Source organism: Amborella trichopoda, chromosome 9 (genome assembly GCF_054954075.1).
Source record: "Amborella trichopoda isolate Santa Cruz 75 chromosome 9, AtrichopodaSantaCruz75HAP2 v2.0, whole genome shotgun sequence".
NCBI classification, from domain to species: Eukaryota; Viridiplantae; Streptophyta; class Magnoliopsida; order Amborellales; family Amborellaceae; genus Amborella; species Amborella trichopoda.
Window position 1 is genome coordinate 5,538,677 of NC_142344.1, and position 144,179 is coordinate 5,682,855.

At 34.7% G+C, this 144,179-nt stretch overlaps 6 protein-coding genes, 1 long non-coding RNA gene, 1 other non-coding gene and 1 pseudogene across 11 annotated transcripts in view; 6 read left to right on the forward strand and 3 right to left on the reverse strand.

The window, feature by feature from the left end:
- LOC18445470 (MLO-like protein 9) overlaps positions 1-5,637 on the forward strand; it is a 9,782-nt gene extending 4,145 nt beyond the window's left edge. Inside the window, exons 6-15 of the mRNA XM_006855608.4 lie at positions 70-158; positions 506-580; positions 687-775; positions 2,029-2,078; positions 2,204-2,244; positions 2,333-2,506; positions 3,689-3,724; positions 3,824-3,891; positions 4,283-4,343; positions 5,010-5,637. Coding sequence (XP_006855670.1) covers positions 70-158; positions 506-580; positions 687-775; positions 2,029-2,078; positions 2,204-2,244; positions 2,333-2,506; positions 3,689-3,724; positions 3,824-3,891; positions 4,283-4,343; positions 5,010-5,408 — 1,082 coding nt within the window. The 3' untranslated portion in view covers positions 5,409-5,637. The remainder of the gene's footprint in view (positions 1-69; positions 159-505; positions 581-686; positions 776-2,028; positions 2,079-2,203; positions 2,245-2,332; positions 2,507-3,688; positions 3,725-3,823; positions 3,892-4,282; positions 4,344-5,009) is intronic.
- A 4,821-nt stretch (positions 5,638-10,458) lies between these two features.
- On the forward strand, positions 10,459-10,543 carry TRNAS-UGA (transfer RNA serine (anticodon UGA)). Its single transcript has one exon. It is a non-coding gene; the product is annotated as a tRNA-Ser (tRNA).
- Positions 10,544-12,642: 2,099 nt separating this feature from the next.
- Positions 12,643-15,895, reverse strand: LOC148780324 (uncharacterized). 2 transcript variants are annotated; one of them, XR_016041114.1, is made up of 4 exons: positions 15,189-15,895; positions 14,987-15,088; positions 13,128-13,210; positions 12,643-13,024 (listed from the first exon to the last, which is right to left on the reverse strand). XR_016041114.1 is itself a non-coding variant. In XM_088847339.1 (2 exons), exons 1-2 carry the CDS (start codon positions 15,498-15,500, stop codon positions 15,041-15,043), a joined length of 360 nt encoding a protein of 119 aa, XP_088703465.1. In that variant the 5' UTR covers positions 15,501-15,895; the 3' UTR covers positions 14,837-15,040. The 2 variants fall into 2 exon arrangements, 1 of the variants encoding a protein (XP_088703465.1); XM_088847339.1 differs by lacking the exons at positions 12,643-13,024; positions 13,128-13,210 and having other exon boundaries at positions 14,837-15,088.
- Positions 15,896-30,260: 14,365 nt separating this feature from the next.
- On the reverse strand, positions 30,261-31,223 carry LOC148780325 (uncharacterized). The gene is made up of 2 exons (XR_016041115.1): positions 30,919-31,223; positions 30,261-30,696 (listed from the first exon to the last, which is right to left on the reverse strand). It is a non-coding gene; the product is annotated as an uncharacterized LOC148780325 (long non-coding RNA).
- A 12,026-nt stretch (positions 31,224-43,249) lies between these two features.
- LOC148780326 (subtilisin-like protease 4 pseudogene) lies at positions 43,250-45,392 on the forward strand (annotated as a pseudogene).
- Positions 45,393-58,548: 13,156 nt separating this feature from the next.
- LOC18445475 (protein PIN-LIKES 7) lies at positions 58,549-67,110 on the forward strand. 2 transcript variants are annotated; one of them, XR_016041116.1, is made up of 11 exons: positions 58,549-58,671; positions 61,037-61,309; positions 62,481-62,560; positions 63,801-63,925; positions 64,057-64,178; positions 64,599-64,847; positions 65,081-65,194; positions 65,378-65,598; positions 65,708-65,760; positions 65,997-66,182; positions 66,736-67,110. XR_016041116.1 is itself a non-coding variant. In XM_006855612.4 (11 exons), exons 2-11 carry the CDS (start codon positions 61,175-61,177, stop codon positions 66,858-66,860), a joined length of 1,290 nt encoding a protein of 429 aa, XP_006855674.1. In that variant the 5' UTR covers positions 58,549-58,671; positions 61,037-61,174; the 3' UTR covers positions 66,861-67,110. The 2 variants fall into 2 exon arrangements, 1 of the variants encoding a protein (XP_006855674.1); XM_006855612.4 differs by having other exon boundaries at positions 65,378-65,478.
- A 19,477-nt stretch (positions 67,111-86,587) lies between these two features.
- LOC18445477 (putative F-box protein At4g22030) lies at positions 86,588-88,142 on the forward strand. The gene has a single exon (XM_020674280.2). The coding sequence runs from the start codon at positions 86,684-86,686 to the stop codon at positions 87,884-87,886; it is 1,203 nt and encodes a 400-aa protein (XP_020529939.2). The 5' UTR covers positions 86,588-86,683; the 3' UTR covers positions 87,887-88,142.
- A 5,817-nt stretch (positions 88,143-93,959) lies between these two features.
- LOC18445479 (putative F-box protein At4g22030) lies at positions 93,960-95,622 on the forward strand. Its single transcript, XM_006855616.3, has one exon. It carries the CDS (start codon positions 94,218-94,220, stop codon positions 95,460-95,462), a length of 1,245 nt encoding a protein of 414 aa, XP_006855678.1. The 5' UTR covers positions 93,960-94,217; the 3' UTR covers positions 95,463-95,622.
- A 12,675-nt stretch (positions 95,623-108,297) lies between these two features.
- On the reverse strand, positions 108,298-132,330 carry EMB2763 (ribonuclease II family protein). 2 transcript variants are annotated; one of them, XR_016041117.1, is made up of 25 exons: positions 132,159-132,330; positions 131,801-131,938; positions 131,532-131,689; positions 130,930-130,985; positions 127,506-127,628; positions 127,143-127,273; positions 126,798-127,038; positions 126,548-126,704; positions 122,734-122,974; positions 122,313-122,469; positions 122,122-122,190; positions 118,382-118,507; positions 118,163-118,215; positions 116,123-116,229; positions 115,148-115,297; positions 114,072-114,126; positions 113,871-113,970; positions 113,673-113,784; positions 111,993-112,113; positions 110,633-110,692; positions 110,426-110,531; positions 109,595-109,690; positions 109,426-109,507; positions 108,788-108,853; positions 108,298-108,683 (listed from the first exon to the last, which is right to left on the reverse strand). XR_016041117.1 is itself a non-coding variant. In XM_006855619.4 (24 exons), the coding sequence occupies exons 1-24, from the start codon at positions 132,210-132,212 to the stop codon at positions 108,473-108,475; spliced, it is 2,820 nt and encodes a 939-aa protein (XP_006855681.2). In that variant the 5' UTR covers positions 132,213-132,330; the 3' UTR covers positions 108,298-108,472. The 2 variants fall into 2 exon arrangements, 1 of the variants encoding a protein (XP_006855681.2); XM_006855619.4 differs by lacking the exon at positions 115,148-115,297.
- Between the last annotated feature and the right edge of the window lie 11,849 nt (positions 132,331-144,179).

Here is a 144,179-nt window from a genome sequence, read left to right on the forward strand (position 1 = left end):
ATATCTCACATGTTCACAGACTTTTTTACAATGTCACTATTCTAAACTGGTTTTTTTGTCAACAAACAGATCCTACGAGATTCAGATTTGCTCACGATACATCCTTTGTGAGAGCACACTCAAGTTTCTGGAATAAGATACCTTTCATTTTCCACATTGTAAGATTTTTATATTCCTTAGATATTGTAGATGTGGAAATACTTCTCTAAATATGCTGCCCCCCCACCCCCACCCCCCACCCCCCCCCCCCCCCCCCCCCCGTCCACCCCCCCGTGGCTCTCTCTCTCTCACTGTGGGTCTCTCTCTCTTTCTCTCACTCTCTCTCTCTTTCTCTCACTCTCTCGCTTTTTATTCTAAACTTAGCTTTATTACTCATGCTCCTTGTAGTGCCAACATCCTGCAGATTCAGCATGGGGTTGCGTGTGTTTCTTTGTGATTTCTTAGATACCGTTGAGTTTTTTTTTTCTGATAATTTTTGTGTGGTTCTCGGATCTTTTACTTGTAGGTATGCTTCTTTCGACAATTCTTCCGGTCAGTGCGAAAGGCTGATTACTTGACCATGCGACATGGTTTCATTGCTGTGGGTTTCTTTTTAATTTTATTTTATTGGTATTGCTAGGTTATATTAAATCCTCTATGGTTCAGATATGGTGCCGTGCCTGATCAGCTTTATCTTTGTGTTCTAGGTTCATTTGGCTCCTGGCAGCAAGTTTGACTTTCAAAAATATATAAAAAGATCATTGGAGGATGACTTCAAGGAGGTCGTGGGGATCAGGTATGAAATAGTAATCCTTATGTATTTTGTGTAGCCTTAAATTAGCAAAATCACTGCAAACATTCCTATGGGGAATGGGTTCTTAATACTTTATATTGCCAAATATCACAGAAGGAACTCTCTGCTTGATGAATACAACTGAAAATATAATAGATGCATGTTCGACAGTTAATCTTGAAGAGTAGAAGATGCTATGATTAGAACATTACTGAATAGATAACTTAGGATTGAATACTCTTACACAATGTAAACTGAAATGTCAGAGAAATTGTTTGCTTAAACTTCAGCAGGGCTTCGTAAGGAATACTTGTGGTGTCCTGTACCAACCTAGTGAAATTGACCTCTCCAATATAGTTTTCATTATAAGGTTATTATGCACATTCTATTTCCTGGATTATTTTCTTGATGTGTGTTTAGAAACAAAACTTCTCTCCCACTGGGTTGCAACGACCGGTCTCTCTATATTCAACTGTCTCTCCCGCTTGGCTCTTTTCATAGCTCAGCTCCCTTTATCTCTCCCCCTCTCTCACATTTATACTAGCTCTCAAGCCTAGTACATTCCAGTTCAGTTTCTCTGGTGCCCATCTCTCTATTTACTTACACAACCACGATTTCTTTGCTATAAGCACGAAAATTATTTTTTAAATCTCATCTATACATGTAATTATCTCACAAAAGTTAAAGACAATATACCACCTTCCTAAAATTAAAGTCTCCATCTTCCCATTATACTCTTTATGGTACCCATGGAAAACAGTGGTTGTGTTGATGACTTGGGTATTTATGTAGTCAGCAGTTGCTGTCATTAAGATTCCCTTTTTAGTAAATGAATTAAAGGGGCAATGGAGTCAGTTTGTGAGAGAGACCAGAGGTCCATTGCGGAAGAGATAGTAGCAAGATAAAAACGTCAATGTCCAAAGTGGTAGTATGTGATGCGTCAGTATACAAAGAGGTAGTTTGAAGTTGCAATGGTAAAGATGATAGTTTGACAATTGGGAAAGACAGGATGGCAGGAGGGAGGGAGATGGCATCAATGTCCAAACAGGTAGTAGGGAGGGAGGGAGGGAGATTGCAAATGAGTGTTGTTTTGTGGGAAACAATCCTAGGTCTACTAGGAAGAGATCTTCCTTTTGTTTGTTATTATAAGATTTTTCAAGACACTGGCACTCTTGACACTATCACCCATGTTTTATTTTAATTTGCTACCATTTCTTGATGTGATCATCTAATTGTCTTTCTTTTTGTATGAGCAGTCCAGTTCTATGGGCTTCAGCTGTGATCTTTTTGCTTCTTAATGTGAATGGTGAGTTTCTCTTTGTACGTTCACATTCAGTTAAAAGTTATTGTAAATGTCGATGATTCAACATTCAGTTAAAAGTTACTTCAACATTTTGCGGTCAATTTACTGGATAACTTTTATTTGTGCAGGTTGGTATGCACTGTTCTGGGTAACCTTAATTCCCTTAGTAGTAAGTGTTTCTTGTCCTATTTGGCCATCAAATGCAATTGATGCTTGGGGCCTGAAGCATTTTATTGAGCTTAGTGCATTGATTGCAGATAATCTTGGCTGTGGGGACAAAGCTCCAAGCTATCATCACAAACATGGCCCTTGAAATCCAAGAAAGGCATGCTGTTGTCCAAGGAATGCCACTCGTGCAACTCAACGACAAGCACTTTTGGTTTGGTAGCCCTAAGTTGGTCCTCTTTCTCATTCATTTTACTCTTTTTCAGGTAGGAATGCACGTCTTCTTGTTTTTTTTCTTTTTTAAAATAAATAACACGTGTACCATTATAATATGTGAAGATTTTCCTACTGTAATTGTTGGAGTTCTCAAAACTCACTTGTCCTTTTGGATTGTAAGAAGTATAAAGTAAATTATTGAGGACTTTCTGCACTAACTTTTGATACTGTGTCTCTATATTTTTAACTACTACTATAGAATGATTAGAAACCAACCTTTTTAAGTTATAACTACTAACGCAAAAAAAAAAAAAAAAAAAATCTAACACCACCACAGTCCCAGGGTTATTGATCTTTTCTATCAAATGGTTGTTCTAAATTTGTACCAAAACACTACCAGCCATGAAAACATCAAGATAAAAGTGACAATATGTACTTTGATGTGTCTTAATAATTCCATTTGTTTCTTAACTTCCAGCCTCTGCTCCTGTTCTCCGTGCCAACTGCATGACAAATCACCTCCTTTTTCTCTCTTTCTCAGTGGTAGCTTATCTTTTCCCCCCTCTAAATCATGGTAGTTGGCACAATTTTTGGTTGCCACTCTCCCATGCTCTTAGTTTAGACTTTTTGACTACCACCTCGCTGCCTTATTCACAGTGGGTGTCGGGAATAAGAAATCTATATATTTTTTTTCCAGAATCTTTATTGCACAATTTGTGAACCTTCGGTAGTTCCCATGACTGTTTTATTCTTTTTTGGTAATCTTATAGCCATTTGGTCAATATGATTAATTCCTGTGACTCAACTTCTTATTGGAACTCCAGAGATCAATTGAAGAGAAAAGAGAAACAATTTTGCTCTGTTATATCTGATTTTCATTTAAATTTTAGGGCTTAAACTTTCTGATTTGAATTGAAGGCCATTTTGTTTTGCTATGTCCAAAAACCTGCCATTTCAAAACCAATTTTTGGCAACTCTTAATAATATTCTTGTCCGGCTTTTTCTTTTTGTTTAGAGATGAAAAACAAAATTTATACTCTTAACTAATTTTTTGGTATATTCGGCAGCTCTTCTTAACCTCTCTCTCTCTCTCTCTCTCTCTCTCTCTCTCTCACAATTTGCTTGGAAATTTCTTGAATTTCATTGCAAATGCAGCAGGGGAGTTTGAAAGTTCCCTTATCCAATGGACATTTCAGATGCTAACAAGTTTCTTGTATAACTTTTCAATGCAGAATGCATTTCAGATCGTTTATTTCTTGTGGATTTGGGTAAGGGAGTGGAAGTTTACTTTTTAACTATTCATCATAGTACTTGCTAATAAGTAACCTTTATGCTATTATTTTTTAATGTTTTGTTTCCTCTTGCAGTATGAGTTTGGGCTGAAATCTTGCTTCCATGAGAACTTCCGGCTTATCATTGCAAGAGTGGCTACTGGGTAAGCTTGAATCGTGTGGAGTGTGATTCTTTTTGTTGAAGTATTTACTATGTTATTAGGTACTCCACATACGCGATGAAATTTTAAATTTTCAGAAAAGCCTTTTAGAAAGTTGCAAGGATTTATGTAACTCTGCCACCTATATCGAGAAAATGGGTTCTTTTATCTGCATGAGAATCGAACGCCAAGGAAAAGTGTCTTGCTTTGGACCTTAGAATTTTTTTACTTTCTTTAGTTCTAGAGTAGTGGTGGGCACCTGACTGTCTCAATGCGAGGAATTTTGGCAAACCTATTTTCACTAATGAATATTCACAGTAAATATAGACTAAAAAGACTCTACAAGCAACAAATATTCATGAACTAAGTGAATATAACTGATTGGTTTTTGCAGGGTGGGCGTCCAGTTTTTGTGTAGCTATATCACGCTCCCCCTCTATGCACTTGTAACACAGGTTAGTACTGTCGTGTATTACTTGTTTTATTTTCTGTTGTTTGGGATAGTATCTCATAATCCAGTGGAGTGTGTTCTATATGGTTTTATGAGGGGGCATTCAGAATCCATATGAAATGGCATAATCTCAGTTTTGGATTCTTTCCAATATGTTTCCTTTATGTCTCTGCCTTCCCCGATACTTGACTCTCGCATTGTACTTTTGGACCATACAAAAGATCCCTTTGCCATGCTTCTGATCTCTTAAGTGACCTACCAGTCTTCATTGCTTTGGACTTGAATGGATTGCCATTTTTCACAGACCATTGGATTATAGTATATTCCTTAGTGTCTATGCTGCATTTGGGGTCATTCACTGTCCAATGAAATGATGGTTGGACGGTGATGGAGGTTCATGGCCTGTCAACTGTGTTCTGCTATCTCAAGAGGATTACGTTCTCCTTAGCCCATTGGATCATAGTATACTTTCTCCAAAAGTAGCAAATAGATGAACAAGGACAAATTATTACCTTCTGAGTTTTCTCAAAGTTCGTCCTCTTTTTGTCTGCAAACCTACTTGTCTCTTCCCCATGGAAGTATCCTTTCCATAAGGGCCCTTTTTTTGATTTGAATGATAAGTTCTCCTCGAGGCTGGGCGTTAGACTAAGGGTATCTCATTGTGCTCTAGATGGGTAGTCACATGAAGAGGTCGATCTTCGATGAGCAAACATCGAAGGCACTTAAGAAGTGGCACCAAGCAGCCAAGAAGAGGCAAGGGAGGTCGAGCTTGTCACGGTCCAATGGTGTGAGCCCAGCGGCTTCTCCTTTTCATCCATTGCACCGCTTCAAGACCGTTGGCCACTCAGCACGTTCAGCTCCCTCTGGGGCGGGATACTACTCAGATGGTGATCTCTCAGAAGTGGAGCCCGATGCATCGCCTCGAGAGTCCCTGGTCACTGTGCTCATCCCTAAAGATGAGCGCCATGATTCAGCAGAGGCTTCTTCTACAGAGGTTATAACCCACCATCAGGTCCACCCTGTGGACGAGCATGTCATTGAAGATGACTTCAGTTTCCCTAGACCATGAGAGAGAGAGACCCACCCTGAGATTGGTGTGGTACCTGTTTTGCAAGGCCAAACCCCTTTCGAAGTTGGCATGGATTTGGTGTAACATATGTTCAATTTATGATTTATTGCTTTCTTTGTAATATTTTGGAGATTTAAATACGCCTAGAGAAAGAAAATTAGAAAAATGCATGCAGAAATATTGTCTAGAGAAAGAAAATTAGAAAAATGCATGAAGAAATATTCTTTCATTGGGCTGAAGCCTGAAGGGAAGATTTTGAGGATGTTTGGTCATCTAGAAATTTGGCAGCAGTCTTGCTTTTAGTGGCCTCATTTGTTTTTTTTCCTGATGTTGTGGGCATGCCTCTTTACGAAAAGCTGGTTTTACTTTATTCTTAGTAACTCCCTGGAAATTACAATGCCGAAACAACCAAAACGAGCAGAAAATCATCAAGAAGTTAAATAATTGAACAAACTGATATTACCAAATAAAGATATGCAAAGTATATATTAATTTTAGGACATGGTTTCTATGCGGCCAGCTTGAACATGTGGGCATGACAATAAATATATTTATTAATATAATTTGATCTTAATTTTTAGAGAATATATAATTATGGAGATTATAAATATGAAAGCAAAAAAATTATGAAAATTAAAAATAATAATTATATTAAAAAAACATTTGGACAATCAGTTACAATTGTTTTTAGATGATCATATATTTGCATTCATTGTAGAAATGTGGTCGAGCCTGCATGAAACGATTTTCCTTAATTTTATACGTGATAATCTACAACCAGCCGGTATGATTTGCAGTCATCCAAACCAGCTTTATATTATGTATATTCTTAGACTTGCTGGCCACATTCTAACCATGAACATTGGCACATACACTCCGTGCATGAATATCTCAAAGAATTGAATTTCATGGGAGCTAGGCACCTCATCGGAGAATTCCTGTAAAACATCAAGGAATTGAATTTCATAGGAACTAGGCACCTCTTAGGAGAATGCCTGTGAAACATGGACAGAAGTATGAGGGTTTGACCATGTTTTGACACTTGGTGGATATGGACATGTGTTGACTGTTTATGATACAAACGTATGCCTTAGCTTTATATTTGTTGAATATGTAAATGTACACAAATTTCAATATATATATATATAGACAAGTGCATATACATAGGGAGCAATACATTATACGACGTATCAGGTCTAAATGTTATTTTTTAGGTTCACATTGTTGACATTCATATTTGTATCATAAATAGACTTATATATATATATATTTCTATGTAACATACAAAAACATTGATGCCCTTAACTATGGCTTCCATAAACTGGCAAAAAAAAAAAGAAACCCTTGACAAAGAGCCACATCGTTTGATATATACCTTAGATGAATGTCTTGAGCCGCTAAGGGAGCCATAGGGATGAAGTAAATTCCACCCAAATCTACCCATCCCACCAGGTACACGTCTGCTAAGCTTGTCTCAAGCTCAGGTTCCCTTTACCAAATGGCTTAAACATATTGTCTCATATGAGCGCATCCATGTCGTTCTATGCAAAAAGATATGGATTAACTTTTTTTATTTTTTGGGTAATTTAGTGAGATGACGAATCTGCACTTTTTTTTTTTTTTTTAAATCGGTAGTGGTTTTTAAATGCGTTAGATGAGAATGGAAGATTGGACCTCACATATAGAAATTTCCATAACTATCTCTTTTTGTGAAATTTGAAAATTATATATAGAGATTTTATATCTTGGGCTCATATTCCACTTTTTTGTAGCATATTTTTTATAAATTAGATTAAGCTCAAAATGTGGGTGTCTACTTCTCACCATGATGCATTGATAATAAGTACACAAATAACAAATTCAAATGAATAAAATAGCCAAAATGACAAAAATACACCTAAATTTTTACAGATATTTTGGTGATTTTATTCTTATTTTATTGCTTTTAGTTTTACAAATTATTTTTTATCTTTTTAACATATGCAAGATGATTTGAAGTATAAACAAACAAAACTTGAACTTAATCCGATGCATTGGAAAAAAACATAAAATTGAAATAATAGATGCACTCACAAAAAAAACACAAAAATAAAATATAAATATTGAGATCATATTAATTTTCAAAAATTATGCACGGGATATTTACTCAAATTTACCCCAACAGAAAAATAAAAAGAAAAGACCATCGCATGGATAGGCTTGCTGGCCTAAACTTGCTCATCTAGAACATTTCATTGCAGTATTGTCTTTACAATTTTCCATTTCATTGCAGAAGTAACGTTGAAACTGGTACGGGTTTGTTAGTTTCCAATGGTTTAAAACTAGGGGTTTGTTAGTTTTCAATGGTTTCAAACTTTATTAGTACCAACTTTAACAATTGGGAATTTGGGCCACCCCTACTTACTTGTTTGACTGTAGCTATAAATTGTGAATAATGAACTCTCTTTCCATAAAGGAAAAACTTTATAAATAACTCTATTTTCCAGTTAAGAACTTGATTTAAATTTGCTCAAAGAGGCAAAGCTTTCTCCCAGGAGTATTTCTCACGTTCTGAGAAACAGAGTTTTCTGTTTTCTCAACCAATTTCAATGAGATCTATTTCTCTGCCTCTGTTAAGACTGTGATCTAAATATTACGTATATCAGTGTTTGAAAAATAGGCCGATTCAGCTTGGACTCTGGTAGTGGTCGAGCCGAGCTGTCTCGAATAGGGGATCCAACTCGGGGATCTTAAAAAAGATTAAAAAAATTATAAAAAATTCAAAAAAAATAGGAAATCTATTTGTAACATATTTATTTATGTGTTGATCATTTTGGCATAGATTGGAAAATGTTTTGGCCATGAATACTTAGTTTTACATTTTCCCGTTTTTTGGGATTATTTTGGAAACACCCCCCCGTCACCAACTGATTTTTCGAAATCTAATTTTTTACAACTTTTTTAATGTTTTTGTTTTTAAACATATAATTCCTACTTTTTAAATTTTCTTGTATTTTTTTTAAAAAAATTTAGTATTTTTTCTGTTGTTGTAGTACTCGCCCCAACTCGAGCTGAGTTACTTGGACTCGAGCCAAGTACTCGGCTTCAAGTTGCTCAATTGACACACTCATTCTTAAACTATTAAGGATGGACTTAGGATGACTATGTTTGGGATGGTGGTGCTTGGAATGATTTTGAATTTCATCGTCATTTATAATTTCTTTAGATTGCATGATGTAACTCTGGTATTTGTATTTTTGAAAGTTTGGGTGCCCCTATGGATCTCATAATTGGCATAGATTTCATTTTGGACCTTTGAATGTCCGACGCTTTGGCAGATAGAACCCTAAGTATTTACGAGTCTCATCAATATACATATCCATCTTAATAAATTTCTTCTTGAAAGTATTATTTTTCCAAATTGTATTCATTGTTTTGTCATTTAAATTGGATTCAGTCAGACCGCCCGAGCTGACTTGAGTCTTGGTGAGCTAGTTTAGCTTTGTCGAGGACCGAATCTCAAGCCATTTATGGCTTTGACACACCAGGTTTTTGAGGAAAATGATCTTTTACATAGGTATCAAGCCTGGATGGTACAAGATTAGATCAGTTGGACTATCAATTACTTTAGTTGGTATGTCCAAAATAAAAACCATGTTTGGTTGAAAATTTGTCAAAATTAATGTTTGACTGGCTTTATTCCGTTGGATTAGTCAGTTTTAACTGGTTAGATTGGTTAAACAAATACCTTTGTTGTACTATATTTTATATTGTCAAAACATTGTACTTATTTTTTTATATTTTTTGACAATCTGGTTTAATTGGTTCATTCTATGGTCGAATCAATTTTGATCAAACCAAATCCCTCACTAATACCGATCCTAAGAAATTTATATGCATAGGTTTGGGTTTGGGTTCGTCTCCAAATTCATCTCTTTTTGTACTCTACCCCATTTCCTATGTTTCAAAAAGAGAAGGCACAGCCAAAAACCGAATAGCGAAGTACCGATTCGGATTCATCTAAGCACTGCCCCGATATTACACCAGGAAGCTCTAAAACTTCCCAACACCAAAATCACATGAAAATTCAGAATTTGGTGGTTTGATCAGAACTGTAATTGAGGGAAAATAGGGCTTCAGGCGATTTAGAACCGAAGGCTCACAACAAGGTCAGCAAAAGCTCTTTTAAAACAACCTCGTAATCATTGAACCATAGAATTACTATTGAACTTCAAATAAAAAGAGAAAAGCCCTTTCACATAAAACAACCATGGTATCACTAAGCCCAACCTTGCATTGTCTGTATCATCTCAGCCTTTGGGTGCACAAGACCCAAATTCATTGAATACTAGCATATATGATATAGGGAAACCTTTCTATGTGGCTCTACCTACATAAAATAAATATCCCTAGTACTTACACATAAAAATATATGTGACTGCATTTTTCAACCATGTGATCTAAATGGACATTTGAGAGAGCTTAAGTCAGTCTCCCAATTTATCATTTGACTATATGATCTTGATAGGAAAGCATAGAACATTCAAATTTTAACTTTTTGATAGATTATTTTGAGAAGAAATTTGGCACATTTCTGCTTCTCACTGAGGCACACCAAATAAAAAAAAAAAAAAATCCTGCAAGTGGTTAAATTTTGATAAATTTTGTCATTTTTTATGATAAAAAATCTCTTAATTATATTTATCAGGTGTGCCCCAATGAGAAACATGAACGCTCCAAATTTCATCTCAAAATGATTTATTGTGTTAGACATGACATTATGAGTAAAAGTATTCCTACCATCTGTTTAAATTGAATGACTGAGGATAGGAGTCACATGTGGATAGGCCACAGAGAAAGGTTTCCCATAAATCCTAAAAGGTTTGTTTAGCACATTTAATTGTCTTCTTGGTATTTCATAATTGGATCATCAAACCCTTTGATCTAAATAGTTTAAGAAGTACATTCATACAAAGTGGGGCATGAAAGGCATGAGGTTAGGAGTGTTAAACCTATTACTAATGGAGAAAGATTGTTAAAATAAAATGAGATTAGATGAGGTGCTTTCGTTGTCGATATGTCCGAGTGGTTAAGGAGACAGACTTGAAATCTGCTGGGCTTCGAGGCCCGCGCAGGTTCGAACCCTGCAGTCGACAAGTCGTATAAGAATCATTTTGAAGTTCGTCATTGTTTTTTTTTCCATGTAAACTTATGTTCCGTTACCTTTGTGTATCCACTGTATTGTAATGAGTTGGGTCCACCAGGGACAGTCGTTATTTTCCCGTTATGTGGCTGTTCTCCAAAATCTTATTCCAGGAGCTTTTGTTCCGTTACGTACTTTATTGGATTGGGTCCACTAGTGACAGCCGTTATTTTCATGAAACCATTTTTACATATTTTCTTTTGGCTATTTAATGTTTTTAAGTTCCCTCTAGATCCATAACCATAAAGCCCTATTTTAAATTTATTTTATTTTTAAATATTTTTTTGGATTATTGGTTAAGTCCAATCCAAACCCAACAACATGAATCACCAATCCAACGGGCCAATACAGATCTATCGGTGGACCATCTACCCTGCCGATCTGAAATTTAAAACACTCTCTTAACAAAATCCTTGTTGGAGCAAATTTTGCAGTTGCTCTTTCCCGAAAAATAGCCTCTTGGTAGGATTGATCTAATTTGAAACTTTGGGATCACTTAAGAATTTCAAGACAAAATGAATTATAAAGTTTTAGTTCCTATACACCCATATACGCCTGGATCTGGGCATATAAAAAATACGACAGTTTGTGTAGTCCTTGTGCGTGTCTTTTTTAAAGCAGTTTAGAGTGTTTATCCATTTGTTCTATGTTTCATTATTATAAGTTGCTAGCTTTGGAAGAGTATATTACATTCCAAATTTAAGATTGAAAAGTACTCCTAGAATGGGGCTTTTCCCAGGGTCCAAGTATACATTTTCTTGTCATGGGACTACAAAATCTTTTAGCATTTTTTTATAAAAAGTTTTCCGCATCTTTTTTCGGTGAATTTTGGGGATATCGGGATCCAACCCGATTATTAAGAACCCAAAAAACATGTTACATGAGCAGTTATACAACTTTTGGCAAGGGAACATCAGCAACATCAGATAAAATGAAAAGCTTTACAAAATCTAAAGGACGAGCACGCCACACGGTTGTTTCATTCATAGAAACCGCTTCTTTAATTAAAGGATTGGCTTCCATATTAACTTCTCTATAAACGTGTCGGATTATCCATTGATGGTCAGCAAAATATGCAAGCATAGATACACAGTTAGCTAAACTTAAGCTTAATGTCCAAAGGGGCCTGCAACAATGGCTTATAGAATCAACAAAATGCTCGGAGTCACTTTGAATGACTAGAGGTACAGAGGTTAACTCATTGGCTAGAAAAATATCTTTCTCAAGTGCGAGAAATTCAGCTATGTTATTTAAAATAAAACCCAATGGGTCAGCAAATGGCACAATAAATCCACCTGATCATTTCTAATAATGCCCCCACAGCTAGTGTTGCTCGGATTGTGCCTTGAGGCCCCAATCTATGTTGAGCTTTAAAAAGCCTAAAGAAAAATATTCCACATGTGTGTCACCATGTGTATGTATGTTGGAAAATGATACTTGAACCCAATATCCACCGTTCATATTTATCAATCGATAATGATTGATGAACTGTTACCCGCTTTTAAAGCGTAGTTTGTTGTTGTTGTGAACAATTATTCAGCTCGAGCACATGGATAGAGGCATGGAGAAACAGAAGTTAGGAAAGAGTATCCCAGTACTAGTACCAATTAGAGAATATTTTCTTTAATTTTGCGTGATGAACTAGTAGTGCACTGCACACATGAATTATCCTTTTGCATTCAGTACGTCTTTCGAGAAGTATTTTGGATATATTTTTGCAGGTTAATTATTCAGACCCCACCACCAAGAATTTGAGGGGAAAAAAAAGAAAGAACCTTTAGCTTTTTGGATGTTCATTATACTTGTTCAAAAATCAACCAATATAACAATTTAAATTATGTTTTGGGTTCTAAGATCTTTGTCTTTTGTAACAAGAGTATTTAAATCCATTCATCTCTCTTTCTTTCTTATTTATTTATTTCTGTTTTTTTTAATGTTCTAAATTTCAGTCCTCTTTGACCAAGTGAGTGTACACAAATTTCGTTCCTCTTGTTCTAAGAACCGAATCCTTTAGCAAAATAGCGTCACGGCTGATAGCTTCAATTAACGCTTTAAAAATGTTGACTCTACTATCTATTGAGAAAAATGAGTAGGGGATGTCTTTCTCACTGAATTATTCAAAAAAAAAAAAAAAAAAAAAAAAAATTAACAAAGGGTAAGTTTCATGAATTATGACCTTTGACCTTCCTCCTCCTCGCCGCCGTAGTGGAGGCCATTGACTTTGACTATTACTGCATAGCTCGCTAAGAAGTTCCTGACGTTGCTCTCAAGGAAATTATTGCCCAGCTCTGGCTAGGTGGAATGTGACCCCGTTAAGGCTGAAGGCCCATGCGGATCACTCGAGAACCTTTACCTCTATGCATCGTTCGTTCTGAACATTGTAGAGCTATGTAAACTACAACGGCACCTATGACGGCTTTGGGGCGATCACCAACTGTCACACCCCAAGAATTTACAATACTATTATTTCTGAGATGTGACGGACAAAACATATATACATCTATTGATAGGACAAATTTACAGTGGCGAGGTCTTACATAGTAAATAAAGAAAGCTAGCACAACAACAGTATCTTCCAAGGTTGATCTTGACTGGCACTCAAAATGAATCCGTAGTTATCCTGAAAAAAATGTTTACCATAGTTTGATGAGTTTGGCTACTCAGTAAGTGATCATCATAATCCTAAAAATAATCATGATTGAAAGCTATCAATATTTTCCAAAATGAGATCTATTAACAGAAATGCATCAACAGTTTCACTTTCAATAAATGCATAATTTAAGTATAATCAGAGTAATTGAAATGCTTATAACACTTTTAACGGTAGTACATAATTCAAAGGATTTCACAAAATACCCTACTGGCGTCCCAAGTAGGTCACCTATATACCCCATCAGCGTCCTGATGGGTCCACTTAATCTCTATCGGCGTCCCAAATAGGTCCACTTAATCCCGACAGGTCCACTTATACCTCACCGGCGTACCAGATGAGTCCACTTAATCCCTTCCGGCGTCCCAGATAGGTCCACTTATAGCTCACCGGCGAACCGGATGAGTCCACTTGCATACTTAAATTATTTCTAAATCTCTTTAAACATTCGAAAGCAGCAATATCATGTACTCAACATATCACTGAAACCATTAATATGAATTTCACTTAAACCATTAATAACAGTCACTCTCTATAATATTTCAAAAATAACCAATCAAATATTTTAGGCTCAATTTAGAAAGGTAGCCGTTTGTAAAGGCATTCTAGTATAATTGCCAATTTAATATGTATAGAAAAACTCTTATAAAAATTCAAGAATACGGAATTATCACAATTTATGGAATATCAATTCACAAATAAATATTTCACAACAATACTATAATCAATTGCAAAAATGTCAATTTTTAAATAATAAGGCAGTCATTTGCACATGAATTTTACAATGTCTAAATATTCAAAACAGTAGAAAGAAATATCACAATTTTACTAAAAGCAGAAATATCACATTTATTTCTACTAATAGACAAGAAAAATAAATAAATTTATTTTTCTAATTTACAGCATTCAAAATTTCTAACATAGATAAAATATCACAATTTTTATTAAAAGATTATTTTTTAAGATAATGGGGTTACGTGCGCATAAAATTTATCGCGCCTAAAATTCATGATAATAAGCAGAAATAATTATTTCATTTCATTTTTAAAAAGAATGGATTATTTTTTGAGACAATGGGGTCACTTACACATAAAACTTATAAAATAAAGATCCTGGACGGAAATATCATTATTTATTAAAAACAGACTATTTTTCAGGAAGACGATGTCACTTACCCACAATTATTTGAGAGGGAGCTTCCGATAAAAAAATTCGGTTCGAGAGAGAAATTCACTGTGTTTCGACCAAAGAGAGAGATCTCAAAATTTTGTTTTAAGGTGGGAGTGCTCACATCCCCTATTTAAATTCTTATAACGTATTATTATATTATTTTATTACGCTCTACCTCATACCTGAGGTGTCGCGTTAAAAGTCTGCTTTTATCGTACAAAAACCACGTCTGCTAAAGGACCTTGCCAGCTGCAAGCAGCAGGAGGCAAAAGCAGGGCAACGCAAAAGTTAAACCAAAGTGAAAGTTTTGAAAATAGTGATGGTCCCCAAGGACCATCATACTCAATCAGACTATTACCTATTAAAAGCATCATTTCCCCCTTTTTTTTTTTTTTTTTGAAATTTTAGGATTGTTACACCAACGTCAACCCAACGCCATTATATTTGTAGTTGAGATCTGCCATCTTTAATTCACGCAACAGAGTAGAAATTATTAAAGCATCAGAAATAACACAACAAAACACGCGACAGAAACAGAGAGACAACACAGCAAAACACGAAACAGAAAAGAAATACAGGCACGATAGCAGAGCAGAGCAGGGACTTTATGGTTGGTGGATGTGGGACCCCTCAGTGTTCGCTATCTAGAAATCGGAGTAAAAATGCAAGCGTCGCCACCTGCAGAACAAAATAATACCTCGAAAAGTTCAGAACAGACAATAATTGTTCGTTAAAAGAGTGGATTAGTATAAGAAAGAGAGAAGTTGAAGGTCCTTACCGCTCCAAGGCCATTATGTTTGTAGTTATGGCTTGCATAGGTTATGAAATGTTCGGAACTATGCAGAGAGGTAGAGGTTCTCGAGTAATCGCATGGGCCTTCAGCCTTAACGAGGTCACATTTCAGGCCAACAGCACAGAGCTCCTCAATGGTTTCCTTGAGAACAATGTCGGATGCTCCCATTTTAGCAATGCAGTATTCACTCAGGCCTCCACTGCAGAAGCTACGAGGAGGAGGAAGGTCAAAGCCATAATTCCTTAAACTTCTTCCTTCCACTGCAGAAGCTACAAGGACGAGGAAGGTCAAGGTCATATTTCCTTAAACTTTCGCCATTCCAGTCTCTCTGTTCCTCCCTCTCCCTTGCTCTCTCTTTAAAGAAGCTCTTTCTCTCTCTCTCTCAAGTTTCGAGCATCTTCCATTTTAGGTAGAATTAATGTGGAGTTGGTAGACGAATAGCAAGGGGAAAGTTTCAGGAATTATGACCTTGACCTTCCTCTTCCTCGCCGTAGTGGAGGCCACTGACCATTACTGCATAGCTCGCTATGGAGTACCCGACGTTGCTCTCAAGGAAATTATTGCCCAGCTCTGTGCTGCTGGCCAGGTGGAATGTGACCCCGACGTTGCTCTCAAGGAAACTATTGCCCAGCTCTGTGCTACTGGCCAGGTGGAATGTCACCCCGTTAAGGCTGAAGGCCCATGCGGATCACTCGAAAACCTTTACCTCTTTGCATCCTTCATCCTGAACGAACATTTTATAACCTATGCAAACTACAACGACACTTATAATGGCATTGGGCTGATCACCAACGTCAACCCAACGCCATATTATTAATTCTATAAATAATTGTCATCCATCTCTTAAAAAAAAATATAATATATAATCCATCAAAACATCTATATATCTCAAAATAATAATTAGAGTTAGAGAAAGAGTAATACAATGAAGAATATATATATTTCCCCTATAAACACAACATCATTATAAAGAACAAGATACATATTTAGTGACAGCCAAAAATTTAAGCAGCTAGAAATTTTGGGTGAGCTTCCAATATTTGGATTTGCTTAAGCATTCCATATGCCAAAGTTTGATTAATTTTTTCTTTTTCTTTTTAATTTTATTTTAGTTGTGTATCTGACATACATTTCAATTGGATCACTATATTGCATTTTTGGATTTTTGTGCTTTAGTCAACTGCACTCTTGTAACGAGGGTCTTTTGTGCTTTTCTTTTTTTTTACAAACAATAATGTCATACTTTGGGTTATCGTTCTTGTTGTTTGCTAATGCAGTTTCTGTGTTTAGGTATTTATTGAAATTTAGACAAAAATTTGTCAAATATGACTCTAATGCTACTATGTAAGGATATGAAGTTATTCTTCAATAGTTTTAGTGTATTCATACAATAAAAGTAAGAAATAATTTTATACATTTTTATCTTTATATACCCTTTTTTTCACTCTTTTTTTTTAGCCAAATTCGAAATATTCATGATTATTTAATTTTCTAAATTTTTCCGAACCATTTTTTTCACTTTAGTTTTTACCTCATCTTTTTTAGCAAAAACTGATTTATCACCGATATTTTAATTTGCTGATAAAAATGTTAGTCCCCGACTTGCAAACCACGTTTATAATATATGCATAAAAAACACGGACCGAGATGTTATATTTTCCTATGGGGTTCGTACACAATGCTCCCATAGAAGCGTACTATCCACTTCCTTGGGTAGAAAAGTTACTTGATTGTTTGGAATTGAAATTTAAGGATTCACTTACGAATTGAATTTTTTTTTTTTTTTTGAAAGTTCTATTTTAAAAATTAAATTTCGAATATTTTGGCACCATCCTTTTTAAAATTACATTCTCTATCTATTTTTGAGTTTTAAAAATAAATTCAAATAGGTTGTCCATTTAGTTGTGAATATTTTGGCACTATTCTTTTTTAAAATAAATTTTGATAAATTCAAGCAGAAATTCTCTACGTATTTTTTAAATATTTTGTATCATTAAATTTTTTTTAAAAAAATTATAGTACCGAAAATAGAATAGAGAATTTTTAAAAAGGAAGTAGAATATAAATAGAAAATATAATTTATTAAACTAAATAATAGATAGCACAAAAAGGGTAAAATTCACACCTATCCGATGTTGGAGAAGTATGTTAGGTGGGCAAAATTAAAAAAAGGGGGCCACTAGTCGGCGGTGGTGTTCTATGTTCAAATTTTAGAAAATATGCATTCAACTGTAATTATGAGTGCGGTTTGTTGGACTCTTGATTCATGCATCTCTTTCCATTTTGGGTAGAATTATTTTGGAGTAGGTAGACGAAATCATTTCATGTTAGAGGAGAGAGAAGAGATTGAACATCTTTACCCATGTCAAGAAAAACTGTGCTTAATTTGCTACAGTAATAGTTTTACCCTCAAGTCATTACTCATTAGGGACTGATTATTGAGGAATCAAAAGTACTGGAATACAACATATAATTTCCACAAGGAGGCGTTTAATGAAATACCATATGTAGTTAAGTTATCCTTACTACTAAGCATAACAAAACTAAAAAATCAACCTTTTTTTCTTTGAAAATAATCATCTATTTCTGTTGTAGTTCTCAAAATTTTACACTAAAAACAATTCATAAATAGGTGTTTTGGACGAGGGAATATATACACAGTGTACTCCTGTGGGATCATAGTATAGGTCCCACTTTTAAAACCTTGCGGAGCATGTATACGTGTCGAGGTATTTTTATTCATTCCCAGTCAATAAACAATAAAAGTGAACAAAAGAAGATAGAGCAATGATTTCATGGAGTAACTTCTCGAAAGTTTAACTCTTTTATACTCCTCAAAAATTTAGGTCAGACTCTTATCCGAAAGTCTTTTGAGGGACCGAATTTTTTTTTTATATTTTGGATCCCAAATATCCGAAATATGACCTATTTTGAAGGTTCAAATTTTTTTTGGACCTCAGATATCCAAAACTTTTTTCGGACCTCGGATCTTGGAGGTCCCAAGATTCCTTTTTATTTCAGATATTAAAGATACGAAAATAGATATGAAAATAGGGCAATTTCGGAAATAAGTTATAGGGCCCCTAAGAATGGGTATACATGTAATATACACAATTTTGAATGTAATAAGTGAAAATTTTAGATAAAATTGTAATAATGCTTAAAATAATGGATATATAACTATTTTTTTATATTATATATTATATATTTATATTTATATTATTACTATATATATTTATATTATGTTATATTGTGCTGTATATTTATATATATCATACCTCTATTTGGGGAATGATTTTATGCAATGGTTGTATAGTAGTATAATGCAACCACATCTCTAGAAAATTGTGTTATTGGCTTTTGTGTGACCTCAAATTTTGCATACACATTCTCTTCATCCTCATAATCAATCCTACAAAAGAAAATTTCAATTTACACCTAGATATGGTCAAAATTAGTACCCTCCAACAATGAATCTCAACCGTCCATTTGGAGAATTTCAAGATCTAGGCCTTAACAAATTCAAAATCAATTTTTTCTTTTTTAGCATATTTAATCTAATGATGATAACACTATTTAAAAATTTTGAGAATAAAAAGTTTCTTCTAAGGCCTATATCTAACCACCTCACTAAAATGGATGGCTTATATTAATTGGGCTAGAAAAACTCTTTCTATGACGTTTTTTCAAAATTTTATTTTTTGTGATTATTCTTAAGAATGAAAAGAGTATACATTTAAAAATTCGTGCCAAACAAACATCTCTAACATGGTTTTTGAAGATGGTTGCATTATACTACTACACAACTGTTGCATGAAATCATTCCTCATTATATTTATATATATAATATAAGATAATTTATTATATTATATATTATATTGTATTGCATATTTTATATAATATATAATATATATTTATATTAAGAAAACACTACGCAATGCCTATAGGCGAAAATGAACAGTGATTTCGCTTATGCTTATCACCTTCCAAAGTTCATCGCAGCGTGACAGTTGTCTAGTAGGCTTTCAATTTTCATTTTTTTTCTACAAATCGAAATGATCTAAAATCTGAAACATGTATTCATTAAAAATAGGAAAATCTAATAAAAATATTAAAAAAATAATTCACTAAATATAAATTGATCAAAATACCCTTGAAAATTTGTAGGGTTGTTTTGGCCAATTTATATTTATGAAATATTTTTTTTTCATATTTTTATTAGGTACGCCTCACTAAGATATACACACATTTTAAATTTCAGATAATTTTGATTTATAAAAAAATAAAATAAAAATTGAAATACTAACAGACAATCATGGCCGTACAATGAACTTTGGACGGTGATGAGTATAGACGAAATCACTGTTCATTTTCGCCTATAGGCATTAGGAAAACGTTTCCTTTATATTAGGAAAACACTGCGCAACGCCTATAGAAAAAAATGAACAGTCATTTCGCCTATGCCAATCACCGTCCAAAGTTCATCACACGGTCACAGTTGTCTGATAGTGTATCTTATATTTTTTATATGATATGTAACATATTTTTGGGGTGGTTTCTCTAAGGTTGTCCAATTAAGCCGTACCTCTAAATTTTATTATAACATGTAATTTTAGTGTAAAACATTATTAGAATTGTCTCAAAATATATTTTCAAAGCGAATTATAAAATTTTATACTCCAAAAATGGTTAAAATCAATTATATCTATAAACATATGAAAATCTTGAAAATGGACGGTCTAGATAATGAATGCGTTGCAAGATACACTATTTCTGGGGCTCAATTATTATTATTATTATTATTATTTCAAATTCATACATCTCGATGTTGAGATGATCAATTAGAGGGTTTTTCAACATTAGAACAATTTTTCCGATGGATTTTTAAAGTGCATCTTTAATTCTACATTTTAAGGTTGAAACCTTATATAAATTTTTTTCATAAATTTTATTTATGTCATAGGTATTTATAATACACTATACATATTATATAATAGGATATATATATAAATATAAATACTATTTAATATATAATATTTAAATATTATTTAAATAATATATAAATAAATATGACATTAGGCAAAAGTTTCAAACATTTGATATTTAAACTGTTATATATTTCTCTATTTCCTTTTTTTTCGTCCTTTCTTTCTAAAATTTGGTCCAATTGGTTTGATTGGTTGGACCTATTTTGGCCAACCAAACCCCTCATTGGTTCGGTGGGTGGTCCAATCTTGAAAACACTGTATGAATCTGTCTCTCTATGTCATTTTGTATATATTTTCCTCACACTTTCTCTTTCTCATCAAGAATTTTCTCACCGCATTCTATCACTGACGGCTACTTCACTTAGATTGGAGCCAATGTTTATTAATGACAATTATAGAACAAGTTTAAATCTAGGAATTGTATCTGGTGAACTTACTAACTCATGGATTCACCCTAATTTTTAAGGTCTTTAGACCCAAGTTGGTTTTGGAGTCCGATTGATGAATCTGGAGCTCTAGAAATAATATAGATCTGTGATCCTTAAATAATTAAAATCAATGGTGAAAACAAATAATCAAATAAACGATCATTTTTTTTTGGGTAGGATTCACTATACATGGTCTGAATCAACTAAACTTCCCCTAAAATCAATCGACCAGGCTGTAGGAGAATCATTGTTTACGCGTGAAACAAATCGTATCGGTTGGTTTCTTTTTTAGAATTGTGATCGTATTCATTAATTTCATTAACCAAGTTAAAATGTACCAAATGAGAAAACCAGAGAGATCATTGCATCTTGGTTGTACATTGTCTAACAGGAAAGCTAACCATAAAAAAGAAAAGAGAAGACAGGCAAATATGACTACAGAATTTATCAAGACTTACCCCTCCATGTGGTCATAAATAATGTCAACTAACTGATCTAATTGATTCGTTCTTAACTATTTGTTCTAGTTCTTAATTAGTATTGAATGTGAAATTGGATGGCTGCATTTATTTCATTGACCAAGCTTAAAGTTCAAATTTTTTTTTTTTAACTTTATGACACATCCAAGCAAATCAAATATCACATCGGATAGTAGTAAGTAATTGTGAGATTGTGAACTCCATGTACAAGAAAAATGGTCTCATTGTATACCCTCCCTATACATTAATATGAAAATAAGTCCAATTTAATAAAATATAAAGTCATATTTCTTCAAAATATTTGCTCATTATGTTCTCTATTTTTGTCATATTTTGTTCCACTATTTTCTTATTTTCTCTCCTCATCTTTTTACCCATTTGTCCCGTCAACGCTTGTTCTTTTCATTTATAACACCATCCGGAATTATAACAGGAGCGGTTTAGCTTAATTCCATTATGTTATATACGTTGTCCTATGACTGCTATTTTACAGCAGTAAGATCTAAAAGAAGGGCTGGGATAATACCAACTGAAATATCATGCATTTGAAAAAAAACTTGGGAACCGGCTCTCATCTGTTGCCCTTGCCTTTCCCTTGCCACTTTTACACATGTTCCATGTCGGTGGGAATGGAAGAGAGAGAATATCAGAGGTATCCTTGTATTTTTTTTAAATTACCTAATGTATCCTTATTCTCATAATCTGCTCTCCCTTCATATCCTTATCCTCATGAGCCTTAAGCATGGACTGTTATTACGCATTAGGATGTCGTATTATTGCTCGTGGTATAGAGGTGGTGTACCCACCCTTCTTGTCATCAGGGTCTAAGGATTCGCCTGAATCCTATACACGCCAATAAGGCGCTAGAAAAAATTTAAATAGGCTATAAAAGTAGGAAAAATTACAAATATATCAATTATATTTTATGTTATTACGGATGTACTGAATGGTTTTCGTTATGACATGTCTGTCCGTTTTTTATCATTCATAATACAAATTAAAAAAAAAACGATTTTACCTTTTTTCGGGTGTTGAACAAATAAATTGAAGGGTTTTTTGGATGTTCAACACTCGAAAATCGCCCGAAAATTTAATGTTCATATTCCCATTTTCAGTTGTCCGAAAATAGCCCGAAACCTTATGGCATTTCAAATGTTGAACATCCGAAAATGTCACACATCTGAAAATGGTTTCGGATGTTGGACATCCGAAAATGTGACATAATGTGACATTTTCGGAAGTTGAACATCCGAAAATGAGAATGTAAACGTTAAATTTTTGGGTTTTTTTTGGATGTTGAACATCTTAAATACCCTTCAATTCAGTTGTTTAACACCCAAAAAAAGGTAAAGTAGTATTTTTTTAAAAATTGTGTTGTAAAAGGTAAAAAACGGACGGACATATAACAACGAAAACTATTTAGTACAACCGTAATAACGTAAAGTATAACATATATGTATATAATTTTCCCATAAAAGTAAAATAAATCTCAAAGCAACATTACAAAATCCACGCAAGCTTAAAAACATATAGAAAAATGGATCTAAAGAAAAACTAATTTATACATGGGAAGATTTTAAAAGAAAAAGAAAGTATAAATGGCAAAAACGCTCACCAGTTTTTTTAAAAACATCCAAACTACATATAAAACAAATTTATGTACTATTCCTATATTTTTTACAATTCTTTTAAATTTTAAATTTTAAATTTTTTTAAAGTATACCCCCAAATTATACATACTACTTGGCGCGACTCGACCGAGTCCCATAATACCGCTCATCCAATGGTTTAAAAAGCGGATCGGTGATCGGGCACCTCAAAAACCGATCCGGATCGGGATTCGGGTGAATCGGACAAAATAAAGCTTCAAAAAATCCAAAAAAGTTATTAAAATTTATTATAAATATGTCTTTTAAGAATTCAATAAGAAATGAGGGTACTCCATTAAGAATTTTCATGTTTTTGCATGAATATGCGAATATTGATATGTTCTTTCCTGCATGAACTACTATTCAACATTTAATTTACATCATACAAAAGGATAAACATAGAATTATCATGGAATAAGTATATCAACATACATGGACTACAATAAAGCATACAATTAGTAACATACGATCTAAAAATAAAATGACAGATGACGTTGTTGTTCTACTTGGTCAAATTGGTGCCATTGATTGAATTCGTTTGACAATTCATTGATTCGATCTAAAAACGAATCATCGATATTAGCAGGCGTCTGACTATACCCAAATCCTTTAGTGTTAGTGTTTTGTTGTGTTCCCAATCCAAAATCCCCGAAGCTTGTCCATCCTTCATGCTCACCTACACTGTCGTGCTCATCCCTACACTGTTGTTGTTGGGACTCGATATGTGAATAATATGGCTGGGATAGGGTGGCCTCAGAACCATCGTCTCTCTCATTTTCTCTTAGACCCCCTTTTCATTCTCCCTCATTAGGTGCAATATCACCGTCATCTCCGACGAATTGTGGATACGTTGGTTGGCTGCTTCCTCTTTCATGCTGCTCATCACCTTCTTCAAGATCTTCCTAACAGATAGCCTCAAGGAACGCTCTGTTGTGCAATACTGACTCCTCCTCTTCTACTACCCATTGGTCTGTTGAGTCTGTGACAAATATTGTGTCTAAGTCTATCGGCCCATAGTCTTCAAGCTTCCTTCTTATTTGTTGCTCTCGGAGCTTTAAATTATAATGAACATACAATAGTTTTATGAAGCTTCTCAGAAGCAAGTCGATTCCTCCTAGTAGTGTGCCACTATTGGAACGTACTCCAGTTGCGCTCACAGCCAGTAGTAGAACATGTCTGGGAGAGCACTTTGATTGCTATTCTCTTTAGGTGAGGTGCATCAGTACCATATATCTCCCACTATTCAGCTGGATTAAAATGTAAAAAGCATTGTAAGGGCAAGAACAATTCATAAGATTACATATATGAATGAACAAAATATTAACGAGGGGATAACCTGGATCCATCATAGTTTGAGAATTCCTGGCAAGTCTAGTTCCGAAGGATCCTATAGCATCCCTATACATAGCAAGCTAAAACAAATATATTACGTTTTAGTGCATTATTCCTCACAAATACAGTAACTCAATGAAGTTCTTACCCAAACATTAAATAATACCTCTTGTATTGCTGCTACTTGGTTTCGATGACTTCTCTCCAACCTTGCAATAATGTATCTGACTCCTTCCATAATCTTGTGGGGATGTTCAAGTGTCAAATAGAAAAATTTTGGGTTGAAGTAGTAACCTACAAAATATATAGATAGAAAAATGTCATTTACAATTTCATAAAAAAATGATTAAAAATGAAACATTGTAATGATATAAATATATATTTGCCAACATAATGAATTGGACGTCCAAATTTGGTGTTCCACCTCCTTTCTATAATCTTGATCACTTTGCTAGCAAAACTACACTTCTCCCCAATAGCTGATTTCGCCCTCTCAATACCTTCATAAAGAATACCCAGAGTAGCTTTTTTGTTAGCATCCACCATTTTTAACACCGTGACCAAAGGGACAATGGCCTCTACAACACTGGAACATCGAGACCAGAACCGCCTATTTGAGACTATGTTGTCAACTTTTATACCGGTACTGAACTTTGAGAGCGGTCATTTAACTACTCTTCACAGGTAAACAATCTCTTTAATGCACCTTTAGATTCTCGAATGGAGTCCACAGCTAAGTAATCGATTGCAAAGCGGGTTATGGCAGGCCTGATTATCTCTTTTTTCTTAGAGTGTTATCTAAACATAAATAAAACTTTAGAGTGGTTGTATATAAATCTCAACACCAACCTTGCTTCCTCTAGAGTTTCCTTCACAAATTTGATCTCACCGATCTCCTCTAACATAAGATCGATGTTGTGTGCAGCACACGGGGTCCATACTAAATGCTTCCTCTTAGCCATCAACTTGCTGCCCGTAGAAACACATGCACGCGCATTGTCCGTAATAAACTGGACTACATGCTTATCTCCCACCTCCTCCACTATCTGATCATATAGTCGTACGTAGAAGTTTGCATCCTTCTTCGTCCCTGATACTTTTTTGCTAGATAAAAAAGCTGTACCTTTTGGGGAATAGGCCAAGAAGTTTAAAAACTCCTTTTTGCTAACTTTATTCAACCAATCATCACTCATTAGGGTAATGCCTGTCTTTGGCCAACTCTGTTTATATTCTTCAATCCACTTTGTAACTTACTCCACTTCTTCATCTAATATTGGCCTTCTGAGCTCATATGCTGTCGAGGGTTTTACCCCGGGCCCGACTCTCTGGATTGTACTGACCATAGGTAGAAAATATGGGTTATTGGCTGCATCAAAGGGAATCCCTTTATCGTAGAACCATTTACCAACATATCTCCCCAACATGTTCCTTGTACCTTTAACCATACCTTTTAGGGTCATCTGTTGTGACTTAGGCTTTGAGAGAAATGGGTCTTTACGACCATGACCTGCAATACTGGCACTCCTAGGTAACCTAAAAACAATTTCTTCAACATCTAATTCTCCTTGATACATATTGCCACCAACCCCTTCATACATATTTGAGCTGGGCTCGCCATACATGCTCAAGTTGGGCCCGCCATGCATGTCTGAGCTAGGCCCACCATGCATGTCTGAGCTAGACCCACCGGGCATTCTAAACCCACGTTCCCTTTGATATTGTTCATGTAAACTTAATCTTGTGGCCATGTCCAGGTCATTATTATATTGCTCTTCTAGGTCATTATTATATTGCTTTTCTGTATCGTTCCTGCTTGATAGCGTATATAAACTAGCTATCTCCTCATTCATCCTATGTTTGGCAATTTTTTTCTTTTGTTAGCATTAAGAATTGTCATCATCTGTTTTTTTACATTGCTAGGGACACTAGTGCATGCAGAAACATCTTCCTTAACCCTTGCCAAGTGTTGCTTGAACCTATGTACCCCACTACTTATCACTCTTTGACAGTAATTACAAATAATTTTATCTTTTTTTTTTGGATCAAGTCTGACCCTATGTTGCCATGCAGGGTCTTCTGCAGATCTTGACATGATTCAACTGTTTTAAGATGTAAAAAGTTAAAATTAATCTGACAGTTCAGCAAGAAAAATAATCACCATGTGTAGTGATAATATGTTGGGGTTGTTCATGTAGTCATATTTGTTGTTATTTGTTATTGCAAAATACCACTATTGACAATAATATTTTCGTACATATCAATTACAAACATCCAGGATAATATAATACAAAATGCAAGCTCCAAACATGGCTACAACTCAATTATCAAGAACATACATTTTTTGCATTAAAAAATTAATAATAAAAACAATTCTTCACAGAGCCACCTAACATCAGTCATTCCAACTAAAAAATGCATTAGCAGTTTTGCATTAAAATATAATAACATGCATTTTTTTTCCATAAATAATCTATCAACATACAATTTTTTCAACAAAAACTTTAACAATAAAAATTTTAAATATGATTTAATACCTCATGATAATTAAAACCTGGTCACGATTTTCACATCTTTTCGAAAAATCATCATTTTTCAAAAAATTCGATCATGGAAAAAAAAAAAAAAAGTACAGCAAACTCAAACAATAAAAATTAAAAATTGGGTTTAATACATCATGATAATCAAAACCTTATCACGATTTTCACATCTTTTCGGAATATCATCATTTTTCAAAAAATTCGATCATGGATAAAAAAAAAAAAAAAAAAAAGTACAGCAAATTTTCAAAAAATTCGATCATGAATTACAAAAAAAATTCGATCATGGATTAAAAAAAAAAAAAATACAAATTTTCAAAAAATTCGATCATTGATTACAAAAAAAAATTCGATCATGGATTAAAAATAAAAAATCACAAATTTTCAAAAAATTTGATCATGAATTAAAAAAAAAAAATCACAAATTTTAAAAAAATTCGATCATTGATTACAAAAAAAAATTCGATCATGGACTAAAAAAAAAAATTACAAATTTTCAAAAAAAATCGATCATGGATTAAAAAGAAAAAAAAACAAATTTTCAAAAAATTCAATCATGGATTAAAAATTTTTTTTCAAAAAATTCGATCATGGATTACAAAAAAAAATTTGATCATGGATTAAAATAAAAAAATCACAAATTTTCAAAAAATTCAATCATGGATTACAAAAAATTCGATCATGGATTACAAAAAAAAAAAAAAAAAAAAAAAAAATTTGAGCGTGGATTACAAAAAAAGAAAAAAACAATTCGATCATGGATTACGAAAAATTTGATCATGGATTACAAAAAACTCTATCATGGGTTACAAAAAAAACAAAATACAAAAAATTCAATCATGGATTACAAAAAAAAAAAAACAACATTTCGATCATGGATTACAAAAAATTCTATCATGGGTTACAAAAAAAAAAAAAAAATTCTATCATGGATTACAAAAAAAAAAAAAAAACTATTCGATCATGGATTACAAAAAATTCGATCATGAATTACCAAAAAAAAAAAAAAAAAAAAAAAAAAAAAAAAAAAAAATTCTGTTCTTCACAGAGCCATCTTATATAAGCCATTTTAACTAAAAAATCCACCTCTAAGTGAATAAATTATATCCAATTGAGTATATTTTCTGATAAACAACAATATAAGGAATCAAAACCTTAAATCTTGAACACATTATCATCAATAAATCAAATCAAATCGATTAAATTGAGCAAAAAAAAAAATGCAGTTCTTTTCTTCACAAACAGTCATTGAATCTAAAACATGAAGCTCAATTTGAATAAATCAGATCAAATTGAATACATCTAATTATAAAAAACACTATAACGATTAAGAACGCTAGAAATCTAACACATTATTTCTAATATATCATGAACAAAAAATCGAAAGGAGGAAAAAAAAAAAAAAAAAAAAAAAAACAGCACAAATTGTTTTTCCACAGACATCTCTGTGTTCATCAAAAAATTCATGCTGTAATTGACCAAATTACATAAAATTAAATATGTTAAATCATAATAGACACAATAAAGATTAAAAACCCTACAAATTGAATTCATTATCTTCAAAATATGCAGTGAAATTAATTATATGGCGGAAAAAAAAAAAAACCCAAACTTCTTACCTAGTTTTGTGAACCGGAGCCTTCAATCTCCAAATAACTCTGTTTTTCTCAACGATTATCACAAATTCGTAACAGAAGGTTTTGATAAACAACTTTACGATCAAAATGCCTACAAATTTTGACAGATTCATGCCCTATTTGGCATGAAACACAAGGAAAGGCGGAAACCCTAAAAATGCAACTTTCGTAATCCAAAAACACAAAATTTCTCAACCATTTAATCCTTGAAAAAGCTGTTTAAAGCTTGAATATTAGATCACATGCTAAAAAAAACAAGAAAAATGATAAAAAAATGACAAATTTTGAGGAATCCCTTGAAGAACACTGTGCAACCCGTATTCTTCACGGGACTCGCCAAATCCGTACAGTGACTCTGTACAGAATCGCTCTGTTCTCTCTAGAACCGGGCGATTCCTCGTTTTTTGAGCGATTTGAAACGCCTACTGTCGATGCCCGAGTCAAACCGGACGAGTCCGATTCGACTCGACGTTTTTTTAAACACTGCACTCATCATATTAGACAGAAAGAGGGAGGCGGCAAGCTAGCGTTATTATAACTTTTTTTAGAAGTATACCCCCAAATTGTACATACAACTTGGTCCGATTCAACTGATTCCCGTAACAGGGCTTGTCATATTAGAAAGAAAGAGGGAGGAGGCAAGCTAGCGTACTTAGATAATAACAATTTATTAGGAAAGAGTTGTCCTGTTTTACACAATGTTTTAAGAATGGGGTTGGGGTCGTGGTGGTAGCACCACTTGTGCCCCAACTAAGACCTAGGTTTTCATTCTCACCTAACGTCTTTGAAAACTACTAATAAATTTTTTTTTTTTTAAAAAAGTACGAGCTCGTCATCCCCACTAAATTACCCAAAAAACATTTATTAGACTGCTATGTGGTCTTTACAACTTAACATCTTAAAGCCAACGTTTTCATGCAAAATTCGCAATGGACGTAAAGATCGTCCTAGTGAACAAGGGGGGGAGGTGGGATTTACATAATAACATTAGCAATGGCCATTATGAATTTTTTTTTTATTTTTTTTGAGGTAATTCAGTGGGATGACGGGTCTCTACCTGTTTTCTAAATTGATAGTGGTTTTTGAATGCGTTATGTGAGAATAAAAGCCAAAACGTCAACTGGGGGCACAGGTTGTGCTACTACCACAACCCCAACTAATGTTTTAAAAAACCTTTGATGGGATTAGAATCCACCACTAATGTTTTAAAAAACCTTGGATGGGATTAGAAATGTCTGATTTGACTTGGGAAAATTGGTGAGACCATCTTAGTTCTGTATGTATTGGGGGAAGTGGGTTGTTTCCACTAAGAACCAACCGGTTCTTCCAACAATTTTTTATTTATATTTCATTATATATTTTTTATTTGCCGATTCTTGACGTGATAATTGAGATGGATCGGAGATTCGCCATCTTGGACGGAGTTTTTAAAAATTGAAGACTTTCTTGACAAATTTCCAGCTCCCACGGTAAAAGTATCAAAAGAATGGGTTACGGATGAAAGAATTTTGTGGCCATAAATATGAGCTCACCAAATCATCCTAACAAACACTGAAAGTTGAAAAGGAAGAAATCTAAGCCACGCTTGAAATTTTATGTTGCGCAATATGATTAACCACTGGTTTGAGCACCAAATTTTCACCTATCAAAATAGTCTCCTCCAATTTTGTGAAATTGTATATACATTAGAAAAATGGAAACAGTAAAATGTTAATTATTCCTCTCCTCTTATGAGTTTGATTACATCATACTTGGGTCTTGTACATCCTTTAAGAAAATTTACGCGCCCCCACAAAATAAGAAACCAAATTTCCAAAACTTTGCCAGCTTTGATTTCACATTACTCAAGTTTTGCTCATCTCCCGAGCTCTGTAAGTTCAAGCTAAGACTTAAATATCGATGTCACCATTCACATTTTTCACTGGGGAGTTGGGTGTTCACCAGAATGTGAGAAATTAGACATAAACCTTCTTTAAATGTAGGTGAATTTGAGGTGATGCTGCTCTGTTTGATTGAAACAATTAGTCATATAATTGAAAGACAGACGTACACAAGGGGAACTCAATATTAAAGACTAAAGCATGGCAGGGAAGTACTAATATTAAGGACTAAAACACGGATCTCGTGAGGAAAGAAATGAGAAAAAAACAAAGAAACGGCATGTCAAATTTTTCATAACGAACCGATTGCAGTTCTTTAATTAGCATTTTGGAGATGGAGAGACGAACATTCTTTTGTGTGAACGAGAAAGAAAAACTATATTTGGACAAATCATCATCTCAATTTTTTCTTAAGCATACTACTAAACCTTATATATGTAATATAGTGTGAAAGAAAGAAATGCAAAACGATAACAGTTCATATGGCCTTCATATCAGCAGAAACCACTGTCTATGCGGTACTTCTTAATGCCCCATTGGCTTGATAACGCAGTCATGAGTACCTGCAAGCATAAGAAAATGAAAGTTGATTAGTATTCTAAAGAAAAAAAAGCAGTAAAAGAGGAAAACAAAACCAAGAGTTAAGAGAGAGAACAAAGAATAAAAATACTTGAATCATTGGTGGTGATGGTGGCTGTGCCATTGAAATCACAACCGCGAGTGAAACCCATATTGATAAAAGAGTTGTGATTTCAATGGCACAGCCACCATCACCACCATATTACATGGGTCGTCTGCCTTGGCAGTGCAACTTTCCATGGGTGTTACCCGGCAGAAACCCATGGTGGTAATGGCCGTTGTTGTGCTCTCAGGCTAAAGCCATTGTTGTGCTCTCAAGCTAAACCAGAACAACAGTACGTGGGACGCACCAACGTCACACATGTTGTTCTGCTTTAGCTGAGAACACCACATGTACATGAGTGCAACAATAACCCTATTACCACCATGGGCTTCGCAGAGTAACGATCATTTCCTCTCTCTCTCTTTTTATAGCAGCAAGCTTTTTTATCTCACTTTTCTCTCAATGACCTTTTTGCCTTGGCCGCTGGATTTTTATAGTGCATTGGGTTGGTCTACTTCACTTATTGGGTCCTAGAGGGTTTTGTGGGGTTGGAGGCTTGGTGCGCAAGTACATTGGTACCTATGAATTTTTTTTTTTTTTAAAAGTATATATTAATATGGGTGTGGTTTGTATAGAGCCTACCTACAAATAGTATCGAAAAATGTGGTTTTAATATTGAAAATCTTTGTTATAACCTTAAAACATACTTTCATATATACTTATAAAGTTTCAATCTTAAAAAATAATGTAGATCGACATATTTATAAAAATTTTGAAAATTAACGGTCCAAAAATACGTTACAAAAATATACTATTTTCAAAACTTGCAATCCATTTTTTTCACATATCCATACATCTTGATGTCAATATGATCAATTTGAAGATATTTGAACATCAAAATAACCTCCTCTAATGAAAGTTTAGAGGTAGGTTAAAATTTGGTTGTTTATAGCCTCGTCTCTATATAAACTTTTCCCTATTAGTATTGGGATGTTTTAAAAGACTAATGATATAATGGTAAGAAAGCGGTTTTCTTTTTTCCTCATATATTTATTGTTTTGGTTCGCAGAAAAAATAAGGAAAATTACAATAACCCCCATTGACTCAACTTTCTTTACAACCTTGCCCGGCCATTTTTTTTATCGTAACTTTTACCCAGAACTAATATAATGGTTGGGAGAAGTTTGTCGATAAAATTGAGTCAATGAGGTTGCTTATAATTTTCCCAAAAAAGGAAAAAAGAAATAGTTGCAATTTGATCGTGATTAACTTATACTACCACATAAAGCCTAATATTGAAGAAAAATCAGCCTTGCGTCTATCGTTTTGGAAGATTAGAAAAGGCGATAATTTTATGGTTGTACTTTGGGAAATGAGGCATGTAGTGTGTGCACTTAGTTTATTGGGAAAGGAATAGAAAAGAGGAGGAAAAGGGGACGTAATTGTGAATTAGCAGATTTAGGTGTGATATGTATTTTTAGTCCAACATTTGGAAATAAGTTAGTTTCACAAAAGAAGGCATTTCACAGACCAAACCATGAACCTACTCTTTCATCCTCTCCAATCTCACTGTCACAGAGGCCATTGAATGCAGAGAGAACGTATATTACCAAAACGCCTATATATTTTCACGTTTCTCTAAAGTATCCTCAGTTCCTACTAGGAAAGGTTTGGCACTAAAATTACATTATTCATACAAGAGGGCAACTTAGAATGGTTAAGAGAGAATAATTGTGTGGTGCTTTTTGACTAGAATGCCCCTCAGTTTATCCCCATTTCCACTTTTCAATTGCTTCCAGTTTATGTAAAGCTTGGGCTTTATAAAAACAAACTAAAGCCTCACATCAAAGAAGGCATTTTTGATAACAAAAATCTCCACTAAAATCAATTTTCAACACCGATAATAAAAGTTGAAAGGAAAAAAATACACATATCTTACTGATCATGAACACTTATTTTTAGGGCGAAATGGACGGTCAAGATAACTTGATACAGTATACACTATGTTTACAGTTTGAAATCTTAATTTTTCTTCACAACCATAATGTTCAAGTCCAGATGATCCACGTAAAGGTTTTCCAATGCTTAAATTACAAATTTTTGATGAGTTATGAAGTAAGGCTGTACTTATTTTGATACGGCTGCAAACCATTCTCCTTATTTATTTTTGCTAGTAGGGGTTGTTTGCCTTTATTATTCACTAAAAAAATTAATTATAACCATGATTATATATTTTCATAGCCCAGTGTTATTTTCTTTTTTTCTTTACATAGTTATCAAGTCTCAAATTGGAAGATTTTTTTTCAAAAAATTCTACAACTATTTGAAATCCGTTAATTACACCAATATAAATGCATATTTCATATTTTTCAAAAAACATTTTCAAATTTTTTTCGTTATAACTTTATCTCTTCATTTATTGAATATCTTTGAATTTTGGTTTTGAGATAGGAACACTAAAAGTGGGACTAAATGAAGAATCTTGATTTTAAAAAAAATCCACAAATATTATCATCAATCCCTTAAAAAAAATATATAATCCATCAAAACAATCATATACCTCCAAATAATAGCTAGGGTTAGAGGAAGAGTAATACAATGAAGAATATATATTACCCCTAGAAACACAACATCGTTGTAAAAAACAGGAGACATATAGTGACAACCAAAGATTTAGGTAGCTAGAAATTTTGGGTGAGCTTCGAATATTTGGACTTGCTTAAGCATTACATTGCTTTCTTTATGCAAACAAAAGTTCAATTAGTTTTTTCTTTTTATTTTTAATTTTATTTTAGTTGTGTATCTGACATACAATTCACTTGGATCACTATATTGCATTTTTGGATTTTTGTGTTTTAATTAACCGCACTCTTGTAATGTCATACCTTGGGTTATCGTTTTCTTCTTTTTTTACGAACAATAATGTCATACCTTGGGTTATCGTTTTGTTGTTTGCCAATGCAATTTTTGTGTTTAGGTATTTATTGAAAGTTAGACAAAAAATTGTCAAATATAACTCTAATGCTACTAGGTAAGCATATAAAAGTTATTCTTCACTTGTTTTAGTGTATTCATACAATAAAAGTAACTAATAATTTCATACATTTTTATTTTTTTATGTCTGTTTTTCATTTTTTTTTAGCCAAATCCGAAATATTAATGATTATCTAATTTTCTAAATTTTTTCGATCTATTTTTTTCACTTTATTTTTTACCTCTAGTTTTTTAGCAAAACTGATTTATTACCAATATTTTAATTTGCTGATAACTCCCCGACTTGCTAACTACGTATATAATATATGCATGAAAAACACAGAACGAGAAGTTATAATTTCTTATGGTGTTTGTACACAATGCTCCCATAGAAGCGTACTACTCTTTAGGATAAATTTCAAGTAAATTTGGCAAACCCAAATTTTGAGGCATATAATCAACCTAGGGACCAACATCAAGAAAATGAAAATTTCCAACAACCCCCGCCTAAATGATAGTGACATCATATAATTGAACAAGCCATCCAATTTTAGATCTAAAGGCATATTTGGTTCGTGTGAAAATAATTTCTGAAAAATATTTTCACATGAAAATTTTTTTTTCGTATGGTTTGAGGTGGGAGTATTTTTATAACAATTGATCTCAATGCATATTTTCACACCAATTGACAAGTAATTAGTGTGAAAATATTTCCACACCTAACCACATAAAATCAATTTTTTACTTAAAATACATTTTCTAGAAAATATTTTCATATGAACTACGTGTACCCTAAGTGTTAAAAGAAATTAAATATTATATATAATTTTTAAAAATAATCATCCTGAAATTCTTAAATGATTCCCTAAACGTCAAATCCAAACAATCCTCTTGAATAGCTTTCTCATTTTAACAAGTGGACAGTCTGCTTCCAAGCACTCTTTAGAAAAATATAACCTTTCGCTCAATGTTTCATATGCATATATATCAGAAAAAATAAAATAGAAATAAAATAAAAACAGTAGCGCAGGCCAAAAGACTATTGTCATTATAATAGACTAAATCTAACACTGGGCTATGAAAATCTATCTATCATGGTTGGTTAATTTTCTTAATGAAGGAAAAAATACCAACAAGTGAAAATAAGTAAAGATTAGGGGTGGCATTGGACCTGCGACCTGACACATAGACCTAACATGGGTAGGGGTATGTGTCCAAAAATTGGACGCAACGGGTCAAGTAAGGGTCCAAGTCCATGTAGACTCAATACGGACAGACCCGAATAGTGTTGTTATTACAATAATATTTGATGTATGATATTTAAATGGTATTTAAATAAGGGTGTGGTTTCTATATGGTTGCAACTTTAAACAATACAATTAAGGCGGACCTCCAAATTTTATCATAATATGTAATTTTGGTGTAAAAAATTCTTAACATCATCTAAAATTCTATTTTTATATCTAATGATAAAATTTAAACTCCAGAAATGGTTAAAATCAAGTAGATCTATAAACATATGAAAATATTGAAAATGGATGGTTTAGATAATGTGTTGCAAGATGAACTATTTCTAGTACTCAATATATATATATATATATATATATATATATATATTTCATATTGATACATGCCAATGTCGAGATGATCAATTAGAGGGTTTTTCAGCATTAAAACAACTTTTTTCTATGGATTTTTGAAGTGCATCTTTAATTCTACATTTTAAAGTTATATAAACTTTTTCCTTTAAATAAATACAAGTATATATTTTAGTTATAATATTAAATTATGCATATATAAGAAATTTGTGAAATATATTTAGATATTTTGATTTTTAGGTCGAGCCCAATCGGGTCCGGTCAGGTCTGGGCCCGTGTCCCTTGTTATATATTTGTGGCTAGGGCTGGGTTAGAATCCCGATCCCATAATATTTTTTCGAGTATGGGATCGTGTCCCATAATATTTTTTCAGATCCATATCGAGTTCTGAAAAAAAAACCCGACCAGTTGCTGCCTCTAGTAAAGATAACCTATTGAAATGCAGAAATAGGGATAAAATGACCCACAATCCTCGGGCATCCTCGGACCGAATTTTAATTATTTGTTTTTAGTTTTTCATTAATAGGGCACTACTCTAAAGCTTGGGGCATTACCCTACTAAAGAAAAAACTAGAAATAAATAATAATAATAATTCAGACCGAGGATTCCATCATCTGAACATTTTGAAAACAATAAAAAAAGGCAGTTTGATCGGCCTTCTGTGTAATATCTGCCCATAATCAGAGCATTTCGTATTTTAAAAAACTTTTATGATCTGCATGTCAATCATTCTTGGTATAATAAAAATCGTTAGATGGCTAAAGAAGATGAAGTAGAAATGAAAAATGGAATATTAAAAATTTTGATTTACAAAATGTGAAAGATCCGAAACCATCCTAAAAGCTATGAAAAACATCTAAAAAGTCGTTTCTAAGCAATGTGTTAGTAATTTCCCTTTTTTAAGATTTTTCAGCGATTGTTTTAGGGGTTCTACGTGGGGGCAAGTTGGGCACCTAACTCGCCTAGAACTTGCCTCGCCACTAGGGTAAGGCCTAGTTACTCAACCGAGTCCAAGTAGACTTGGCCGAGTCACATAAGACTTATATAGAATACGAGTTAGTAGAACTATATGAAATTGAATTTAGCGAATTTCACCAGAAGTATGGATTCTTGGACTTCAGTTTAGTAAAGGTTTTAATCTCATGATGATGTTAAAATTGTTAAAATGTATTTTCTAGAAATCATATTATTTTTTATTTTATTTTGTTTTGAGTGATGTAGTGAGGTTGTAGTTGTAATTTGTGTAATACTAAGTTATAGAATTACTAGATGGTTAGCAGTTATTATTGTAAGCAGGTAGTTATTCTACTAAGGGAAAGGTTTTTATACTTCCCCTACAACATAGAAGATTTATGCTTCCCCTACCATCCAGCCGTCCAATTTTGATAAAGAGAGTCACTCACTGTTTGATCTTAGATCCAACGTCTCAAAGTATTTTATTTTAATTTTTTTTATAAAAAATGTATAAAGATAAAAATTGGTATGTACCATCTTCTCATTGGGGCGCACCTATAAAAAATATTAAAAATAAATTTTCAATAAAATATAAGGACCAAAATACCCCTTAAAGCTTTCAAGGGTATTTTGATCATTTTATTTTATCAGAAATATTTTTTTTATTTATTTTTCGATAGTATGAGTTTAATAGAGTATTGAACGTCCAAAATTTGGTATCAAAATAGTTTATAGAAAAAAATTAAAAATAAAATAGCATAGCGACGTGACATTGTGATTGGCACAATCTTAGTCCTCCATTTAGAATAAACGGTTGGATAAGGGGAAGTATATAAATTTTATGCTGTAGGGGAAGCATAAAAAGCTTGTCTTTGTAGTAATATGATTGTAAGAACCTCTAGTTAAAGAGAGGTGTGTGGTGAGAAAATTGGGTCATATGTGCTAAACTTTTAATGTTTATGTGTAAATTTCTAGTACTTTTGTGTAAATTGGGTAAATATGATTGTAAGAACCTCTATTATTCTCCCTTCCCTTCTCATCTTGAATGTTCTTTTTCTATCTCTTTGTTGGTGAGGCTTAGATTAGTGTGATATTGTTATTGTTTCAGTATTGTGGTATTCGTCTTTTGCCATATGTTATCAAAGCCACAAGGTTGGTGGGAGGGAGAGAGGGAGGTCTTTTATGCAGGGAAGAGTGATTTTGAGAAACTTTGCATGTATAAGAGCCTGATAGAATTTTATATGGAAGTCTCTGTGGATTTGTTGTTCCTATATGCATAACAGGAGCCAAATGTTAAAAAGAAAAATGCAAAACAACATGAAAAGAGTATTAAACTGAATTACCAGCTGACAACAAAACTTTGCAATTCCTATCTTATGTTGAAATTGAATATATAGTTTATTTCAAAATCCCTGAAGTAAATAGAATATTTAACTCAAAAGATTTGTATCACTATGGTTCAATTTAAGTCTAACCTATACTATGATAGTTTCAAATGAAAACATTCCTTCTATTATTGGAAATGAATACCTTTAAGAGATTTGAACATACTAGACATTAAAACATATTTCATTTATAAACATTATTACTTACAAGTATAATTTTCAAAACATGCACCACACATTCTCAGTGTTAGTCCGCCTTTCAAGGCTCTAAACAATCAAATTGGAGCCGACAACAAAAATTTTACTAAAAAATGTTGTTTTGATGCCCAAATATCCTCAAATTGATCATCTCGGCATCAAGATGTATGTACAGAGAAAGAAAAATAGATTTCAAGTTTTGAAAATAGTGTATTTTGTAACGTATTTTTGGACCGTCAATTTCCAAGAATTTCAAGTTTTTATAGATCTGTTGATCTACAATATTTTTGAAGCATTAAACTTTATAAATAAAGATGAAAATATATTTTAAGGCCATCACAAAGATTTCTAATATTAAAACTACATTTCTCGACACTATTTGAAGGTAGGCTCTAATTTGATTGTTTAGAGCCTAGGCTCTATACAAACCGCACCCTTACATAAAAGGCATTTGTCTTTTTCTACTCTCTGTATTTCCTGCAAAGGGTGAAAATGGGTCAGAAGATTCAAAAATTATTTTTGTATAAGAAGGGTATTTAATTTCATGCAATTTTTTTTCCTTCTTTGTATAAACAATGGTACGAAGAATAAAGAAGTTGAGGTAGGGGATACAACAAGAGGGGAGCACAAAGCTCATCCAAAAATAGATGAAAATGGAAGATCAAAATATGCCATATTTCTAGGATGTTACAAAATTATTGGAGGATTCCTTATGGGGAAACATTTCTATTTGCTCCCTGAGGAGCCAAGGGTAAAAAATCCCTATTAAATAGATCATAGCAGTGCTTAAAAAATCACCTATCTTGATTGAAACTTGCCGATCCAAAATCGAGAACCAACACTAATCCGATTTTGGTTTGGACTGATGTTTCAAAAGGGGCTAGTGGTTAGACCCGCTGCCTTTATGAGGTTTAAGGGTCGATCCTCACACCACAGACTTTTCAAAACAAAATAGTTAAAAAAATGAATAAAACTATGGCTCAACCATAAGACTCAGATGCTGGCGGTACTGAGTAACATGGACTTGGCCCGAATTACTCGTCCTGCTAAGCCAAATACAGTTAAAAAACATAAAAAAAAAAAAAAAAAAAAAAAAGATCCCGTAAAATATGCTTAAAGTAAAATCAAACAAACACATTTAAATGAGGTTAAAAAAAAGCCAAATAGAGTTAAAAAATATAAAAAATACAAAAAAAAAAAACATCCCGTAAAATATGCTTAATGTAAAATCAAACAAACACATTTAAATGAGGTTAAAAAAGTAGCCAAAATCAATTTGTGAGTCCGAGTTGGCTAACCACTTAAGTCACTTTGTAAAACAAAATCCTTAAAATTTCAATTCACCTCGTAAAACAAATTTATAAACGACTTTTTCACGTGCTAAGGAAATGGGAGGAAACGTGAACTTTCGGAAGTGTGTTAAGGAAATGGGAACGTTCGGACGTGTGTTATATCGAAAGCATAGGATGCAACAAACTTTTAATTTTTTTGGTTCGTGTTGAATTCAATTCAGTGTATTGGCTCATGCAGCACAACCTCTAACAACTGAGCTAATAGGCCAAATATATATGGATGCATTATTATTTATCAAAGACAGAGATACTAAAAGGAGCGGAATAAGTTATAAAAAGCATCTAAATAGGGTATTTTCGAATAAATTTGGCAAACCCAATTTTGAGACATATAATCAAACCTAGGGACCAACATCAAGAAAATGAAAAATTCCAAATGCCCCAGCCTAAATGATAGTGACATCATATATTGAACATGCCATCCAATTTTAGATCTAAGGGCACATTTGGTTAGTGTGAAAATAATTTCTAAAAAATATTTTCACATGAAATTTTTTTTTTTTGTATGGTTTGGAGTGGAAGTATTTTCACAACAATTGGTCTCAATGCATATTTCCACACCAATCAGCAAGTAATTAGGTGAAAATATTCCTGCACCTAACTATATGAGATCAATTTTTCACTTGAGATACATTTTTTAGAAAATATTTTCACATGAACCAAGTGTGCTCTATCTGTTAAAGAAATTAAAAATTATATATTTTTATAAAAAATAATCATCCTGAAATTCTTAAATGATTCCCTAAGCTTCAAATCCAAACAATCCTCTTGAATAGCTTTTTCATTTTAAGAAGTGGACAGTCTGCTTCCAGGAGCAGCATGTGCAGGCACTCTTTAGAAAAATATAACTTTTCGCTCAATGTTTCATATGCATATATATCAGAAAAAATGAAATAGAAATAAAAATAAAAACAGTAGCCCTGGCCAAAAGACTATTGTCATTAGAATAGACCAAATCAAACAATGGGCTATGAAAATCTCTCTATCATGGTTGGTTAATTTTCTTAATGAAGGAAAAAATACCAACAAGTGAAAATAAGTAAATGTTAGGGGTCGCAATGGATCTGGGACCCCACACGTAGACATGACCTGGGTACTGGTATGTGTCCAAAAATTGGACCCAACGGGTAAGGGTCCGAGTCCATGTAGACTCAACCCGGAAAGACCCGAATGGTGTTGATATTAAAATAATATTTGATATATGATAATTAAATAGTTTTTAAATAAATACAAGTATATATTTTAGTTATAATATTTAAATAATACATATATAAGAAATTTATGAAATATATTTAGATATTTTGATTTTTAGGTCAGGTCCGGTCAGGTCTGTGTCTGTGTTCCTTGTTATATATTAGTGGCTAGAACTAGGTCAGAGTCCTTATCCCATAATATTTTTTCATGTCTGGGATCATGTCCCAAAATATTTTTTCAGATCCATATCCAGTTATGGCCAAAAACCCGACCCGTAGTGTACACCATTGGGGTGACGTGATCTTTTAATGGCGTACTGCTACAGTAAATGCCAACGGCTCAGATTGAATCTGAACAGATCTGACGTTCCCGAATGTCCGATAGTGTTCGATTTTAATTTTTTTTCTACAAATTGGATTTAGTTGAAATTTGGAACGTGTGTACTTAAAAAATAGATGAATCTTTGAAAAATATAAAAAAAATATTTTACATGAAAAAATTGATCAAAATACCCCTGTAAAATTTTGGGGGTATTTTGGTCAATTTTATTTTATAGATTATTTTTTTTATATTTTTATTAGGTACACCTTGATAAGAAGAACATTCACCTAAAATTCTAAGTGATTTAGATTTATAAAAAAAAAAAAAAAAATTCAAACACGAAAAGAGGTTGTGACCATTTGATCAGTTCAAATTCAATCTGGACCATTGGTGTTTACTGCAGCGGTCAGCTAGTGGGCGTACTGAATCCACTCCCATATATATATATATAATTTTTTCAAATGCTTAATGTTTCTTTTTTAATTTCATTTAAATATTTCAAATATTTAATATTTAAACAATATTGACAGTTTAAAATTAATATCCATGAGGTAGTACCATGAATGAGTCGAGTCCAGGTACCTTTCGTAATGGAAATGAAAGCGAAGAGAAGCGTGGTGATGCCGCTTCGGCCAGATTCGAGTCTCTTAGGGTTGCTTCGGTCTGCTTCAGGTTTGATTTGGCCAAAGCTTCGGACTACTTCGGTCAGAAGATAAGTAACTATATAAAAATATATTTTTTTGTTTTAATTTTTTCCATTATTTTTATATATTATATATAAGAGTAATGACACTATGAGACCCTCCCACACCCATGTGAGTAGAACCCCAAATGATCACCATTAAATTTTGACACTGATATCTAGAAAAATTATCACATGGGTGTCGGACTTGGATGAATGGGTTTATTGATAACTTTTCTAGTGATCTATATCAAAATTTAATGGTGATCATCTGGGGTCCTACTCACATGGGTGTAGGAGGGTCTTATAGTATCATTACTATATATATAAATATATAATTTATTTATATTAAATTAAAGAAAAAGTCTGAAGTCTTCCCTCGAATCGGCCAAAGCACCAAATTGCTTTATTTTTTTCACCAAACCGAATAAGACTCTAAAGCGATTCTGACAACATTGATCAAGATGCATGGACATGCGAAAGAAATAAAAAAAAAAAAAAAAAAAAAAAGGATCTCAAGTTTTAGAAATAATGTATATTGTAACTAATTTTTGGACTATCAATTTTCAAGATTTTTAAGTTTTTATAGATCTGCTCGATCTACACTATTTTTTAAGCTTTAAATTTTATAACTAAAAATGAAAATATAATTTAAGACTATTACAAAACTTTCTAATCTTGAAACCATATTTCTCGACACTATTTGAAGGTGGGCTCTAATTTGATTATTTAGAGCCTCGGTTCTATATATACCACACCCTTATAAAATTAATATACTTTCCCTTATCCAACCGTCTATTCTGAATAAACGGCTAAGATTACCCCAATTCCAATGTCACATCTCTACACTATTTTATTTTTAAATTTTTTTATATAAAATATTTTGACACCACATTTTGGGTGTCCAATCCTCTATTAAACTCGCAGCTGTAAAAAATATGAAAGATAAATATTCCCAAAAAATAAAATGACTAAAATACCCTTGAAATTTTCAAGGGGTATTTTGATCATCATATTTTATCAAAAAATTATTTTTAAAATAAGAAGATGGCATGTACCAAAGTTCATTTTCATACAATTTGCGTAAAAAAATTTAAAATAAAATATTCTGAGGTGTCGGATCTAAGATCAATGATGAGTGGTTCGTTTGATAAAACTTGGACGGCTGGATGGTAGGGGAAGCAGAAAAACCTTTCCCATTAATATATACCGGGTAGGGTCAATTGGGTTGATCCAAGCCATAACCGATCCGACCCGATAGGATTAAAGATGGACCCCAACCTAGACCTAAAGTGGATCAGACCCGACCTGTTGCATCCAGACCGAGACCTGGTCTAGTTGACCCGACCAATGTCCCAACCATAATCAATGCACAAGGGCATTGTGCAAGTCGCTATAATGGTAGGAAGAATGAAGTAGGATTCCTAAAAGAGAAAATCTAGAACACGAAATGTACTGCTAAAATAGGAAGTCTAATAATATTCAAGCAATTTAAAATTAATCTAATGAGACTTTCAAAGAAAGAATTCCCAGTTTACTTTTTGGCAGGGCTCAATATGGTATAACCACAAAATCCGGCTTCAATTGCAAATTTTACAAAATCTAATACAATCTAGCATTAACCCATTTTCCATATTCATTCTAGATACGTATTTCTTTCCATTTTAGATATCCATAAACGATCCCATGATCAAAGTCAATTCTTCGTAGGTCAGACGAGGAATAATAATAAGAAGCAGAAGAGTAGAATAAGAGGAGGAGGAGGATGATGATGCTGGGCCAAGGTGCAAGAATGCTCTGCACCAGCACCAGAATGTTCTCTGTTACCCTGTGCGTTCTGGCTTCTGCACTTATGGCCTCGGCATCTGCTGCCGTGATCCAGAAATCATTGGTACAAGGCAATGAAAACCAGATAAGGACTTACGTGGTTCATGTAAGTCAGCCAGAGATGGGCTTCACTAGGTCGTGGTCGGACAGAGACAGATGGTACCAGACACCATCACTGCAAGTGAATCTGATTCCAGAATGGTGTACGCATACAGCGCGGTGATCGATGGCTTTGCCGCAAAACTCATCCCTGCTAAAATAGAATCCATGATGACTAAAGAAGGCTTCCTGCACATCTACCCAGATAAGCCTCTTCGCTTACAAACCACACACTCCCCTCAATTCCTAGGGCTTAGCCCCAAGCATGGAATTTGGTCTAATGCTGAGTTCGGCAAAGGAATCATCATTGGCATTTTAGACACTGGTTTGTGGCCGGAGCACCCATCTCTGAATGACACAGGGATGCCACAATCCCCCAAGAAGTGGAAGGGGTAGATGCTGGCCTTGACTTCAACTCATCTCACTGCAACAAGAAGCTAATAGGTGCCCAAGCCTTCAACGAGGGCGCCCTTGCTTTAAAACTTAATGTCTCTGATTCACCCCGTGATGATGATGGACACGGCGCACACACTGCCACAACTGCTGCGGGACGATTTGTCGCTGGGGTGGAGCTGCTCGGCAGCATCAGTGGTACAGCGGAAGGCACAGCCCCCCTTTCGCACCTCGCAATGTACAAGGTGTGCTACGCTCAGGAGTGCGTCCCATCGGATATCTTGGCTGGTCTAAAAAAGGCAATTTTGGATGGGGTAGATGTCTTGTCCATCTCTGTAGGTTTTGAATATTTCGCCATTGGGGCATTTGAAGCTATGCGGAAGGGAAGGGCATCTTTGTAAGCTGTGCGGCAGGGAATTATGGACCTGATGAGGGTTCGGTAATGGGTGGGACACCTGGGGCGCCTTGGGTCCTAACAGTTGGTGCAAGCACCATGGACCGCGAACTCCAGGCTGACACAAAGCTTGGTAATGGGCAAACAATTGCCGTCCAATCTCTCTTTCAATCTAAAGATTTCAAGCCCACATTATTCTCCTTGGTGCATCTCGTCTCCAATCCAAACTGCAATGGCAGCCTAAGCACAAAAGTCATATTTGGTAAGGTGCTGTTGTGTGAGTTGGATATTGTAATTACAATGGAAACCTACCTCTCATTTCTAAAAGGCGGGGGTGTGGCCATGATTGTTTGCAATCCAGAGAATGTTCCATTTCAAAATGCCCTCATTGCCGATATATTGCCTGTATCTAATGTGAACTTCTATGATGGCAATAAGATAAGGACCTACATAAACTCCACCAGGAATCCAAAGGCAGGGGTTGTGTTCAAGGGATCAGTCTTTGGGAAAGCAGTAGCTCCTATGGTTGGCTTTGTTCTCCTCCAGAGGGCCAAACGAAGTAAGCCCGGGCATTCTAAAGCCGGACATTATAGGTCCGGGTGTGAACATTGTAGCAGGCTGGCCATCAAACATTAGCCCAATAAGAGACCCATTAGATCCCAGGAGAGTTGCTTTAACTTGGAAGTTTGGAACTTCAATGTCGATCCCCCATCTCAGTGGCATGCGGCTCCACTAAAGTCTGCTCACCCGGATTGAACCCCAGCAGCCATAATGACCACAGCTGACATTGTAGACGATAAGGCGAAGCCCATAAAAGATCATGACTATAATCTAGCCAGTGTCTTTAAAAGGACAGTGACAAACGTTGGAGACGAAGAGTCTTCTTACGAGGTGGAGGTGGTCCAACCGGTTGGTGTAAGTGTGGAGGTAAATCCTACTAAACTTTCCTTTATTAAGGCTAATGAGAAGCAGGAATATAGAGCGACTTTCTTGCGGAAAGCAAATAGGCTTTCATCCCACTCTCAAGGTCATGTAATGTGGCGTTCAGGCTCCAAGTACCAACTGAGGAGCCCCATCGCTGTTGTCCTTTCCGAAAATTTAAATTTTTTAGACAAAAGCCGCAATGTGACCTGGTCCAAAGCTTCTGTCTACTTTCTCTTATTGTGTGTCCTTTATATTTTTTATTAATAATATGTTTTTCTCTTTAGTTTAGAGGAGAAAGATGCCGGACTATAGTAAAAATAAAACTTAAGATGTCACGTTGTGGCATGCATATCTAGTTTTGAGCCCGTTCCTAATTTTTATTAACAATCTCAATGGTATATTATTCATCCCATACATGGCGGTTATTCTTTTTTAAGATATTTTTCATTTAAGGAAAAAGTTTATATAAGGATGCTACCTTAAAAGCTCGGTTGAGGTAATCTCCGGCACTTTTCATTTTATTTCTTACAATTTAATCTGTATATTCTCAAGCATAAGAAGTGACATCAAGGTTTTTAAGATATTGGATTTGTTAGTTTTATTTTATGTGAAGCAAGAGTTATTGTAGTAAGACTATTTGTTGTGATCTTTGTCAAAAGAAAAAGAAAAGAAAGGAAAATGGGAGAAAAGAAGAAAATAAAAAATATATATTTTCCGGCAATATCTCATTAGTCTTTCTTTCATGCTCTACAAAAAGAGCATTTATCTTTTATATATAAAGGTCCCAACTATTTTCATTCTTTAAATGTCAAATTAGATGGCTTATGGTGAGTCACAAAGTTCTGAGAATTTTCTTTAAAACTTTGTGTCTAATTAATAATACACTTACAACCACTCATTTTGAAATTAAAAGGACAAGAATGATTTATGATATCCATGTACAAAAGATAAATAGTATCTTTGTAGGTAAATAGTGGATGGGTTGAGCTGTGAAATAGTGGCTATTGGGTTGTATTAAAGTAAGTTATAGACACATCATTATGTGTCTTTCTGGACTAGCATTTAGCATAAATCATAAAGTTGTAGTCGCATATTGTCATCTTTTCATTATTTCGGCTTATTTGGGTGTTTTAAAATTAATTTCCAATATATATTTCTCTTGAAATTGTTGTCGTGAGTTGTTTTTCTCGATGTTTTCAATTTTTCTATATACATATTTTTAATAAACAAAATACCCCAAGGCTTATTATACTATTTTTGCATCTACCCCTTTTTATTGAGTGTCAAAAAAGAAAAAGAATAACCTACTCCCAAACATTCACCCATTGGAACATTGTAACTTTAAAAGGCAGGGGTTGGGAGAGAGTTATGATGTTCTAGTATCTCTCTTTCGCTACCCATAATTTTTCTTTTCGTAAAATTCAAAAGTGTCTTGGTTGTAGGGGATAACCCAAATAACCTTGCCAAGTCACTCTGAGACAAGCCACTGATAAGCGTAATTACATACTCCATTTACCCATTTGATCCTCTCACCCAATAAATTATTGAAATTACTTTCTATGTAGGGTTTTTACCTAAGATTAATTGATTTCCAGCAAGATTTTCTTGTAGTTATGCATTCGCTTCCATGCTCTTTTGGTGGCTAATATATTGGTGAGAGAGTTCCTTTTCTTTTCCCTTCTACATTACATGTTAGAAATATAAGTTTAAGGGAAAACAAGCAAGGAAAAGGAAATATACATTTGGGAAAATTGTTCTAGTTTTTGAGAGCCTATTTATATGTTATTTGCATCCTACATTAGTTATTATTAAATGTAAGAATAAATGCATGCCACATGTTTGTTGGAATTACTTAGTGATTCTAATTAGATAGAACTTAAAGCACATACTTACCCCAAAAAGAAAAAGCACATTTTTAATGCTGACTTTTCTGTTATTACTTTTCTGTTATTAGCCTTTCCATATCGATCATTACAGAAATAGGGTATTGATAACTTTCAAAACTCACTTTGAAGTGCCATTTGAGATTTGATCAAAGATTAAAACAAAATTATGGATAAGATGTTAAATAGTTCCAATATTAAGTATAGTTTGATACGTTTTGCTAAACTCGAAATGAAACATTAACTTACCTTCCAAATGTTTCATTTCGTCTAGAGAGTGAGAGAGACATTAACTTACCTTCCAAATGTTTCATTTCGTCTAGAGAGAGAGAGAGAGAGAGAGAGTAGGAGGGGGCAAGAACAACCCCAAAAAGTATCAACTTTGTACTAGTAAAGTGCACCTCAAAAACCCACTAGTGAAGGTTGTTTTTATGCTGGAAAACCCTCAGATCGATCGTCTTGATGTCGAGATTCATAAACATGAAAAAAATGGGATTTCTAGTCCTAAAAATAGTTCATCTTCTAACACATTATCTAGACCATCCATTTTAAAGTATTTACATATCTACTTGATCGACACCATTTATAAAATTTTAAATTTCATAATTGGGTGCAACAATAGATTTTCATATCATCCCAAGGCTTTGCGGCACCGAAACTACATTTTCAGCATAGTTTTGAGGTGCACCTTATTTCAATAGTATAAGGTTGACACCTTATACAAACCTCATCCTTATATGAAAAGTATATTTATGCAATAGGGTAAGCTCGTAATTGTGAAAACAAAATAAAACATAGAGAACTATTAATAAAAGTGAGCATTATGGATAAGCTAAAAGAGCGGTGGGAATTCCTTGATGAAATCTTCATTTAGAATATAATATGGGTTAGCAATCAACAAATGAGGCTTTTTACAAAGAAAAATATATGCAAAAGATAGGATAGTTTAACATTAAAAAAAAAGAAACAAAAAGAAAACGATAAATATAGAATGGCTTTGTCAAGGTAAACATGCAAAGGGTGAGAAATGAAGTATATACGCATGTAAAAAGGTGTTTTAAAATGACACTTTAAAATTTGTTGTTTAAATGGTTTATGTACACTTTATAGCACTTATCAAAAGTCATCAACCATAGTTTAAACTTGTTTTAATTTTGTTCAAGTTTTGGAGATAGTAGCAATAGTATGCGTAATTTATAATCAGGGAGACATGTCTAGAAGTAAATCCGGCAATTGGTCTAAATAAGGTCCAAATGCCTACTTGCTTAATTTAATAACAAGGAAAAATAATTGATTGATTCAAAACAACCTTTTGACAAGCAATTTAAAATCAAGGTTGCATGGGGCCCAATCCCCCCTCCAATTGGGAAACCAGCATGCCTTAATTCAAAACAACCTTCGCATTTATAGTTTATCTTCGATGATCTCAAATGTTCGGTTTATAAACCTTGTTCCATCCATTTACTAAATTAGTGAAGCCAATTTCATAGGAGCTGTATGGGCGTACATTATGCTTGATGAATGGTTAACTAGAGTTCAACATAATGAAGGATAAGATGTGACTATATATATATATATATAGAGAGATACTGTTTGATTTTAAACTTTCATTCAAAATAGTAAAGATGAAGGGTTGACTCCTTTTGGATCGGCCAAAAGTGCAGCCATCCTAGAGCTTCCATTCACTCATTCCCCAATAGAAAGCCCACTCAGTATCAGAGCCGTCCGTAAATACCAAAAACAGGTTTTGGTGTATGCCACTTTTAATAACGTCAGACATGTGTATAAGAGACACCGACTTGTCTGTCAGGGCTCGTTCATTCGTTGTTTTCTCATTACATGTCTCGCTCCTGCCTTCACCAATTGCATATAATTTTTTGGAAAGACATTACCATTGCATCAGGAATATAGCAAAGGGTTTTATGGTGTAATTTTTGGAAAAGACATTACCATTGCATCAGGAATATGGCAAAGGGTTTTATGGTGAGGTCTCCCGCATTTAGCGGGGAGGTCTTGAAAGGGCATTAATGGGTGGCTGATCGTAGATCTTAGAGATATAGCAGTGGCATAGGAAGTATTACCGTGAGAAACATCCTTTAGATTAACAGAATAATTGTTATCGTTGAAGTATTCTCTGATCGTGGTATCAAGTAAAATGCTTTTTTTAAAAAGCCCTGAGAGTTCTTGGTAGAAAAGAAAAACAAAAAACAAAAAGAAGAAAAAAAATCTCCTACCCATAAAAGATAAAAAAAAAAGAATTCCTACCCATAAAAGATAAAAAAAAAGAATTCCTGCCCATAAAAGAAGAAAAAATAAGAAAAAGAAAAGGGAAATCAATAACCCATAAAGGAAAAAAGAATTCCTATCATAGCCAAATCATGGCCAAATCATGAAGTAATAGGGCAATTGTGCCAAATCATGAAGTAAGGGGAGAAACAAAATCTGGTAATCTAGAACGCCGAGGCTTTCTTGACAAGTGTATCAACCACCATGTTGGCTTCTCGATATATGTACGAAATGGACCACAAACAAACTGCAAGTCTATGTCTACAATTGACTGTTAATGTGTGAAGGGCCCAAGGGGCTCTACAACGACCTCATATAATAGTGACTAGCAAAGAAGAGTCCCGACTGCTAATGTGTGAAGGGCTCAAGTGGCTTTACAACGACCTCAGATAATATTGATTAGCAAAGAAGAGTCCCTTTCAATCTGCAAAAGGGAAACAGTCGGGCTGAATGGCCTCGTCAATACCTTCATTAAGAGTGAAATTTTTTGCATAGTTGTCCGATGCAATCTTAAAATGTGTGGAATGAATGAAAGGTCAATGCCATCTTTAAGAGCGAAAATTTATGCATAGTTGTTGGATGCAATGCCAAAGGGGCTGTAAAAGCAGCAATAAAATGACCATCCCCATTTCTAATGACACCACCATCGCCTGTTAGCCTTGGGTTTTGGAAAGAGGCTCCATCGACATTCAACTTAAAATGGTTTGGACGAAGAAAATATCATGCAATCAGGATGAGAGACTTAGATTTATGTGGGCGCTAGGAGATCGGTAAATTGCCAATTATTGTTTTTTCCAATCTATAGAAGGCCCATGCGTTGACATTTGCTAACTCAAAAATATGAGAGGTGATCATTTTTATCGATTGTTCTCTGCTTGATACCTTCATCTGAAAAAATCTACAGTTGTGCTCCTCTTATAAAAACCACTGTAGTGAAAATTTTGGGAAGGTTGCAAATTGAAACCCCATTGCAAAAATCAAATCACACACGAGAAAATCTTCTGATGGCTTGCAAATCTGTTTTTGACTCTGTCTATAGAATTCGAAACTTCAAATTCATGCAAACGTAATGGATTTGCAATTGATGTTGTAGAAAATTATTGCATGATGGACTATTTTTAAGCCGTTCGATCTTAGATTCATGGTATCTTTTTGCAAGTTTTCCAAGGCAAAAACTGCGCTTTCCATTGAAATTTTGGATGCGGCCATTTAACGCCACTGTTCTACCTAATGCTTTTCCATTGTTCTATTAAGTGTTTTTCCATACATAGGTTAATTTCTTTTTTCTGGTTAGTTCACTAACGAAGGGGTCTTTTATCTATGATGGAAATAAAGCTAAAAATATCATTAGTGTGGCGCCTTTCCACCCGGACCACCTCAATTTGGGCCCTCCTATTAAAGAGAAAGCAACCATACAATTCAATGATTCCTATGAATTAATGGGGAAAGCAAATACGATTCAATGGTTCGCTAATATTATCCTTGATATAGGAAGGGCAAATGCTTGTAAGAAAACGCTAAAGAAGTAAAAAATAGGTACATCTAGCTAAAGAAAACCTTGAGTCTAGAATTATCATCATTATTTCTAGAGCTCTACAAATTGTTAAATTAGCTATGTGAGGGGAGCATGAAACCAGATTCATCACGATCCGACCGAATTGGACCGGCTGATCGTATTGGTCAGACCACTGATCATTGTTTTGGCTGGTGTTGTTCCAATTTAATAAAATCAGGATTGGTTAAAAACTATTCAAAGTCAGCAGCAAACAAATGTGGGCAATTCTTTAATATATTTATACTTCAAGTTTTTTTGTTGACACCATACGAGAAAGTGACCAATTGCACATGAGCGGGCCAAAATAGTAGATTGCAAAGTCTCCCATGATTGTTTCATCTAAATGCATTGAGAGACACATGAGAGCTGGACATTTGCATATTGTAATCAGGTGTGATAGACCTTTCTCGAAATAATGCCATGTTGCAATGTAGTTTATAATTATCATTTTTTAAGATGTTGCTAGGAAATGAGAGTCATAGGGGTGGGAATGGGTTGGGTCGATTCCGGGTTGAAGCGAGTTATAAGTTGGACCCAAAGCCTAGTCGGCTCCAATCAGTTGGACCCAAATACGACCCACCACGTTCGATGGGGTCCAAGTCTATTAATAAAAAGTAAAAAAAGGTATATTATATACTTTTTTCTATAAAATGTATACTATCTACTTTTTTTTTTTTTTAACTTTTTTTTTTAAAAGAAATATATATATATATATATATATATATATATATATATATATATATATATATATATATATATATATATATATATATATATATATATATATATATATATATACATATATATATATATATATATATATATATATATATAGTATACATTGTATAGGAAATTTTTTTGATAAGATTGTAGCCATGTCAAAATAAAAAAGATCACTTCGAAATTCACTAAAAATTTATAGTTCTAGTACCTTAAACCCTTCTAATCAATCACATCGGTCCTTACCATTATAGTCATGAAAAAAAATAGGATTTCAAACTCCAAAAATAATGTGCATTGTAACATATTATTTAGACCATTCATTTTACTATAAAAATAAGTGTTCATGAATCCTCAAGACATGTACCATTAATTGAGCTTCAAATTTTGCAGTTGATATTAGAAATTAATTTTAAAGCCGTCATAAAAAAAAAAATTTATGCCCAAAATACTTTCTAGATGAGGATTCAAGGTGACGCTTTACTTGATTTTCATAAAGCTTATCCTTGATACTTTAATATGTATTTATATCAACATATGCTTGGTCAGTTGATTTCAAACTGGCTCAACAAGATCTAAGTTGGACAAAGAACTAGAATGATACTTGACTCGGGTCCAAGTCAAGTCAGGGTCAAATGGATCCAAACCCAACCCATTTGCTTCAAAATCTGAGTCCAGACCTTAACCCGACAGATCAACCCGACCCAATTCCCGCCCCTCTAGACAGAGGCAATTGCATTATGGCTAGGGAGGCATCAAGCAATGGTCCAAGCCATAAAGGTGATACATAATTAGTACGCGACTATTGTAACATGTGGTCGGTATTATTTCACGAGAAAGAGGTGGCTAAAAAGGGAAAATATAAAATGGGATTATTTATCTTTAATACAAAATGATCACATTAATCTTGTCAATTGAAATTGAATGTAAAATTAAATGGCTGCAATTAGTATAGTCCAAACAAAAAAAATCTTCTGCTACTACTTTGTGACACATACAAACGTTCAAATTTCACATCAAATAGTTTAAAGGCACTGTAGCCAACTTGTGTGAAAAGTAAATGATGATTATATATGTGGTTTGGTGGTCACGCATTGCAATCAAGAATCTCACTCATGTGGGGCTACATAAGGCATGGGCATTATAGAATGTCCCCTCAGTCTAACCTAAAGGTTGATGTTGACATGTATCTGATTTTTACCGTGTGCAAATGTTAAGTTTTGAAATGTTTTTAGGGAAAAGTTCTTATACTGGCCGTTTAATTTCGATCAAATGAATCACTCACTATTTGATCTTAGATATGATGCTTCATAGTATTTTATTTTTAATTTTTTTTATACAAATTATATGAATATGAAATTTGGTAGGTGTCATCTTCTCATTAGAATACACTTAAAAAAAACATTAAAAATAATTTTTTGATAAAATATAATGATCAAAATACCCTTTGAATATTTTAAAGGTATTTTCATCATTGTATTTTATTGGGAATATTTTTTTATATTTTTTAAATATTCAAGTTTAAAAGAGGATTGGAGACCTAAAATTTGGTGTCTAAATAGTTTATATAAAAAATAAAAATAAAATAGTATAGAGCCGTGACTTCGTGCTTGAGACAATCTTAACCCTACGTTCAAAATGGATGGTTGCATAAGGGGAAGTATATAACTTTTATGTTGTAGAGGAAACATAGAAAGTTTGCCTATGTTTTGATACCATTGTATGATATATGAATTTTGGAAGGGCTTACTATAGCGGTTGAATGAAAGCCATTTTAGTTTATGATGTCCAAAATAAACTATTAATCCAAAATTAATATACTTTGGGTACTATTATTTTTCTAGTTATTCGGTGCGCATATTGTATTATATATAATGCTATTTGGTTAATTTTTTTTTTGCAATTTTTACCCTTTTTTTTACGAAAAATTCAGAGAGAGAGAAAGAGAGAGAAAGAGGGAGGATTCTGTATGCCTACTAGCTGACCGCTACAAGAAACACCAATAGCCCCGATTGAATATGGGCCGATCTGACGGTTACGACATCTTTTCGTATTTGAATTTTAATATTTTTTCTATAAATCCAAATTGCTTGAAATTTTAGGTTTATATTTTTATCATCAAGGTGCACTTAATAAAAATATAAAAACAATAATCCATAAATAATTGACCAAAATACCCCTAAAGATTTACAGGGGTATTTTGGTCAATATTTTCATGTAAAATATTGTTTTTTTATTTTTCAAAGATTCATCTATCTTTTATGTACACACATGCAAAATTTCAGATCAATCCGATTTGTAGAAAAAAAAAATTAAAATTCGAACACTACCGAACATTCGGGATTGTCAGATCGACCCAGATTCAATCTGAACCGTTGGCGTTTACTGTAGCAATATGCTCTTGGGCTGACAGGATTTTTCGCGTATATATATATATATATATATATATATATATATAAAACACTGTATGTAAGTTTATCTCAGTTAACTTTATAAATGATATTTTCAAACTACAAATAATTTGTTATCAATATTAATTTTATAAAACTAATGAACTAGCAATGATAACAATACATTGGACAAGCCCCTTACATAATCTGCTTCTTACGTGGCATAAAAGAGGTAATTATAGTACACATATCAAAACTTATAGGCTTTATGAAGACAAAATAAAGCCTCACCTCCCATCCTCATTTGGAAAATACTTTAAGCAATGAAAATCTTCATGATGAATCTAAAATCAATTTCTACTGCCTGAAATAATATTTGAAACTCAAAAATTCTTATGGATCTTGCGAACGTATAAATACTTATTTTTAGGGTGAAATAGATTGTCCAAATAATTTGTTATAATATATATTATTTTTAGAGTTTAAAATCCTAATTTTTTTTCACAAGCATAATGTTCAAGCCAAAATGATTGATGTAAAGGTTTTTTTAATACTTTTAACTATAATTTTTTATTTTAAAAGAGTTGCAGTCTTATAAAACTATTTTCCCAACTTGTTATGGTTTATTTGTATATAAAGGTCATGCAGACATGCCCGATTTATCGACCTTTTTAACAAAATACGAGTCAGTTCTGACACTTGTGGGCAGCGATACCATGACTTATCACCATGGGGTGATATGAAAAGTAGACCCTACCAAGCGCGTTACGGGCTCATAATGTATATGTGGGTCCCTGTCTTTCAGAATTCACACTCGCCGTCCAACAAAGAGCAATCTCGTGACTAAAATATTCCCAAGGAATGTGACCTTTAGACTATAATGTAAGTGTAAATAAAGGCATATCAGCACTGCCGTCCATTAATGTATGGGAAAGCAACCATGGAGCACGTGTGTGTAAGTACTTATTTCCTAAAAACAAAAGCATGCGTATATTTTTTTCCCTAAAAACAAAAGCATGCGTATATTTTTTTCCCTAAAACTAAAACGTGTTTATTTAGTAAACATGTTTATTAGGGTTGAAAAGCTAGGGATTGATACTCTGATCCCAACCAACGGAGCAAGATGCTTAGCCCTAAAATCAACTTAGTAGGGCTGGCAACAGGCTGGGCCAAGGCTAGCCGAAGCCCGATCCGGACTGGGCCAAAGAGTTCTTGGCCTAGCCCCAGCCCTAATCCTATTAGGGCTGGGCTGGGGTAAATAATTTTTTTTAAAAGCACAAGAAAACTTAAAGAAAAAGTGGAGTAGGTTGGCGTTGTCACAGCCCAAGGCCGGCTTGGTTCGGCCCTCTGGCCATGGCGGCCTGCCCCAACCCTCGGGCCACATATTGTGGGCTTGCCCTTATTTTTTTTTATGGCTGGGCCAGGCCGAGCTGAGCAGAGCCAATTGCTACCCTTGCAACTTAGGGACTTTTTTTTATTTTATTTTATTTTATTAATTTATTGGGACAAACCATTCTTATTGACTTTATATGGTTGAAAATGCAGATTGACACTTATAAGCTTTAATAATTGTTTTTTGGCTGGTCTGCTAACGTTTTGTGGACTAAAATAAGTCATTTCATGTCGTGAATGTTTTGAGAACCCTATTGATGGGCCTGAAATATAAGATAATAATTTGGACGGTCGTATTTGGGTTACTTGTCTGCTAACGTTTTGTGGACTAAAATAAGTCATTTCATGTTGTGAATGTTTTGAGAACCCTATTGATTGGCCTGAAATATAGGATAATAATTTGGACGGACCTTCGATTGTATTTGGGTTACTTGTTTGGCTTTTTCTTGTGCTGAGATAGTAAGAAGTAAAGGAAAGCTCAAAAAGAAAGTAATAATTAAATGGTTAGTATTTTTATCATATTGACAATTATTAATAAGGCTTTTTCTTTGATTTTTTTTTGTTTTTTTTTTGCAAGTTTAGTAGAGATGGGGTCCCCTGTGGCCCTATCCGTGATAGAAATGGAAACAAATATGCATATACTCGGTCTCTCTTTTAGCAAAAACACTTTCAAACTTTTTAAATATTAGGTTCGAGATGAATTTTTTAACTAAAATATGCTGCTATTTTAACTAAGGGAAAAGCAACCTTAAAATATAGAATTAAGATGCACTTAAAAAATCCATTGGAAAATGTTGTTTTGATCTTGAAAAACCCTCTAATCAATTATCTCGACATCAAGATATATGAATATAGATATATATATTTATTGAGTCTCAAAAATAGTATATCTTGCAATACATTATCTTGACTATCCATTTTCAATTTTTCATTTATTTATAAATCTACTTGATTTTAACTATTTTTTTATTTTAAATTTTATAATTAGATATAAAAATTGAATTTCAAATAATCCTTAGAATTTTTTACACCAAGATTACATGTTATGATAAAATTTGAAGATGCGCTTTAATTGGATTGTTTAAGGTAAACTTTAGCAAGTATCGTAGAGCCATGGCCCTACAAAAACTGCACCCGTGCTTATAAAGTGTCATTCATCAATACTTGTTTATAAATTAATCTTTTCAATGCACCTTAGAGAATAATAAATAATGACAACTTTATACTAGAAAAAGAATGGCTTTATTCTTTGAAATATTGGAACCCGACATATTACCCTATAAATATCGTTATTCAAAAATTCCTCCAAAATTATCCATCATTCGTATCCATGTTTTCACATTTTTTGAAATTTTAATTTCTGAATAATAGTTACAAACAAATTTTGAACCTTCAGAGGGTCCAAAATTTAATTTTTCCAAAGTGTTTCTTTTGAAATAGTATAGAAAAAGTTGCGAAAGTTTAACTTTTTCAAAGGGCTCTTTTTTAATTAATAAAAAAAATCAAATGTTGAAGATCCAAAAGGTGTTTTTCAACTTCATACTTTAAAGGTATAAAGTTTATTTTTAACTAAGATACCAAAGACCTCAAAGGTCCTAAATAGGAGCAATTTGATCCAAAAAATTTAATTAATAAAAATTTAAGGGGATATGCATGTAAATTTCTTCGTATTTAATTAATATTGTGCCATATTGCTTGATCTTGAGTGAAATTCCTACAACAAGCATTACGATTTTACATAACGCCAAGGAGTGATTATAACCTCCTTGGAACAATGGTAAATAGTCCAACTCCATCATTTTTCCAAATCCCTACATTAAGCCAACCCTCCTTGAAAAATCGAAAAAAGCAAAGATTGTGGAGAAGTAGTACGCCACAATGTCATCACCATTCAATTAAGGGTGCAGTTGGCATACAGATGCATCCGTAGCTGTAGAGTTAAAGTGCACTTTCAAATTTTATCATGGTATATAATTTTGATGTAAAATTTTATTAGGATTATCTCAAAATCTATTTTTATATCTAATTATAAAATTTTAAATTTCAAAAATAGTTACAATCAAGTAAATCTATAAATATATGAACATCTTGAAAATGGACGGTGTATAATATATTGTAAAATGCGCTATTTCTGAGACTTAAAATCTTTTTATTTTTCATGGTCATGCATTTCGATGTCAAGATGATCAATCAAAGGGTTTTTCAACATTAAAAGTACCTTTTTCGATAGATTTTTGAGATGCATCCGTAGTTCTACTTTATAGGATTGCATACTTATATAAACTTTTTCCTACAATGATGAAGAGGAGACGCGAGCAACTGCCATAACACTCTAAGGTTGCATCCTTATATAAACGCTTTCCAAATGAGCGTCTTTTCATTAATGGAAGGTAGCCGCATGAGCTTGGTCCATTAAATAATTGCAACCACCCATTTTCACAATCTAATGGTCAAGATTAAAATGACCACCTTGTATCAATACAAAGGTCAATGGTCTCATTCTATATATTTCGCATGATAAGTAATACAATACATAACATTTTCCATAAAGTTAGCGAAAGAATGAAGATAAGCACGACATTCTCCCAGAAGTTAATCTCCTAATCAAAAGATTGTATAGTCCTGCCGTAGTATATACTCCCTTGGATAAAACCGATGATCTTCATGACTCAAATTGTGGGGATGTAACCTCTTCAACGGATAAACCCAAAAAGGAAAAAAAACAGTTCCCTCATTGTGCTCTCTACAAATTAAAAAATAATAATATTTTAAGAGTGAACACGGACACATTAGTGTTAGAAAAATAAAAATTTAAAATTTTTATTTTAAAAATTAATTATCTAATAATTGTTTAGTGAATACCAGAATTTCAGATCGAGAAAAAAAAAAATCCAAGTGGGAATACCGACCGAGGAACTACATATATACTATGCTCCAGAGGCAGCATAATATATACGTTTGGAAAAGAATTTAAAATGAAATGCTTAGACTGCCATTTCGCCGCGTAATTCGTACTGCCACGATGCGCCCGAGACCGCGGAGGATGCAATGAGTCCATTCATTCCATCAATGGCGGGTTAATTAATAAAAAGTGGACAGAGAAAATGGAGAGAGAGAGAGAGAGAGAGAGAGCAAAATGACAGACAGTTACGTATGTTAGCACGCAAGTCATGGCTGCCAAAGCAGCCGTGTCTATGTCAGCAATGCCTGGTAATCAATAACTCCAGGTCGAACATTCTCCTATTTATAATGTTCCTTGTTGGCCCTTTTTCAGTTGAGGTAGAATCGGGCCGTCTCTGTTTTAATGGCGGCGATGTAATGATGCATTTCCCATATTGCCCCTCACCAAGTTCCATGCTGCTAGTACAGGCTCTGGATTCCAAGCTACGTTGCAGGTTTGTGAATTTTCCATGGATTCAGGCTTCCGCTTCCTTTTTTTTTCGTTCGTTTTTTACGAGAAACTGCGGTTCTGTATATCTGTTATTCTCACTTGCATGTGTCATTTTGTTTTTATTTTCATTTATGGATTTTTTTTGTTCTTTTCTCTGAATTTTGGCTGAAATTTAGGACCTTAATTTCTTTTTAATCAATTTTATTGTAGTTTTACCTTTATTTTATATTCTTGTAATTGTTTCCTTTGTGCTTTATGCATGCCTTGATTGCATATATTTGAGATAAGCCGCATGTTTCATATGTATTTTCTCTTTTGGTTTAATTTTTCTTCAGAAGATCTCCATTTTCCAAAATAGCTGTTCTGTAATTATTGTTCTTGGATGTGGAATGGTAAGTAGCAGTCTCTGTTCTTTGAAGCCATAAAATAGTTTCCTTTCTGTTTTTCTTAGTAGTATGAAATAGCTTCGTTTCTGTTAAATTGTTCTTCAAGGATTTTTCGTTTTTCTCTTGAGGTTTTTTATACTGCTTTGTAATGCGTTTTAGCTTGGTTCTGATTTAAAATAGATGTTCTCAAGTTATTGATAAACTGAAATTGGTCGTAGATGTTTCTCAAGCTAATTTATGCTCACTTAGTGCTATAACTTCTCTAATTTTAAAAAATAATTTCAAATCTTTATTTAGACTCTGCGGTTTGAGTGAATTCTGTTGTGATTGCATGCTTTAGAACTTTTTGTTTGTATTCTTCTCGGCAGCTTTGATCTGGTCCTGAGCTTGTTTTTCCTAATTCTTTGACTTATAATCTTATTCTTTCTTAAAATTTTATGGTGTATTGTTATTTATGGTGGTTTTAGTCGTTTCTTTTCTTTCTCACTGTAGACATTGCTACATCCATGGCATAATTGAGAGGATTTTTTAATTGAAGATTACTTCCCTTTCGTTTTTTAGAGTTACTTTTCCATTTTATATTTTTTGGTTATCTTGGGTAAAGGATGATATCACCCTCTCTTGTGAAAATTGGGAATATTTGTTCTTGGATTCAGAATAGTGATTACAGGCTATTTTTGATGTTTTGAAGTTATTTTATTTGTAAGATCAAAAGAATAATAGCGTCTTGTTAAACTCTAATGCAAAAGGTTTATAAAAGGTTGACACCTTAAAATGTAGAGTTAAGGTGTACCTCTAAAATCCTTCAAAAAAAATTGTTTCAATGTTGAAAAACATTCAATTGATCATCTCAACATCGAGATATAGGAGAGAGAAAGATATTTCTAGTGCTAAAAGTAGTATATCTTGCAACATATTATCTGAACCATCCGTTTTCAAGATTTTCATGCGTCTATAGATCTGTGTGATTTGAACCTTTTTTGGAGCTTAAAAGTTTATAATTAAAGATAAAAGTAGATTCACGCACCATCCTAAGAATTTTGGACACCAAAATTGCATCTCATGACAAAGTTTGAAGATGCACTTTACTTTGATTGTTTAAGGTTGCAACCTAATGCAAACCACACCCTATACTAATTTTTTTTATTTTTATGTTGGTTTTCAATGCTTCCTTACCTAGTTCTGGTTTAATTTTTCTTGGATTTGAAACAGAATAGCTAACGTTTCATTTGACGTTCTATTTTTATTGATAAACTAGTCTGAGCTTTAGATGTTTTGATGTTCTCTTATGGTAGCTCTCTTAGTGCTATCAGACATGATTAGTTCTAATTATATTTTTTAAAAAATAATTTCAGATCAGTGTTTGGACTCTCAGGTTTTCGATTGCCTTCTCAGTAATTAATGCTTTTAGCCCTCTATTTGTATTCCTTTCAGCAGTATATGTTTGATCAGGGGTCTCTTCAACGCTTCAAAGTTTTGAACCATTTTCCTGTTTTTGTTTTTTCTGGTGTCTTTTCATCGTTTTAGTTAGTTTATATATCAATGCAGATTGCTTCTTTTAGGCACATGTCTGAGGCTCCATATTCACCGTCTGCATAAGAATTTTGTTTTTGTTGCTTTCTTTCTTTCTTTCTGTCTTTCTTTTTTATACTTTTTCCAATTCCTCTCTTTTTCTGGGTCAAATGCATCCTCAAAGTAAAATAAAGGAGTAATTGTGACTATTAACTGAAAATTCTCAATATTTATGCATCTTTTAGTTTTTCTTTCTTGTCATTTTGTTGTGTATGAGATTGAGAGTGTAATGCCTCAAAAGATAGTTATGTTTGGATTGAACTGGTTCCATTATTCAAAGCCATATAAATAATGAAACTCAACCCCTAACCAAATTATTCATTTCACTTCATTCTTCTTCCATGTGCATTTCAATTATTTGTGATTTTATTGCAGATACAGCACCGGCTAACCTGGGTGCTGGTTTTTCAGGTTCTTCCTACTCTTATATTAGGGTTTCGGGTCAAGCAGAACAAAGCCGGTTTATTTGGCCCAGACATTTTTCAAAACCAATACCATATTGAATATTGTTGGAGTTCAGATTCAAAATCTTACATTGGAGGGGAAAATATGGGTTTCTCGTCACTCTTTGTTGTGGCAAGTATGCCAATACTCGAAGTCCTTCTTATCAGTTGCTTGGGAGCCTTTTTGGCAACTGGCTACTGCAACGTACTTACACCTGATGCTCGGAGATATATCAACAAGGTGTGTTTTCTTTTACTTAAAAATACTCCATCACATTCAGATTAAGCATCCAGGAAATCCAAATACCAAATGAATGACCGTAAAATACTTAAGAGCAGCAAGTAATAGGTGTGGCCCCATATTCACCCTCCAAGTTGAATCCCAATACTGTGTGGATTTTGCTCTTTCAAAGTATAGGACAATCAATTATTGAAAGAACAAATAAAGACATGAGAATCATGGAGGAAAGCATCTGAGTTTGTCACCAGTTGTCTACTATCCATTCAAGTTAGTGTATTTATACTAACATAAGTTTGTGGAAGATAATAATGAAATTCCATTTAAGGACTACAAGGAAATCTGGTGAACTGTTGATGGGTTTACAAGGATCCACCACAGACAGGCTGCCTATGTGAATTGTTAAGTGCATGCATGGTATTCGTTTAATGGAAGAACTTTTGCTAATTGGCCAATTTTTGTGGGCTCTAGGACTGGTGCTCCTTATTTTTTATATACTCTATGTTTGAACAAACTGGTCTGTTGTTTTTACGTTTCTGTTGGCTGGTGTGACTGGGTCTATGAAGTTCGTGCTATCACATCCTAGGCATTCTTTATGATGGGAAGAAACTTGTATCATATGATCATCAGAACGAAGAAAGAATATCATATAACATTATATCCCATCATAGGTAATTGTTCATTAAGAGGAATATTTCTGCTAAGGAAGATATAAATTGACATATAATGGGGATGAATATCTTTTTCTGTCTTCAGGATTGTAAGGATGAATAGTAAGGATGCCATGAGAGAAGGGATTAGGATGAGTAATGATAAGATCCTTGCAGTCCAACCAGATAATGTTGGCATGGAAGCTACATCTAGCACACTAGCAATTAGAGGATGCTTAACAATTAGTGGTATATTCATTTTTAAGAAATCAACAACAGATTATATTATGACAGAGCAATATGAAAGTAAAGCAAATGAAAATTGATTTTCATTGAGTAGAAGCATCCTCAGCTGAAATGAGACCTGACATATGTTATGCTAGCTACAATGGTAGTTCATACATTCTAAACATGGAAGGCCTTGTACTGACATGAACTTTTCTTGGTTATTTATGGAAGTTGAGCATTTGTGTTTGTTGATACTGATTTCAATAGAAATATAATATCTGCTTTGTCATGAGCAGGTTGTATTTATTGTTTTCACCCCATCGCTCATGTTTGCCAGTCTAGTCAAATCGGTTACATTGGAAGACATAGTTTCCTGGTACGTTGTTATTGTTATGTTCCCTTCTACTTCTTTTTTTTCTTTTTTTTTTAATGTTTTTGTTGTTAACAGTTGCATGCTTTTTGTTAAAAATTCATATATTTTATTCACTAAAATTTTGTAACAGTAATAAGAATGCATCCCCTGTTTGAAGATGCTATTGATCACTTTTTAGTATATAATACAATTGGAAACTCCACTATTCATTATGTTACTCTTAAAATGCAACTCATAATGTTGTTCCTTTATTGATTTCTTATCATTCTGCTACCCTGTTGAGTACATCTCCTTTTGGTTCAAGAATGAATCCACCAAGCAATGTTGTCAGATTCGCTTCGAGTTCTTCTTCTTGTTTGGTGAGAAAAATGAAGCAATTCGATGCTTCGGCCGATTAAGGGGAAGAATTAGGATTTTTTTTAATTTAGCATAAATAAATTAGATAGTTATATGTAGAAACATATAAAAATACTGAAAAAGTTAGAAAAAATAAAAATTTCAAAAAAATAAAAAAATACTTTAACATAGTATTTCTTTGCTTGAGCTGAAGAGGCCAAAGCTTCGGCCGAAAAATAAAAATTTCAAAAAAATAAAAAAATACTTTTATATAGATATTTCTTTGCTTGGGCCGAAGAGGCCGAAGCTTCGGCCAACTTTGCCTAGGGCAAACCCGAATCTGACCGAAGCTGTCCGAAGCAGCTCAAATCTGACTAAAGCAGTAGCACCAGGCTTCGCTTCACTAGGACTTCCACTTGTCAAATTTTTGCATTTTGTCTAGATTTTAGGGTCGTGTATATATGGTATTCTTTGTGTGACTCCAACCATCCGAGTAGCTCTAGCGGCTTGTTAGTCATTTGGCCCTTCTAGAGTAAGAGGTCTTATAGACTGGAAGTTGTGTCCATGAGCAATCTTTCAGGTGATTAGGAGAGATGGCAGAAATCTTCAAAGTTTTAAGTATTTGCAATCTAGTGTGCATGTAGAGGATTAGGCCCTCAATCATCTCATAGGCTCTATTCAGCAAGGCACTTTTATATGTAATGGTTGGGGATGTGACAAGAACGTATCTCTACTGCTTTGTATCTCCTAGTGACACATGCCTCTGTTATCACTGTACAATATGTCCACTTTGCATAATAAAAAGGTACTCTAGTTTGTCCGGCTAATGCAGCGTCATTTAGTAATCCAGATATTAAATTTGATTTCTTTTCTAGCTAATCAAGTTAACTTGACTTTCTGGTGTCAGGTGGTTCATGCCGGTGAACATTGGGTTGTCCGTCTTCTTTGGAGCAGTCCTTGGATGGATTGCTGTAAAGATAACAAAACCCGAGCGCTATCTAGAAGGCCTTATTGTCGCAAGCTGTTCATCAGGTAAGTGCAATTTTGGTTCGAAAATTTTCCTGATCACCAAGTTCTATGCGTACCTTTCTTCTTTAACCAAGTTTCTAAACATATAGCAAAGTTGGGCCTTATTTCCAGTCCCTTCTGCTTCTTTGTAATAGGAAATCTGGGTAATCTAATGATCATAATCATCCCTGCAATTTGTAACGAAGATGGCAGTCCTTTTGGGGAGCAAAGTGTTTGCAGTGTTCGTGGAATATCCTATGCATCCTTTTCCATGGCGGTACAGTATCCAAGTTGGTTTTCTGTAGTTTACAGTTTTATTGAAAGAATGAACTCATAATTGAAGTTAAAAATCTCAACTGTATACTTTCCAATGGTCAATACATGTTACTTACCAAAAAAATTAAAATTTCATTGAAAGACTTCGCGATTCTTCAAACAACTTTTTAAAATTCATATGTACACAAAAACTAAAACATGCTATAAAAACAACGAAACAACAGTCTTTCTATCAAGCCCTAAACTGAACTGTACATATGTTTGTTGTGAACTTGTTATCCCAAATAAAAGAAAGAGAAGCAGGTTAAGTGGCTTCAGTGATTATGTGAAGGGGACTACCAAACATAAGATTTCTTATGTTACCATACTATGAGAAAAACGTTTTGCAATTTTTTGGAGTGAGCTCTTTGTGTTTGTGCAGCTTGGAGGCTTTTACATCTGGACATATGGATACAATCTCATAAGGACATCAAGTTTATTGTACAAAGAAAGTCAATCAGACGAAACCTACTCAAAGATACCTCACATGGATTTAGATGCAGGAAGAGAAATCCACCTTTTGACAGATCCAGAAGCCCAAAGTGAATCAGGCTCTGGACAAAGAGAGGCATCTCCTGGGTTCCACATTGCACCAATTGTGTCAACACCCTCAAAAGCTAATGAGGGGGAGGTACATAACCATTATATGAGGCTTCTAGGTCTTCTATATAAGTATATTCAAACATGTTTTGCATGCGATGATAATTTGTTACTTTGTCTAACAAAGTATTCTTCAATATGTTCTGCTCATTTAGAAAAATGAGCAGCTAGCATCTTAAAACAATTACACCAATTCATCAAAAAAGTCCTAACCATAATATGAATACGATAATGATGATGACCATATTAACTCCATGCCTGCAGATTGTACCACACTCGTCTAGTGGAAAGCTCAGTGGCGAGGGTTTCTGGAAAAAATTAAGGGGGTCATTTCACACGATTGTTAAGGAGTTGACAGCACCTCCAACTATTGGTTCAGTATGTGTCATAGTTATTGTTTTGTTTCCCTAATAACACTTCAAAAATTTTAAATGCCATTCAATTTTTATTATTTGCACTCTGTAAAGAGTAATTATCATGGTTCTGTGATAATTGAATTTTGGCCCCATTAGACATGAGAAACTGATCATGTTACTTTATTTTTTCAATCATGTGTTTCAGTTTATAGGGTTTGCCGTCGGTGCAACACCCCAGTTGAAATCTCTAGTAGTTGGATCAAATCCCCCCCTCAAAGTGATACAGGATGTTGTTACATTGCTGGGGTGCGTATGTTGGCCATATTTCATTCACCATCTGATGCATTCTTTGACTACTGATGACCGCTGATTTTGCCCAATGAGTTTTTCTTTTATCAAGTCTCAAACTGTCACAAGATAACCGAAGTATCCATGATTCCTTTTTTTTTTAATCAAGTTATATTTTTTTACTGGGTTTGACTCTACATATGATGGATCTCATTGCTCTTGTATTTTGGTTTCCTCTTCCATGCAGGAATGGGACCATACCTTGCATCACTCTTATACTCGGAGGAAACCTTACTGAAGGTAGTTAACTTTTAGCTCTGCTATCGCATACATCTATAGGGTTAGACTTTTTGTGTAGGGCGTAAATAAATTGACTTGTTTTACTAGTGGTTTTGATATGTCAAATGCTAGGCCAAGTTGAAACTGAGAGCTTCCATACCAGGGCATTGAAACTTTTGTGATGTTTTTCTTCAGGGGAATTTTGTAATCTTGGATAATGAAAATGTGCTATACTTTTTTTCTGCCATTCATTGCAGGTATGCGCAAATCAAAAATAAAGTACAGTGCTGTTTTCTCTGTTATCTGCGTGCGCTATGTGATTCTTCCCATAATTGGGATTGGCATCGTCAAGTTAGCTGGCGAGCTTGGTTTGTTGTCACCCGACCCGTTGTACCGATATGTGTTGATGATACAATTCACGATTCCACCTGCCATGAATCTCGGTATGGAAACCCCTTGACGAAAATCTTTTTCTTATTTAGTTTATGGCAGAAAAGCTTTGGAGCTCTCTCTCTCTCTCTATCTATCTATCTATCTATCTATCTATATATATCCTGAGAGACAGTGTTTCACTGAGAGGACTGGGAACTCACCACGGTCCTTGGCCCAAGTCAGGCAACTCGACTTGGCCAAGTATGTTAGAACTCAGCTGATTATCAAAATCAACAGTAAAATATTACGAACCGGTATAACTAAGCCTGTTCATGGTTTTGGGTTCCAGATTCATTGCCAAGTCTGAGTAACTCAGGGGAATTCTCAATTAACATGAGAAGTACACGTTACCAGGACCCCCAACTATATCTCTTTCTCACGGTATTCAAAAAATCGGCGAGTCCAACTCAGACTTGCCGAATTTTTAAACATTGTGAGAAATAGAGACTCGGGGTCCTGGTTATGTGTACTACACCGGTTAATAGAGATTCCTTTTCTGAAATTCACGATAATGGTGTAAAGACAGAGAGATGCTGGCTTATGTTGTGTGGACTGCGATTGCAGGCACAATGGCACAGTTTTTCAATGTAGCGGAACAAGAATGCTCCGTAATCTTCCTTTGGACCTATGCTGTCGCGGCCATTTCCCTGACAGTCTGGTCGACAATCTATTTGTGGATCCTCTCATGAAGCTTCTGGTTTCTAATGGTATAATTTTTCAGGGATTTAGTTTTTACACACACTTTTCTAGTAATCACAGATTTCCTGATCTCTCTCAGCCTCTTGGTTGTTGTGAAATGTAAGGATGGCTGCAGTTAACATTAAAGTGGGTGTAAACACCAATCCCCATTTTCATTGTTTAAAATTATTAGAAAGGAAAGGATAATATGCTCATTGGACATTTATTTTTAGTGTCATTGTTGCATTTCTGGGGCCTTAATAATGTGTGGCTAATGTGCATAGGTATGATTTAGGCTCTTTCCATTTTTTTCATTATTTATTATGCGTCGATGCTCTACTTTTTATTTATTTTTTTTGTTTATTTGAGGAATAAAAGTTCACTACTTTTTATTTTTTTATTTTTTTATTTGAGGAATGAAAGTTCATACAGAACAATCTCAGTATACAGTGACTATTTATAAAAATCTCTGTAATATGTTTTTGGTTTATTTGAGGAATGAAAATTCATACAGAACAACGTCAGTATGCGGTGAGTATTTATAGAAATTCAGTATACAGTGAATATTTATAGAAATCTCTGCAATTGCTGCATATTGTTTTCTGATTCTGTTAATAAGCTTTTTGCATAATCGAATTTGCAAGTTATGCAAATAAATATTTGGGGTTATCAAAATTTTATTTTATCTTATTTTTGAATATTTGGGTTTATCAAAATTTTATGGGTGCAGTTTCTATAAGGTTGCAACCTTAAACAATCCAATTAAGGCGCGCCTCCAAATTTTGTCATAACATATTTTGTTGTAAATTTTTTTAAGGATTATCTTAAAAACTATTTTCATATCTAATTAGAAAATTTTAAACTCCAAAAATGGTTAAAATCAAGTAGATCTATAAACATAAGAAAATCTTGAAAAAGAACAGTCTAGATAACATGTTGCAAGATGCATTATTTTTGGGACTCAAAAACGTTTTTTTTTTTAATATTCATACATTTCGATGTTGGGATGATCAATTAGAGGGTTTTTCAACATTAAAACAGCCTTTCCAATAGATTTTTGAGGTGTATCTGTGATTCTACATTTTAAGGTTGCAACCTTATATAAACATTTCCTGTATTTTATTTTATTTTATTTTTGTTTTAATGAATAGGATAGTGCTTGAGTTGTTTAGTGGATAAGACAGTGTATGAGTTGTTTTGGGGATATGGTTGGTCTTAATATTAGACAAAAGATTAATTTGTTTTAAAGAGATAAATGTTAATTAATTTAGTTAGGTTAAAGCGAGTTGTTTTGGGATATGGTTGGTCTTAATATTAGACAAATGATTAAGTTGTTTTAAAGAGATAAATGTTAATTAATTTAGTTAGGATAAAGCTTATTTGAGATAGAGAGACGATCTTAATTAATTTAATTAGGATAAGGCTTGCTTGAGATAGGGAGACGTGAGTTTTTTTTAGAGAGAGATGGACTGTTCTTGGGTTTTGGAATCCATCTTAGTAACCCAAGTGATTAGACAAATTGAAAGTCTAGTTTCTCATGTAAATTTATATAGAAGAAAAATAAAGTCGAAAGAGATTGTCGTGAGAGACTTGTATCAATTTAGGAGAATATTTACTTGGTAGAAATTAGTTGCTGACATTAAATTTATGAGTAAAAATTCAGAAAAAAAAATCTGGCCATTAATTCCATTCATTCACTTGAATACTACAATTTTAAAGAATTTAAGAAATAAAGAATTTGTCATCTCCATGCATAAATCTCAAGTTTATCGATTTGAATAATTTTTTTCAATTCATATCTTTTTTTTAATATTTTCTATCAGTATATCTGCCGTTTAGTTTTCAAATATCTTCTCTAAATGTTTTAAAGTCGCCATTGTTTTTCAAATATATAAAAAATGGTTGTCTCTCTTTTTTTATTTTAATGTTATTAAAAAAAAATGGTTATCCCTTTGTACTAAAAAGATTGTCCTAAAATTTTGAGATTTGCTCGGTCAAAAATACAAACAGATCCTATATGGATTTGTCCTAAATTCTCTCTATTTCTGGCTCTGGGGCACCTCGAGATGGGTAAAAGGGCTTTTCTAAGAAAGGGCTAAAAAACAATCATAGACTATAATGTCACATATTTAAAACATAGTTATCCAAATCGATACCTGGTTAAGCAAAGTTGGTTTTTTATTTTTAGTATATTTTATTTTTTAAAACAATCATTTATGGCTCAATGGCCTCGGCTAGGCCACCAGATTTGGTGCCTCTTTTTTTTCTTAATTATGTTTTCTCATTTTTCATTTGATTATATTTGGCCTTACCCTTAACAGGGCTATGACCAAGCGTGGGACAACGCCTCTTCGTACCAAACTAGGCTAGCCAGACTTAGGTTGGTCCTATGCGGGGCTCAATGGCCTCGGCTAGGCCACTGGAAGGCCACCCGATTTGGTGCCTCTTTTTTTTCTTAATTATAATTTTCTCATTTTTCATTTGATTATATTTGGCCTTACCCTTAACAGGGCTGTAGCCAAGCATGGGACAACGGCTCTTCGTACCGAACTAGGCTAGCCAGACTTAGGTTGGTCGTATGCGGGACTATAGCTAGACTAGGACAAGGGCCAGAGGCTATTTCAAAGTTATAGGGAAGAAATTATTTTGAATTTTTTATTTAAAAAAGATAAAATATGGATTTATATTGGCTCTATTTAAAAAACATAAATTTTTAAAGATTTTTTGAAAAACTTAAGTTTTTTTTATGGGATTTTTAAAAAATCAAATTTTTTTTTTTAAAAAATCATATGTTAAACAGAAAATTGCTAACTATGGACTGACCCGTTCCATCTCATAAGGTCATTGAATAAGGTCTTATGAATAATTTTCCCCTGATTTTGACCCGTTTCCCTTCCCCCCGTCTCCATCGCCATCAATTGTTTGATCCATCTCATAAGGTCATTGAATAAGGTCTTATGAATAATTTTCCCCTGATTTTCTGATACGTTAAATGACGTACAACCGGCAGGGTTCAATACCTCAACTTCTTGTTGAGGCCTCACAACATTTTACCGGTATGCTACATAATGGGTATTCTTAAAAGGATGATGTTTGTACAGGCCTAAGCATTAATTTAGTTCCATCATCGTTTGGAAAGCACTTTCGTCAAAAGAAATCTCCATGATGGAACTAAATTAATTTTCAATACTGATAATAAAATTTGAAACTTAAAAGATAGTACAAATCTTACGGATCTATGAACACTTAATTTTAAGGTAAAATTGACATGTAGATAATTTGTTACAATATACATGAGTTTTAGAGCTTAAAATCCTAATTTGATAATTTATTACAATATACATGATTTTTAGAGCTCAATATACATGATTTTTAGAGCTCAAAATCCTAATTATATTCAATGGTTTTTCAACGATTGAATTGTAATTTTTGATGAATTATGAGATAAATCTTTACTTATTTAATTGTAATTTTTGATAAATTAAGAGATGAAGATTTACTTATTTTAATGGGACTGCCGCCCTATCAAACTATTTTCTTTATCGCCGTCTGTGGGAATCGAACCCAAATTTGTATGCCATTTTTTATCCCCGTCTATGGGGATCGAACGCAGATTTGAACGCCATATCGAACCCAACGACCACGTGGTTAAAAGCCCCGCGCTCCACCACTGAGTCTACCACTGAGCTAAGACGGCCAACACGTATTTTTTGATACGTGGTTATATCATCTCGATAATCGATGCATCTTGTCAATAATTTCCGACTTAATTTATGTTAAGTTAAGAGCATTTATTACCCTCAAGAAATATCTATGCGGCTTTGCCCTTCCCTTAGGAAAAGTATTCCCTTTCCTTGGGAAAAGTTTCCCTCCCTGTCGAGGGCTGGAGAGTGCACATGCACCACACGAGTGGCAGAGATTTCATAATGACATAAAGATCATTGATTTCATATTTTATTTTTTATTTTTATTTAAATTAAACCTTATCTGAATTTTAGGATGCGGGTTTAATTTTATAGAAAGAACTATATAAAAATAATTAAAGAATATTTTAAATAAAAAAATAACTAAAGGGTTTTGTTAGGCAACACCGCTTGGTGGTATAGACCTTTAAAATGTTCAACATTTCTGGATATTAAAATACCCTTGAATTGTAATACAAAATTTTTTTTCAAGTAAGGATATTTTTTGTTATTTAAAAATGTAGAATGGATATTTTTATAATAAAATAATGACATTCTATTAGTAGTTAAAAATAATTAATGCATCTTATGGATGATGTCACACACCGTATGTGTGATGTTATTGTCCACTATTGTTAATAAATGATTTTGTTTCATTTAGAAATTTATAGTTTACTCTTGATTAATTACTTAAAATACCCCTAAACAAAAAGTTACGATACTATAGGATAAGGGCATCTAAATGTCTAACAATGTTGAGGGCAAGTGGTGTAGCCTAACAAATAACAAAACTCATAACTAAAATACCCTTAAATTTATTTTGAACAATATTTTTCTTTTAATTTTTTTTTATTTTTATTTAATTCTACTTATAAAAATGAGTCCAGATTTTTATTTTTATTTTTTTTAATTCTACTTATAAAAATGAGTCCAAAACCTAAATATCATATCAATGATATTTTAAATAAAAATAAAAATTTGTTTTTAACCTTTGAATGAGTATGCTTCAATATGAACCATTTAAGGATGAGTGTGCACCTTTTGTGCATATACTGGGTCATGGTGGTAGCACCCCATACCTAGTTACCACGTGGTAACGTGGTTTTTAAAAAAGCTAAATCATTAGTTTTATGAAAAAACAAGTAGGGGCATGTCTTTCCCACTGAATTACAAAAAAAACAAAGAAGCTTTTATCTATAATATATATATTATTAAATTAAGAGGAGGTATCTGAAAAACCAAAGACCCTACATAGAGAAAGATTGTGGGCTACATGTTTTCAAACAAGGCATAATAGAGCCCTAAAAATAATGTCTCTCAAAATTATAAATAACTCCAAAATTGAACTTTCTAAACATCCTACCCCTAAAACTTTTTGTACACCCTAAATCCCAATTCAAAAAGTCAATTGATTTAAGACCAAAAATGCCCTTACTTTTTCTCTTCTCCTCTATTCTGGGTCACATGACTCTCTCTCAGCCCACACTCTCTCTCCCAAAGTACAAACTCATTCTTTCTCTTTCTCTCTCTCATTCTCTAGTAATGTGCTTCACTCTCCCAAAGTAAAAACCCATTCTTTCTCTCTCTCTTTCATTCTCTGATACTGTGGTTCAGCACCTGACCAAATTTTTTGCTGTCCAGCACAAAAAAGTGTCAAACTACGAAAAATATTTCGATCGGACACCGCGTGTGCAAGATCATATTGAGTTCCAATAGCATGACTTGTAATGTGGCACCCCGTGTGCCGGACCAAAATTTTTTTACTTGTCAGACTGCTGTACCAACCTTAACTCAAATTCTAACTAGTTCAACACACTGGGTACCAAACCAAAAAATCTTAGTCTATAGCTAAAGAGAAAGTATTACAAACTGTATTTCTGTATATTTAAGCCTTAGGCCCTCATGGTACTCTCTTTATTGATTGATCAAGAATATATAAAAACCCTCCAGTAACCATTAAAGATACATACCAATAGTTATGGATAACTACTAACTAATCTTATCATACTAACTAATCTTATCATAATCAAGAGACACCTAAGAGATATATACCCATACATATCCATATCTCAATATGTATTCATAATGGTATATATCAATATAGATATACATACTCTAATACTCTCCCTCAGACTCAAGATGCTTTTACACAAAGCAGCTGGAGTTTGAACAATATAATAAGTTGCATAAATGAACGAGTTTGATCATTAAGTCTTCACTTGCATGGCGTAACCAACCGAAGCAGTGGTCTCTTGCTTGAAGAACAAGAGCTAGAGTTTGAATAATACAATAAGTTGCATAAATGAACGAGTTTGATCGTTAAGTCTTCATGTGCATGGCGTGACCAATAGAAGCAATAGTCTCTTGCTTAAAGAACAAGCACAGAATGACACTTAGAAAAACCAACAGAACTTGATGAGGATCTAAAAAAGTCACTCGCAGCCCAGAACAAAGACAAAGGTTGTTTTGCGGATAGTCGAAGAACGACTCGGCGGATAGTTGAAAAACGCCTCTATGGAGAGTTCAGATCGGCCGTTTTGAGAGATCATTTTTAGAGGTGGATGAAGACTGTGGGCAGCAGACACCTCTGCATCCACCTAAGAAGTTGCTTTGCTACTACCTGCTCCAATACATGCTTCAAAGAACTCTTTGTAGCCGACTAAAGACCACACGCTTTTAAAGGGAAAGCTTTTAAAGCAAAGTCAACTGCCTTTGGAAGAAGTTTTCCGATGTACATAACCTTATCATGCATGCCTACCATATGCAGAAGGTGGATATTCTGCATATAGGTTGGAACTACGTAAAAGTACCAGAGAATTCAAAAGCGTACCAAACTTACAGCTGCGAACAGCTGCGAATTACAAGGACCATATCATCTGCCCTCGATTGATATATGCAAAAGGAGATTTGCAAAAGCTTTTTCTTTGCAAGTATACAAAGACCTAGGGGTGCTTGCAAGGAGAACAATTTGTCGAGCAAACTTTGACCAAAATTGGAGAAGGTTTTGGTGTTTTTATCAGACTTGAGAGAGAAACTGTGCAAATAGTGCGAATAGGATAGAATAAACCGTGGATGATCTTCTATTCTGATATGAGGTTAGAAACTGTATTTATGTATATTTGGGCCTTAACCCCATAGAACTCTCTCTTTATTGATTGATCAAGAATATAGAAGACCCATATAAATATACATCCAGGAACAATTAAAGATAAATATCAATGGTTATGGATAACTATTAATTAATATTATCATAATCAAGAGACACCTAATAGATATATACCTATATATATATCTATATCTCAATATGTATTTATAATGATGTATATCAATATAGATATACATACTCTAATAGAAAGAGGGAGGGAAGGTTGAAAGAGAGAAAGATAAAGAATAAGCGAGAGCATGGGTTTTTACTTTGGGGGAGAGAGTGTGTGGGCAGAGAGAGAAAGTCACATGAACCCAAAATAGAGGAGAAGTGAAAAAAGAATGACATTTTTGTCTTAGATCCATTAACTTTTTGAATTGAGGGTAAGTGTAAAGAAAAACAGTATTGGGTTCAGGGTTGGATACACAAACTTTTTTGGGGTAGGATGCATAGAAAGTTTAATTTGGGGTACCTATAATTTTCTTGGGATGCAAAACTAAATTCTAATGTAAAGACTCTCCTAAACATAGGGAGAGAGAGGGTTACGTATGAGAGACGGAATTTATTTTTGTAGAATCTCCTACAAGTTTGAGGAGAATACTAAGGAGATCAACACTGAAAAAGAAATATAACAGATATATATGATAAAATGTAAAAAGATGTTATTGAAGAGAGATCCCAAAATTTAGAATGAAAAAGAAATATAACAGATATATATGATAAAATGTAAAAAGATGTTATTGAAGAGAGATCCCAAAATTTAGAAAGACGATATGTAAGAGAGATCTTACAAGAGAGAGTCACGTGGATTCTAAAATATTGAGGAAGAGAACGATGCCATATAAGAAAAAGAGAGAGAAACTCCTAAACTATAGGAGGAGGAAGAGAGTTAACAATGAGAAAGATAAAATTGAAATACGTACTTTTAGTATGCTATAGGGAGAAAGAGAGAGGGGAAAGGTTTTGTGGATAACTTTCCCCTTAGTTTCTATTCAGTTATTTATTACCCTAAAAAGTATCTCTCTATATTTTTCTTAAATTGTTGTTGTTTCTTGTATTTATTTTTGTCGAGGGAGATAAATAAACAGAGAGGCCTGTCGTGTGTTCTACACACTGGGAAGGAAAGGAGAAAGAAAGACCAAGCCCTCCAGCTATCGAAAAAAAAAAGACCAATCTCTCTCTCTCTTCTTCTGTCGCCATAAATCATCTCTGTTGTGTTCTTCCAAACCAGCTGATGGAGAGCATCCTCTTGCTGTTGCCTCTGGGATTCCTACTGAATTGCAGGGCATTAAATCGATAGTGGAATCGGTTCATCTCCTCTTATTACTTTGCACTAACCTACTCTCTCTATTCTTCTCGTCCATCGCAACCTTGTGTTCTTTTCCTTCAGTACCATTGAACATATCTGAGGTTTCTCTACAATCGTGGCAATCGCTTTGAGTGGTGCCGTTCGAAGATTAGAGCACCTAAGGTTATAGCCTGCAGCAATGGTATTCTATGTTGCTTTGATTTGGTATACGACGGTTTCGGTAAGAGAGACGCTTTCTTTGTTCTTCTCAACCCAGCAACCGGAAAACGTACCCCCATCCCACCATTATTAGATTATGGACTTTTTCATGTCCATAATTTTGGTTTCTATTTTGATCAAAAAAGCTGCAATTTCAAGATCTTTGCTAACCTCGTAAAGCGCTCTAAGTACCCGAGCTTAACAAAAATCGAATATAGGATATTTGATTCGTCTCTTGGAGCTTGGAGGAACCCAAAGAACCCACCTCCATCATCTATTGATTGGGCTGCGGTATCAGTAGATCGTATGTTGTACCTCTATTCTAAGTACTCTATCTTGGCTTTCGACATGGAGACAGAGAAGTGGGAAATAATCGAGCGCCCTATACCAGCATCTGCAGTAAGATATTCAGCAGCCGCAATTATAACCTTAGAGTGGGATGGTGTTCTTTCTGTTGCACACATTCACTGGGGTACTGCTGATTCTTGGGTTCTAACCCAAGATATGAGGTGGGTGAAGGCTCATAACCTTCAACAAAGGATTCGAAAAGCACGCAACAACATAGACTACTCCCCACATCTTTTGGTAGCTGATTTGTTGATCTTATCCTATAGTGATGAGACATTTATATGTGATAAGTATGGTGAATTGAGTAGGCTATTTAAAACTTGCCGCCATCAACTTTTTTTATAAACCTACTCTTTATTTTTGGGATTTTGGAGACAACATCGAGTCAAGTGAGTCACTTTGGAGATAACACCTAATCAATCACTAAGACAAGACAAGAGGGAGAGAATTGTATTCGAAAAGAGGGAGAGAATTGTCTTCTTGAGAGTTTGCTGATACAGGGCAAGTTAACGGCAGAAAAAAGAGGAAGAAAAGCGGAAGAGATTTTATGAAAGATGGAATGGAGCTAGGAAAGATTTGGGAGGTATAGTTACAGGATCTCTTGTATAGAAAAGATTTGGGGAATATACTAACACGTTCTCTTGTATAGAAAATATTTGGGGAATATAGTTACATGTTCTCTTCTATAAAGTTACTTTGAGATTATTTCGTTAAGGTAACTCTTTGAATAGTTTCGATTTTAAATTCCTTAGGTTAAGTGGTATCTTGATTTTATGCTAGATGTTCACATAATTTAAAGGGAAAGTATATAATGAGACCATTTAAGCTCAAAGTTCAAAAAAAAAATTCTCAAACTTTGTAACATACCCAAGCTATCCGATTTCACATTGGATGGTTGTAAATAATTTTGACCTCCATGTATAAAAGGTAAACGGTCTTATTATATACAGTCCCTAATTTAAATTGTCTAAGCTGTAGTATTGTCTCTTAATTTTATGCTAGAGATTGTGTCTTTTCTCTCTCTCCTTTTTGGTATGCAACTAGGGCTGCCAATTTTCGTGGCCCGGCCTCGGGCTTGGGGCCAGAACTGGATGGGCTTCGGGCCAGGGCCGACTCTCTCTTGTTTTTTGCTTGCAACTAGGGCTGGCAATGGTCCGAGATGGGCCTCGGGCTTCCAGCTGACCCGAGCGGGCGTTGGGTTGGGCCGGACTTTTAAAGCGACCTGAAATGTCTTGAAAAAGCCCAAGAACTGGCACCGGGCTTGATTGACCCAGTAAGCCCTAAAAATATTTTGGCCCGGCACTGTTGTTACATGTGTGAAAACAAATCACACATGTCGAAGTTTTATTTAACTTTTCTCTCTTTTATTTTGGGCCATTGGATTGCATCTAATGCAATAGTTATGGTGTTGTAGAAACTTTACTCTTTTAAAGAGATTAAATCCCTTTTGTTTAGAGTTTTCTCTCTAGAGCTTTGTATGCTCACTTTTAGAGAGAGAAAGTAAGCAAAATGCTTGAACTCCATTATGGGTATACTTGGTATGCTCACTTTTAGAGAGAGAAAGTGAGCAAAAGGCTTGAACTCCATTGTGGGTTTGTTATGTGTATTGTTTAGTGTTAAAGAAAACCCATTTTTTAGTCTTATTGGTGCCTTGTTTTTTGGCTCTGTTTAGAGTGAGAAAAGGCTGTTGGAAATTGATATTTTGATATCTATTTCACTTTGTAATCTTCCCAAATCAGTAAGTAGAGTCTCACACCATTCTCCTGGATGTAGGTCACGATTTGTGATCGAACCACGTTAAATCTTTGTGCTATGTGAATTGAATGTTGCTGGATTTTTCATTCCATATTCATGCTTTAATATTGTGTAGTTTTCATTGCTTGTTTATATTGATATGAATACACAATAGCTGTGAATGTTATAAACCCTTGCTGATTTTTCTCCAATCGATACCAACAAAAAAAGGCACGGACCACATAAAAGGCTGGCACGCCCATTTAGAAGCCTTTTATTTCTTTTAATTATTATAAATCTTCACTCTTCAAAATTTTATCCCTTTTTTTTCTTTTAATTATTATAAATCTTCACTCTTCAAAATTTTATTGTTTGTAGTAAGCCAAAAAAAAAAAGATGCTAAACTATTTTTTAGAAAATTTAAAACCCATGTCTCTCTTAATAAACCCAATCTCTCTTGTTCAGTATATAAAACCCATGCTCTCTCTCTCCAGAAACACATTCTCTCTTTATCTCTCTAAAACTCTTTTGTCTCTCTAGAATTCAATCTTTCTTTCTCCCTCTAAAAACCCAATATCTCTTTCTCTCTTTAAAAATTCATTCTCTCTTAAAACCCAATCTCTCTTTCTCTCTCTAAAAAATCATTCTCTCTCATAATCCAATCTCTTTTTCTCTCTCTAAAAATCTATTCTCTCTCTAGAAACTCAATCTCTTTTCCTCTAAACACTCATTCTCTCTTCCTCTAAATATACGTTCTCTATCTAGAAACTCAATCACTCTATCTGAAAACCTATTCTTCCTCTAGAAACATGATCTCTCTCTCTTTGAAAATCTATTCTCCCTCTAGAAACACAATATCTCTTGTTCTCTAAAAACCTATTCTCTCTCCCAGTCTCTTTATCTCTCTAAAACCCAATTCTCTCTAGAAACTCAATCTATTTCTCTCTCTAAAAACTCATTTTCACTCTTGAAACTCAATCTCTTTTTCTCTCTTTAAAAAAAATTCTCTCTAGAAACCCAATCTCTCTTGCTCTCTCTAAAAACCTATTCTCTCTAGAAATCCAATCTCTCTTTCTCTTTCTAGAAACCCAATCTCTCTAACCATTCTCTCTCTAGAAACCCAATCTCTCTAACCATTCTCTCTCTAGAAACCCAATCTCTCTTTCTCTCACTAAAAACCTATTCTCTCTCTTTAAAAATCAAGTATCACTTTCTCTCTCTAAAACACATTTTCTCTCTAAAACCAATCTCTTTCTCTCTCTAAAAATCCAATCTCTCTTTCTCTCTCTAAAAAACCTATTCTCTAGAAGGGTGCAGTTTGCATACGGATGCCTCCATTGGTGTAGAGGTAAGGTGCACCGTCAAATTTTATCATGGTATATAATTTTGATGTAAAATGTTCTTAGGATTACCTCAAAATCTATTTTTATATCTAATTATAAAATTTTAAATTTCAAAGAAAGGTTAAAATCAAGTAGATCGATAAACATATGAAAATCTTGAAAATTGATGGTGTAGGGTAATATGTTGTAAAGTGTACTATTTCTAAGACTTAAAATCTTTTTATTTTTCATAGTCATACATCTCAATGTCGAGATGATCAATCAAAGGGCTTTTCAACATTAAAACTACCTTTTACGATAGAATTTTGAAAGGCATATGTAGTTCTACATTATAAGAATATAAACTTCTTTCTATCTAGAAACCCAATCTCTCTTTCTCTCTCTAGAAACTCAATATCTCTTTTTCTCTCTAAAACTCATTCTTTCTCTCTCTAAAAACCCAATTTCTGTTTTTTCTAAAAATTATTCTCTTTTTAAAATTCAGCCCTGGAACAGAATGTTGGGTTTGGTGATAGCTAAATCACCATACCCATATTTTCTTCTAAAGATTATTAGGGTATTATGAAAAATAAAAAATTAACTTTCTTGAGAAGCAACAAAGTGATATCTTTATAAGAGAGTGAATGTAACAATCCTAAAATTTCAAAAAAAAGAAAAAAAAAAGGAGAAAATATGCTTATAAATAGGTGATGTTCTGTTTGAGTATGATGGTCCTTGGGGACCATCACTGTTTTCAAAAACTTTTGCTTTGGATTAACTTTTGCTTTGCCTTTACTTTTTTCCTTGGCCTGCTTTTGCCTCCTGCTGCTTGCAGCTGGCAGCGTCCTTTAGCGGACGTGGTTTTCGTATGATAAAAGTCTGCTTTTAACGCGACACCTCAGGTATGAGGTAGAGCATAATAAAACAATATAATAATACGTTATAAGAATTTAAATAGGGGATGTGAGCACTCCCACCCTAAAACAAAATTTTGACATCTCTCTCTCTGGTCGAAACACAGTGAACTTCTCTCTCAAACCGAATTTTTTATCGGAAGCTCCCTCTCAAATAATTGTGGGTAAGTGACATCGTCTTCCTGAAAAATAGTCTGTTTTTAATAAATAGTGATATTTCTGTCCAGGATCTTTATTTTATAAGTTTTGTGTGTAAGTGACCCCATTGTCTCGAAAAATAATCCATTCTTTTTAAAAATGAAATGAAATAATTATTTCTGCCTATTATCATGAATTTTAGGCGCGATAAATTTTATGCGCACGTGACCTCATTATCTTGAAAAATAATCTTTTTAATAAAAATTGTGATATTTTATCTATGTTAGAAATTTTGAATGCTGTAAATTAGAAAAATAAATTTATTTATTTTTCTTGTCTATTATTAGAAATAAATGTGATATTTCTGCTTTTAGTAAAATTGTGATATTTCTTTCTACTGTTTTGAATATTTAGACATTGTAAAATTCATGTGCAAATGACTACCGTATTATTTAAAAATTGACATTTTTGCAATTGATTATAGTATTGTTGTAAAATGTTTATTTGTGAATTGATATTCCATAAATTGTGATAATTCCGTATTCTTGAATTTTTATAAGAGTTTTTCTATGCATATTAAATTGGCAATTATGCTAGAATGCCTTTACAAACTGCTACCTTTCTAAATTTGAGCCCAAAATATTTGATTGGTTATTTTTGAAATGTTATAGAAAGTGATTGTTATTAATGGTTTAAGTGAAATTCATATTAATGGTTTCAGTGATATGTTGAGTACATGATATTGCTGCTTTCGAATGTTTAAAAAGATTTAGAAATAATTTAAGTATGCAAGTGGACTCATCCGGTTCGCCGATGAGGTATAAGTGGACCTATTTGGGACGCTGATAGGGTTTAAGTGGACTCATCCGGTACGCCGGTGAGGTATAAGTGGACCTGCAGGGATTAAGTGGACCTATCTGGGACGCCGATAAGGATTAAGTGGACCCATCAGGACGCTGATGGGGTATATAGGTGACCTACTTGGGACGCCAGTAGGGTATTTTGTGAAATCCTTTGAATTATGTACTGTCGTTAAAAGTGTTATAAGCATTTCAATTACTCGGATTATACTTAATTATGCAATTATTGAAAGTGAAATTGTTGATGCATTTCTATTAATAGATCTCATTTGGGAAAATATTGATATCTTTCAATCATGATTATTTTTAGGATTATGATGATCACTTACTGAGTAGCCAAACTCATCAAACTATGGTAAACACTTTTTCAGGATAACTACGGATTCATTTTGAGTGCTAGTCAAGATCAACCTTGGAAGATATTGTTGTTGTGCTAGCTTTCTTAGATATTGTTGTTGTGCTAGCTTTCTTTACTTACTATGTAAGACCTCGCCACTGTAAATTTGTCCTATCAATAGATGTATATATGTTTTGTCCGTCACATCTCAGGAATAATAGTATTGTAAATTCTTGGGGTGTGACAATTATGGTATCAGAGCAATAGGTTTAAGATCCTTAGGAAATTTAAAAATAATATACTTAAAAATCACATTTATTGTGTGTACAGACCGGGATAAAGTCAAGATCCAGAATAGCTGAAGCCAATATGGAAGGAATTCACAAAGCCTTGGAAAATATGGTTGCTTTAATGCAACATCAGATGGAAAACAATAATCCACCCAAGCAGTCAGTTACAGGAAATGGTGGGAGCAATATCGAACAATTTAAGAAATTAAACCCACCTTCTTTTAAGGGTGCTGTAAACCCACTGGAAGCCGAGGGATGGATTATGCAATTGGAAAAAATATTCGAGGTTATGGAATGTCCTGATGATAGAAAGGTGGCCTTGGCAGTTTTTATGTTAGAAGGTGAGGCACAACACTGGTGGCGAATGGCAAAAGGAGTATTGGTCAAAGAAAATAAAACCTTGACTTGAGAAGTATTTCTAGAGGCATTTAATGAAAAGTATTTCCCAGATTTTATTCGAGACCAAAAAGAAATGGAATTTCTAGAATTAATCCAAGGAAATAAGACAGTAGCACAGTACGAGGCCAAGTTTACTGAATTGGCCAGGTTTGCACTGCATATGATTAATAATGAGGCAAGAAAGGTGAAGAAATTTGAAAGGGGTGGTCTCAGGCCAGCTATTAGAAGCAGAATATCAGTCTTGAAATTAAGAACTTATGCTGAAATAGTGGATAGTGCCCAAATTGTCGAAAAAGATTTTGAAGATTACCAAAAGACAAAAAATCAGAACAGTCACGTTAGACGTACATCATCTAATCGACAACAGTTTGAAAGGCCAAACAAGAAGCCAAGGCCCTCGCCATTTCAAAACCCAATAGAACCATGTAGAAAATGTGGGAAAAATCATGGATCAAGCCCTTGTTATTGGAATACCGGAGCCTATTTTAAATGTGGAAAATTGGGACACCAGATTAAACAATGTCCTAGCTTACAGACACAACAGCTTCCAAAGCAGGGAGAAATCGCTCCGAAGCCTCAGATGAAGGGAAGAGTATTTGCGATTACCGAGCAAGATGCTCAGGCCTCAAAATCAGTGATCCAAGGTACTCTTACTATCTTCCAAAAAGTAGCTCATGTTTTGATTGATCCTGGATCTACTCATTCATTTGTGTCACAACACTTTGCATGTCACTTAAAGGTAGAACCAGAACAATTAGAATACATTCTAGAGGTAGCCACACACCAATATAATGTACAAATCATGTGTAATAAAGATAGAAGAAAAAGAACTGTTGGTTGATTTAATACTCCTGGAAATTCAAGATTTTGATGTAATCTTAGGCATGGATTGGCTCTCTGCATACCATGTAAGTATTGATTGTTATAAGAAAATTGTTACCTTTAGTATTCCGAATCAACCAGAATTTTACTTCAATGGTGTCAAAGAAGACTCCCCATCATATTTAATCTCTTTTAAAAATAAACTTTCAATTCTACCCCTAAATTCTCTACAACAAAAAAAAATACATAAATACTCTCAGTAAAGAAAACGAGAAATCCAAAATAACCTAAAATCTAAAATCTAGAAAATAGTAAAATAAAAATAAATGAAACTCAATACATCACTCTCCAAAGGTTGGGAGAAGTTCAACCTCAAACTTAATGAATTTGTCATATCCTCTAGAGGCCATTTCAATAATTGATGATAGAATCCCACCATTTGCATAGGTACCTTATCTTCTTCAATGAAACAATTTATCAAACATTTGATTCAAGCTTGTAATAGAATTTTAGGAATACTCAATTTAATATTGATTTCTCTTTCAATCTCATGGGTGATATTTCACATATCACAACTAGTACATCTTCCTCATAATTGATTGTCGAATTTTGTAGCAATCTTAAGTTGTTGTCAACATCTGTCTCACAAAACTATATCTTCATATTTTTGTTCCTCCTATTGCAATTTATTATTTGATCCACATGCTCTATAAATAGATCAATAGATGTTTATGATAATATTATGGTATAGGATCTCAAGGCTCTAATACCACTTGATATAGAAAGAAGCTCTAATGCTAATTGATGTGGAGAAAAGGGAGAAAAAAATATAAACAAATAAAAAAAGCAAAAGATAAAAAAAAAAATAGAATATTGTACCCTCTCAAAGACTAAAAGAGAGTCCACCAAAAAAAATCTGTTTACTAAATCTAAGATAAAATCTTATTCTCTTCACCATCACTTTTTTCTTGATCTAATAGGTACATATTTATGGAAGAAAAGAAACTCAAAACCTAAATTCTTTCATGAGAAACCCTAATCAAAGATTAACCCTTCAGTTTGAAAACAAATAAACTTTTGATTTTGCCCCTCAATTTTCCACAACTAAAAAAGACGTAAAAACCTCTAAAGAAACTAAAAATCTAAAATAACCACAAATTTAAAATCTAAAAAATAGTAGAACAAAAAGTGAAAAAGCTCATTACATCAATGTAGATATGATCTACTTTGCCTCCACCTAAAGTTACTAAAACCATTAAAAAAATCCAGCCCTCCTGCATAATACTGAATACTTCTACCATGATACTGTGACAAATGGTCCCCTTGTCTCAACCCTGGATGCCTTGAAGAAGCCATGTGGTTTTCCATAGAGAAATACGCACATTCTATACACCTAACGACCCATTTCATCCATTTATCTCTTATGCAGAATCCCCTAATCTATTTTAATTATAGGCTTTTTTTTTTTTTTTTTCTAAATCTTACTTTTTACCCCTGTTTTCTTTCAGCTTTTCTCGAATCGATACATTTTTGTGCAACTAATATACTAACTATAATTTGTCTATCTTTTGTAAATGTCAATTGTGGTCCTAAAGTGATTTTGGTAAAACCTCTCTCAACCTATTTGGCGACACTTCCCTAATCATTTTTGTAGAAACCGGTTGGTAGATTGAAAGGTCTTGCATCTTTTAAGGTCTTTATAATACTCTTCTTTGGGACCAACACTACAAAGGTACTTTCCCAATCATCTTGTACAAATTGAGATCTTTTAAACACCTTATAACACTATTAAAAATTAGCATCGATTGTGTTATTCCCTTTGGTAGAATTCCTCAAACACCATTTTAATGTCGCCCTGTTACCTCCCAAAACTTCTGGAAAATGGCTAGCAGAAATCCATCTGGTCATGGTCCTTTGCACAAGAAAACTGCCTCTTCTATTTATTGCTTTAAAAACCCTTTTACCAGCTATATCTTATCAGCAATCGCCTGATTCCTCACCGATACTCTATCCATCTTCATCTTAGGTGTATATTCTGCCGTAAAATCTTTTTTTAAAATTTTAAGGTCTAAAAATATGTATATTATAACAAATTATTTAGACCATTCAGTTCACCCTAAAATTAATTGTACTATTTTTTTAGTTTTAAACTTTATTATCGGTGTTAGAAATTAATTTACTTCATCATCATCATGTAGATTTTTGTTGTTCAAAGTGCTTTCCAGATGAAGATTTAAGGTGAGGCTTTATTTTCACCCTAAGAAATTTCATCCTTTTGGGAGATCCCTTGCTTTTCCTATAGAAAAAAGTTTTATGTAAGTGTGAGGTTCTAAGCAATTAAATTAGGGTGCACCTCAAAAATTTTGAGAGAAGAGGTTGTTTTGATACCCAAATATCTTCAAATTGATCATCTCGAGCTCAAAATGCATGAAATGAGAAAAAATGGATTTCAAGTTTTCGGAAATAGTGCTGCATCTTTAGTGTATTTTTTTACCATCAATTTTCAAGATTTTCATGTTTTCATAGATCTGCTCGATCTTCACTATTTTTTAAGCTTTAAATTTTATAATTAGAGATGAAAATATATTTAAAGCTATCAAAACGATTTCTAGTATTGAAACCTCATTTCTCGACACTATTTTAAGATGCGCTTTACTTTAATTGTTTAGAGCCTCGGCTTTATACAACCAACACCCCTTACTATATTGTAATTGCGTGTAAATATTTTATGTAAGTTGCAACCTTACAATATAGAACTAAGGTGCACCTTAAAAATTCATGGGAAAATGTTGTTTTGATATTAGAAAAACCTCTAATTGATCTTCTCAACATTTAGATGTATGAATATGAAAATAAAAAAGAGTTTTGAATCTAAAAAATAGTGCATCTTTCAACATGTTTCAAGATGGTCCATTTTCAAGATTTTCGTATGTTTATAAATCTACTTGATTTATAGTATTTTTGGATATTAAAATTAATAATTAGAGCTAAACATGGATTCTCAAGCCATCCTACAAAATTTAAAGCCAGAATTATATCTATAATAAAATTTGGAGGTGGACCTTAATTTGATTACTTAAAGATGTAACCTACCGTGAACCACACCCATCAAAATGAATGGAAATTTGAAGTTAACGATGAATAAATAAATAAAAACCATTTAAAGAAATAATAATAAGATGGATGGACGTTTCTTGAAACTCAAGGAACTTACAAATTCATAAAACCAGCGGACGCCATTCTTCATTGCATCATCACTGACGATCCGGACACAATACTTCATTTCGTCACGGTCCAAAAATGGATTGGGAATGAAGAAAGGATTGGGATCCAACACCTATTGACAAGCGTACTCGCGCATAATATATATTTCTATGTATTGACAAAATAGAGTTGGGCCCATTTTTGCTGAAAATTATTCTCCAAAATTGACCAAACATTTTTTGCTTAATTTCAAACATTATTTTTAAAAATTGGTTCAGTAAGCAGGCCCATCTGAAAAACCAGTTTGGATGAGTGAATCGACGATCTGGATCAGTGCTCCAAACAAGAGAATTGGCCTATATAAAATAAAATATAGGGATCAAAATAAATATTAACAAAATAATAAAAATGAAAGTGGGGCTGGATTGGCCGGCGCCTCGACAGAGAAGGTAGGAACTGGACCGGTCCCATTAATTCACGATACAGATCCAGCTATTCCGATCTACATTAACAATTTTTGAAATCAGTAATTTTTGTGTATTTCTATTTATCCATGGGTTCTTGAGCATTAGTTATTATTGTGCCCCAGTTTCAAAGGCATTGACTTTCTTCCCCAATCGTCTATCCTATTGATTATACGGTGATGGTCAAACCATAGACTTCAAACATTCACAATTTAATTTACTTTTCTTTTTAGTTTATGTTTGTTTCGTTTAATTTTCAACTCTTTTGACATTGCCGATGAAGGCGGTAGAATTGTAACTGACTCGGCGACTGGATTCGATATAACAGTTCCAGAACTCGGTTTTTGGGTTTCAAACTGTATACATGGTCCAAATGGAACAGTCGTCTCTCCTTCTCTCCAAAAGAGGATGTGACCCCGTCCAATTCGATTTGCTTTGCTTTGTTTTGGGAGGACAGAAGGAAGTAGGTGCGATTGAACAAGTCATTTTGCTGACTGGACCCGCTCCAACTTGAAAAACCGCCCTCTGTGTCCATAAATATGGATACCCCTCCTCCTCCTTCCTCTTTTTATCATATAACTTACAACAACTCAACATCCAATTCTCAGCATCTCTCTTCCTTTTTATCCTCGGGTGATTTGAGTCTTCTAAATAAAGAGGGAGGGCCATGGCAGCGATAAGCCTTGGGGCACCCACTTGTTTACCCTACACATCTTCAGGCCCAAGAGTGAGGGCTGCATTATCCCTTCACACCAACCCTCCAAAGATTAACTCCCCTTCTCCACCCAAACTCGAAAGCAACCACTACCTGTCTAACAACCAGAGGCAGCTAGGGGAACAGACGCTCCTCTTTCCACATGGAAAAGAAAAGGAGGAGCCTGTGCTCATGGCCAGACTCCAGGCGGTGGCTGAGATTGTCGCTGATAGGGCCGAGATGCACGCTAATTTGGCAGAACAAAGGAATAACTGGAACACCCTTCTTCTCAACTCCACCAATTCAATCACACTCGCGGCTGCAACCATGGCAGCCCTCGCATCATTTCCGAGCTCCCATCTTTCCCTCACCCTTTCCTCCACCTTCCTCTACTCGGCGGCCACTGCCATGGTGTGCCTTATGACCAAGATCCAGCCCTCTCAATTAGCAGAGGAGCAGAGGAAAGCCGCCCGACTCTTCAAGAGCCTCCACTCGCATATCCACTCCACATTGGGCCTTCACCCCTCTCTCCGCCCAGAGCTTTCTCAATTTCTGGATGATGCCATGGCTCAGGTGTTGGCTATCGACGAAGCCTACCCACTGCCCTTGCTCCCTGGCATGCTCGAAAAGTTCCCCTCTGAGGTGAAGCCCGCAATGTGGTGGCCCAAGAGAGCTGCTACTGCTGCTCCTTCCAGGACCGAGGAGGATAACGGGTGGAGCGCTGAGAAGGAGAGGGAGATGGCAGAGGTGGCACGCGTGGTGAGGGAGAGGGACACAGCGGAGTACGTGAGGCTCAGCAAGCTGGTTTTGAACTGCAACAGGGTGATGGCTGTGGCTGGGCCCATCCTGATGGGCGCTGCGACGGTGGGATCGGCACTTGGGGGCTCAGCAACAGTGGTTGGCGTCGTGGCTGGTGCCTTGGCATGTATTGTAAACAGCTTCAGCCACGGTGGGCAGGTCGGGATGGTGTTCGAGATGTACAGGAACAACGCTGGATTCTACCGGTTGCTTGACGAATCATTGTCGTCTTCCCTAGGCAAGCCTCCGGCGGAGAGGGAACACGCAGATTTGGTGGAGACGAGAGTCGCCCTTCAATTGGGAAGGAGTATCTCATCACTGCGCAACTTACCCACCTCTTCCAAAGATCCAAAGGAGTTCGGAAGCAGGCTCTTCTGATCAATCTTTCTACTTCCCGCCCCGCCCCGCCCCTTCCCTCCAAACAAGTCGGGAGACAAAAGGGTTTCTCCCCATCTTCATCTCATTCCTCATAATGTAAATGTCTGAATATTCATTTACTTCTCGCCTCCCTCGCCCTCCATACAAGTGGGGAGACACAAGGGTTTCTCCCCATCTTCATATCATTCCTCATAATGTAAAGATTCATTCATTTACTTATCTCTAAAGTTTCAAATAAATTAAAAATTATGTGGTTTCTGAGAGCCCACTAGACACTTACTCTCTAGACGAACGAGGTGCTTGGGAGTAGACCTCAGATATAAGAATTTCAAAAAGAAATTGAATTGAGTTTCTATGCACTTAGTTTCTAAATGCTTAAAATCTAATCAATTGAAGTAGAATATAAATCTTGTACTATTAAAATAAGATGTATGTCAATCATTATCAAAGCTTTTTTTCAACTAATTGAGATCCACAGCATAAATCTTGGCTTCCAAATTTGTTCTTTTAAATGTTATATCCATAATGAAGCCATAAGTTCTTAAATCATTTGTCTCTACTTCCAACTCAAAAAACAAATAAGGTTGTTATTTGGACACGGGAAAATCCTTCATTTCATCACCTAGGCCTAGAAATGTATCATTTTTTTTATAAAATGAAGATTTCAGGTGTTAAAAACAATATATTTTGACACACCATCGGGACCCTCCATTTTCAAGATTTCTAAGTGTTTATAAATATGCTCGACATACATTATTGTTGTGTCACAACACAAAATTCACACTCACAACAAGCACCCCGTGCACAATATGAGATAATAAAATTAAATAAAATCACATGCACACCAGAGATCACGCACACATGCACAAATCAAATCTAGAGAGAGAAAACTTCGATCTATTACCAAAAATTACTAGAGTACAAAACCAAACTTACATCTATGAGGCACTAGTTCCATCATTGGTTCCCTGGTTACGACAGTCAGCCTCTCTATCTGCCATGGTTGTATCCTAAGTCCCCACAATACACCCTTTCTTTCACAAGGAAACACCTCACAACATCCTTCACTTTTTAGGACATGTCTCTCAGGACTTTTTCACTCACGACCTCTATCGGCCTCACACACCAAGACCCAAAGATTTGATTGCTGAACCGGATCAAAAATACAAATGGACGATCCGAATCACCCATCCGTTTGCTAAAACCTTTACTCCTAGAAGCGGTTTTACCAAAAGAGAGAATGGACAATAGGCGACCATGGAATCACCTCATCTTCTAGCTATATATCAACCAATAGGATGTGAGTTGTGTGTGAAAGAGAGAGATCATCATAAAAAAAATTCTATATCTTGGAAAGAAAATAAGGCCAGATGCACAATATTAGCAATAAAACCAAGTAGGAGGCCACCCAAACAAATGAACATAGAAGATACATGAAACCATCAACGCTCAAAATAAGTACTCTACAAATAAATAAAAAAGAGTGATTTAAATATGGACCTAAAACTTTTTTTAAAAATATGAAATGCTCTATTCATGGGCAGAAAGTACAAAGAAAGTTGGTCAACCTGTTTGTTTGTTTATTTTTATTTTTATTTTTCAAACTTATCCATTGGTTAGAGGATGGAATCCTCTGTCAAAATTTTTTGTTTTAGTTTTTGTCGTTATTAGAGACATGCCCGAACCCTTAGGGTAGTCCCGTACTAAAGAAAAAAATTTACAAAAATAAAATAAAAAAATCTGTCCGAGGATGTCCTTAGATTGAGTGACAATTTTGAAAAAAAAAAAATGGGTTGACCAACCTTCTTTATAATTTTTAACTTGAAGCATTTTGAATTTTAGAAAAACATTTAAGATCCATACATAAATCACTCAATAAAAACAACCGTAAAAAAAATAGAGGTCTAAGAGGGTGAGTTCAAGCTTGAGCCTGTCAGGCTGGTGCTTAACGGCCTCGATATGGATACTCACTGTTTCCAACCCTTTGTAAGCCACACCCCTTTCTCGCTTTGTTCCCTTCTAGCTCACCCCATCAACCAACCATTCTTCTTGCTTCCCTTTCTTCTACTCCCTTCTCATCAAGTATACAAGACCCTCTATGCCATACCTTTGATTGTGCAAAACAAGAAGGATTTGGGGGGCAAGTCGTTGCAAGTGGCAAAAAGATTTTACATCTTTAATTAACACCGTGTCTAAACTTGTTATATGTCATTTTGGATGTATTTGTATTTCTGAGTCTCGTAAGGAAAGAGTCAGTAACAATCCGATTCTATTGGTACCCAAGACACCGCCAGACTATAGAAACACTATAAAACAAGCTTAAAAGTAGGCAACCTTGAAAAAATACTGGAACGGCTTCAAACGGCATGAAAATGGTAGTTTACGATGATCGAATGATACTCACAAAGTTTCGTTATATTCCGATAAGTTTTGTGCAATACTACAATTGTCCCAAATTTTTCTCTTTATTTTCTCTCTTCACCAATATTCTCAATACTCTCGTTCCTAATAAATCAACTTTCTTAAAATTTCTCTCATATTGTATCTCTCTTAATAAATGTTCCCGTGTGATTTTCTCTCTTCTCTCTCCTCACCATAATCTCATACATCTCTACTCTCTTTTTCCTAATAAATCAATTTTTCTAAATTTCTCTACCTCTCTCCTCAACTTTTCGAAACTTTTCTTTTTCATAACTTCTATTTACACATGTTATACTTTATATATATATATATATATATATATATATATATGTTTCAATAAAAACTTTTTTCTATTTAGTGAACGGTTGAATGTATGATATAAAATGTAGCTTTCTATCTCATGTAAATTTCTTTCATATATTTAAAATCATTAATGTCATTTGTTTTCAATTTTGGATAACTTTTTTATATTTTGTGTAAACATTATTTAATTTGTATTAATAAATGGTATAATTGTAAATATAAAAATAGGAAAAAACATAATTATAATTAACTATAAATACAAACTATAGAGGTATTAACATAATTGAAATTTTTTTGTAGAAATAACTACCTCAAAATCAAGCCACTTCAGTAAATAAAAATTATAGTATCACTATAATTAGTAATTGCAAAAAGAAAAAGAAAATAAGAACTCTTTTGATTTTCTTTATTCATTTCTGTTTTTCTTCTTTTATTTCTTTCATTTTCTATTTGTACCATTTTACAATTTTTACAATTCAAATTAAAATTAAAAAAAGAAGAAAAAGTTTACTATCATAAAAAGAGGAAAAATAAATTATACCAACACTATGATTATTTTTTATTGCTATAGATACATGTTTGTTATAATTTTATTATATGTATCATGTTATATATTTTTGTATTTTCATATTTTTTAATTTTTAAATAATTTTTATATATAAGTGAATAATATATGCACTTTTAATTAAAATAAAATTAATTATATTAAAACTAATATAACAAAAAATATAAACTATAGAAAAATAATTAATAACAATACAAATTATATAAGTTAATAATATAGTAAAACTTATATTGCTAAATGGGAAAAAAAAAAGATAATTTTTTTGTTGTTTTTCTTTTTTGCATCTTTAGTTTTGTTTATTTACAAAATAATACTAACTTATAAATAAATAATATATATTAATATAAGTAAAACTAAATTAGTGAATAATATAATTACAAAATAATAATAATAATAATAATAATAATAATAATAATAATAATAATAATAATAATAATAATAATAATAATAATAATAATAATAATAATAATAATAATAAGGAAGTTTTTGTGCTTTGGTTTGACCCATAAATATGCAGAATGCATTAAATTAAAATAAGAGAAAAATATTCATATTTTTTTATTCACTGTATTATTTCTCAATTATTTTTATCAAATAAGACCGACAAAAATAGGTTTATCTTCTCTCTCTGTAATTATGCAAAGATAGATCTATTAGAAGCTCTCTCTCTCTAATCAAAAGTCCTTTTAAAATATTATTTTAAAATAAAAATTTATTTTTACAATTAATAATTAATTTCATGTGCATGTCACTAGTATTGCACAATGTGTCGACCAATCTATACACATAGGGGATTTTTCACAAATATACAAGAAATATAAAGATTTCTCACAAAACAGGGACTTGGAACCTGCTAGAGATGGTTTCTCCGTTATGAAGAAGGCCACGTTTTATGTGACTTGAAACTCAAGGAACTTAATGCTACAAATTCATAAAAGGGAAAAGTTCATAAAAAGCAGCTAAACAATCAAATTAGAGCTTACCTCAAACATTTTACTAGAAGATGTTTTAATGACCAAATATCCTTAAATTGATCATCTTGACATTAAGATGCATGGACATGAAAAAAAAATGAATTTCAAATTTTGAACATAGTGTGTATTTTGTAACACATTTTTGGACCGTCAATTATCAAGATTTTCAAGTTTTATAGATCTATTGCTCTACAGTAAATTTTTTTAGGCTTTAAACTTTATAAGTAACAATGAAAATATATTTTAAGATTATCACAAAGATTTTCACCATCAAAACCACATTTCTGGATACTATTTGAAAGTACGCTCTAATTTGATTTTTTAGAGCCTTCGGCTCTATACAAACCGCATAGTTCATAAAAATGGGACCCGACAGCCTAGTCACTTTGTCATGACGGTCAAAAGAATGATGGAAGGATCGGGAGCTTCCAGCAAATTTGATATGACACACACAAATTCCATACTTTTTCATAGAGAGTGATTTATGCATGGATCTTGCTTTGCATATGCGGAAATAACCGAAAAAAAAAAAAAAAATGTCGTTCAATTATTTCATTTTTTTCCAAAACTACCGCTCGACCGACCCGATTTTGATTTTTTTATATTTTTGTAGTTTTTTATTAGTAGGGTAGTGCCTTAAAGCTTAGGGGGTTTTTAGTTTTTTATTAGTAGGGCATTGCCTTAAAGCTTAGGGCACTACCCTACTAATAAAAAAACTAAAAAAAAAATTTAAAAAAATCAATATTTGGGCTGACTAAATGGGCAATTTTGACAAAAAAAAAAAAAAAAAGTTTAACCGACCTTTATACTTTCCACATATAAGTGGAGCATTTGTATTTTACTTAAAATTTTAAGGGCTGCACATAAATTATTCCTCCGTAAAATATAAATAAAATACCCATTGACATGAATACTTGCCCATATATATATATATATATATATATATATAAACCAAATATAATACTAGGGCCCATTTTTGGTGAAAATTCATCCTAGACCATGCATTTTTAAACAATATTGGATCGGTGGGGCAGATTGTTCACCCATAGATTGATGTCAAATCGCTTAACGATTTAGACCGGTCCAAATAAGTGATCCAAAAAATATTAATAAATAAAATTAAAATAAATGCTTATGGGATTGGACTTAAGAAAAAATTAGATGTGCTTAAAAAAATAAAAAAATAAATAAAACGATTTTAAGAGGGACTGGATGGGATCCATGACATCCAAACCAGTTCACTCTCAATCAATTCCCATCCAGTTCAAGGATCCAGATCGAAAATCGCTTTGATCCTAAAGATTACTCTCATTCAAGTGAGAGAATTTTGTATATTTCTATTTTGCCCATTGTGGGCTGATTCGTGTGCGTTAATTCTTCAACATGATTATTCTTATGCCACAGTTTCAGAGGCATTGACTCTCTTCCTCGATCGTCAAACATTTGATTAGACGGTGATGATCATTCCATCGACTTTTATTCAGATTTTCATTTATTTTTCATTTTATGTTTCGCCGATCAATTTTCAAGTCTTTTGACATTTCCGATGAACGCGACAAGAAGTGTCAAAGTGAAGATGCTCTGAGATTTAAATTAGGGGTTGGTGTCAGAGTCGCAGGACTCGGTTTTTGGGTTTCACACTGTACAGAAATTAAATTTTAGCTGCTTGTCTCAGGAAGTTTGACTGGTATCACGGTCAAAATGGTTCAGTCGTCGTGAAATAGAGAGAGAGAGAGAGGTGACCCTGTCCAATTCGATTGTTTTGGGGGGGCTGAGAACTCAACCATAAGGCATTTTGTTGACCGGACCCTCTCCAACTTCCAAAACCTCGCCCTCCCATGCTCTATATAATGGTGGACACCCCCTTCCTCTTTTATCATAACTTAAAAATCAAGATTCAATTCTCTACTCTACCATACCCTACCCCACCCTACCCTACCCCCTGGTTCTCACTGCACTGCACTGCAGCACCTACTACCATCTCTCTTCCTTCTCATTCTTAAGCTCTAAAAGAAAGAATTAGAGATAAGAGTAGGGTGATTTGAGCCTCCTAAATAAACAGAGCGCCATGGCAGCTATAAGCCTTGGGAGAGTTAACGCACCCACTTGCTTACCTTGCGCATCTTCAGGCCCAAGAGTGAGGGCTGCATTATCCCTTCCCACCAAACCGCCAAAGATTGTCTCCCCTTCTCCACCCAAACTCGAAAACAACCACTACCTGTCTAACAACCAGAGGCAGCTAGGGAAAGCCCCGCTTTCGGAACATACGTTCCTCTTTCCACAAGGAAAAGAAGAGGAGGACCCTGTGCTCATGGCCAGACTCCAGGCGGTGGCTGAGATTGTCGCTGATAGGGCCGAGATGCATGCTAATTTAGCAGAACAAAGGAATAACTGGAACACCCTTCTTCTCAACTCCACCAATTCAATCACCCTCGCCGCCGCAACCATGGCGGCCCTCTCATCATTTCCCAGCACGGATGTTGCCCATCTATCCCTCACCCTTTCCTCCACCTTCCTCTACTCGGCGGCCACTGCCATGGTATGCGTGATGAGCAAGATCCAGCCCTCTCAATTAGCAGAGGAGCAGAGAAACGCCGCCCGACTCTTCAAGAGCCTCCACTTGCATATCAATTCCACACGGGACCTTCACCCCTCTCTCCGCCCAGAGCTCTCTCAATTTCTGGAGGACGCCATGGCTCGAGTGTTGGCGCTCGACAAAGCCTACCCCCTGCCCTTGCTCCCCGGCATGCTCGAAAAGTTCCCCTCTGAAGTGAAGCCCACAGTGTGGTGGCCGAAGACAGCTGCTGCTACTCCTTCCAAGTCTTCTAAGGAGGAGATGACTGATAACGGCTGGAGTGCTGAGATGGAGAGGGAGATGGCAGAGGTGGCAAGAGTGCTGAGGGAGAGGGACACGGCGGAGTACGTGAGGCTCAGCAAGCTGGTTTTGAACTGCAACAGGGCGATGGCTGTGGCCGGGCCCATCCTGATGGCTGCTGCGACGGTGGGAACGGCATTTGGGGGCTCAGCAGCCGTGGGTGGCATCGTGGCTGGTGCCTTGGCATGCGTTGTCAACAGCCTCAGCCACGGTGGGCAGGTCGGGATGGTGTTCGAGATGTACAGGAATAACGCGGGCTTCTACCAGTTGCTCAACGAATCGTTGTTGTCTTCCCTAAACAAGCCTCCGGCAGAGAGGGAACATGCAGAGTTGGTGGAGACGAGAGTCGCCCTTCAATTGGGAAGGAGCATTTCATCACTCCGCAACTTGGCCTCCTCTTCCAAGAATCAAAAGGAGTTTGGAAGCAAGCTCTTCTGATCACATCCGACTTGCAACAAGGACGACTCCTCCAAACAACAAACTCCCCATGTTCATACCATCCATTCGTTCTTCATACTGTAAAGATTCATTCATTTACTTATTTTTAATTATAAGTTTCAAATCGAGAGAAATTAAGAGGTCATGTTATTCATTTTTCCATACTCTAAGATTCATTTATTTTGAGACCACGAAATAATTATGAAGCACTGGGAGCCTCCACGTCTTAGCGTTGCAAAAATTGAAATTCCCGTATTTCGTAAAGGAAAATTGCTGGACCGCAGGGATGCAAGTGGGCGTTCCATCTAAAAAAAACAATGGAGTCCAAAAATGTTTTCTTTCTATAATTATTATTTTTAATTTTTTAACTTTATGCTTAAAGATTAAATGTCCTTAAACATAGTCTTAAAGTCCATTTCAAAAATAGATTTATTAAGAGGCCCATTGGCCGCATAAAAACCGGGTCCTTTTGGAAAAGTATATACTTCATGGTCCGTATACATAAACCCAAGGAGCGCGCCTAGGTTGACCATCTGAACAGAGTAGTTGATTCATTGGGTGATCAAGTCAAAGAATTGATTGAGGGTGATGGAAAGATTGGGACCCACCACCACATTTGATATGAAGCCAACTGATTGGAGAGGTTGGAATATGACAGAAGCGCTGGGTTGGGTTGGGTTGGGTTGGGTTGGGTTGGGTTCTTTCCGGTGGCTGCCGTGTCTATATCAATGGACGCCGTTTCTATGCGCCCATTCCCGCACCAACTGCCGGTCAAACTGAGCCAATCTTATTTTTGGCTGGTTTAGGTGGTCTCGCGGGTATTTTTAAAAAAACAATTGAAAGAAAATTATCAAGTACCAAATAAAATAAAAGATTTGTTTGTAATGTATTTTCAATGTTTTTAATCATTTTGATAAAAATGAACACCAATTGTGATGGATGCTTGGTGTGACAGGGGAAGCAAATGTAGAATTGCATCCCAACACACAACAATACACTTTTCCCTCTATAAAATGCGGAGAATACAGGGCAATGCTACAACAATTGATGCCAATGCTAGAGAGGGCCATGTTAGCCTATACATGTATATCAATACACATCATTATGGATATGTATGGGTATAGGTGTCTAGTTGGTAATTATGTTGGTATCTATCCAGAATTGTTATTAAGCCGTATATTTATAAGATACGAGTCTTGTATATTTTTAATCTATTCATTGAATGCAGATAAAGACCCGCTTTCACAGGTGTAACCATTTATCATGGAAGGGAACTCAAGGAGTAATCCCCTTGACAAATTCATCCTATTTCAGACTAAATTGGAGATATTGTTAAGAGGCAATAAACCTCTTCTTTGTTTTTTAACGCTAGGAGGCAATAAATCTCTTTCAACTGTTTTAATAGGATAAAAATGCCACAGTTGACAAGCTAGCCTTGGAGGGAGGGAGGGAGGGAGAGAACAGTTTGTGATAAATTTCCAAATTTATATACTCCTTTGTGACAGTTTTGTAAATTTGTACAATGATTCACCCATAAAACAATCAATAGTTGTTAAAAAGAAAAACATGGCGTCAAAGTATTTAGTGTCGTATAAGACTAGCTCACTCAGGTGCGCTTGTTATCAACCAAAAAAAACAATTAGTGTCATATATGACTAGGTCACTCAGGTGCGCTTGTTATCAACCAAAAAAAACAATTAGTGTCCTAGGTCACTCCGGTGCGCTTGTTATCAACCAAAAAAACAATAGTCAGGTTCATTAGGTCGTCAAAACCATGGAGATAACGTAGTTCACTGCGTCATCAAGGTAAGGTCCAAAATTTGGATCGAGGGTGATGAAAAGATTGTGACTTACCACCACATTTTATATGAAACCAACAGCGGCTCATGCCCTCCATCATCCTTCCACTGCATAGTTCACTGCGGAAATTGTGTACAAATTCCATGTGCGGTGAGGTTTGTATTAGGTGCCTATAAGCAGTACTTGAATTCTTTTTCCTTTTTTTTTCTTTATATCTCGGGATCAAGATGAACAATAGGAAAGTTTTCAATCCTCTTTTCTACTGGATTTTTGTTGTGCACATTACTATTATACTATAATGTTGCAAAGTTATATAAATTTTTACCAATGCGCATTTTTCCATACATATAAAGCCAAAAGATTTTATGCTCGCACATGAGCACATTGTCCAGTTTTTCCCTTATGTAAGGCTAATTTTTACTCCCTCGAGTAAAGCTAATCTTAGGATCTCAAATTTTGGGATGTAATATCTTAAGCGAAAGGTTTCTATATTTTCCCTACAGCATAGAAGATCTATGCTTCCCCTACCATCCAGCCGTCCAATTTTAATCAAGGCAGCTACTCACTGTTTGATCTTAGATCCGATGTCTCAAAGTATTTTATTTTTAATTTTTTTATTCAAATTCTATGGATATAAAATTTGGTACATGACATCTTCTCACTAGGGTGCATCTATAAAAAAATATTAAAAATAATTTTTCGATAAAATATAATGACTAAAATACCCCTTAAAGATTTTAGGGGTATTTTGGTAATTTTATTTTATTGAAAATATTTTTTCTAATATTTTTTGCTAGTGCGCATGTAATAGAGGATTGGACGTCCAAATTTTGATATCAAAATAGTTTATACAAAAAACTTAAAAATAAAATAGTATACGTGACATTGTGATTGGGGCAATCTTAGCCCACCATTCAGAATAGACGGTTGTATAAGGGAAAGTATATAAGTTTTATGCTGTAGGGGAAGCATAAAAAGCTTTCCCAAAACTAACCTCAAAGAAGAAAAAAGAGTGCATCGTCTATGTAATTGAAAAAACATTAGTGTATCAAGATTGAACAAATACCATCTAATTTTTTTAGGATGAAATCTAAGTGCTAGAACATAAAAATTTAAATTTTATCTTTTGAAAACAATCATCAAGTGATTCTTAGTTAGTTCCCAAAGTTTCATATTCAAAAAATCCTTCCAAGTAGGTCTTCTACACACTTAGTTCCCAAAGTTTCAGATTAAAATAAAATCCTCCCAAGGTCATCTACATGAGTGACCAGTGACTAGATAGACAGTATACGCCAGAGAAAGCATAATATACAATGCTTATATATATAGAAGTGTTAGAAAAATGTCAATCTAGATTGGAATCCTAATATAAAAGTGTTTTAGAAATTGTCAATCTAGAGAGGAATCACTATATAAAAGTACTTAAAAAAATGCCAATCGAGATAAAAATTGCCCAATTCTTATTTATTTTCAAGTGAACTATTTTGATTTTCATGTTTAAAAAAGGTTAGTCTAGATAGGAATTGTCTAATCCTAATCGGTTTTTAAGGAAACCATTCTGGATCCCTCTATATATATATAGTTCTCATTAATTGGTGTTGTTTTTTGAAATTTTTTACTTTTCTTGTTTTAAAAATTTCTATTTATTTAGACGACTGGTCGCACCAACGATATCCACGTGGCCTGCCATATCATGCATTTCGTGGGTCTAGTGAGCCTCATTCTATAGAACTTTGGCTCCCAAAATTAGTCCTACCTCCCTGATGTGGGAATAGTTTTTTCTCTTCATATAAGAAAGAGTGATGTCCATCTCCTTTTGAAGATTTTGCTCAACCCTGCTATGGAATTCCTAAGGAAAGTATGTAAGAGAGAGTGATGTCTTTCTCCTTTCGAAGTTTTTGTTCAACCCTGCGATGGAATTCCATAAGGATAAGTATATAAAGAAACCATGTACTTTTGGTACAAGGACATCACAAATATTCATGTCTTTCATATTTTAAATCGAGTGGCTGTAAGACTGTTATTGAATAAAAAGTTTTAAAAAAATTCTCAAACTTCGTCACACACTCCAAACCGTCAAATTTGACATCTCATGACTAAAAATAATGGTTACTTCTTTATAACAAAGATAAATGATCTCATGATATATAATCCTGTAACGAGAATATGGCATAGTAAACGCATTTCAAAGGAGAAGAAGCTACGACATGAAATCCTCGTGGCTTTGGATTTGGACTAATAATTTGCATTAATTACTTTTTTATTCAAATAGTTGTCCATCGCTCCTTATGCTTTAATTGCGAAAGAGTGCCAATACGTGTTTCCTGCCCAATTAAATTTGTTTTGTTATTTTTGTCGTGTAATTTGATTGTAAAGATTCGGCACGAGTGCTCACTTAACCTGCTTTTTTAATGACATCAGTATTGTTATTCTATATGTTTTTTTGGATTTTTCCATATGTTTTGTAGGGTACCTGTAATATACACGTTCCCTAGGAACTGATGCTTATTCTTGTTGAGTTTTATTTTACATTAAAAAAGAGAGAGAATAGCATTAAAAGCAATTTGAAAATAAACCATATTTAAATTTAAGTCAGAGATATCTATTTTATTTTGTTGCAATAAAAAAATTTATTTTGATTATAAATTGAATATAATGCTCAATAAATACTTTGTATTTATGTATTATTATAAAATAACTAAAATCCAAAATGCAATACCTCCATTTTCGGGAAACCTAAAAATTTGATTTTAAAAGAATTTAATGATTTAAAAAAAAAAATTAAGTTCAGCTCCAACTAACCTGGCTGATCCAAATCATCAATCCAAGTCGATTTTACGAATGGCTGATCTAGGTCACTGATCTGGTTTTCAAACTAACCCATTTTTGTGGAAAATGCTTTGCCAATAACTTAATATTTTTGGAAAAGGTTAATATAAGGTCGGCACCTTAAATTGTTAATCATTACAACATCAAGTTGTATGGATATAGAAATAAAAAATAAAAAAGAATATCAAAGTTCCAAAAATAATACAATTTGCATCACATTATCTGGACCGTTCATTTTCAAGTTTTCATGTATGTATAGATCTACTTGATTTGAACTATTTTTAGAGTTTTTTATAATTAGATATGAAAATAGATTCTCGAGCCATCCTAAAATTTTTTGAGTCAAGATTACATCTTATGATAAAGTTTAGAAGTGTGTGTTATTTGATTGTTTAAGGTTACAACCTTATGCAAACCTCAGCTAATATTTTTTGAGATTTAGTACTGTAAAATTATTTATTTTTAGATCACAATCATTTTTTATCATTTGACAGTAAATATAATAAATGAAATTATGTCATAGCATTTGACAAATTTTATTTTGGACTTTGGATGCAAAAGGCACATCCTAAGCCACCCGATTTCAAATATAATAGCAAATAATGATTGTCACCTTCTTATATTAAAAGTTAATGGGTTTCATTCATGGGTGCAGTTGGCATACGAATGCATCCATAGTAGTTGTGGAGGTAAGGTGTACCTTCAAATTTTATCATGGTAAATAATTTTGATGTAAAATGCTTTTAGGATTATCTCAAAATCTATTTTTATATCTAATTATAAAATTTTAAATTTAAGAAATGGTTAAAATCAAGTAGATCTATAAACATATGAAAATCTTGAAAATGGATGGTGTAGATAATATATTGTAAAATGCACTATTTCAAAGACTTAAAATCTTTTTATTTTTCATGGTCATACATCTCGATGTCGAGATGATCAATCAAAGGGTTTTTTAACATTAAAACTACAATTTCCGATGGATTTTTTAGGTGCATATGTAGTTCTACATTATAAGGTTGTATCTTTATATAACCTTTTTTCCTTCATTCATTGTATACTTTTTCCTTTTTTTAGCAAATATTGATTTTTATGGAGTTCTATTATTGCATTGAGTATTGTGCACTGAATCTTGTGCACCTCTAATTACTCGTTAATTCAAATACAGTGCTATGGGATTGTATACAACAGGACCGTACCTTTGGTATAGGGAGATAAGAATTACTTACGGTCATCATATGAGAAATTTGATGACTTCGGTGTATCACAAAGTTTGAAAAAAAAATTTTTTGGATGAAAAATTTGATGACTCGAATGTATCACAAAATTTGAAAACTTTTCTTTTTGGATGAAAAATTTGATGATTTGGATGTGTCACAAAATTCGAAAAGGCTTTTTTTAAACTTTAACCTTGCTCAATGAAATAAATGCAGCCACCCAATTTTACATATAATAGTCAAGATTAATTGTGACCACTTTATACTAGAAGTAAATGGTCTCATTGTTAATTTTATCTATTGTTATGCCTCAGTTTCAAGGGCAGGGGCATTGACTCTATTCCTCCATCGTCAAACCTTTTGATTGTTGGACGGTGATGATTCTACCATCCACTTCCAAACAGTCACATTTTCCTTTATTTTTATGTTTATGTTGTGGTTGTTCAATTTTCAACACTAATAAAATTGCCGATGAACGCGCATAAGTGTAAAAGTGGCTATGCAATGAGATTCTAAATTAGCCTAGGGCTTCGTATCCGGACTCGGTTTTGAGGTTTCACACTGTATACATATTCCCATTAACTTTTAACTTGCTTCTCTCAGGTACTTTGACTGGGAAGCAAAATGGCACAGTCGTAAAGAGAGAGAGAGAGAGAGGGGTAGGTGACCCGTCTAATTTGATTGTTTCGGATGAACACCTGGCTTTTATTGACCGGACCACTGGTTTAAAATACGAATCGGTGACCCAGATCGAACATTTTAAAAATCAATTCGGATATGCAAATCGACGATTTGGATCGGGAATCGGGCCGAATCATTCAGATTAAGTCTTAAAAAAATTCAAAAAAATTATTAAAATTCAGTATAAATGTTGTTTTTTAGGAATCCAATAAGAAATGGAGGTACTACATTATTAACTTTCATTGTTTTTATCAATTTATAAATATTGAGATGTTCTTCCCCTGTATGAACTTATGTTTGACCATTAAATTTACATCACACAAAAGAAATCATAAAATTATCATGGATTAAGTATATAATCATATATGGACTACAATAAATAGTTGACTAAATCGATGAAAAATTGGCCACTAAAATCTCGAATTGGCGGAAAACCTTAATCCGCTAAAAAAACCCAAATTATTACAACCTAACTATAATATTATATATCAACAATATTTTATAATTATTTTATTATATAAATAATAACAAATCCAAAATATTTTATAATATCATCTAATTTAAAATGTATTATTGACAACTATAAGAAAATTAGTACACTACATGATTTATAATACAAAAATTAATAAATAAAATAAAAGATTTGGTTAATCAATGTGGAAATTATTAGAATGCGTACTAATTTTCTTTAACTTTTTAGATTTCTAAAATAAATTAGTGGAAAAGATTGTTAGTAAAAAGAGAGATTTCAAATGGCCTCATTGTTTGCATCCTATCTTTAAATTAATATTACTAAATTTATGGTAAAGACCATCATGTTATAAAAATAAAAAATATAATTAGACCATTTATTCCTAGGTTGTATTAAAAAATACCTTTTATTTTTTTGACAAGAAATACTTATTGTATTATCTTTTAATTTTTTTTATAAGAAAAATGCGATATTTGTTGATTATCTTCCTTTTTTTTTTTAACAAAAGAAGAAGACGTTGTACTTAATTTTTTTTTGCTTGTTGTATTACTTTTTATTTTTTTTACAAGAAAAATAAAAAAATGATGCTGCCAAAGTACATTTTATTTTTTTGTGCCTTTTGTTTTATTTTTGTGCAAGAAATATTTGTTATATTACTTTGTATTTTTTTAACAAGAAAAATAAGGACGCGCGCGCTAAGGGGACGCCCACAAAAAAATCAGAGATGTCAACCAACACTGCCACATCGCCTAATGTAATTTTATTAGCTTCTATAACAATATACATTCAATTGTCTTGCTTTAATGAATTTTTATGGGAATTATCCCACATCAAAAGATGAGCTTCCATTTGTTCTCTATAAATTTATGTGTAATAGATGTCGGTGAGACTGACGATTCACTATTGGGAATCACCGTGTTCTCTCTGGACACGGGCGATTCTCGAGTCAAACAAGGTGAGTACGGTCATACTCGACTGAGCCGAATTTGACCGTACTCGACTCGATCGAGTTTTCAAACCCTGGACTTGGACCCTATCCGATTTCCAAAACCATCAACAAATCCCCTCTCTCTCTATAAATGTACATATATCCCTCACTCTCCTCTCTACATGCTCTATAAATGTATATATATCCCTCACACTCCTTCTCTCTACATGCTCTGTACGAAGTAAGGATTCCTCCTTTCTTTTTTTTCTTTTTTTGGATTCCATTCTCTACCCCCGTCTCTCACTGCAGCTGCAACTAGCCTCTCTCTTCTTTAAGTTCAACTTCAAAGAGAGAGAGTTAGGCGTTTCAAATCTTGTAGAAAACCTGGCCATGGCAGGAGCAAGGTTTGGTGCAGTTAACCTACCCACTTCTTTACATTGCAGATCATCTTCAGGCTTCAGGCCCAATAGTCAGAGCTTCATTATCGCTCCCAATCAACACTCCAAAGATTGTCTCTTCTCCTTCCAAGCTCCAAAACAATCAGTACTTTTCCAACACAAGGCAGCCGGGAAGCGCCCCACTTTCAGATCGGACGCTTCTGTTTCCGCGGGGAAAAGAAGAGGATCCTGTGCTCATGGCCAAACTCCAGGCGGTGGCTGAGGTCGTCTCCGATAAGGCGGAGATGCATGCAAATTTAGCGGAGTAAAGGAATAACTGGAACATTCTTCTTCTCAACTCCACCAATTCGATCACCCTTGCGGCCGCCACCATGGCTGCCCTCATATCATTTCCAAGCTCTGACACCGCCCACCTGTCCCTCACCCTCTCATCCGCCTTCCTCTTCTCGGCCGCCACTGCCTTTGTGTTCGTGATGAGTAAGGTCCAGCCCTCTCATTTAGCAGAGGAACGCCGCCCGACTCTTCAAGAGCATCCACTTCACTCTCAGCCAACAAACGCCCTTCTCTCCGCCCAGAGCTCTCTCGATTCCTTGAGGACGTCATGGCTCAAGTGTTGGCCGTCGACAAAGCATACACCGAGCCCCTGCTCTCCCCGGCATGCTCGAAACGTTCCCCTCCGAGGTCAAGCCTGCAGCGTGGTGGCCCAAGAGAGGCACTACTCGTAGTACCAAAACGAAGGAGAAGGTCACTGATAATGGCTGGAGCGCTAAGATGGCAGCGGTGACACGCGTGCTGAGGGAGAGGGACATGGCGGAGTACGTGAGGCTCAGCAAACTGCTTTTGAACTGCAACAGGGAGATGGCTGTGGCCGGGCCCATCCTGATGGCTGCTGTGAAGGTGGGATCCGCACTTGGGGGCTCAGCAACCGTGGGTGGCGTCGTGGCTGGTGCCTTGGCACGTGTTGTCAACAGCTTCAGCCACGGTGGGCAGGTTGGGATGTACAGGAACAACGCCGGCTTCTACCAGTTGCTCGAGGAATCATTGTCGTCTTCCCTAGACAAGGCTGCAGCAGAGAGGGAGCACGCAGAGTATCATCACTGCGCAACTTGGCCTCCTCGCTTTCCTCTTCCAAGGATCAAAAGGAGTTTGGAAGCAAGCTCTTCTGATCACGTCAGATTTGCAGCAAGGATCAGTTCAATTTTTCCCTTCCCCTCCCCCTCCTCCTAACAACAAGTCGAGTTAGAAGGGTTGTTTCCCATGTTCATAGCATTCATTCATTCGTCATACTATAAAGATTTCTTAAGTTTCAAATTAAGAAACGATTTTGAGGTTATATCATTCATTCTTCATCTCGTAAAGATTCAGTTTTTTACTTATGGAACACGAGTCAGCAGACTCACTCATTACCCTACCCTGTGATCCCTTGTCTATCTTTCGTTATCTAAGATAGATATCAAAAAGATGTTACATCCGCTATAAGTTAAAATGGGCGTCGAAGAAAGAAATTCAGAAAAATTAGATTTATATTTTTTAAAAAAGAGAAATTCCATTGGATGATTGTAATGGTTGAGATTATCAAACCCTAAAATTTCAGTTGGAAAATACATCTTTGAGATTTCTTTTTTAAGGAGACCACACAAAAATAGTGTGAGTCTACTCACCCAACACGTTTACCTTCACTTATTTGTAAGTTTCAGATCATGAAAAAATTGAGATTTTGGGAGTAGATAGATATAAGCCATCAATTTTCAAGAAAGGATGGGAATTCCCGTATTGTATGGAAATAATTGCATAGATTATACTTTCCCATATACATATAAACCAAAATATATCCATAGGAACGTAACCCATGTTGACCTGTCGGACACAGTAGTTGGTTCATTGGGTCATCACAGTCCAAGAATATGATTAAGGGTGATGGAAAGATTGGACCTAACGGCACATATGACATGAAACCAGCGGCGCATCATGCTCTCTCCACCACCCACCCATCAGCTGATTGGACCGCTGACGATTTAACGAAGGAACAAATTCGCTCATCATCAAGTTACAACCAAAGATCTATGACACTCTGCTGTGTTCCATTCTTTGCAATGTATATAACTATCAGCACAACTCACTCTCCAAAGAGAACACCATACACTTAATCTCTCGACAGAAGAGGTGATTGGGGGATTTTTCAGACCTAGTATGGGTGCGGTTTGTATAGAGCCTAGGCACTAAACAATCAAATTATAGTTAAATCCTATACCATTAAAGTAAGATAGATGTATCTCAAAAACCAACCGACAGGTTGTTCCCACACCAGAAAATCCTTCAATTCAGCATGTCGACCACAAATTGTAAAAATTGAAGATTTGAAGGGTTTAAAATAAGAGTGCGGTTTGTATAAACAATCAATTAGAGCCTACCTTCAAATAGCATTGAGAAATGGGGTTTCAATATTGGAAATCTTTGTGATAGTTTTGAAATATATTTTCATCTTTATTTACAAAGTTTAAAGCTTCAAAATTAATGTAGATCGACAAATCTATAAAAACTTGAAAATCTTGAAAATTGACGATCCAAAAAAGCATCACAAAAATATACTATTTCCAAAAGTTGAAATCTATTTTTTCTCATGCCCATGCTTCTTGATGCCGAGATGATCAATTTGAGGGCTTCAAAACAACCTCTTCTAGTGAAATTTTTGAGGTAGGCTCAATTTTGATTGTTTAGAGCCTCAGCTCTATATAAAATTTTCGCTTAAAATAACGTATTATGTAATGGGTGCGGTTTGTATAGAGCCCAGGCTCTAAACAATCAAATTAGACCCTACCTCTAAATAATCTCGAGAAATATGGTTTCAATACTAAAAATCTATGTGATAACCTTAAAACATATTTTCATCATTATTTATAAAGTTTAAAGTTTCAAAAACAGTGTTGATCGACATATCTATGAAAGCTTTAAAATCTTGAAAATTGATAGTCCAAAAATGAGTTACAAAATACACTTTATACAACTTGAAATTCATTTTTTTCTCATGTCCATGCATCTTGATGTCAAGATGATTAATTTAAGGATATGTGGGAATCAAAACAACCCCTTCTATAGAAATTTTTGAGATAGGCTCTAATTTGATTGTTTAGAGCCTCGGCTTTACATACACTTTTCCCTTGTGTAATACACCAACTCGACCATCCATTTTCAGGATTTTCTAATGTTTATAAACATGCTATTTATAGATTTTTTTTTTTAGCTTTAAAATTTGTAATTAGGGGTAAAAGAGATTTTGAGGTCAGAGTAAAGATTTCCCACACCAAAATTACACGGAAAAACTTTACATAAGTTTATATAAGGTTGCAATCTTATACTGTTCAAATAAAGTGCACCTCAAAAAACTAGCAGAAGAGTGTTCCAAATGTTGATCGTCTCAATCTCAAGATATATAAATATAAAGAGAAAAAAAAAATTAATCCTACATATAATGCATCTTATAACAAATTATTTAAATCGTATGTTTTCAAGATTTTAAAATGTTCGTAGATCTATTCGATCCACACCATTTTTTAACTTTAAAATTTTATGATTAGAATTGAAAGTAAATTTTAAAGCAATAAGATTTTCAGCATTAAAACTATATCTTTCAGCAGAATTCAGAGGTACGCTTTACTTATATGATATAAGGTGGGCTCCTTATACAAACCTAACCCAAATTACATTAGTGGTCAAAGTTTTAAGTTACACTTATTTTGATACTTTAAAGTTAGATGCCAGAAAGGTTTCTATGTTTCCCCTATAGCATAGAAGTTCTATCCTCCCCCTACCATCCAACCGTCCAATTTTAATCAAGAGAATCATCATTTGATCTTAAATCCGACATCTCATAATAGTTTACTTTTAGTTTTTTTACATAAAAATTACATGTATATGAAATTTGGTACGTGTCATCTTCTCATTGGGGCACACCTATAAAAAATATTAAAAATAATTTTTCAATAAAATATAATAACCAAAAAAACCCTTGAAAGTTTCAAAGGTATTTTAGTCATTTTATTTTATTGAAAATATTTTTTTATATTTTTTGCCAATGAAAATTTAATAAATGAATAGATTTGGTATCAAAATAATTTATAAAAAAAAAAATTAAAAAATAAAATAGTATAAAGACGTGACACTGTGATTGAGACAATCTTAACCCCCCCCATTCAAAATGAAAGGTTGAATAAAAAGGATGATAGAACTTCTATGCTAGAGGGGAAGCACATAACTCTTGCACACCCTCCAGTTTTTTAACAATTCCTTCGGTCAAAGACATCAACTTTTCAAGCAAATATAGCATGTGTATATTTTTTTTATTTTTTAATGCTGGTTTCTAAATTTGGAGTCCTTAGAAATACTCCTATGACACGGTTTTACCCAAAAAGAATGAATGGAGTAATGGACTTTATGCTTCCACGGAATCCATAATTTTCTAGCTGTATATGAAGTATGAACCAATGGGATGGTTGTGTGAGCGAGAGAGAGATTTTACAGAAAGGGAGGTCATAGGGCCAGGGGTCCCTTCATCACGTGCATAATCACAATATAACCAAAATATAAGGCCACCAAAATAAATGAACACAGAAGAAAGACGAAAACATTAAAGCTCAAAATAAATATTCTACAGCAGACAAATTTAAAAAAAAAAAACCGCAAAAAGACTAGAGGTCTAGGAGGGTGAGCTCAAGCTTGGGCCTGTTTGGCTGGCGCTCCACAACTTCAATATGGATCCTCACTGTTTCCAACACTTTGTAACTCACGCTTGTGTCTCGCTTTGTTACCTTCTGATTCACCTCATCAACAACCCATTCCTCTTGCCCCCCTTTCTTCTCCTCCCTTCGCAACAAGTACACAGGACCCTCTATGCCATACCTTCGTACAAAAAGAAGAAAAAAGGATTTAGTTAACAAAGTATCTCAGATACTGAGATCCAAAATCAGGAGTAACGATAGAAAAAGCAAAGGCTTCCAGCATACTTGGGGACAAAGACGATGAAGCCATTGGATCTTATCTTCACAATCCTGGCTTCTTCATTGGTGGGCCTGCAATGCATAAAGCAGGGATGACTTCTATTACGAATGATTAAGAGATAACATAAAAGAGGGGAAGCCATGAAAGTGCCACCAAATCATAACATAGTACAAAACTTCATGATGATATTTAGAATAACACAATCAGGTACAGAGAGATGTTATGAGGTGCCCCAGAATGGAAACATACAGGGTGAAATTATTATCTCCTTGCAGCCTCGTCATGTTCGAAACAATAAATCATCTATCTCTGGAGGCAGAATTCTCTCTCTCTCTCTCTCTCTCTCTCTCTCTCTCTCTCACACACACACACACACACACCGTCCTGCTTTTCCCCAAACCGAACTTCCTGCAGTGAGCTAGATTTGCACTACTTTTACAAACACAACACATTGCAGGGGCAGAGTTGTTTACATAGACAGGAATGGGTCTTTTTTATTCTTTTCTTATTCTCTCTTCTAAAGTTCTGTGAACTGATTGCATTTTGGCACATTATATATTGAATCCCATGGCACATATGCAGCTTCACCAGGGTTAAATAGGAAAGAAATGCGTCAGCCAATCCAAATGTCCAAGATTCTTACCGTTTCCTGAAATAAATGTGTGTGTGGAGCTCCACAGAAGCCCTACCAGCCATTTGTGCATTTCGATGACGGTAATTCAGATCTGCACAAACAAGAAGAATCCACACTCTTAGAAATTTTAGAAAACTACAAGGTAAAAGAAATGCAGGTTTAATGCAAGATTTCTTACTGTCAGCAATACTAGTAAGCTGGGCCTTGTCTTGGAAAACTGGTGGCAGCTTTATGATTCCTAGAGCTGCTGCAAGCAATCTATGGACAATTACATCTGCAAAACAAGACTCAAATTAACCATTAATTTCCAAACATGACAAATTGAGGACTACAACTAAGTGTAATCAACAAAGAATGCAGAAGACATTGAATATCAAAGACTAAAGAACAAAAAAATCTTCTCTACAACATGAGAAAATGATGAATAGGTCAAATGCAGGAAAATGAGAAAAATGTATCTTAGGGATAAAAGATTGTTCATTGCACCTGTTGAAGAGAAATAATAAAACAATTGTGAAGCTCATGTTCAGCCACTTGGCTTAATGAAAGAATCATGAAACTTCAACATCTAAAGACCTTTGATACAGGGGGTCTAACATCGTCCCCATGTGTTGCTAAGGGAGATTGCATATGGCAAGCTGGTCTAAAAGACCAGGACCCCCTCCATGGTACCTCAACTTCATTCTTGACAAGATTATACAGTATAGGCTTTTTATATGTCATTAATACAGTCAGTTGAGTGATAATATGCAATTGTAGTGGAACCTTTAAGGAATTTTGGTAAAACGTGGCAGATACTAAGCAGTGTAGTTCACAAATGGTTTAGTTTCTGAAAATACTAAATCACATTTATCTTTCTACAGCATTTATCTTTCTACAGCATGACCATGGAGAAATATTGGGCATACCAGCATACTAAATCACATTTATCTTTCTAAATTGAGAAATTGAGAATACTAAATCACATTTATCTTTCTATAGCATGACCATGGAGAAATATTGTACATACCAGCATACCGACGGATAGGAGATGTGAAGTGCGTATATAGTGGTGCCGCCAGTCCATAGTGATTAAATTCTGAAGGAGTTAGGTCCCCGCTGCAGAAATAAACAGCCTAAACATGTACAACAACATGTTAACAAACTATATCACTTCAAGACAATGAAGTTCACATCAAGAATAGACTATCAATACTCATAAATTAGAAAGGAATACCTGGGTCATGCATCTGGTTGTTAAGATTCGTACCAGCTTGTTGAAGTATGGATCGTCACTCTGACATGGATACTTTATGTCAGTAACATAATTTGAGCAAAACTCTGTAAGAGAGTACCATCCAAAGAATAAAATAGCGGTAGGTGGGAGCCCTTAAATAATGTTAAGAGAAAAGGAACAACACACTATGTCTATGCAGTATCTCAAGCTAGATCATACCTTGTGTTACAAGGGCACTGACTCAAGTGTATTCTCTTTCTATAAAGAAGATCATGTACATTTCTGAAAAAACAGGCACTAACTCAAGAATCCAAGATCGACTTGGATTCAAATAATCTCACTCACTGACTTATATTTTGCCGAGTTCAGTACAAAATGCCCAAACAAAGCAAATGCGCATGTGTATATACATCTGAGCATGCGTCGTGCATCCGCACGTGTGTGTGTGGGAAAAGGGATTGTAGGCCACCATGCCTACAGAACAATGTAGGTCGGACAGCCCCAGATATATTCTTGGCACCATCCAACAGCTAGCGCGTATGGGCACTTTTGAATTTTATATTATTTTTATACATCCAATGGACCTGAAACTATGGGGAAAGTTGTGCCTCACCTAGGCACACCAGAAAAATAATAATAAAAGAAAAATGACCAGAATTCCCCTACCCTTGTTGGTGAACGCCAACCATTGGTTGTGCAATCTAGGCCATCCAGCCTACAACTATTCCGTAGGCTGGGCAGCTCACAGAATCTCTCATATATACATACATAAATACATACATATATACATATCTGTGTGAAAATACTTTGACGTATTTATAATATAATTTACTTAAAAAATAAAACATAATCCAACTAATAGACATGTACAAATCATAGACATGCGCATCCAATACTGAGGACGAGTGTGTCATTACAAAGCGGACACGTGTGTCTCACAAAATGGATATGCATGTCTTGTTTGTCCAATCTGTGGACTCGTGTCCACAAAGCAGTCACACCACATCTGTGAATCCAAAAAAATAAAATTCCAGACGTGAATTTCCCATGTCTATACCCGTCTTGCGTGTCGACACGTGTGTCTACTACATTACATGTCAGGCTCTCCAAAGGCGACATGTCTAGATTACTCTTAGGGCAAGTTTGGTTCAAGTGAAAATATTTCCTGGGAAATATTTTCACCTGAAAAAATTTCCTCATGTGTCACACCAATTAGCTGCCAATTGGTGTGAAAATATGCAATGGGACCAACTAGTGTGAAAATATTCCCACGCCTACCACATGAGATAACTCTTTCACATAAAAACATTTCTTTTCACACGAAACAAACATGCCTTTATCTTTTGTCATTATCTCCTACCTGAGCCCTATCAAGTGAATCTGCTAGCGCCTTCGAAGACGAGATATCCAGATTCAAGCCCACTGAAGCTGTTATCCGTAACAATGGTTCAAGCATCTCAGCAGTTGGACTAGGATGGCGCCTGCATAGAAGTAAACATAAGAATCTACAAACATCCAGTGAACTTTACTCAAAAAAAAAACAAAAAACATTTTTTTTTGAAAACTCTCAAAAAAATAAAAATAAATAATCTCCAAACATTACAGAATGTTCATAAATATTAAAAGAAGTAAAAAAGAAAAAACTAATTGGCAACTTGAAAACCACTACAAGACAGAAACATCAAAAAAGAAGTTCAAAAGAACTAATTTGAAGCTTGAACACTGGTACAAGATTAATTAACCACAACAGCTTAATCCACTACTTGGAGTACCAAAATGATAAAATTGAAAGTGGTTGTCCAGGATCAACACATAAAGGAAAAGTTCAACGACGCAAGTTTCATGAAAATGCATCAACTAAGTTATGAAGTATCATTACAGAAACTGTAACAGTATATCACAAAAATGACTAGACAAAGGAAGAGCCATCAAAGGCTAAAAAGCGAAAATGCTGAATAGCTAGCACAACTACAAAGTTCCATTCCAATTAGAACTGTGAATGACGAGAAAGCACATCTATTAATTGATTAAAGCACATCTATTAATTGATTAAAGCACATTTATTACTACATAGTCAAACAGCTTTTGGGAGTTGTCCTGAAGTCGATGGCTCACATTAGCAATGAAACTTCTGGCACTTTTTTGCAAATAACAAAAGTAGCTTGATGCCATTAAATAAAATAAAAATGCCAATTAATTAAGACAGGAAACAGAAAGGACCTTTTCCATATAGTTAGATAAAGCATAATTCAGAAAATATTTTTCCGATGAAGTTAAATAAGGCATAATTCAGAAAAGGTACAGTAATCGCATCTCATGATATGCAACAAATGAAAAATCAATGCACAACACACTGATATGGATGTGAAAATTACATAAGGTTTAAAGTTGTATACAGATTAAATAGCATATATGATGGAATGCTTTCTGGACAGGCAGAAGTAGATGAACGCTTCTCTCAGACAAAAATGTACACTGTGAATGTGCTATCCTGCTTAACAGAATGCACTTTGGGGATCCTTTCCAGATGCAGCAAAGTATCTGTTAAAAGTACAAAATGTAATACGTACAAAATGTAATACCAGGCCTATCTTATAGATTGGCTAACAACTCTATAGGAATATGTTGGGCACTCAGCGAGGAGCACATATGACAAAAAATCTCAAGAAAACTCATGGTCCTGTACACGATCCCAAGCAGGTCACATAAATCTTCTTGTTTCTAGAATGAAGTCTGATAATAAGCTTACAACACCTAACCACAAATGTATTACCCTAGAATACATATCCACTCTAGATATTCAGGTGTTGCAGCTATGCAGAAACATTACATTAGTCTATGCTTATTACTTTAAAAATACAAGCACATGTATATGTTACGTACTCCAGTTTCAAGTTTTACAACACTTCAAGATACTACTAATCACAATTAGAAACAAAGGACAAGAAATTGATCCACCACCTTTTACATGTCCATCTAGAATTTTATCTGTAAAAGACAAGATGTCACAAGGTCATGAGGGCGAAACTAATATGGATACCTTAGCAGTGAGCACAGTGGGAAATGTTTTAATATTTTTTCAGCAACGGAAACATTTGCAGCAAGCATGAACTCCTCAATCATTTGATTAGCCTCCCGAATTTGATATATTCCTGCAAAATATATCAAGTTTAACACCACAAGCAAATAGTAATAATTATGAAATATCAGGTATAAATGGATATGTATAGAACCCTACCAATATCAAGAGGATCGTGTGTTTCTGTATCAATCTGAAATTTAACCTCTGCAGAAGCAAGGGTCAAAGCACCCCTCTCAATACGTCTACTTCTCATAATCTGCAAATATAGAATAATCAGATCACTTGGAAGCACAATATACGTCATTCTAAAGATGTCTATGCTTCGAGATGAGAAAAAAGATAAGAATACGGCAGTACCTTAGCCAATGAATTAAGATTACGAAGATCAACAGTCAGAGGATCAATCAGGCGACTGCAGTTATGCAAGAAAACATGTCAATGCACGTAGAAAGAGAAGACGCGCATTAAAAGAAGCAAGGTTATCCGGCATGGAACTCTTTCATCCAAGACATGAGGCCCCACATTTAAAATGTTAGCACTAACTTGGAAAAAAGAAGACATGTTTAGGCCAACCAAAACAAACAACAAAACAGCACCCCCAAAGATAAATTCGAACACATGAAACAAGAAACACAGAACAATTCATGATTCAATAATTATAAGGAAAATTGAAATAGGAAAAGGATAGGAAAGAATAACAGCTTGAAACAGAATATAAGAAACCAGTATACCATTTGAAAAACTTTACTGCAAATGTGGAATTATGCTCCTCTAAAGTCTGAAACTGAATAAAGCCATGTAAAATGCATCGGCTGATATTCTTTAATACCATAAATGAAACACACACACACACACACAGATAGAGATATAAATACATATATACATATATATATAGAGAGAGAGAGAGAGAACCAATGCTTGAAAACGATTCTTTACATCATCGCGTCAATGACAAATGAAAAACATAGGGAAGCAGATTTGGAGAAAAGCCTATTTCTGCTAGATATCTGAAGAGGTATCTTATAAACAGGGACCCAAACGAAAAGTCTTTCGGGATCATTCATTGAGTTGGGTGAAGATGAGCACAAAAAATTTTAAAACTCGATATCAGCTTGAACCCCAAGCATGGCCAACTCAGCAACACTAATCCAAGCTTAAGATATTCATTTTAAACAATAGAAAAATGATTGAAATTGACAAATACGAAAAATTGTCAAAATAAATAAAAAAGTAAAGTAAGGCCTACAATAAGCTAGGCCACCATTCACAAGCCCTAAAAGTAAAGGTTAATGCGGACCAAAAACTCATTAAAAGGTTTTGATACGTAAAGCCTCAGCCCTAAAAATGAACACAGACTAAGTCTGGAGACTCGATGAGTCTTAAGAGACTAAGACAAGCCTTGTAGGAACTCATCAAGTTCCCAAGAGACTCACCTACGTCTCTTTCACTTTCCGTACATCGGCTTGACAGAGCAGAATTCTCCTGTGTTGAATCAACTCAAGCAAAATCCAAGCAATGTCCCAAAATATTGTCCATGACCAATGGAAGCATCTCGAATTTGATTTCAAGTCCATGGGGTTTGACTGTTTGACACAATAAATATCACCTTTAAAACTCAGGATTACAGGAAGTTTTCATGTACAGAAATGATTCATGAAGACAGTACTCAAAAGGGAAAACCATGTTTGACAAACAGAGCATCAAAACCCCTTAGAAAATTGCAAGTACAAATTTTGACACTTGAGACACTCTTTTTCTCCAGGAGCACATATAATCTACATGGGGATCATTTGAGAGCCTCAAAATACACAAAAAAGTCCAAAGATTCCTGTAGTAATAAAACAAGCCTCCCTAACCATCCAAAAAGAAATGTAATCAAGCACATTTCCTGAGCTCTAGAATGAGATTTACAGCGAAAATTAAAAGGAAAATCTGCCTCCACATATCCTTTCTTTTGGATTTCTTTTTAAGATTAACTTCAAGGATCCATATTATGTTTGGATATATCTAGTCTATGAATGGACAACTAATGTCACAGATTGAATATCTGAGATCAAGCCAAATTCCAAATACTGAGCTACATGGTTTCAAATAGCTGACTCCCAATTCCATGGATCATGTTATAAGTTATCCATGTTTGTTTTAACTAGAATTTCAAGCAATAAAATTTGACCATTTTAATTTATCACAGATCAAGAAAAATAATTCATTACAGTATTCAAAAGCCACTGCGTAGGAAGCACAAACATTTTATGTAGCAAATACATGCAATGCATCCGCCAAATCACAATCCCTTAACTAAGCTGAGAAAGTGGTAAACCAATAACTAGCTCATGCAGAAAATGACAGTTTAAGGAGCAAAATCTCTTATCCAATCACAAATTTTGAAGAGTGGCTGATGATGGTACCTATCATCCATTCTAGCTTGTGCTTCTACGTAGGACAATGCAGCACAAGACTTGATAACACTTTTGGTATATCTTACAGAAATGATTTCAGCTTCAGGTGTCAATTCCTGAAAGTGTAAGCAAATGTCAAGGAATCTAAACAGAAGACAAACTATTCGTGAGCCCACTAAAAGTAGACGCACTGAACGCCAAAATGTGAAAAACTAACGGCAGAAACAAGCAGTAAAGTTTAAAGATATATATTGCACATACGTATTTTTCTCGGAAACTCAGAAATCAAAAGCATAATTTTCATAAGATTCATTCATTTATTCCCAACACATGAAACTAAACACTTGGAACATTCTAACAACGAAGTTACCCAACTTCTAAATTAATCAAACCTGCTTCCTGACTTTGTGTTCTCGTTATGATTCATAACATTCATTACTTCTCAAATGGTGCACCTAGCTAATAAGGTACCTCTCTGTAAAGCACCTCTGTGTAACAGGCCAGTAGATTCTAGATGGCCTTCTGCTTGCCCAATAGTTGGAATTGAGGTATAGGGGAATGTAGCACAGGAACTACATGTGAAAGGATTTCAACTAGTGATTGAAAACTCGGTGACCCCAGCTTGGACTCTCCAAGTCACTAGGACCAGGAGAATGCCAGTTCAGAGTCCAAAACCTCTGGACTCACCTTCCAGGATCCTGCTGTGTAATCTTGAAAGAGACCTAGGCCGAGCCACTGTGGAGATTCGGCCAAGTCAGTCAGGTAACTTGTGCTTGGGCCCTGTGCAGCTCCAGGTTGAAGTCTGAGTTTTCAATCACTGATTTCAACCATATGAGCAGTGTATTTTATGGATAATTTGCTACAGCGGATCAGGTAGATTATGGCTTCTGAGGTTCTTTCTTCATAATGGTTAATGAGTTTCATAGCGGTTTCTTTATCAGTTTCAGAGGTCGCGCCAAGGCTCATGGAGTTTTTCAGCTACCTTTTATACAAGGCAGTTAAGGGGGCTATTGGCCTTTCATCTCCAGTTCAATGATGCCACTCTAATATTTATGCAATACATCTGTTTTTCAGGTGACGAACTTGAAAAGGGGTAAAAGACCACAGATGTTCTGAAGTTGAGGAGATGGCTGGTAGATTGGTGTGTGAGGTTGGCAATGCATACCTTACCAGATAAATTGGTTATTTTTTTCCCATTTGCCCGCTCAATCCCATTTTTCTCTCTTTTGTTCTTCAATTTAAAATAGTCAGCATTTTGACCAATTAGGCAGGATCAACAAGAATAAACTGTACCAACACTTTTTTATTTCAATATTTCGACATCAAATCCAATTATCATAACATAAAGGACTAAACGTTCTAAGACAGTTATTCACCCTTGGATGTATCTTAATACAAGATGTGTCTGTGTATCTGCATGCTACAACGGAAAAACTGCATAAGATGCTAAACAATAGTAACTATTTGCAGTAGATTGTACCTGCATAAGATGCTAAACAATAGTAACTATAATTTGCAGTAGATTGCACCGAATTACCTGAATATGTCTCTCTGATATAACTTTGTATGCAACATGTACATGTGTGTGTGTACAGGTCCGTCTAAAGAGTATATGTTGAGGTAGGAGGCTGTGGATAATGTTGATGTCTGTGATGCCCATATAAAGGTCAACAGCCTCGTTGACAAGTTAGCTAACCTAGAACTAGTTTTTCGAAGCAGGGTCAATCTTAACAACATTAATATAGACTACATTTCAACTGGGAGTCAAGTCATCCTTTAAGTATGCATAGTAATAAAGTGATTCCCTCTAACACTGAATCTGATTATATTGATGCTCGAGCAGGAGTTGCGAAAAGCATGAAGAGAAAGATATCTAAAATTAGCTACAGACAAAATATTACCCTACTCAGCCAGAAATTTTGTATCGATAAAGAAGATAAAAACTAGGGTCACCAAAGAACAAAAAAAGAAAATATCTGTACCCTGTTAACTATATATCCCTTGGTAAAGCACATGCTCCCGATATTCGACAAGGTTTAGAGCTCTTACCCATATAACAGAAAAGGCCAGCCTTTCAACATCAGACCGAAGAGAGCAGATATCTGCAAAGAAAAATATGGTGGAGAAGATTCAGAATCACAGTTCTACATCGAATTCCTTCAAATCCATTGCATTCAGTTTTTCTGTTCATTGTTTTCCACTTTTTCTTGATCGGTTTTTCAAGCACCATGTAATGACTATACAAATCAATGAAGAGAACAGTGTTACCTTCTGTCAGAGGCTTTGGAAGCATGTCAATTCTACGTTCAACAAGATAAACAGAAGTGCCCCTTTCAGAGGCTTCTTCATCTAGTGGGGTTCCAGGATGGACAAAATTGGTAACATCAGCAATATCTGATTATATCGTAGTCAAGATCTCACATCTTTGATGCTCAAACCAGGGGATCCTAACAAAAATAGACAGCAGCTTTTGACAATACAAATTGCTAATACATAACCTCATTCAACCAAAACCTAAAACTCAAGAACCATTTTAAAGTGAAAAGAAACAGATAAACTCCAACTCAAAAATATTTCTTCAGCTGAATTCAAGAAAGCATACCAGCTTGCTAGGAAAGAAAGTTACATGCACAGTGAAGTAGGTAATAACCTTGTTAAGGGAAACCTGTTCAGAATTCAGGAACATAAAAAAAGTTGAACTGTTGAAGAAGATTAATTCCTTACGCATTTCCAAGGTACATAAGTCTTCCACGGACAACATTCAGTATTGTAAAAGTAAAGCCAGGAAATATCACCACAATAGCATGGATTCATCAGTGCAAAACCAAGGAGCAGAGTGCAACAGAGATTGCCTAGCTGAAGCAGTGTTGGAAACCACTACTTGGGCCGAGTACTCGACCCATGCCCGATCCGAGTACTCGACCCAAGAATACTGTAGCAGCAATAAAATGTTAAAAAATGTAAATAATACAAAAAAATTCCAAAAAAAATAGGAAATATCTGTTTAAATTAAGATTAAGTAAAACACATCTTTTTTGGATTAAATGATTTCTAATCTTGGCCAAAAAGATGGAAAACACAAAAAAACATATCACATAAATTTCTTTTTTTTTTTCTAATATCTCCAAGTGGGACACCCAACTCGGGGAAAGTCAGGCTCGTCAGGGTGGCAAGCCCGAGTACTCCGAACTCAGACCGAGTGGTCAAACACTGAGCTGAACCACTTCTCCTTGCTCATGTCCCCTGCCATGCCAATGAGGAAACTGATCGCTTGGCCAATGCAGAGACGGTTGTGACATTTCGAATTCCATGTCTGGCTACATGTTGATGATGAACTAGTTACCAGCTCAGCATCTCAGTTTCACATTAGTTCTTGGATGTTCGGTATTCTTTTCCATAGTTTTTTTTTACCTACTCTTGTTTATTTATTGCCCTTGCATAAGAAAGCTATTACTTACTTTTAGAGAAGTGATTCAACCACTCAAGTTCTTAATAATCCACTCAACATAGGTTGGCGATACCAGGAACACCACCCCTTTGGAATTGGTGGCAGAATAGGAATTGGTGGCAGAATAAAAACAGAGGTGGATGATTAAAAGGTGAAAGATGTTGAATCTGTCCCTTTATATTTATTACCAATGGTTTAAAAAATGGATTGGTGCCCCGGATCGGGCACTCCAAAAACCCATCCGGATCGGTGAATCGGCGATCCGGATCAGGAATCGGTTGAATCAGTCGGATTAAGCTTTAAAAAACTTCCAAAAAAAATATTAAAATTCATTATAAATGTTCTCTTTTAGGAATCCAATAAGAAATGAGGGTACTACATTATTGACTTTCATTTTTTTCATCAATTTGTAAATATTGAGATGCTCATTCCCTGTATAAACTTATGTTAACCATTAAATTTACATCACATAAAAGAAAAATCATAGAATTATCATGGATAAAATATATAATTATACATGGACTATAATAAAGAGTAGACTAAATCAATGAAAGAATGGCCACTAAAATCTCGTTTTGGCGAAAAACCCTGCTAACTATAATCCAAAATTATTACAACCTAACTAATTATAATATTATATACTGAAATTATAATTATTAATTTACATTTTATAATTATTTTCTTATAAATTCACAATTATTTTATAATATTATCTAATTTAAAATTTATTATTGACAACTGTAAATAAAATAGTACATTACATTATTTATAATGTAAAAATTAATAAATAAAATAAAATATTTAGTTATCAATGTAAAAATTAATAAAATGCATACAGATTTTCGAAATAACACTTTTATTTTTCAAAAATTTAATTTTTTTAGGTTTCTAGAATAAATTTAGTGAAAGATATTGTTAGTTGAAAGAGAGAGATTTCAAATAGAATAAACTTTTTATTTTTCATTTTTTTATGCCTTTTATATTATTTACAACAAAAATAATTATACCGCTATATACAACAAAAATTAACCGCTATACAACAAAAATTAATATAATATGCAACGCCCAACAAAATTAACCGCTATGCAACAAACAACAAAAGTTAATATAATATGCAACGCCCAAGGGGATTCGACCTTGGGACGTCAAGGAAAAGAGCGGAAGTCATAACCATCACGCCTACTCGCCGCATGTGATAATATGCTGCCTATAAATAGCATATATTTAAGTTTCGTCTTCATTTAATGATGTTTAGGAATTATCTCATATCGAAGGATGGGTATTCAACTTTGCTATATAATTAACTATGTAATATAATGTAAAGCATGCGCGCGAATCACTGAGGCAACCCAACATGTGATATCTGCCGTGTGATTTTGCCACACATGTACACGTGATGCTGCGCATGCGTGTGATGTCTTCCGTGTAGAATTGGAGTGGTAACGTCAGAACCGCCGGTTTTTTATGTCTTGGGGACGTCATCAGGCGGTTCACTGTTTAAAACCCTCCCGGTTCTCTCTAGACACGGGCGGTTTCGTACATTATGCTAGAACCGGCACAGGGTTGTCAATTCCCGAGTCGAACCGGGCAAGTCCAGTTCGACTCGCCGACTTTTCAAACACTGTTTATTACTATTATTATAATTGATCTTATTCATTAAGCCATTTGGCACCCATAACAATATAGTATGTGTTATAAAATAAATATTTATATATTCTTCCGTACCTCATAGTTTAGAATCTATTATTTATTATGGTATCTAATATAATTTACTATGACTTTTGATTTTTTTTGGAACTGACAACAATACATTAATATATCATATGTTTACAAAAGCATCTCACAAGCACTATGACTTCTGATACTAAACATTTACTATGAACATATTATCATGATCCATAAACTTACAAATACTATCTGACTGTTATCTATCAAAAGGAAGAAATGAACCCCCGCCCTGCAGTTACTCAAGTAGATGGGTCCACCACTCCCTTTTCATAAATTATTTATGTACAGCATGTATAGTATTTGGGAGAAGGATTGTATATGCACATTTAAGTTTCTAACAGTTGTTCGGCATCACTCCAGTTGTCTGATGTAATAAAGAACAGCTGCGGTGTGTCCTTCCCTCGCTCAAAGTCGCTAAAAAGTGTTCATTGAATGCAAACCCAAATATTTATTAAATATAATATCCTAACAATACAGTGCAGTATACCATGACAATGGGGCTGTTATTTGTTCCCCTTCAGGTTCTTAATATAGATGGACAAATTCGCCCCCCTCAATTATGTTAAAAAGGCCATAAGATTCGATTCAGTGTTCATACACCAAGAAAACGGACAAGTATACGTGTTTCATTGAAGCAATTATGAAAATGAGACAAAATGGAAGTGTGTGAGATACACACTCAAGCACGCACACATGCATGCACACACTGACGCATGCACATACATACATCCTGTAAATGACACTAATCTTAATATATGAGTTAATGACACTTAAACAGCTAGCTATCTATTAGGCATGGACATGAAAACGCCATAATCAAAATAAAGGATACGCACTCCTACTTCGAAATTTCCATTTGGAAGAGCAGTGCAGTGCAATGCATCATCAATATCCTTACACCCTGCATTGTTATTGGCATCATTACTTGAGCATAAATAATGCAACTGTATTAAAAAATTATGCAGAGAATATATAAAAAGTTGGTCAACAAGTTGACTAGGGAGAAAATGGAAACCAGCAAACCTGGCGGGTCAACACTAAAAACTCGCACATGCCGCAAATCATCTCTATTTGGATTTTCCAGATCTTCAGAAGACAATGTCCATGGCAATGGTGGCAAGCAAGACAATACTTGGGTAGAGAATGGCCGATTATTAATGTCATTCTCAATCAACACCACCTGTAGCACATTCACAAATGATAAATGGAGAAAACAAATTACAAATATTATGAGTCATTGATCTCACCAATTCATTCCATCTTTGGAAGATGATATGATATAGGAAGCAGATGACCCGGATAAGAACTTCAAAGAACATGAGGCAAGCACAAGACTTGGAAAAGTAAAAACTAAACAGATGAAAGCAAAGGAAAATTATGGTAAAATAGATACATAGCATTAAGTCTAAAAATGAAGAAAAAAGATAAGGGGTATGTGACTTGCCTCACTTTCAGTGTCACGGTCGCCAATGTCCCCAATAGTCCTTACATAGTGACCAGAAGGATAACGAGATGTGCGATCCCATGAATCAACAGAAACAATGATTCTTTTGTCTAAAAGATTACCAAGTTGTCGAGTTTGGATCCGAATTTTAGGAATCCTGCGATCCTTTGAAACAAATAAAGCATGGGCAATGCCAGCATTGCCTGCAGGCATGGGCATTGGATCCAAACTCCCACAGTAACTACAAAAAATATAAAATGAAAAGCACATTAATAACACCAAAACCAGCCACAAGAAGAACAAAACAACAAAAACCTGGCCACCATCACTAATCAGAGGCTGGATACAAAAAGTCAAGCTTATCATCTAACAATATAAGAGAATGACTTGCAGAATCCTTTCTCATTTATCTACATTCAAATTATTAAAGAAACCTCTAGCAAGAAAACTTTGATCTAGCCAAAGAGGTTATATCTGGACAAAGCAGAAAAGAAAAAAAAAAAAAAATATATATATATATATATGTAAGGAATCTTAAACTCAGATTTTTCTTCAAATGTTGATTGTTGGTAAAATAACATATCCCTTTGCCTCACTCTCATCCTTGCTTTTTCTCATTCCAAAACCTCACATAGGCTTTTCTTCATTCATTGACAACCTCAAATTAGATTTTATCTAAGAATATTCAAGTAGAAATGAGGAACCGTCTCCTGGCAAAGATGGTCAGAGTGGCAGGTGCCACAATGTGACATCTATGGTTCACCAATCCCAAGTTAACGTCCAAAAAACAAAGAAAGAAAGAAAAACAATTAGAGGTAAAGCAGAAGAGTTGAAACCCAAGGTTGGCTTTCACTTGAAATGGATGAATTTCAGCTTCCTAGATATGATGGCATGCCTATACCTAAAAAGTATTAACACACTCCGATAAGATACCGAAAACAAGCTCCAACATGAAAATGGGAGGGAACTTTGACAGGTTCTTTAGAGATCAATAAGATTGGTATTAAATTAACGTCTCCATCATCTCGTATGGATGTCCTTCCAATCATGAGAGACATGGATTAGGTCCAACCTAGACAGAATCAAATTTCTCCAATCACTTGTCAAGGCATAAGGCACCGCAAGCATCAACAGGCACATCACAAATCTTCTTGTAGGAAGAGTATACCCTCTCAATCATGCATCAGCATACCATAATGAGAACATCGATTCTTAACTACTCCTAGGAGAATCTAATAGTATTATGAGATAAACCCAAAAAATGAATGTGCACAAACATACAGAGAACCAAGCCCCAGTGCACTGTATATCTCTATCACTCCTATACATTTCGTGAGTCTTCACTAAAAAATGCTCCACCAGATTTCCCACACCAAAAGGTAATAGATAAAAATAAGATCTCTTTGGTGCCACCCTTCCCAAAAATGCCACTACGTTACATAGCACCTAATCACACCTCTAATCAGGCCACCAAGTTACCTACCACATGAACAATACCTAAACGGCAGTCCCTCCTTATGGGAAAATGATATTTCAATCATTTGCTCAGACTCACTTTCTCAGTTATCAACATCTAATCAACCATCATTAAAGAATGTATCCAGCACAAGGAAACAAAATTAGATAGAAGCTCAATCAATAACAGTTTGAACTCATTTGGTAATAACAGCGATCCACTCAGCGAGGAGATTTACCGAGTGAACGTCCGTGCTTACATGGTGGCAAGGAGCTGTAATAAGGCAATGTTGAAGGTAGACACAGTCAAGCTCGTTGATACTTGATACTACTTAAAAGAGAATAGCAACCCAAGCAATTTAGAGCCACCCTACTTGATCCAGGTACATACTATAAAATTTGCAATGTATGATCATAAGACAACATATGCATACATATATGCATGCCCAGGGATGTGTATGCATTATCAGAACCAGAATGGATATCAAAATCGAACATGAAAAGGATCTGATGAGGTCTTTTCAGTTACTGATGATTGTACTAGTTGGACCAGTTGTTTATTTTTTGGAAATTATATGATGATTCACATGACCACAAAATCAACGGTAATAAGTGCAACACCACTGAATATATTTGATGGGAACAGGAGAAGAATAGGGAGCAGGAGCCTGGGATTGAACCATGGCTTAAGCTCCCTATCTAGAGAGCTCGTGAGACTGGTTTTCAAGGTGCAATATGATATGAACTATAAATATATGGGCGCCCTTGGGATGAGTGTGTATGTGCGTGTGTGTGTGTATAGAAGTTATTTTTAATGAATAACCTATTTTTCTAGCATTATCCATACTCATAAACATCGATACAAAAAGTGGTCCGCCCAGCCCCTAGGCGGCCGCCTAGGAGGGATTTGGGGTACTGGGCGCACCGCTCAAGCCTAGGTGGACCAACTAGGCGGGCTGTCCTTAGGCGCCCAGGGGACTGCACCCAACTAGGTGAAAAAGCCCAGGTACATCCGCTCATGTATGGCCGCCTAGGTCGAGGCCGGCGGATTTTTCGTCCAGACCGCCTAGGCGCTAGGTGGACCGTTTTTTAAAACATTGGAAAAAAGTGAGATTTTTTTAACAAGGGCATAATAAGTGAGATTCTAGGGCCATAATAAGATCCAAACTCAAGAATTGCCCGAGTCTCTAAAATGAACTAGGCAAAGACTTGGGAATTCACTACAGTGAACCGCCAAATTCTAGACAATCCGAGAAGTCACCAATTTGGGACCATACAAGGCTAGCCCCACACACCACCCCCAAAGTTCCAAGCTAACGTGGACGATTCCAAGTTGACTCGCTGGTTTTCAATCACTATGCAAACCACAACACAAGAAAACATAACATATCATAAACAGGCTGTTGCTAGCTAGAAAATCATCAAATGTAAAAAATCAGATTGAAATCAAAGACATCGGGTCCAAAATTGAAAAACTTTAAAACTCCCCCAGGATCGAGATCCCTTCAAACCAACAACAAGATCCTATTTTCTGTGGTGTCATGATCCCCATTCCATGAGATCCCCATAAGGTAAAGTTTTGAGGTCATTATAAGATGGGGATAGAAAACTCTTGCCGACTTCAAACCATCCTATTTTCCGTGGGGTCATGATCCCCATTCCATAAGGATCAAGATCCCTATAAGATAAAGTTTTGAGGTCCCCATAAGATGGGGATAGAAAACTCTTGCTGAGGGGAGTGAATTCTGCTCAGTATCTGGCTCTAGGATTACCAGAGAGATTCCGGGGGAGGGGGGATAGCCACCTTTCAACCAAGCTCCCTGCATCTATCCCATTAAGTCAGTGGATGCACAATGATGGAGAGAAAGTGGAACCCATCAGAATACAATATCACAACCAAGTGGCAAGTTCCACTCTCTCGCCACTACCATCCATCCATTGATTGGATGGTGGAAACTCCTTATGAGTTTTGACCATAGATATTTGGATCATAAGATACCTTTTCATTATTCTGAAAATGAGAAAATTTAAAAGTTCTGATTTAGGGTTTTTTGGTATATACAAATGCACACAAAGGCTCTTATGAAGTAGGTCAAATAGACTTGGCAATATTAATGGTTCACCAGATGGATGGCTACCTTGCTCTTTTTTTATTTTTTTAGGGATAGTCCTCTAACCTAATAAGTTCCTATAAAAAAAAATACATATGAAACTTCACATAATCTAACAGTAGAACTTAAAAATGTGTTAAAAGTGCAAATAACAAAGAGAATAATAGGACACCATAAAAAGCAAAGTCGTTTCTCAAGATGACAGCAATGGAATGACAAGAGAAGAACAAAGTTGTCCTTCAACTTACGCATGCCAATTGCGTTTGATGATACCGATAACACGCCCTGAAGGGCGACGGGAAACAGGATTCACAACTTCAGCACTAGCCTCGTCAGGATTTGCATTACGTGGAGCATCATCAGCACTACTAGGAACCAAATGAACATCTTCTTCCTCCTCATCCTCTAGAACATTACAAGAAACTCAAAATTATATATGATTATTCAACAGAACAGATGCAAGAATCCAGCCAAACTAGACTAAATGTCATTCCATACCATCCTCTGCTATACTTATATTCTTTCCTTCATGCCACTGGTCTTGTGGGAGTAGCTCCGCAGCAACGATGTCCCCATCAAAAGCCCTATTCATGTTAATCCGACCATAAATTATAATCTCATCACCAATGCTCTCACTTCCAACATATGCTTCAAATGGATTGTAACGATTGACTCGAAGTTTTCCTTGATGATAAATCCCACGATTTAGACCTGACGTAATTTCCGACATTGGCTTATGCTGCATCTCAAATTCAAAAGCAGATCAGTGCATGTTATGCATGGTATATACACACACACACATATAGTGATTAGTAAATAACAACACCCAAAAGCACAATATACCTCATTATAAATAAATTTCCTCTTAGATGGCCTCACATCTTCAACTTCACCCATATCCACATCTTCAGAGGTGGACTGAACAACCAGATCAAGTAAATCTGGTTGACCTAGTGATTTTACATATGCTTCAACTGACATAAGGAAAGAAGCACGCAATAGAGCTTAGAATTCAATTCAAAATAATGTTCTACAGAAAGAGAGTGTTTATGCAGAATCATAACAGCGTTTGTTAGCAAAAGGTTAGAAGATAGAAACCATCATTCTGCCTTGTAGACCAAATGAAGTTCTGGAATAGAAAGTAGAAGAAGATCAAAACATGGTTCAAAATGCCAAAAAGGCATATCAAAAAACTCTATATCTTACCTGTTTCAACAAGGATACCCTCTTCTGCTGCCTTTCTCTTATTTTCCCGATCATTGGTTAGAAGTAAGACTCGTGTACAGTCACCAAAATGACTTTGATACCATTGAGTGGCCACACGAATCGCTGCATCAACATTCACGGGATGTCAATGTGAAGATATTGTACAAAGATATGACATTGACTAGAGTTATAGAGCTACTCATGCAGGGCTCTAACATAAGCATTTCAATACAGATGCAAGAATCCAAGATAGAATTACGCAACCCTAAATTAAATCATGTAACATAAGACTATAAAGGATGCACATAGGAATACCTAGAGAAAGAAAAAGAATCAGTTCACCATTTCTAGAAAGAAACAGAACGCTGAAGTCCCAGGCAGTTAAAGAACTAAGAACCAACAGTCTACAGCTTTTTCATAACCATAAAGATTGTTTCATAACTTTTTTTATGATTGTCTTGTACTGATAACCAAAGAAACAGGAAAATAGTAGAGTGACAATGAAGGCAGTAACAGATGCATTCAGACCCACTCCCAAAAACCTCCTAAGTGGGAATGTAGAGCAGCTTGCTTAGCCATACAATATAACAAGATCTCGATAGAAAATCATATCGCTGTACAAAGACTGAGATTTTATCAACATTGGTACTTACAATATGGGGACATACTCTCACTTAAGATTCAGATGGAACGCAATTTATGCAAATAATTGGCTTTCCGATGCATACATTGTAACAAGACATCCATAGAAACTTAGATAACTATAAAAAGATTGAGCCTTGGATCAAGGGGTGTACTAGAAGTATACTATCACTTGAGGTTAAGAATGAGGTGAAATAAATCCCAAACAGTTTTTAACTCCAAATAACATAAGAAGAAAAGTATAGAGAGAGACCAATACAAGTACTAAGAGTTTTACTTACCTAAATATCCAAAGGTCCCAGACTAACTATATTGTAAAATAAACTAGGGAGCAGAAAAACAAAAACAAAAACAAAAAAACAAAAAAAGGTCAAGACTCGAAGCAGAATCCAAGCATGCATTTATCGTATAGCATCCGTTTATGTTCGAACTTCAGAATGGCACAAATGGGCCAAAACAACAAGTTCAACATGGAAGGAACTTTATAAACCTCACATCTCCAGCAATTAAAACCAACTTATCAGAAGAAAAAGAAAAAAACAGAGATAAATGTGTAAGCAACATTCCTCAAGCCAATACAACCAAAGAAGCTTTCTTACTTTAGTAGCATTCCCATGCCATCACTAATTCATAGGGAGCCAATAGTGCAGAATACAGAAAAATGTCGGATTTCTCATTTCATTTATTCCTGGTTGATCAGAACAGCATCATCAAAACAAATTTATGGTAATACTTGTAACTCAAGTCAGTGGCAGTGAAGTGAAATTAATATGGGATTTCAGATCAACTCAGAAATTATTCGAGAACCCATCATAACCCCAGCTCATATTTTCTAGGATCTTTATTTAACTCACATCTAGCTGAACTCCATGTGTTAGGTATGACAAACGGAGATACAATAACCCAAGTTAACTTATTTAACTACCCTTTCCAAAGCAAACCCCCAGTCTTCCCATATAAGCAACCTTCCCTTCAGTGAAAAACACAATAAGCACGAAATTGTGGTCCGATCAAGCCAAGCCAACAGCCATCCTAATAGATTATTATTTTATCTGTTATTCAGTATACTTCTAAAGATTATCCATATGCATTGCTTCCCAAAGGATCTTGTCCAAGTGAATCAATATAGTGAATCATATGTCACATACAATGCCCCACAACTGAATTGGAAAACATCAGCACAATCAGATGGAATAATCAGATCCCATTTTAAGTACCAAAACACGACATTTTTCTGCCATAGTAGGGCACAAATGAAGTTCATTACATAAGTAGCCTTTTTCAATAAAGAAGTACAAAGACTCCATGTGTATATCCATATTTGTTTAAGGGAATTGGGGTCACTGTAAAGTCACTTTTAAATACGAACCGTTTTAAGGCATTTTGTAATGAGAGAAAACATATAGACAGAGGTTGAGTTTGAGGGTAAAAGAGAGTGCATGTTTTGTTCACCCATTGGCAAAACCTAACCATTGTTGTTCCCTTGCATTTGACCAGACCCATAAGCATTTTCCTTGTAGTTATGGACTCAGGCAATGATGTCAAGGAAAGGGATCATTTGATGGTTATGTTTTGAGATCAAAAAAAGGAATTGGTTTTCTACTTTTCTTTGCCATTGTAAGCTACTGAGATAATCTATGTGAGACCTAAAAAAACTTGTAAATTTTTTTTCTCCCTTAATATTGTTTTTTGAGCAAAATTTTTCTACTTTAATATTGAATACATCCTAGCTGGATTGCCTATGGATTTAGCCCAATTTCGGTGAACCACATAAATCAGGTATGTGCCTTTGGTTTCTACTTCTATTGAATCCCATTTCTTTATTTTTGTTCCTTTTATGTGCTTCCTACTGCATGGATATTGTTCTTGGACATCTTGAATTCTTGAAATCCGTTGGCAGTGCTCAGCATGTCAGTATTTGTGGAATTGGTTCGTTTGAGTGGGGCATTCACCGCAACATGTAGGAATCAAGATTTGTCTCAGTCTGCAAACAAGGTAAACATAAAAAAAAAAAAGGAGTTTCATGGAACCATGTCCATGTATACACTGATTTGGAGCTTTAAAAATCTGATTTCAAGTATACAGATCTTTTCCTTAAACTTTTATTATTTCATTATGATTTCATTAAATGAAGGACAGGAACAACTAGATAAGCTAAGTTGAACACACAACCTCAACGATGGAGGTACGAAAACCTCTTTTTTCTTTTTATTATTCTTCTTTTCCCCTAATTGCCAAGTGAACACCTTCTAATTGCAATGGTCAAGAAAGGAACACCTTCTAAATTATTGACTCAAAACCATATTTTGATCATTCACCAAAAGAAATCCAAATTCAAGTCTATCAAGTCATTTATTAAGTGCGCCTTAATATTAAATCCAATAGAAAATATCCCAAGTTTGGCCATCTAGTCTTCAAAGTTTTCACACGCATGAAAGCATGCCAAACAAGAAAAAAGATAATGAATAAAATTCGCAAGCCATTCACAGTTCTGCAGAGTCCGGACTCCAATATTAGATCAGCAAGGTTGAGCCTCCACCACAATTTCGCATTAGTGAGAAGAATACCAAACTACTGAAGTGGTTAACATGTTAGAATTCTTTTTTTGTTATGTTAAAGGTTTTAGAATGCATTGTGCCTGCTCTGACATTTAGCAATCAAAATTTAAAAATTGAAGTATCAACACAGACAGTTGAAGTCATTTCTATTCGAACTATCACCCTCATGCTTCACCCGGTAAAATCCTGACCAATATTTAATACCATTATAAGATGAGACTTACCTCTATCATTGCGATCATTTGGGCTTTCCCCTACCATTGCTTTCACATAAGTATCCCTGCAATGAAAAATTATAGCAGTTGATCCCCTTATACAAACACAGATTATAAAATAATGAAGATTTTTGATAAATTATTATGAAATAATGAATATTATAATGAACGTTCATTGAAGGATTCAAAGGAATTTTCATATATCACAATCGACACATGTTCAATACTATATTTTTCCCTTTCTAATTGAAAATTTAAAGAAAATAACTGTCATATCATTCCTTCTTCAAAAATTCACTGCCAGAAGTCTAGCCAAAAAAAGTGGATATGTTCTCTAAATTAATAGAAGTTCGAAGTAAACCAACTACTAATGAGACCTGGCAGGCTAATTTATTGCACAATATATTTTCTCCAATAAATTTCTTTGAAGTACCGGTCATATATTACAGTCGCTTGCATCTGGTTCACCAAGAAACACTTTTGAATATATAATTAGGATATCTGAACCAATGAGTGAGATAGTAGTCATCTTAAATAGGTCGAGATTGATTGAAAAAAAAATTGCCAATGAAGAAGTCAAAGAAATAAAATTCAACGAACCATAAACTTACTTGTGGTGTTCATTAGAGAAAACAAAAAACTTTTTCGCAGGATTCCCACACAGTGTTCGAAGCCTATTATAAACTGCAAGATTCTTGTTCTTCACCTCGTCCAATACCACCGATAGAACCACCACACCAGAAATTGCCGCATTCTCTAGTAAATCAATCTACGATAAAAAATAAAAATTAGAAGCGACTCAAATAAGACAGTGAGGCTACATCCACCATAAATACTAGTACAATGACAATTATTGATAAAAATTAGTAAAATAGAGCACCTGGTGGAGAACAACGTTAGTGTCAACAATCAGAATTGGTGACGCCGAGATGCTCAGACAAGCTGAAGAAGTGTCGCATACGTTGCAGAACGAAGCTCCACAATAGATATCATCTCTTAAGTAATGTTCTCTCACAATCTGTTTGAAAAACAAATGGAAAAAATCCCAAGTCAATGCAAAAAATAGTGCATGAGAACAATTCTGGAAGGATAGGAGAGCGGGTAAGTAGGGTTTGCAACTTAATTCTCTGATAATATTAGTTCATAGGGAAAGAAAACAGGAAAAAGCCATGCTTTTGCAGTATGTAGTGATCAAACTGAAACGTCAGAAGAATTAGGGTTAGGGTTTAGAGAGTTACCTTCATTACTCTGCCATGCCTTGTTTTCTTGGCGAAGGCTTTGTTCTGCAACATCTTGGCTCTTTAGGGGTTCGGAAGAAGCGCGCACCACTTCGATTTTCAAACGACAAGTTGTTTTGAGTAGTAACTGATATACGAGTGATTTAAAGACCGGGAAAATTTGTACCTTCCCTTTGGAATTCAGATCGCAAGCTTTTATAGAATAGAAAACAAAGTAGTTTCCAGCTTTAGCTAGTTTCGTTGTACTGGTACCGGCAGGCAATTAGAAAGTAAAACATAGTGACGTTTGCATATACTACTTATTGACGCATAAATCCGTTTTACCGCCTTTGGCTATCCTGGAGCGTTGGGGGAAGCAGCGCGGTCCGCTCTACCGTTCAAGAGTATTTCTATTGAAGTGAAAACATTTGTTGCTCCCGCCAAATCACGCTGTGTGTTTGCTCCCTTGAGATAAAACTCATGGAGAGAGAATTTTTTCACCTACAATTTGGGATGTAATGTCTAGAACCCAATAAACAACTTCAAGGGGGGAAAAGTAAAACAATTTCAAAATACTACGTTCTGTGTGCCTCCAAAAAAAAATTTGAATATCAACCATCCAATTTTTGAAGGGCAATATAAAGGTGGTTAAGAACTTAAAATCTAAATTTTTTTCCATGAAAATAATCATCGGATGATATTTAGATAAATCATTTTAAATAAAAATTCCCCAGTATTATAAAATGGGAAAGTTTATATAGAGCTCTAAACGATCAAATTTGAGCCTACTTCAAAAATTTCACTAGAAGAAGTTGTTTTGGTGTCCAAATATCTTCAAATTGATCATCTCGACATCAAGATGTATGGACATGAGAAAAATGGATTGCAAGTTTTGAAAATAGTGTATTTTGTAACGTATTTTTTGACCGTCAATATTTTAAATTTTCAAGTTTTCATAGATATATCGATTTACACTATTTTTGAAGCTTTAAACTTTATAAGTAAATATGAAAATATATTTTAAGGCTATCACAAAGATTTTCAATATTGAAACCACACTTCTCCATACCATTTGAAGGTAGGCTCTTATTTGACTGTTTAGAGCCTAGGCTCCTCTGTACAAACCGCACCCTTATAATATTATTTATGAATAATAATTAATATGAATACAATTAATTTTTTAATAGAGATTAATATTATTATGCAAATTTATAATATAATATATCAAGAATATATTAATGACTATCAAATTATTACCCAAATAGTTAATTAAAAAAATATAAACATGTAATCATATAATCATACTTATATATTTATATTATATAAATAAAAAGTATTATTATCTATTTCACATATTTATTTTATTTCTTAGATAATTTTTTTACTGAATTTATAAGTTTCTTGATTATGACTTCTAACATATAATTCAGATAATGGTAAGACTATAATATATATCGATAGTAATAATTATTAAACTATAATTAGAAATATTAAAATGATGAAATATTTTTACCATATTTTTCCCATAATTAAAATTACTATAATTTATTATAATAATATTAATCATATTTTTTTACTTACAGTTATGATGATTATACCATGTTCAGTCATATTTTTTCATTCACTATATTGTTTTTTATAATATTTCTATCGATCTCACGTTATTTTATACGATCTGTGAAGTGCAACTTAATGATAAGAAGTATGCCCCTATTTGCTAGAGATGAAAATATTTCATGCTTCTATGCAGCATACTTGGGGAAAGCACAAGCTTTGAATTTTTTTTAATTTGGGGATAAAATCTCTAGAACCTTGCAATTAACTTCAAAGTAAAAAATTCAACTCTCATTCTCCTAATACCTAAAAGATAAAGATTTCCCAAGATAGAATGGAAAGTCCAATTTTTGGAGGGAAAGATCCAGAACTCAAAAAACCATTTTTTTTCTTTAAAATGATCATCTTTTGATATTTGAATGGCTTCCGGATCAAAAAAACCCCAAGCAGCTATTTTGCCCGACGGAGTTGTTATACAGTATACTCCAGAGCTGCTAGGAATGTATAGTTAAGAGAGGTTAAAATCGGGAAATTTTTGACACAACCCTATCCACTTAGGTTGAAAACTTGATGGCGAGGAAAAATTCTGACTTTGTTATACGCTAGTTAATAAATGGTCTGACAATATACAACCTCAGGCATATTGCATGTTCCTGCGAAGAATAATACAGAACAACTCCCTCCGGCAAAATAGATGATTAGGGAGATTTCTTTTTTATCAGATATTTTGGGATCCATCTAAGTCTCATGAGATTATTATTTAAGAAATAAAATTTGGATTTTGAGTTTTTAACTATCTAAAAATTTCCCTCCAGAAATTGGACAGTTCGTGTTAAATTTTGGGACGTCTTTTCTTTAGGGCCATAGAGTGCTAGTTGTCTTTGAGTTATAGATATTATATCCCTAAAATTTGGGATCTAAATATTATTTCTAGCTTGGGTTTTGCCCACGGAAGGATAGTACACTCTCCTAGGAACATGAAAAATTTTGGGAAATCAAAATTATACGATTGCAATGTATCCTCAAGAGTGGATATTTACTTCTTGCGGCCATTTTGCATGAACGCGCCGTTGAGAACAGGTGCTGCTAAACCAACGCTACTGCCCAACACATTTCAATATGAGAAATACATGTCAAACCCTTTCCCTCATCAAAGCATAGTCTAATGCGATATAAGGCATTTCTCAAATGAAATTGAACTCTACTTTTGCCATGCGCTAACTGTGAATATTTATTTAATATAAATATCTATTTTTGTAATACTAGATATTTAAACGTTTGTTTGAATTTTATATAGTAAATATTCAACTATTAATATTGATGTGAAACGTTCAAACGTTCCTACTCAGGATGTGAAGTTGCCTCAGGCTAAGGGTGTTGTTGTTGCTGATGTGAGGCCCTCAAAGGCTTCTATGAATGATGCGGAGTCAACAGATACCCAAAATCCAGACAATGTTGATGGTGGTGGAGCTTAAAGGTCAATTAGGAACAAAAAGGCATCAATAAAGGTACAATGCATCTTGAAGGACGAGGTGCAATCTGGTGGAGGGAAGTCTTCTTCCATATGTAAATTCTCCGATCATTAGTTTTTTTATGTCTATTAGTTCGTAGAATGTTCAGGGCTTGAGAGGCCTTGGTAGGATATCAGATATTCTTGGGTTAATTAAAAATCACAATGCTGGGCTTTTGTTTCTTTTGGAAACTAAATTCCTTTCCGAATTGGTTGTGAGTTGGGCTAAAAAACTTGGTTTTTATGATAATGTAGTGGCAAATGAAATAGACGGTAGATCACAAATCATGGTTTTGTGGAATCCATGCATATTTTTAGTCAATGTGTTGAACACCAATTATCAGATGATAATTGTCCAGGCAACACGGTTATGCAATGGATGCACTTTAACTGTTTCGGGTGTCTATGCTTTTAACTCGGTTGTTCAAAGATCATCTATTTCGGGTCAGATGAGAGATATATGTACAGCTACCAAGGGTCCTTGGATAGTTTTGGGTGATTTCATTACAATATTGGACAATTCTAAAGAGATGGTGATGCAGAGAGAGAATAAAACCAGAAAATTGACAATAAAAAAAAAGAAAGTTAAAAGAAAAATTCCATATCTCAAAGGTCTGCAAGGGAATCCACCCCAAAACAATCTATTTCAAGAGACCAATTTTTATTCAATTCATAGACTGATTTACCATGAAAGAAGATATCCCTTTAAATAGACTAAAATAAGATAACTAATAAAAAGCTTCTCTCTACACCTATCCTTATTTTCTCTCTCTCATATCCACGGGCTTCTAGATAGCCACGTTTTCCCTCTCATGTTTTACCCAAAAAGTCCTCCCAAGTTGGTTATTGTTGATAAAGATAACTCTCTTCTAAATTCACGAAGGGGCATGGCTGCATCATTCCCCCCAGTTGAAAGGAACTCGACTCCGGCGAGTTGGCTTCAGTATATATGTGATATAAGTCTGAATCCACTCTTTTGAACTCTGGCTCAAAAATCCATGTGCTATCAGAGTATCGCATGCCCTTCCATTTTACTAGAAATTGGTGATAGGATCCCTTTTGAGTTTGAAAGCTTCCTGTCTTCAAAACTTGCTCAATTTCATCATCTTTCTTTCTTGGTAATTTCTTCATCATATCAACTACATTTTCTGTGACTTCTAGAGGTTCTCCATGAAACTTAAATAAGTCAGCAACATTAAATATTAGGGAGATATCTAATGCCTTTGGTAATTCTACCTTATATGCATTGTTCCCACATTGCTTCAAGATGCGGCAAGGATCCATTTTTTTTACTCGAGTTTATTATAGGTTCCCAACAGAAACCATTCCTTTCGCAAATACACCATTACTAAGTCACCCTCCTTGAAAATCTTATCTCTTCTATGCTCATTTGAGGATTTTTGATACTTTCCATTGCTCTATTCAATTTTCTTCTAGATTTTGGCTTGCAAAACTCGAATATGCTCAGCAAAAGCATTGGCATAATCACTTATCTTGCCTAGCATGGGTAATGGCATTAGGTCCAATACATGATTAGGCGTCCGCCTATTAACAATCTCAAATGGTGATTTTCCTATAGATCGATTTATTGAACTGTTGTAAGCAAACTTAACCTGAGGCAAAGCGAAGTCCCACTGAGATATGTTATCACCAACAATACTCCTCAAGAGGTCACCAAGGCTTCTATTCACTACTTAGGTCTGCCAATCTGTTTGAGGATGATAGGCACTATAAAATTGAAGTTTGGTTCCCATGCACTTCCATAAAGTGCGTCAAAAATGATTTAAAAATTTTGTATCCCGATCAAATGTAATAGACTTAGGAACACCATGTAGCCTTACAATATATTTGAAAAAGAGATTCGCGATATGTGTAGCATCCATAGTTCTTCTACAAGGAATAAAATGTGTCATTTTGGAAAATCGATCAATAACAACAAAAATAGAGTCCATACCTCATGGGTACATGGAAGTCCAAGTATAAAATCTATAGAAATATCAACCCATGGGGCATCTAGAACAGGAAGAGGAGTATAAATACCTGTATTTTGTGTGTGACCTTTAGATACTTAGCAAGTTCAACATCGGGCGATCAACATCTCATCGCATACCATAGTTTTGTCATTCCCAAAGTGTCCACCCAAGCCTCTACCATGAAGCTCCATGATTATCTTCTCCCTTAGGGAGCAATCAGGTATACATAACAGCACACTTTTAAATAAACAACTATCATGCGCGAGATATTCACCCGTAGGGTCTCGCCCATCAACACATCTTTCAAGGACCTTGCTAAAAATTGGATCAACTTTATATTGATCTTTTATCACTTCAAACCAACACTTCCATAGACAAAGTTCTAAGCAACTCTACCCTTCTACTTAAAGCATCAACTGCCTTATTTTGGGTTCCAGTCTTGTGCTTTAATAGGAAGGTGTATTCTTGAAGAAAGGTCATCCACTTAGCATGTCGCGCATTCAACTTTGTCTCGAAACTCAAATACCAGAGTATTTCATGATTTGAGTATAGAACAAACTCTCTATGAATCAGGTAGTGCCTCCAGCAGCGTAAGGCTTGCACCACTACATGGAACTCGAGGTCATAAACCGAATACTTCTTACGTTCATTATTCAATTTCTCACTAAAGAAGGCCAATGATCGTCCCTCTTGACTTAGAACTGCCCATATGTCAACATTTGATGCATCAGTTTGAATCTCAAACACCTTAGAAAATTTTGGTAAGGCAAGTACTGGTACTTACATCATCTTTCGTTTAATTAGAGTGAAGCTCTTTTTAGTAGCGGGATTCCATGAAAACTTGTCAGCTCTTATACAATCAGTCACTGGTGCTATTAGAGTGCTGAAATTTATGATAAATCGACTATAAATGTTTGCTATGCTATGAAAAGAACGCACCTCAGTGAGTGACTTTGGCACCGGTCACTCAGCTATGGCTTTCACTTTTTCTTGATCCACCTTAATTCCCTCAGATGAAACAACATACCCCACAAAGACGACATTGTTTGTCATAAATGAGCATTGTTTCAAATTTATAATAAGTGATTCCTTCATTAGCACATAAAAAACTTGTTCCAAGTGGTTAAGATGATCATGTAGGTTAGCGCTAAAAACAAAGATATCATCAACATAAACCACAACAAATTTACCAATAAAAGGACACAGTACCTCAGTCATTAGGCGCATAAATGTACTTGGTGCATTAGAAAGGGCGAATGGCATCACAAGCTACTCATATAGTCCATCTCGAGTTTTGAATGCAATTTTCCATTCATCTACAGGTCGAATCTGAATTTAATGGTACCCACTCCTTAAATCAATCTTTGAGAAAATATTGGCTCCATTAAGCATATCTAACATATCATCGAGCGTAGGTATGGGAAATCGGTACTTGATTGTGATTTTGTTGATTGCCCGACTGTCCACGCACATCCTCCATGACCCATCTTTTTTTAGAGTCGGTAATGCAGGGACGGCACATGGTGACATGCCTTCTCAAAGCAATCCTTTCTTAAGCAACGCAACAACTTGTCTGTGCAACTCATCATGTTTCATGGGGCTCATTTGATAATGGGCCAAATTTGGTAGGCTAGATCCGGGCACCAAGTCAATGTGATGCTGAATATTTCTCATTGGAGGAAGACCATCAGGTAATTCTTCAAGCATCAAATCTTTATACTTATAAAGTAGAGGTTCAAGAGACTTAAGAATTGCAGTCAGCGCAGAATTTTCTTTTGCAACCAATACATAAATCACATCCATATCCTTGTTGTCCCCTTTTAATTTTTTAACATTAAGCAACTTTGAACCCTCTTCTTTAGTGGATTTGGGTGTAGGAAGTTGCTTCATAAGGTGGAGTATTATATGAATACCATCATTAACAAAAGAATAAGTGTTTGGCCTAGTTTTATGCATCATATCATTATCATAAAGCCATGGTCTACCAAGTAATATGTGGTATGCATCCATAAGTACTACATCACACCACACTTTATCTTTATAATTAGCACCAATTGAAAAAGAGATTAAACAATGAGTAAGAATTGGTACCTTAGCTCCTTTCTTGAACTACTGGATGTGGTATAGGCGTGTGTGCTTATGTTCATTCAATTGAAGTTTAGCCACCATCTCTTTAGATACAATGTTTTCACTGCTCCCACCATTAATTTGTATTATGCATAACTTGCCTCCTGATGCGTAAATTGTTCGAAAAATATTATGTCGCAGTCACTTCTCATCCTCGTTAGGTATTGGGGTTGATAACATAGTTCGCTGGACAACTAAGACTTCACCCTTCATCTCTATACAAATCCTCAACTTCACCTTTGAAAGGCCCAGTCCGTTTATAAGACTGGCTCGTCCCAATATCACATTGGTCTTCATAGGTGTATCCTTCATCAATGTCTTCTTCATAATTTTCTTTCAAGGGGTTGACGTGAGGGGCAATTGAATGTCATATGTCCAGGCTGTTGGCACTTGAAACACACTATTTGTGTATTATCACGAAGTGTTTTAGGTGTTCCCAACCCTCTCCCAACACCACCTCTCCCCATATTAGGGTTTGGCCTAGTTGGAAAATTCTGAGAGGTTTGGTTTCCACGTCCTATAGGTGGTCTTCTAAAGGTTAAAGCTTGTTGCCCCTGTATTGAAGTAGAGCCTCTTGTCACTGAGTTATTTCTCCCAAGGCCCAGATTGACTATTTCCTCTGCTTTGATGGCGAAAGTATAGGTATCAGAAATCTTATAGACATCTTTAAAGGCTAATTCATTATGAATGCCTTGATTTATCCCATTCAAGTAACGACTTATTTTTTGATCTTCGTACTCTTGTAAATTTGCCCTAAATGTCAAAATATAGAACTCTTAGGTATAGTCACTTACCGACTTTTCACCTTGCTTGAGGTTTTGACACTTTTGGTACAAAGTTCGGGCATAATTTACTGGTAAAAAATTTCGGTGCATCTTTGTCTTCATCTTTTCCTACGAATTAATCTTTTCCTTGCTTTGTCAAAGACGATATTGTTGTAAATCATCTCACCAAACCAATGCATGACCAGAAAATTTTGTGGCTATTAATTTTACTTTTTTGTGATCCGCAATATCTTTGTACTCGAACACCTTCTCTACTTTACTTAGCCAATCAAGAAAATCATCTGTATGCAATCGACCATGGAACTCTAAAATATCAATTTTTATTCCAGGTTCTCTTTCTCTTTCCAACAATTGAAGAATTCATTATTAGTCGGAGCCACCCGAAGTTGGTTATGAACAATATGCATACATCTTTCATCTCTGTTGCCTTGAGTTCCAATGTCGGTCTCCAAATTCCTTCCACTCTGAAGCTGAGCGAACCTTTGTGCAAACTCATCGACTTTCGTAGCTACATGCATGAATTGATCTACTCTCTCTGTTAGGGCTTGAACTAATCTAGTCAATACCTTTAATCCATCGAGGGGTGTCTCTTGTGAAGCCATCAGAACCTGGCTCTGATACCAATTGATACGGGGAGAGAATAAAACCAAAAAATGATAATAAAAAGAATGAAGGTTAAGAGAAAAATACCATCTCTTAAAGGTCTGCAAGGGAATCCACCTCCAAAACAATTTCTTTCAAGAGACCAATTTTTATTCAATACATAGACTGATTTATAATGAAAGAAGATGTCCCTTTAAATAGACTAAAATAAGATAACTAACAAAAAACTTATCTCTACACCTATCCCTATTTTCTCTCTCTCATATCCACGGGGCTCCTAGATAACCACGTTTTTCCTCTCATGTTTTACCCAAAAAAGACCTCTCAAGTTGGTTATTGTTAATAAAGATAAACTCTCTTCTAAATTTACCCTTATCGTTATTATATCCATCAAACTAACCCAATCGATACAAGAAAAAAGTAATATAAACTCTAAAGTCACCCTGCTAATTATCCTTGTGCACTCCCTAAACAAAAGAATAATTAAAATAATCCTAATAATTTCTCCTTATTACGTCATTGCTCTTTCTTTCTCTATTGAGTTCTGCGATCCTTCTTTGGCCCAGCCACAAAGGGGTATGGCTGCATCAAATGGGTAGCAGGAATTCACTACCACATGATTCAGGGGACTTTGCATATACTTTGGCTGTCTATGCATTAACTGAGTTAGGCTGAATATGAGAGTGGTTTTCTTGGTCTAATAGCTAACTTAGGAGAAGATGTATCAAAAAACATCTAGACTGGGCCCTGGCAAATATGGAATGGGTTATCTTGTCCAGAATCCAAGGTAGAGTTACTTCCCAAGGGAAATTCTGATCATTGCTCTTTGCTGATGACTTTATCAACCTGGATTTTGAATGGACCGAAATCATTCAAATAATTCACGACTTAGCAACAATTCTTGGGGTTTATAGATGTTATCTCTGATTTATGACAACTTAGAGCCAAGGGTACTCCTATGTTTCGTTTTGTAACAAAGCTGAAAAGGCTAAGAAGCGTCCTAAGATATTGGAATAGATTGTCTTTTGGTCACATGGGGAATCGAATATCTAATATTCGACAACAATTATTGATTCTGCATAATGATTTATGTCGAGATCCTTCCAATGAGAATACGATGATGGAAGAAAAAACATGTACACATGCCCTATAACAATTACTTTAACATGAAGAGAGTATGTGGAGACTAAAATATCGACAAACTTGGTTGAAGGATGGGGATTCAAATACCCATTTCTTCCATTTGTCCATCATCATAAGAAGAATAAATGACAGGCTCAACCTCCTCAATAATAAATGACAGGCTCAACCTCCTCAATAATCAAAATGTGGTTTCGCTAACTTCTGAGGCAAAAATCCAAAATCACTTGATTGGCTATTTTGAAGAATCACTTGCACAAGAATGTAATATTGATCTTAATCTGGTTGATCATTTTCTTCCTTTTTCAATTCTTAATGATTATTAGCAAAGGGAACTTATAAAGTAGGTATCTATAGAGGAAGTAAAAGCTTGTATTTGGGGAGTGAAAAGTGAGAGTGCGTCAGGCCCATATAGTTTTGCAGTGGAATTTTATAAGTTCAGTTGAGAAGTGATCAAGAAGGATTTGTTTTTGGTATTGTATGACTTTTTTAAGAAAGGTTAATTCCTTAAGCAAATAAATTCCACATTCATTTGCTTTATCTCGAAAGTCAATTCCCCTTGTCTTATGAAGGACTTCTAGCCACTTGGTTTGTGTAATGTTCTTTATAAAATCATTAGCAAACTTATTTCGAACATATTAAGGGAGGTGTTACATACCCTGATTGATTCCAAACAAGCTGTTTTTTTAAAAAGGGGATTGATCACATATAACATATTGATGGCTAATGTGTTTATTTCACTATGTCATAAATAGTCAATCAATATTGAGATGTGTTTGTAGTTGGATATAAGTAGTGCCTATGATCGAGTTTCTTGGGATTTTGTTCTTGCAATGTTGCATACTTTGGGTTTCCCAAATCTTTTTGTTTATTGGATTCGCCATTATATTACTATTTCTTCATTCTAAGTGCTTCATAATGGTTCCCCAATGGGATATTTTAGAGGAAAAAGAAGCTTTCGGCAGGGGGGACCCTTTACCTCCATATCTTTTCTTGTTTGTAATAGATTTCATGAGTTGGCAGTTGGATCAGGCAATACTACAAGGTACTCTTCCTGTGGCTTTTCATTCTGGTTATGACTATGGGGTATTGCATCTATTTTATGCCGGTGATGCAGTTATTTTTTGTGAGGCTTCTTTAGCTGTTGCAAAACAGATGAATTGTATTATCTGTATTTTAAAAATACCATAGGGTAAAAATTGAATGTAACTAAAAATAAGGTTTTCTTTTTTGGAGGTTCCATGAATGCAAAACATTTGATCTTGAAGGAATTGGGGTTTGGTGAGGGTTCTCTTCCAATAAGATACTTGGGAGTGCCTCTGTTCCATGATAACCTGAAGCACCATAATTGTCAGAATCTCATGGGAAATATATTAGCAAGATATGAACATGTCGTCTTTATCCCTCTCTTATGTAGGTCAGTTATGATTGTTGAGATTAGTACTAAGTTCATCAGCCATTTTTTGGGTTCAATCATTTATACTGCCAAAGCACACATGCAGTATGTTAGAGTGGCGTCAGAGAAATTTCTATGGGTTGGTACAACTCATAAGAAGGGGGTTCACTAAGTAAAGTGGAAAAATATATGTTTGTCAACGTAAGAGGGGGGACTTGGAATTCGTAATATTATTAAGTTCAATAATGCTGGCATGATGAAGTTGACATTGAGGATTCTGGCTAAGCCGTCTTCTCTTATAGCTCACTTCTTTAGACACATACTTTAGAAATTGTTCAATTTGGGAAGTTGATAGGAAGTCTTGCTCCTATGCATGGAAGGACATTCAAATGGGTTGTCTCTCTTGCGCCACAATATTCAATGGATTATTGGGGATGGAAGGACAAATAATTTTTGGACAGATCTATGGTTATCAGAAAAATCTATTTTGGAATCTTATGGATTTCGTATTCGGAAGGACCTAAGAAGTTTTGACAACCATGGGTTGTCGACTACTTAAATGGCTATCTACAATCCTGGTATTTCTCTACCCCTGCAGAACAAGCTCTTAAAACCTGGAATCAATGGATCAGAATTTGGAAGGAAGCGGAGGTTGCTTTAATCCCTTTGAAACCCCAACCTGATCTTTTGGTATGGATTCACTCTGCAAATGGAAGATTTTATGTTAAAGAGGCATGGAATTTCATCCATCGTAAGGGCAATTATCAACCGGTCTTCAGGGTATTATTGTATTCTAAGTGTCATCCAAGGGCTAAATGGTTCTCGTGGTTGAGCCTTCATTATCGTCTTCCTACCTCTTCTCTCATGCAGCAAAGGGGAATTATCCTTGCATTTGTGTGCCCTTTCTGTCATCTTAATGATGACAATATTTTCTATATTTTGCTTGAATATGTT

Excerpts from the sequence above, each read along its gene's own strand:
- LOC148780324 (XM_088847339.1), bottom strand. The coding sequence starts at position 15,500 with ATGACCTTGACCTTCCTCGTCCTTGTAGCTTCTGCAGTGGAAGGAAGA. Across the intron at positions 15,089-15,188 it reads AACATAATGGCCTTGGAGCG|GTGGCGACGCTTGCATTTTT; the intron begins GTAAGGACCTTC and ends TTTGTTCTGCAG.
- LOC18445475 (XM_006855612.4), top strand. The coding sequence starts at position 61,175 with ATGGGTTTCTCGTCACTCTTTGTTGTGGCAAGTATGCCAATACTCGAA. Across the intron at positions 61,310-62,480 it reads CTCGGAGATATATCAACAAG|GTTGTATTTATTGTTTTCAC; the intron begins GTGTGTTTTCTT and ends TGTCATGAGCAG. Across the intron at positions 65,195-65,377 it reads CACCTCCAACTATTGGTTCA|TTTATAGGGTTTGCCGTCGG; the intron begins GTATGTGTCATA and ends CATGTGTTTCAG.
- LOC18445477 (XM_020674280.2), top strand. The coding sequence starts at position 86,684 with ATGGCAGCGATAAGCCTTGGGGCACCCACTTGTTTACCCTACACATCT.
- LOC18445479 (XM_006855616.3), top strand. The coding sequence starts at position 94,218 with ATGGCAGCTATAAGCCTTGGGAGAGTTAACGCACCCACTTGCTTACCT.
- EMB2763 (XM_006855619.4), bottom strand. The coding sequence starts at position 132,212 with ATGTTGCAGAACAAAGCCTTCGCCAAGAAAACAAGGCATGGCAGAGTA. Across the intron at positions 118,508-122,121 it reads AAATTTCGAAGTAGGAGTGC|ATATTGCTGATGTTACCAAT; the intron begins GTATCCTTTATT and ends CGATATAATCAG. Across the intron at positions 109,508-109,594 it reads GCTTACTAGTATTGCTGACA|ATCTGAATTACCGTCATCGA; the intron begins GTAAGAAATCTT and ends TTGTTTGTGCAG.